Source organism: Phocoena phocoena, chromosome 19, assembly GCF_963924675.1.
Source record: "Phocoena phocoena chromosome 19, mPhoPho1.1, whole genome shotgun sequence".
Taxonomy (NCBI): domain Eukaryota; kingdom Metazoa; phylum Chordata; class Mammalia; order Artiodactyla; family Phocoenidae; genus Phocoena; species Phocoena phocoena.
The window spans coordinates 50,209,620-50,340,470 of NC_089237.1; the positions used below are offsets into that span (position 1 = coordinate 50,209,620).

At 50.8% G+C, this 130,851-nt stretch overlaps 9 protein-coding genes across 20 annotated transcripts; 5 read left to right on the forward strand and 4 right to left on the reverse strand.

Moving 5' to 3' along the window:
* Positions 1 to 39,577: 39,577 nt before the first annotated feature.
* Positions 39,578 to 59,345, reverse strand: KIF1C (kinesin family member 1C). The gene is made up of 21 exons (XM_065896639.1): positions 59,240 to 59,345; positions 58,754 to 58,830; positions 58,235 to 58,414; positions 57,555 to 57,620; positions 56,643 to 56,821; positions 56,443 to 56,554; positions 56,044 to 56,121; positions 55,828 to 55,893; positions 55,661 to 55,736; positions 55,083 to 55,161; positions 54,734 to 54,879; positions 53,567 to 53,736; positions 53,377 to 53,456; positions 53,173 to 53,248; positions 49,039 to 49,118; positions 48,106 to 48,200; positions 44,625 to 44,708; positions 44,036 to 44,222; positions 43,817 to 43,889; positions 42,397 to 43,011; positions 39,578 to 40,809 (listed from the first exon to the last, which is right to left on the reverse strand). Exons 1-21 carry the CDS (start codon positions 59,343 to 59,345, stop codon positions 40,126 to 40,128), a joined length of 3,309 nt encoding a protein of 1,102 aa, XP_065752711.1. The 3' UTR covers positions 39,578 to 40,125.
* A 4,449-nt stretch (positions 59,346 to 63,794) lies between these two features.
* INCA1 (inhibitor of CDK, cyclin A1 interacting protein 1) lies at positions 63,795 to 68,374 on the forward strand. 2 transcript variants are annotated; one of them, XM_065897787.1, is made up of 6 exons: positions 63,795 to 63,838; positions 66,501 to 66,614; positions 66,851 to 66,890; positions 67,168 to 67,361; positions 67,826 to 67,991; positions 68,228 to 68,374. In XM_065897787.1, exons 1-6 carry the CDS (start codon positions 63,795 to 63,797, stop codon positions 68,372 to 68,374), a joined length of 705 nt encoding a protein of 234 aa, XP_065753859.1. The 2 variants fall into 2 exon arrangements, with proteins under 2 accessions (XP_065753859.1, XP_065753860.1); XM_065897788.1 differs by having other exon boundaries at positions 67,210 to 67,361.
* Positions 68,375 to 69,102: 728 nt separating this feature from the next.
* Positions 69,103 to 84,695, forward strand: CAMTA2 (calmodulin binding transcription activator 2). 2 transcript variants are annotated; one of them, XM_065896895.1, is made up of 23 exons: positions 69,103 to 69,175; positions 70,448 to 70,542; positions 70,753 to 70,856; positions 71,236 to 71,303; positions 71,386 to 71,521; positions 72,121 to 72,192; positions 72,457 to 72,610; positions 72,954 to 73,088; positions 73,637 to 74,571; positions 75,290 to 75,416; positions 77,106 to 77,240; positions 78,879 to 78,994; positions 79,615 to 79,799; positions 80,102 to 80,180; positions 80,322 to 80,544; positions 80,703 to 81,004; positions 82,087 to 82,283; positions 82,537 to 82,720; positions 82,925 to 82,996; positions 83,112 to 83,132; positions 83,298 to 83,485; positions 83,670 to 83,744; positions 83,844 to 84,695. In XM_065896895.1, the coding sequence occupies exons 2-23, from the start codon at positions 70,512 to 70,514 to the stop codon at positions 83,905 to 83,907; spliced, it is 3,603 nt and encodes a 1,200-aa protein (XP_065752967.1). In that variant the 5' UTR covers positions 69,103 to 69,175; positions 70,448 to 70,511; the 3' UTR covers positions 83,908 to 84,695. The 2 variants fall into 2 exon arrangements, with proteins under 2 accessions (XP_065752967.1, XP_065752968.1); XM_065896896.1 differs by lacking the exons at positions 69,103 to 69,175; positions 72,121 to 72,192 and having other exon boundaries at positions 70,455 to 70,542; positions 83,844 to 83,907.
* On the forward strand, positions 84,530 to 89,306 carry SPAG7 (sperm associated antigen 7). Its single transcript, XM_065896897.1, has 7 exons — positions 84,530 to 84,963; positions 87,559 to 87,626; positions 87,859 to 87,947; positions 88,089 to 88,173; positions 88,424 to 88,513; positions 88,613 to 88,769; positions 88,884 to 89,306. The coding sequence occupies exons 1-7, from the start codon at positions 84,879 to 84,881 to the stop codon at positions 88,991 to 88,993; spliced, it is 684 nt and encodes a 227-aa protein (XP_065752969.1). The 5' UTR covers positions 84,530 to 84,878; the 3' UTR covers positions 88,994 to 89,306.
* An 808-nt stretch (positions 89,307 to 90,114) lies between these two features.
* ENO3 (enolase 3) lies at positions 90,115 to 95,484 on the reverse strand. 5 transcript variants are annotated; one of them, XM_065896947.1, is made up of 12 exons: positions 95,388 to 95,484; positions 94,228 to 94,314; positions 93,886 to 93,981; positions 93,677 to 93,735; positions 93,436 to 93,505; positions 92,905 to 93,038; positions 91,786 to 92,008; positions 91,498 to 91,695; positions 91,095 to 91,296; positions 90,567 to 90,675; positions 90,353 to 90,411; positions 90,115 to 90,266 (listed from the first exon to the last, which is right to left on the reverse strand). In XM_065896947.1, exons 2-12 carry the CDS (start codon positions 94,310 to 94,312, stop codon positions 90,197 to 90,199), a joined length of 1,305 nt encoding a protein of 434 aa, XP_065753019.1. In that variant the 5' UTR covers positions 94,313 to 94,314; positions 95,388 to 95,484; the 3' UTR covers positions 90,115 to 90,196. The 5 variants fall into 5 exon arrangements, with proteins under 5 accessions (XP_065753019.1, XP_065753016.1, XP_065753018.1 ...); XM_065896944.1 differs by lacking the exon at positions 95,388 to 95,484 and adding an exon at positions 94,946 to 95,132; XM_065896946.1 differs by lacking the exon at positions 95,388 to 95,484 and adding an exon at positions 94,796 to 94,997.
* A 2,171-nt stretch (positions 95,485 to 97,655) lies between these two features.
* Positions 97,656 to 100,593, forward strand: PFN1 (profilin 1). Its single transcript, XM_065897125.1, has 3 exons — positions 97,656 to 97,980; positions 99,453 to 99,645; positions 100,268 to 100,593. The coding sequence occupies exons 1-3, from the start codon at positions 97,849 to 97,851 to the stop codon at positions 100,363 to 100,365; spliced, it is 423 nt and encodes a 140-aa protein (XP_065753197.1). The 5' UTR covers positions 97,656 to 97,848; the 3' UTR covers positions 100,366 to 100,593.
* A 673-nt stretch (positions 100,594 to 101,266) lies between these two features.
* RNF167 (ring finger protein 167) lies at positions 101,267 to 105,645 on the reverse strand. Of its 3 annotated transcripts, none has more exons than XM_065897245.1 (9): positions 105,145 to 105,645; positions 104,980 to 105,060; positions 103,600 to 103,725; positions 103,407 to 103,494; positions 103,127 to 103,217; positions 102,792 to 102,897; positions 102,556 to 102,649; positions 101,828 to 101,908; positions 101,267 to 101,746 (listed from the first exon to the last, which is right to left on the reverse strand). In XM_065897245.1, exons 1-9 carry the CDS (start codon positions 105,226 to 105,228, stop codon positions 101,448 to 101,450), a joined length of 1,050 nt encoding a protein of 349 aa, XP_065753317.1. In that variant the 5' UTR covers positions 105,229 to 105,645; the 3' UTR covers positions 101,267 to 101,447. The 3 variants fall into 3 exon arrangements, with proteins under 3 accessions (XP_065753317.1, XP_065753319.1, XP_065753320.1); XM_065897247.1 differs by having other exon boundaries at positions 101,448 to 101,746; positions 101,828 to 101,905; positions 105,145 to 105,228; XM_065897248.1 differs by lacking the exon at positions 103,600 to 103,725 and having other exon boundaries at positions 101,448 to 101,746; positions 105,145 to 105,228.
* Positions 105,646 to 106,107: 462 nt separating this feature from the next.
* SLC25A11 (solute carrier family 25 member 11) lies at positions 106,108 to 108,904 on the forward strand. 4 transcript variants are annotated; one of them, XM_065896545.1, is made up of 9 exons: positions 106,195 to 106,336; positions 106,937 to 107,089; positions 107,173 to 107,379; positions 107,566 to 107,656; positions 107,738 to 107,828; positions 107,914 to 108,013; positions 108,094 to 108,145; positions 108,282 to 108,442; positions 108,724 to 108,904. In XM_065896545.1, exons 1-8 carry the CDS (start codon positions 106,242 to 106,244, stop codon positions 108,435 to 108,437), a joined length of 945 nt encoding a protein of 314 aa, XP_065752617.1. In that variant the 5' UTR covers positions 106,195 to 106,241; the 3' UTR covers positions 108,438 to 108,442; positions 108,724 to 108,904. The 4 variants fall into 4 exon arrangements, with proteins under 4 accessions (XP_065752616.1, XP_065752617.1, XP_065752618.1 ...); XM_065896544.1 differs by having other exon boundaries at positions 106,108 to 106,336; positions 108,282 to 108,904; XM_065896546.1 differs by lacking the exon at positions 108,724 to 108,904 and having other exon boundaries at positions 106,242 to 106,303; positions 108,282 to 108,437.
* Positions 108,905 to 111,182: 2,278 nt separating this feature from the next.
* Positions 111,183 to 113,009, reverse strand: GP1BA (glycoprotein Ib platelet subunit alpha). The gene has a single exon (XM_065897849.1). The coding sequence runs from the start codon at positions 113,007 to 113,009 to the stop codon at positions 111,183 to 111,185; it is 1,827 nt and encodes a 608-aa protein (XP_065753921.1).
* Between the last annotated feature and the right edge of the window lie 17,842 nt (positions 113,010 to 130,851).

Sequence of the window (130,851 nt, forward strand, 5' to 3'; positions counted from 1 at the left end):
GGGTCCACCACTTTAGCCATTCTCACACCAATATCCTTAACTCCTTTGCCCTACTGTCTGCAACTGCATTGGAAGTTTGTTAACCCTGGATCAGTTGAAATGTCCATTTTCCTTGCCCAGGCTGCTGACAGCTGGTGGGGAAAATCATACATTTTGGAGAAGAACCCCAAAATAAATTTATGGTCTCCACTTCCCAGAGGTCTTTCACTTCTGCCTAGAAATCATCTTGTTTCCCTAGTCAGCTTGTCTACCATTTTCATGATTGCTGTTTCAACCTTCTTCGTTCTGCTTGAACCTCTGTCCAAGCCATGACCCACCATCACAATCACTGCCACCTGCATTCATCCCAAGGAAAGATGTCCATACTACGAGAGTATCCTGCCACAGACCAAGAGTGGGAGACATTTGGTTCTACTGTATTTATCTAGTACACCTACATTAACAGCCTTCTTCTCAAGAACCTAGATCAGTAATTCTCAATCTTGGCTGCACATTGGAATCACCTGGGGAGCTTTTTTTTAAGTATGTTTTTATTAGTGAGCAGTATTCAATTATTTGAATACACCACATTTTTTTATCTATTCACTTATTAATATTCAGGTGGTTTCTTGTTTATGGCTATTACAAAGTTGCTAAGAACATTCATGTACACTTCTTTATATGCACAGATGCATAAGCTTTTATTTCTCTTGGATAGCTGCCTAGGAGTGGAATGGCTGTATCATATGGTAAGCACATATTTAACTCTTAAAGAATCCAGCAAACCATTTTCTAAAGTGGATGCACATCTTACATTTTCACCAGCAGTGTATGAGTCTTTTTCTTCCACATCCTCGCCAACACTTGATCTGATCAGTTCTTTTTTTCTTTTTCTTTTTAAATTGAGCATTACAATAGAGATCTAGTGGCCTCTTATAGTGGTTTTACTTTGTGTTTCCTTACTGACTAATTCACCTGGGGATCTTTAAAAATATTGATGTCTGGTGCCACCCACATAGATTCTGTTGAAAATGATATGAGATATAGTCTGGGCTTTATTGTTTTATTTCCCAAGCAATTCCAATATGCAGCCAGCAAGGTTGGAAACCAATAGCTTAGGTCAGTGATTCAAAAAACGTGGTGTCTGAATCAGCAGCATCTGGAATGATGGTTAGAAATGCAAATTCTCAGGCCCCACCCACAGATCTCCTGAATGAGAAACTCTGGAATTAGAGCTGAACAATCTGTGTTTTAACAAGCATTTCAGGAGTTCTAATGCACTCGAAAGTTTGGGTATCACTGGTCCAGACATTAACAGTGCTTCATTTGATCAGCCCCTGTACGTGGGTTAAACAGGAAAAAGATAGGCTGTAGCCTCCTGGATATTCCCCTGCTCACCATCTGCTTCATTACACTAGCCAATTTAGGGGCCATCTGGAGTAATGGGGACCTACCAAGGGAAGGAGGCCAAGGCATATGATCCACAAATACCATTCTCATGCCCAGTGTGTATGAGGATGTGTATGACTAGGTAGGGGCTGATGTTTCACTGTCTCCTAACAGGTTCAGGACTTCCATCGAATTGAGTCTTATTACAGATAAGTATGAGAAGTTTTGCTCCTTTTGAAAAAAATGGCAGGTAGGAACGTTGGCCGCCCTCTTGAATTCACACAGAGACAAGTACATGGAAAATAAAAGCCATACTGCTCTTGCTCGACCTCGTCCCTGCTATCCGTGGAAGATGTGGGAAGGAGGGCTACCAGTACTGGCTACTCTCCTATCTTATACGTCAAAACTGTGTCATTTCTCAGATTAGTTTACAGCTCTGATGTGGACCTAAGTGCTGATCATAATTATATTTTCTATTGTCTATGGACCATATTCCAAACTACTACCAAACTATTAGTAACAGCACTCAGTGTCCCCTGAGATTTAAATAACATTGTGAATGTAAGTCATTGTTAGGATTCTGGAAGAAATGACCAAAAGCACCAACCCTGCGAACTTTCAGGTCTTTCAAAACCCTTCTCTCCCAGGTGAATAACCCTGGGCCAGGACACAAGGACACTAGCTTGGGTAGCTTTCTCTTCCTGTAAACTTCTCTTACCAACTCCCCACATCTACTTCTTTTATCACTATCACCTCTCTCCTTGATCCTGCCTTCCTTTCCTTTCAACTGCACCAACTTCATAGTACATCCTACAGACCAAAATCTCACTCAGCATGACACAAATGCACCTAGCCTTATGTGACTTAACCATTTCCTACAAACATACCTTTCCCCCCATATAGACAGAGTGTTCCTTGAGAGCCAGCACTCTGTTACATTTCCCAGAGAGGTGCTGGCCGTGCTGGGCCCATGTTTAGTAGAAACAGGCTGACCTGAAATATTCATATCTCGCCTCCACACACTAAAGCAACTGGCTGAAGCTGAGTCGAGGCTCAGTTAAGTCTTCAGGGAATCCCCTGGCAGTCCAGCAGTTCGGACTCCACGCTTCCACTGCAGGAGGCACAGGTTAGATCCCTGGTGGGGGAACTAAGATCCCTCAAGCTTTGCAGCAAGACAAAAAAAAAAAAAAAAAAAGTCTTAAGTGTTCTCCTTTCACCTCCAGCTATGAAGATGCAAAGAAGTAAAACAAAAAGGCAACTTCCTTTTCTAGAGTTACAATTACCCCAAGGAGCTCAGGGCAACCAATTCTGAGCCTGATCCAGCAAGGTCATGTTATCACTGAGCCAAGATAGCAGATCCTTCTTGGGCAAGTTCTAAACCTAAGAGGTGCCTCCAGGGTCCTTATAAGGGCCATGTCTCTCTCTCAGGTGAAACCATGGCCCCTTTCACATGGTATAAAATGCAGAAACACCTGAAAACCTTACTCTCCCAGTACCTGCTCCATGGTTCAGTGCCAGGTGGAGAGACAGAGAAGAGAAGGCTGCCCTGGCAGAGGGGTCAGTGCTGGGCTTTGAGGAAGGCAAGCCAGAGGTGGTGGGAGGGGATGCACTGGAAATAGACAACAGCAGAATGTACAAGGGAGCAAGTGATCAGAGGACAAACCAGGAGCCCCAGGGTACAAGTTTCCTCCCCAGGGCTCTGGAGTCTTCACAAGGTCAGCAAGATAATGAGCCCACTGCCACCAGGGCTAAGACATGACTGAGCCCTGACAGTGCCCCTGCCCACCGAGCCTGCTTAGAACCTGCTTATCACAACACTTCAGGAAACTGCTGGTAAGTAGTCTGAATTCCCATATGAGTAGAAATTATTTGCCATCCAGGCCAAGGCAGTCCTACATGAATATTTCTGGAGCTCTGTTTTGAGAAACAACATGGGAGGAAAATCAAGTCCAAGTGTCTCCCACCATCACAGGGACATAGAAGTTTCCAATGTGACTAGTGAACCCAAAGGAGGCCAGAATGACTCCTCACTCTGTCTTCATGGTTTTGTTTTCCCAGCTCAAGATACAACCCCTAAAAATCATGGATGATATTCGGAAAAGATGAAGACTCTAACTCGAAAAGATACATGCACCCCAACGTTCATAGCAACACTATTTGCAATAGCCAAGACATGGAAGCGACCTAAATGTCCATCGACAGATGAACGGGTAAAGAAGATGTGGTGTATAAGACACATCGGAATACCACTCAACCATAAAAAAGAACAAAATAATGTCATTTGCAGCAACGTGGATGGACCTCGAGATTATCATTCTAAGTGAAGTAAGTCAGACAGAGAAAGACAAACCTCATATGATACCGCTTATATGTGGAATCTAAAAAATGATATAAATGAACTTATTTACAAAACGGAAAGACTCACAGACACAGAAAACAACTTATGGTTACCAAAGGGGGAAGGTGGGTGGGGAGGGATAAATTAGGAGTTTAGGATTCACAGATACACACTGCTATATATAAAATAAACAAAAAGGACCTACTCTATAGCACAGGGAACTATATTTAATATCTTGTCATAATCTATAATGGAAACAAATTTGAAAGAGAATATATATATATATTTCTCTGAATCACTTTGCTGTACACTGGAAACTAACACAACACTGTAAACCAACTATACTTCAATTTTAACAAAATCTTGGAAGCAATATTCAGTCCTTCAGCAAAATCCCTTCTCTATGATGCAACCTTTCTCTCAGGCTAATGCAATCCATTTGCCATCTCCCATGCTCTGTTTATTTGCTGTTCATAGTGTATTTTCTCTTATGCCACATGCCTGCCCACAATGCTGCCCTTGGGTCCACTGCCACTGAAATCCATAGCTGTGATGACGCCTCAGGGTCTTTCTCAAGCAAAAGGATCCCTCTGTCTCTGAGGCTTAATTCTGCTGCCAACATCCACACGTCTTCTCTCTAGATTTATCTCGGGCTTGTTGCCTTCCTCCCTCGTTCAAACTCTCTCTGCAGTAGTGAGTCATTCAAATGATCCTTAACCTCACTACATTAATGCCATCCATATACGATATCATGGTGTACAGATCTTATTCAAGTGGGCAAAATACAAGCTTTGAGGCATGGTTTAAAAGAACGATAAATCCAAACCTTACAAATACCTAACAGTTTACAAAGCCCTCTCATATAAACTAGCCATGATCAGGGTCTCTGGAAGCTTAGGCTATCTATGGCAACTGTAGAAAAGTCTTTCACAGGTGATGGTGACCCAAAGGATTCAGCGACTTGTCCAGGTTTACTCAGGTCAGAAGAGGGGAGGGGGCTTCCCTGGTGGCACAGTGGTTAAGAATCCGCCTGCCAATGCAGGGGACATGGGTTTGAGCCCTGGTCCAGGAAGATCCCACATGCCACGCAGCAACTAAGCCCGTGTGCCACAACTACTGAGCCTGTGCTCTAGGGCCCGTGAGCCACAACTACTGAGCCCACGTGCCTAGAGCCCATGCTCCGCAACGAGCCCCTACTCCGCAATGAGCAGCCCGTGCGCTGCAATGAAGAGTAGCCCCTGCTGGCCACGCAACTAGAGAAAGCCCACACGCACTCAGCAACAAAGACCCAACGCAGCCAAAATAAAATAAATTAATTAAAAAAAAAAAAGACGAGGGGAGACTAGATTAGCACCCACATCTTCAGACTCTCCTCACTCCAATCTGGCTGCCCTCCTAAAGTCCCACTGAATACACATCTACCTCCATCTCTTCATGGGGCTCGGTTTTGTCCAGGCCTGTTTTGGCACTATTTTGACCAAGAGTCAGCTGCAGAGAGGAAATTTCAAATGTGACATCCAGAAAAATCCACATCTGCCTTACATGTACATAAAGTATCTCCCATCTACTGGAATAAAATCCTGCATGATGAGGGTGTTTGGGTTACTTATCTGGCTTCCCTACTTCAAGACCCAGTTCCAAAAAATCACATCCACAAAAACTTCCCTGATTCCTCTCTTCTCATTTCAGTTGCTCCTCCACTGTCCTCCTGACCCCTGGCATTTGGGCTAATTTGACCTTTTGGATCTTGTATTCTCTTGTAAGACTATTTGTCGTCTCCCCACCTAGTGATAAAAACCCAACCTGCCCTCTGGGATTTTGCCCAGAGCACAGCGCTGACCAGAGACAGTCTGTACATGTTGACTGAGAAATGTTTACCTGGAAAAGTCTTCTGTGATTAAACTGAATTTTAACAATGGCCTCAAGGAGCAGTACCTTAACCCAGAAGAGTAATGGCAGGAATTGGGGGCACAGGATAAAGCTGGTTACAAGAGCAAATATAGCCAGCTGGCTTTGCAAAGCTCCTTATATCCCACTAGATCAGCAGTTATCATGGGATTGGTAACTTTTTCACAGGGTGATAAGGAACATTAGCTGACCCTAGCGTCCACAAGTTCTACCTAATATAGGAGGGTCAGTGAACCAAAATGTAGCAACCAGATGGATCAACCATAAAGCTTGGTTAATTTCATTCTTTAATTTTGGATAGGGCCACCCCTGGATAAGCAACAATCAATCTTATAAAATTATACATTCTAGATAGTCAAACTAGACCTTTCCTTAATCATGATTGAGTATGTAATTTGACCTACCGTGCTGGACCCCAAGGGAGGACACACTGATTCAGGCAGTATCTTTGGTGCCAAGATGTTGAAAGAATCTGGGACTGTTTCCAGCACTAGAGGGCGACTGTTGAAAGTCTCCAGAGCCCAGAGGGAAAAGCAGCAACCCTGGAGGAGATGGACAAACAACCTTAAATTAGGCAAATACGTCACACCTCCCATCATCCTAACAAATACTGCTTAATATGAGATGTGGGTTGTTAGGATGAGAGAAGGAAGGGGCTGAACCTGGAGGAGACTGAGATTCATGGAGAGGGACATAAATGATTATATTAGGTCGCGTCAAAATCGGGGGATTCCCTTCCCTTGACAAGGCCTAAGTGTGAAATTACGTGAGACAATGGACATTTCAACCCCTCAGAGACCAGTCAAAGGACTATCCTGCTCCTTTAGAATAGCGCGCTCAACAACAGTGTGCAATGTCCAGGTATGGCTACATTTGTTTCAGCCCTCAGCTTGTGGGACTAGCCTTCCACCCTAACGCCATCCAACAGATGAATTCTGTTTTATATCCTGAGATATAGAATGTCTACCTTGTGGGGAGGAGAGCCAAAGAGCTTTGCCTAAAGCCAGGCATTTGCTTCAAAGGGGGAGGTGTTCTGACTTCTGAGATCAGCAGCAGAAACCACATCCATGCAAAACTCCATGACCTCCTTTGAAGCAGGTTTAATGAGCAGATCCTTTCCTGTTCTTTGGTAGCAACATTAAACCACAAAATGTCATAATTTTAGGGAATAAAAAAAAAATCCCAGGCTGCTCTGTAGACCAGATATTTCAGAATTTCTGGAGGTGAGGTGGAAACATCAGCAAAGCTCCCTTGGGGGGATTCCAAAGTGCCCCAACTTAAGAATCCCTGGTTAGACTATTGGGGAGCCACCTGGATCTGGGACCAAGTTGGCTTCTCTGGAGTTCAGGTGCTCCAGGCAGGTGTAGATACCTGAATGAAAGTGGCCTCCTGACAGGAAGGAGGAAGAGGGGCAGGCGTGCCCTTTAAAGGGTTAGGTCCCAGCTCCTGCTTTGGAGAGGTGAAAAGAGTGTTGGATTAAGCATCACAAGACCTGGATTCCAGTTCTGGCTCTGCCATTTAGTATTTCTGGGACCTTAATAAGTGACTTAACCTCTTGGCTTCCTTATCTGAAAATGGGCAGACGTGCCACGTCTGCCCATGATATGCCTGATGAGAAAACCACCAAGTACAGAGCTGACAGTTTTAAGCAAGAAATTAGTTTCTGGAGACATCACATAATTTAAGGCAATTTCCCCAAAAGGAATAAAGATAAAGTGAGCTGGTGTCATCACGTAGCTCATAAACCTATAATAAATGAATATGTTTTGCTTTAAGGCTATGTTTATGATGTATACAATTTCACAAGGTACTCTCTCCTAAACGTATAGGATCAAGTGGCATAGCAGCTCTTGAAACTTTTCTACGGAGTTTTATTACATCTCACTTTCATTTTTCAATGCTAACATTAGCACCATTACACAATAAGTACAAGGGTGAGGTTATGGAATGCAAAAACATTTAAAATTATAACAGTACATTTTTGCCACCTTTGTAATTCTTTGTTTTACCTTTTTTTTTTTTTTTTGGCCGTACTGTGTGGCTTGCGGGTATCTTATTTCCCCGACCAAGGATCGAACCCAGGCCCCCACAGTGAAAGCACCAAGTCCTAACCACTGGACCACCAGGAAATTTCCTTGTTTTATTTATTTTAAATAAACTTTTTAAAATATAAATTTATTTATTTAATTTATTTTTGACTGTGTTGGATCTTCGTTGCTGTGTGCGGGCTTTCTCTAGTTGCAACGAGCGGGGGCCACTTTTTGTTGCAGTGTGCAGGCTTCTCATTGCAGTGGCTTCTCTTGTTGTGGAGCACGGTCTCTAGGCGCGCGAGCTTCAGTAGTTGTGGCGCGTGGGCTCAGTAGTTGTGGCACACGGGCTTAGTTGCTCCGCGGCATATGGGATATTCCCGGACCAGGGCTCCAACCGGTGTCCCCTGCATCGGCAGGTGGATTCTTAACCACTGCGCCACCAGGGAAGCCCTTAAATAAACTTTTAACTTTAGAACAGTTTTAGATTTATAGAAAAATTGCAGAGGTATTACAGAGAGTCCCATGTACCCCACACCCAAGTTCCCATATTAACATCTCTTTATGTATTATTTATTTATTCATTTATTTATTTTTGGCTGTGTTGGGTCTTCGTTGCTGCACTGGGCCTTTCTCTAGTTGCGGCGAGCAGGGGCTACTCTTCGTTGCGGTGCTCGGGCTTCTCACTGCTGTGGCTTCTCTTGTTGAGGAGCACAGGCTCTAGGCACGTGGGCTCAGTAGTTGTGGCACACGGGCTTAGTTGCTCCACAGCATGTGGGATCTTCCTGGACCAGGGCTTGAACCCATGTCCCCACATTGGCAGGAAGATTCTTAACCAGTGCGCCACCAGGGAAGTCCTCCCACATTAACATCTTACCTGAGAATGGTACATATGTTACAATTAAGGAACCAGTTGAGCCACTGTTATTAACTAACATCCATATCTTATTCATATTTCCCTAGTTTTTACCTAACGTCCTTTCCCCATGCCAGGATCCCATCCAGAACACCACATTGCTTTTATTTATCATGCCTCTGTAGGCTCCTCTTGGCTGTGCAGTACATTTAAAAATAACAGCTCAATCCACATCACCACAGGAGGCACAGGAGCAAATCAAAACAACTGCCAAGTTCTCATAATACTCACAAAGGAGGCGGTCATTTGTTTACCAGTTCATTAGTGTGAACAGTATCCAATTTCCTTCATGAGCTTTCAAATTGTGAATCCCCAAATTTTGTTTTAATTGGAGGGGATTGGCTTTATTTTGCTCTTTGTGTATTAAATGGATTTTATATCACATGCTTTCAAATTACTCAACATCTCATAAAATGCATCCAATAACACCACACAGATATAAGGCAGTTCCCTTATTGAGCAGAAGACAGATTCCATATTGTGGGGCCCACCTCAGGAGACTGTGCTTTTGAAGGTCTAGGACGGGGTCAGAGCTATCTGTATTTTAATTCCAAGGTGGTTAAGTCTCCACGTTCCCAACGTAGGGGGCTCGGGTTCAATCCCTAGTTAGGGAACTAAGATCGCACATGCCGCATGGACAAAAAAAAAAAAAAAAGAAAAAAAGAAAAAGAAAGTCACCTTAATCCTAAGGAACATCCTTTTGATTTTTTTTTTTTTTTTTGGCTGCATCGCGCGCTTGTGGGATCTTGGTTCCCCGACCAGGGATCAAACCCATGCCAGGGAATTCCCAGCCTTTCAATTTAAATTCAGTATCCGAGTAACACAGCCAGCCTGGACGCTAAAATTCACACTCAAGAGAATGAATGATGAATATTTCAGTGAACATGTGCCAAGACACATAAGTGTACAGGCATCCTTCAGCCTACATGCAGGAGCTGCTCCTAAATTTCACTTTTAGATTAGTTACTGAAACCAGAAATACATTTATTTACCTTCAGAACATTGTTATGACTATTGGATAAGTTTTCCTAACAACCCACAAAAATGTATTTATCCATTAACACAATGATACATTAAAAAGTGCTTTCCAGGGACTTCCCTGGTGGCTCAGTGGATAAGACTCCACACTCCCAGTGCAGGGGGCCTGGGTTCAATTGCTGGTCAGGGAACTAGACCCCACATACCACAACTAAGGAGCCCGCATGCTGCAACGAAGGAGCCCGCGAGCCACAACTAAGGAGCCAGCCTGCTGAAACTAAGACCCAGTGCAACCAAATAAATTAAATAAGTAAATATTAAAAGTGCTTTCCAGGGCTTCCCTGGTGGCGCAGTGGTTGAGAGTCCGCCTGCCGACGCAGGGGACACGGGTCCGTGCCCCGGTCCGGGAGGATTCCACATGCCGCGGAGCGGCTGGGCCCGTAAGCCATGGCCGCTGAGCCTGCGCGTCCGGAGCCTCTGCTCCCCAGCGGGAGAGGCCACAACGGTGAGAGGCCCGCGTACCGCAAAAAAAAAAAAAAGTGCTTTCCAGGGTTGAGAACGACTGGTAAAGCATGGACTTAGAGAGAGCCCTGCACTCTACTTACTGGCTCTGCATACTTGGGAAAATGACTTCAGCTTTGCACCTCAGTGACCTCACCTGTAAAATTGGATAATATTAGTATATAGGGGTCTTGGGAGAATTAAGTGAGATAATGCACAAAAAACACTTAGCATATGCCAGGCACTATGATGTATGCAATGGCAGTTACCAATGCAGCAACTGCTGGTGCAAATAAAGAGAGAGATTTTCGGGGATGAAGGCGCAGTGTCCTCAATGGGCGTCAGGTGGCGCCACAAGCCTAAAAACCAAGTCCAGCCGTGCCTGGGAAAGTAGATGAGTGAAAAAGTTGAATCTCAGAGCACCTGTCAACCTGACATAGCTGCCACTTTGAATAGATGTGGTGTCTTAAGTCAGGTGTTAACATTTTAATGGACCCATAAAATTCAAAATATAGACCGTTCCCCTCATCCAGATTCTTTCTAGTTATTCCTATATCAAGGGACATGTTGAAACATGCATTACTGTATGTATATTACTTAATATAAAAGTAATATCATAACCGGCATCCCAAACAAGACAAGCCATTTCTGTTGGCAAATATGGCATTGAAACAATGGCCCTGGTGGAGAAAGAAAAGAGGAGAATGTAACAAACATTCGTGACAACTGTGGCGGAGATGGGAGGTTGCCTATCCCAATATCACCCACCCCTCCTAGAATCCCGGAGATTTAGTGGGGCGCATAGCTTCTTGCAATAAAGAGTACAATTCCTAGTTCTCCTTGAGCTGGTGTGGACGTGTGGCTAAGCCCTGGCCTGTGGGACGTGAATGGAAAGGGCAGCTTGTAGGAAATTTCCTTGAGAGACAGATGGCAAGTACCTTCCTCCATTCCCTGCCTGCAACATGGTTTTGATGCCAGCAACTCCACCTTGTACCTGAAGGCTGGGGCTGCACCCTACGGATGATCCCAAGAGACTATGAGGGCTCCATAGGAACTCTGAATTGTCTACCTCTGGCCTTTTATGTGAGAGAAAAATAAATTTAAATCACGAGTAAGCCATTTTATTTGGGGTCTTTGGTACTCATAGCCAAACACCATCCAACTGATACTCCATGTAAGAACCCTGGTTTTGTTTTTAAAGAATACTTTCGTATTTTAAAAATATATGGATAAGGGACTTCCCTCGTGGCGCAGTGGTTAAGAATCCGCCTGCCAATATAGGGGACACAGGTTCGATCTCTGGTTTGGGAAGACCCCACATGCCATGGAGCAACTAAGCCCGTGTGCCACAACTGCTGAGCCTGCGCTCTAGAGCCCATGAGTCACAACTACTGAAGCCCGCGCGCCTTAGAGCCCACACTCCACAACAAGAGAAGCCACTGCAAGGAGAAGCCTGCGCATCTCAACGAAGAGTAGCCCCCGCTCACCACAACTAGAGAATAAAGCCTGCATGCAGCAACGAAGACCCAATGCAGCCATAAATAAATAAATAAGCAAACAAAAGATGGGGGAACAACCTAGCATAAAAAAAATATATATATGGATAAAAAGAATGGAAGATGAATGGAGAAGATGGTGACAGAGATGTGAACACAACACTCAAACTTTTAAGACTGAGAAAGAGAAGGGGAAATGTGGACAATAATAAAGCAACAAATATCACTGATTTGAGTCTTCTTTCAGTGCAGTCTGAGAAGGAGGAGGGAAAATCCAGAGTGGGAAGACTAAGTGAAGACCCACAAAGCTCCTGCTGTTGAAACAGCTGGGCTCTCCCACTAGCTGTTTGAATTAGTCACCAAACTAGTAACCAGTGGGGCTTAATCAAGGCCAAAGGTTTCTGAGATGAGAGTAACAAGTGGAGGTGAAGTTTAAGGTACTAATCATTCAATAAATCCTTATTGAGTCACCATGGACAGGCACTTTTCCAACAAGTAGTTGGAAAATATATATTTACAGAGACTTTCTGGGATGGTGGTAAGGACTATTAGATAATACACCGTACTTACATATTTAGTAGTAGTCATTTCCCCTGGGAAAAAGGATGCTTTGAGAGTAAAGACCAGAAGCCCATTAAATGGAGAAGTCACAGATGGGTTCCTCCCAGATAGCCAAAAACAAACAAGGCCCGTTGCCTTGCCTCTAGTCCAGAGACATCTTTTGTTTGATATTTGGTGGAATTCTTCTTGGGCTGCTAGATTTAGCAACATATAGACAACTATAGCTGTTTGTGCTCTTTTTGATTTGCTTTTTTTTTTTTTGGAACCTTTATCTTTGGGTACTTATAATTGGTTTAAAAATAAAGTTCTGTGACTGAGTTGTTTTGTTTTTTTGGCAACGCACCATGCGGGATCTTATTTCCCAGACCAGGGATCGATCCTGCGCCCCCTGCAGTGGAAGCATGGAGTCTTAACCACTGAACCACCGGGGAAGTCCCTGAGAATTTTTTTGAAAAAATAGAAGTCCTTCAAGCTGCCTTGGATCCAAAACAATCTGAAGTCTTCCTGTTCTGCTCTTCCTGGGTTCTCCTACAAGAATATCTATGTTGGGAGTCCCCAAGACCACCTTCAGATTTGATGATTTGCTAGAATGACTCACCAAACTCAGAAAGCTGGTTTATTACAGTGAAAAGATGCAGATTAAAATAGCAAAGAGGAAAAGGGCATAGGGTGGAGTTCAGGAAAGAGCAGACACAAACTTGTTTCTCCTTTTCCTGGGGAATCACATGGACAGTGCTTAATTCTCCCAGCAACAATGTGTGACAACCCATACAAAGTGTTGCCAACCAGGGAAGCTCACCCAAGCACTGGAGTTCAGGATTTCTGTTGGGGGTCAGTCATGTAAGCATGGAAAGCCTATGTGACTGACCTTAGCTGTTCAGTCTCCAGCCCAGATGTGGCCCAAAGCCCCTAGGCATACAAAAACAGGTGTTCACCATGCATCACATTGTTAGCATAAACTATCTGGTATGGCCCAAGGCCTCAGATATACAAAGATACTTTTAGCAGGCAAGATATTCCGGGCTCAAAGGTTATCCCCCCAGGAGCTGGTTAAGGGTCAGTCTTGAAAATCTTGGGAATGTGCAGAGTTTGTGCAGTCCAGATCTGCTGAGTTCTCCCTCTATTTTTACAATAAAGCCATAAAAATTAATAATAATAATAATCTACCTAACATCTTTATAATAAAGAACGATTACATGAGCTAGCTTCTGAAAACCTCCTTGGAAAGAGACCAATCAAAGCATATTTCTAACAGCAATGTGTCTAGCGTGACAACACTCAGTGAGTCAATGAATATAGGGAGGGCCAATACCGGTGCCTCTGGAGATGTGAGATCTGTGTCTTAGAGCTGCCCAGTTTTTCCAGCTGTGGCTCTGTGCCTAAGCCCACTCCTACAGCTCTTTCCCTTGGCTACCTTCCTCCCAAGTGTTTCCTTCATTTTTCCTTCCATCCCTTTCTCTCTCCTCCAGCTGTTCCAAGACCCCCAAGATCCAGATTTCCATTCAGTCCCCACCAACCAACGCATCCAGGCTCTAGGGCTTCCCTCCAGGATCAGGAGTAGGCTGAGACAAGTGAGGCACAAGGCCACAGTATTTAAGGTGGCATCACTCTTAGGGTCATGCAAGAGAGCAAGTGCCTCTGTAAATTCTGTACCCCAGGCATTCACTCTCGTCCTAGCACCACATTTTGTCTTGAAAGAGTCTCTGCACGGGAACCTGTATCCCTCAGTTTTGCGTGGGCAGGTATGAGAAGAAACACAGAAGCCAGGCCCTGGGAAAGAGTCAAGCATTAATTCATATGAGCATGAATGCATCTTCATTTCCTCCTCTTTAATATACACCATCCCAATGGGTAATTCAATCAACATTAAATACCAGAAAATAACTTTAATGCCAGTATCCACTTGTCTCATCTTTACCAGGGCCCCTCTACTCTTCAACAGTTTCAAAGGCATAAGGGCTCTTTTACCACAGCACCCTGGAATCTTTCTTCCCAGTATAAACTACTTGGTAGGAGAAAATTTGCCAGGACCCTTCAATTCAAGGCCTTCTTGCATTTCCCTGATTCCAGGTAGGAAATTACTACAAGAGCTATCAGGAGATTTGACCCTTATTGACAAGGACGTCTGAGCTACTTACATGGCGTGACAAGTCAGAATGTTTCCATTAATTTCCAAGAATTGCAACCAGTGCTTTTCCAACTGATGTGGCACTTCTGATGATATAGAAAGAGGAACTGTAGACAAACTTACTTCCAGGTTTACCATTTGATCCATTATTCGCATAAGAAATACATGAACCAAGGCAGTGCATACAGAAATCAGCTAGCAGCTTTGTGTCACAAAATAAATACACAGAGACATTCCAATTGCTCAAGTTTTTATCATCTCTTTTTTTCACAAAGCAGATTCTCAGGTACAAGTCTAGCTGAGGGTATCCTCACATTCATTACATTCATAGGATTCTTCCCTGAAATGAATTCTTTGATGTTGCTGTAAAGCTTGACCTAGGTCAGAGAACATTTCCACATTTATTACAGCCAGTTTCTCTCCCATATGAATTCTCGGGGTTTCAATTATAACCGAAGACCTTCCAGCACTTATGATGTTATTCACAGGGTTTCTCTCCAGAATGAATTCTTTGATGTTGAATAAGACTCAAGAGCTGATTAAAGGTTTTACCACATTCAATAAATTATAGGGTTTCTCTCATGAGTAGACTCAGTGATGCAGAATAAGATGTGGGCTCTGAGGAACGGCTTTCCTGCAGTCATTACATTTACAAGGTTTCTCTCCTAACATGAAGTCTCTGAACTGGTAAGGCTGAATTATATCTAAATGTTTCCCCACACTCCTTACATTCGTAAGATTTTTTTCCAGTGTGAATTCACTGATGTTCAATGAGACCTAAGCTGTAGCTGAGGGTTCTTCCACACTCAGTGTACTCATAGGGGTTTCTCTCAAATGAATTTTCTGATGATGAACAATGTATGAACTCTTCCAGAAACTTTCCCCACACTCACTACATTCCTATGGCGTATTTCCACTGTGAATTCTCTTGATGTTGAGCAAGTCAAGATAGCCACCTAAAAAAGTTTCCCCACATTCCTTACATTCCTAAGGTTTTTTCCACTATGAATTCAATAATACCTAACGAATTCCATTTTCCCTTTGAAAACTCTGGTATTCATTAGGCTTATATGATTTTTCTCCAGTATGAATTACTCCATATGGAGTATGGTGTACATTTTTCAGCCACTCATGTCACATTTTCACCTAACTCATTGGTAAAGATTAAAAACAAAACCCTCATAAAACTTTGTTGGTGAGGTGGGGTGGGGACATGAGCCCTTGTTCACTGCTGGAAGAATGCCAATTGGTACAAATTCCAGGGAGAGCAAATTTTCCCAAATGAAAAATGCATGCACCTTTGACTGAACAATTCTAAGAATGTGTTCTACAGATAGGCTTTATTGTGTGAAAAATCACAATTGTACAAAGTTATTTAGTGCAACATTGTTCATAATAGCAAATGGTTTGAAACAGTCTAAATGGATCCACAGGGAAGTGGTTAAACAAATTATGATACATACATAAAATGGGATACCTTGTAGCCACGACTAAGAATGAGGAAGCTCTTTATAAACCAATATGAAACTATCTTAAAAATAAAAATAATGTTCAGAATAGTCTTTACTGAACATTACCATTTGTGTAACCAAAAACACAAAAACAAAGGAAGGAGGCTTCCCTGGTGGCACAGTGGTTGAGGGTCCGCCTGCCGATGCAGGGGACGCGGGTTCGTGACCCAGTCCGGGAAGATCCCACATGCCACGGAGCAGCTGGGCCCGTGAGCCATGGCCGCTGAGCCTGCGCGTCTGGAGCCTGTGCTCCGCAACGGGAGAGGCCACAGCAGTGAGAGGCCCGCATACCGCAAAAAAAAACAAAACAAAACAAAAAAAAACAAAGGAAGGAAAACCCCACAAACCTGATTGTATATGCACAGCCTATCTCTAAAAGGATGGAGATCCTTATTCTAGGCAGAAAAACTTCGTTCTGATGCCCTTTTGTTTTGTTTTCTGTACCACACAAATGTACTGGTTATTTTAAAAATTAAATTGAAAAAACCCTGGAATCTAGAAAAGAGACAGATGAAGAGATGTGAATTCAGGCGGGCGATAAGGTTATGATAGAGCAAGGAAGTCAAGAGAGTTCATTATTTAAAACTAATCTGTTGCAGTTTCTAGTTCCACATGTACAAAGCTTGGAAATTGCCACTCCATCCTAACAACAAGTAAAAAGCTAAACAAGCTGAAAAATCAAAAACTCTCCTAAGATCTGTAAGAGAAGTGAGTTCACAGGGCAAACAACTGCCCCCCAAAATTGGAGAGACAGGCAAATACAGAGAATCAAAACATACTGGAGCAGAAACCACCACTGGAACCATTGCTGGGCTAGGGAAGCCACAACTGAAATTGATGAATTACTGGAGGCAATTCTGAGAGTGTGAACAAGTCTTAAGAGTTAAAAACTCTAGGGGTGGGACTTCCCTGATGGCGCAGTGGTTAAGAATCCGCTTGCCAATGCAGGGGACACGGGTTCAAGCTCTGGTCCAGGAAAATCCCACATGCCGCGGAGCACACAACTACTGAGCCTGCACCACAACTACTGAAGCCCACGCGTCTAGAACCCATGCTCTGCAACAAAAGAAGCCACTGCAATGAGAAGCCCATGCACCGCGACAAAGAGTAGCCCCTGCTCATCGCAACTAGAGAAAGCCCGCACGCAGCAACGTAGACCCAACACAGCCAAAAGTAAATAAATAAAATTAATAAATTTTTTAAAAAAAAGAAAGAAAAAATCTCAAGAGAATTTTTAAAATATTTTGAACTGAATGAAAATTAAAACACAACTTATCAAAATTTACAGGATGCAGTGAAAGCAGTGCTTAGGGGGAAATTTATAGCATTGAACGAATATATTAGAAAAGAAGATCTAAAATCAATCATCTAAGCTTCCACCTTAGGAAACTAGAAAAAGAAGAGCAAATTAAATCTAAAGTAAGAGAAGAAACGAGCTAATAAAAATTAGAGCGGAGGGACTTCCTTGGTGGTCCCGTGGTTAAAAATCTGCCTTCCAATGCAGGGGACATGGGTTCAATCCCTGGTCAGGGAACTAAGATCCCACATACCTTGGGGCAACTAAGCCCGCGTGCCACAAACTACAGAGCCCACATGCTCTGGAGCCTGTGCACCACAACTAGACAGAAGCCTGCACACCACAACAAAGAGCCTGCCTGCTGAACGAAGATCCCAAGTGATGCAACTAAGACCTGACGCAGCCATAAATTAATTAATTAATTAAATATTTTTTAAAAAATTAGAGCAGAGGGACTTCCCTGGTGGTGCAGTGTTTAAGAATCCACCTGCCAGTGCAGGGGACATGGGTTCGATCCCTGATCAGGGAAGATCCCACATGCCATGAAGCAACTAAGCCTGTGCACCACAGCTACTGAGCCCACGTGCCTAGAGCCCATGCTCTGCAACAAGAGAAGTCACCACAATGAGAAGCTCACGCACCACAACGAAGAATAGCCCCCGCTGGCCACAACTAGAGAAAGCCCACATGCAACAACAAAGACCCAACACAGTCAAAAAAAAAAAAAAATTAGAGCAGATATCAATAAAATTGAAAACAGGAAATCAATAGAGAAAATCAATGAAACAAAAGCTGATTCTTTTTTTAAATTTAATTAATTAATTAATTAACTTATTTATTTTGGCTGCTTTGCATCTTCATTGCTGCACCCGGGCTTTTCTCTAGTTGTGGCAAACAGGGGCTACTCTTCATTGTGGTGCACAGGCTCTAGGTATGCGGGCTTCAGTAGTTGTGGCACAAGGGCTCAGTAGTTGTGGCTTGCGGGCTCTAGAGCACAGGCCCAGTAGTTGTTGCACATAGGCTTAGTTGATCTGTGGCATGTGGGATCTTCCCGGACCAGGGCTCGAACCCGTGTCCCCTGCATTGGCAGGTGGACTCTTAGCCACTGCACCACCAGGGAAGCCCCTGATTCTTTAAAAAGATCAATAAAGGGAAATCCCTGGTGGTCCAGTGGTTAGGGCTCTGCACTTCCACTGCAGGGGGCATAGGTTCTACCTCTGGTCAGGGTACTATGATTCTGCATGCCACGTGGCACAGCCAAAAGAAATTAAAAATAAAAAACAGTAAAAAGATCAATAAAATTGACAAGGCTCTAGCCAGGCTAAGAAAAAAAGAGTGTTCTGCTAATAACAGAAGTAAAAGAGGGGACATCACTACAAAGCTTATGGACATTAAAAGGATAAGAAAGGAATACTATGTACAACGCTATTCCCACAAATTTGATAACTTAGATAAAATGAATCAATTTCTTGAAAGGCACAATATGCCAAAACTCACCCAAGAAAGAACAGAAATAGGCCTGCTTCTATTAAAGAAATTGAATCAATAATTAATAACCTTCCAAAACAGAAAGTAGTTTGGGTTCATTGGTGAATTCTACCAAATATTTAAGGAAGAACTTACACCAGTTCTCCACAATTTCTTTCAAAAGACAGAAGCAGAGGGAATACTTCCTACCTCATTCTATGAGGCCAGAATCACGTTAATAGCAAAAACAGACAAAGAAAAGAGAACTACAGACCAATTTTTCTCATAAACATAGAGGCAAAAATCCTCAACAAAATATTAGCAAATAGAATCCAACAATGTATAAAAAGAATCATATGCCATGACTAAGTGGGTTTATACCAGTATGCAAATCTGGTTCAACATTTGAAAATCAATTAATATAATCCATCACATAAGCATGCTAAGGAAGAAAAATCACATGATCATATTAATACCAAATTCAGAAAAAGCATTTGACAAAATCCAACATGCATTCATGATTAAAAAAAAAAACCCTCAGCAAACTAGAAATAGAGGGAACTTCCTCTACTTAATAAAGAATACTTGGGGGGCTTCCCTGGTGGCGCGGTGGTTGAGAGTCCGCCTGCCGACGCAGGGGACACGGGTTCGTGCCCCGCTCCGGGAGGATCCCACGTGCCGCGGGGCGGCTGGGCCTGCGCGTCCAGAGCCTGTGCTCTGCAACGGGAGAGGCCACGGCCGTGAGGGACCCGCGTAGCACCAAAAAAAAAAAAAAAAGAATACCTGGGACTTCCCTGGTGGTGCAGTGGTTAAGAATCCAACTGCCAGTGCAGGGGACAGGGGTTCGAGCCCTGGTCTGGGAAGATCCCACATGCCGCAGAGCAACTAAGCCCGTGCGCCACAACTACTGAGCCTGCACTCTAGAGCCCGTGAGCCACAACTACTGAAGCCCACGTGCCACAACTACTGAAGCCTGCACGCCTAGAGCCCACGCTCTGCAACAAGAGAAGCCACCGCAGTGAGAAACCCATGCACCACAACAAAGAATAGTCCCCGTTCACCACAACTAGAGAAAGCCCGTGCACAGTAAGGAAGACCCAGTGCAGCCAAAAATTAAAATTTTATTTAATTAATTAATTTAAAAAATATATATCTAAACAACAACAACAACCCTGCAGCTAACATCATACTTAATGGAGAGAAACTTGAAGCTTTCCCACTAAGATCAGGAACAAGGCAAAGATGTCCTCTCTCACTACTCCTTTTCAACATTGTAATGGAAATCTAATGCAATAAGACAAGAAAAGGAAATAAAACATATACCACTTGGGAAGGAAGAAATAAAACTGTCCTTATTCACAGATGACATGATCGTTTAATGTAGAAAAATCTGAAAGAATTGACAAAAAAAGCTCCTGGAACTAATAAGCTATTATTGCAAGGTTGCAAGACACAAGGTTAACATACAAAAGTCAATCACTTTCCTATATACCAGCAATGAACAAGCGGAATTTGAAATTAAAAGCACAATACCATTTACATTAGCACCTCAAAAAATAAATAAATCTAAAAATATACATACAAGATCTGTATGAGGAAAACTGCATACATACTGTTCAAAGAAATCAAGGAAAAACTAATTAATCAGAGAGGTATTCCATGATCCTGGATAAGAAGACAATATAGTCAAGATGTCAGTTCTTCTCAACTTGATCTATAGATTCAATGCAAACCTGATCAAAATCCCAGCAAGTTATTTTATAAAGATTGACAAGCTGATTCTAAAGAGGCAAAAGGCCCAGAAGAGCCAATAAATATTGAAGGAGAAGAAAAAATTTGGAGGACCGACACCACGTGACTTCAAGGCTTACTATAATGCTAAGTAATCAAGACATTGTGGCAATGATAAATGAATAGACAAATAGATCAATGGAACAGAGTGCCCAGATAGAACCATATAAATATAGTCAACCAATCTTTGACAAAGCAGCAAAGAAATACAATGGAGAAAATATAGTTTTTTTCAAGTGATGCTCAAACAATTGGATATTCACAGGTAAAAAATAATGAATCTAGAATCTACAAACCTTACACTCTTCACAAAAATTAACTCAAAATAGATCACAGACCTAAATATAAAATGCAAAACTATAAAATTTCTAGAAGATAACATAGGAGAAAATCTAGATGACCCTGGCTTTGGTCATGATTTTAAAGATATGACACTGAAGGCATGAGCCATGAAAGAAAGTATTGATTATCTGGAATTTACTAAAATTAAGATCTTCTGCTCTGTGAAAGGTACTGTCAAGAGACTGAAAGAACAAGTGACAGATGTGAGAAAATCAAAAGATATATGTGATAAAGGACTGTTAAAATATACAAAGAACTCTTAAAACTCAAGAATAAGACCTGATTAAAAAATGGGCTAAAGAACTTAGCAGACACCTCACCAAAGAATATACACAAGTGACAAACATATGAAAAAATGCTCCATGTCATATGTCATCAGAGAAATGCAAATTAAAGCAACAATGAGATACCACTAACATACCTATTAGAATGCCCCAAATCCAGAACACTGACAACACCAAATGCTGGCAAGAATGTGGAGCAAAAGGAACTCTCACTCACTGTTGATAGGAATGCAAAATGGTACAGCCACTTTGGAAGACAGTTGGCAGTTGTCAGTTCTTACAAAACTAAACCTACCCTTACCATATGATCCATCAATCATGTTCTCAGTATTTACCCAAAGGAGTTGAAAACTTATGTCCACACAAAAACTTGCACATGGGTGCTTAAAGCAAATTTATCAACAATTGCCAAAACTTGGAAGCAACCAAGGTGTCCTCCAGTAGGTGAATGGATAAACTGTGGCACATCCAGACAATGGAATATTATTTATTGCTAGGAAGAAATGAGCTATCAAGCCATGAAAAGACATGAGGAAAACTTAAATGCATATTATTAAGTGAAAGAAGCCAATCTGAAAAGGCTACATACTGTATGATTCCAACTCTATGACAGGCTGGAAAAGGCAAAACTATGGAGGCAGTAAAAAGATCAGCGGTTGCCAGGGGTTAGGAGGAAGGGCGGGATGAATAAGCAGAGCACAGAGGATTTTTCCGGCAGTGAAAATGCTCTTGTGTGGCTGAACCACACCACACTGACTCCATTCTGTCAGCTCCATCTTAGGACCGCAATTCTATTCCCTCGCCTTTCTGTGTTCACAAAGAATGCGCCCAAGCCAGATAAGTTCCCTATCAACTTTCACCCTTACCTTCATCTGATATGACAGCTGGAAGAATGTCTTTTGCTGGTGCAGATAGTTAATGGTCATGATACCCCTCGGGGGGAGGAAAAACCCAGGTTCCAGTCTGTGCAGCCATGCTTCTCACTTGGTAGTCAGATTCTATTTTTAGCTTTGGCCACTCTACATCCCCTTGTACCCTCTGGATTGTCCATCTGCCCAAGCCTTCCTACGCATATGTAAGTTCTCCACAATAAACTTCATAATTGTACTTCGGAGTTGCCTGCTTCATTTTTCTGTCTCAAAGTTCCTTCTCAGTTTGGAGGATATTATGAAATACCTCCTCCTCCCTGTATCAAGTCGGTATGATACTATGGTGGATACAGGTCATCATACATTTGTCCAAATGCACAGAATATACAACACCAAGAGTGAGCCCTCAGGGCTTCCCTGGTGGCACAGTGGTTGAGGGTCCGCCTGCTGATGCGGGGGACGCGGGTTCGTGCCCCGGTCCGGCAGGATCCCACGTGCCGTGGAGCGTCTGGGCCTGTGGGCCATGGCCGCTGGGCCTGCGTGTCCGGGGCCTGTGCTCCACGGCGGAAGGGGCCGCAGCAGTGAGAGGCCCGCGTACCGCAAAAAAAAAAAAAAAAAAGAGTGAGCCCTCAGGTAAACTAGGGACTTTGGAACATGTTGATGATGTGTCAATGTAGGTTCATCAATTGTAACAAACGTACCAAGCTGATGGGGGATGCTGTTAATGTGGGAGGCTTGGCATGGGATATCTCTGTACCTTCTTCTCAACTTTGCTGTTAACCTATAACTGCTCTAAAAATTTTTTTAATTGTGTACTTCCCTGGTGGCGCAGTGGTTAAGAATCCACCTGCCAATGCAGGGGACAGGGGTTCGAGCCCTGGTCCGTGAAGATCCCACATGCTGCGGAGCAACTAAGCCTGTGCGCCATAACTACCGAGACTGCGTGTCATAACTACTGAGCCTGCGGGCCACAACTACTGAATCCCGTGTGCCTAGAGCCCGTGCTCCGCAACAAGAGAAGCCACCGCAATAAGCCTGTGCACCACAGCAAGGAGCAGCCCCCATTCGCTGCAACTAGAGAAAGCCCACGCGCAGCAACGAAGAACCAATGCAGCCAAAAATAATTTTAAAAAATAAAATTAAAAAAAATAAAAATTGTGATCTTTCCCACAGCTCCCTCATTTTCTTTCTTTGCTTTTTCTCCATAGAATTTGTCACCATCTGACATACTATTTATTTCACTTATTTGCTTTCTTTATTGCTTTTTCCTTCCATGAGAATGTCCATTGAGGGAAAGGCTTTTTTTCTTACTGCTAAATATTTAGAGCCTAGGACAGTGCCTGGCACAGAACAAGTGTTCTATAAATAATTGTTGACTAAAAGTACAGTTAGGACATACCTAATCAGTATGCTTGCTCTTCTGTCTTCAGTAGCAGATCTTGCCTCTACCTCACAATGTGGACCCACAAATCCAGGCTAAGTGCTCCCCCAGGTAATTGTGGGGGTCCCCAAAGGAGGTCTTACATGTACCAATGGACAAGGCTGGTCATCCACAGACTGACACCAGACATTTCATGCACTTCTCCTGCTCAGGACTCCTTCCACTGGGTATCAACTTGTCCTGGCTCCTAGAAACAATGTCAGCTATTATTCCTCTGTTAAATGCTCCAAACCTTTGAAAGCTGTATAGAAACTGCTATTATAGAGTTATAAAAATTTTTTTAAGATTTCTTTTTGATGTGGACCATTTTTAAAGTCTTTATTGAATTTGTTACAATATTGCTTCTATTTTATGTTTTAGTGTTTTGGCCACGAGGAATGTGGGATCTTAGCTCCCCAACCAGGGGTCAAACCCACACCCCCTGCATTGGAAAGTGAAGTCTTAACCACTGGACCGCCAGGGAAGTCCCTAGAGGTATAAAATATTAATGCTGCAAGAGACTTTTGAAATCAGCTAGTCCAAGACTCTCTTTTAGTACTTGCACAAGATGAGACACAAAAAGCAGGAGTTTTGCTCACAGCTCAGTTTGGTGTCCAAGCCAAGCCCAGAATCCAGAGCCAGGACTAGACTCCCTGAGATTCCCAAGCACTCAACAGTTTGCTTAGATATAGTCATAGTTCTGTTATACTTTTTCACTTGGTTCATAGGTTATTTTAATTTTCAAAGCTTGGTTTTCTCCTGTACTAATGGGAGGATAAATCAGCATCATCTGGGAAAGAAACAAGAGCCTTAAATGTGTCCATACCCTTTCACCCAATAATTGTATTTCTGGGAATTTACCCAGAAAAAAAAAAAAAAGACCAGAATTTGAAAACTTTTGCAATGGGCCCTTGCTGTTTTTACCTACCCAGTGTTTCTTTTCCTTTTGTTGGTAACTATATCCTTCTTTCATCTCCCAATTTATGCCAGAAGGGTTTGAGACTCTCCCTGAATTCTAACCAACCAAAAATACTTATAGAATATGTTCTCCTTTGTCTTTCTTTGATACCTATTCAGAGAGAGCACTTTTTCCATATGCTTACTGGTCACTTGTACTTCCCATTTATTTATTGAATAATCCTTCCACTCTCCCCCTTCCCACAATTTTGTAATACGACCTTTGTCATTCTCATACTACTAGGGGATATCTCTGAGGTATGTCTCTTCTATTAACCTCTCTGTGCTTGCAGGCGTGGCATTCTGAGCTGAGCCTGGATGATGAGAATTTCCACGAACAGGAATGGGCAAGGAGAGCAGTCTGTAGGAACAGGGTGGACAGGCTGTGTTGACAAAGGGGCTCACTGTATGACAACATGGTGCTTCCCAACATTTTTATTCTCAATTTTACTACCCGGGAAATCTAAATTGTGGAGTCCAACATATATTTTAGAAAATTTTTCTAATACAAATACTTGTGTTTTAATTTTGTCAATAAAGATATTTGGCAAGGGGAACACTATCAACATCATTTTGTTCAAAAAAAAAGAAAGAAAGAAAAAGAAGAAAACAAGGAAGGAAATAATTTCAGAATGAAGGAAAAGCCTTCCCAACAAAGGTAACCTTCTCATACACATTGCACACACACGGTCCGGGGTACCCAAGCACTTCCTTCGGGTCCAGGGCAAACCCCAGCGTTCAGGTTGTGTTTGGAAACTCCTGCAGTAGTAGAGGAGAAGTAGGGTCTACAACACTCAGAAATGGATCAGGACTTTTCCCCACGGGTTCAAAGGTGCCTGGGCGGGGAGAACACAAGACTGTGGACAGTCAGACTAAGAGCACGGAGCCTGACTCTGATCTGACTGCCCCACGCTCCTTGATGTCTTTCCTTCTTTCTTCTCCCAGTCCTGCCTCCAGACCTGATTTCAGACCTACTGGGGGCCTATGATTCTTTCATGAAAGGCAAAGGGAGAATTGTCCTTTGCCTGACTTAGAGATTTATTTTGCTGTAGGTCTGAGACTTCTCTTTGGTCACTGAAAATCACCATCTAACTTGTGGGGTGCAAGGGGGATATTTTATTAAAAGTGACCAGGGACTTCCCTGGAGGTCCAGTGGTTAAGATTCTGCACTTCCACTGCAGCGGGCACGGGTTTGATACCTGGTTGGGGAAGTTCCGCGTGCCGCGTGGTGCAGCCAAAAAAAAAAAAAAAGTGACCATCGTTTCCTTTAAAATAAACTAAGTTTATTTTAAAAGAATAAGGTGGGGCTTCCCTGGCGGCGCAGCAGTTGAGAGTCCGCCTGCCAATGCAGGGGACACGGGTTCGTGCCCCGGTCCGGGAAGATCCCACAGGCCGCAGAGCGGCTGGGCCTGTGGGCCATGGCTGCTGAGCCTGTGCGTCCGGAGCCTGTGCTCTGCAACGGGAGAGGCCACAGCACTGAGAGGCCCGCGTACCGCAAAATAAATAAATAAATAAAAGAATAAGGTGCAAAAGAAAAAATAAAGCAAGGTGCAAAAGAATACATACGTGCGCACACACACACACACACACACACACACACACACACACAGGTTTACCTCTCTTTATTGTGCTTGCATTTTTTACAAATTGAAGGCTTGCAGCAACCCTGCTTCGAGCAAGTCTATTGACACCATTTTCCAAGAGCATTTGCTTGCTTTGTGTCTCTGAGCCACATTTTGGTAATTCTCCCAATATTTTAAACCTTCCACCAGCAAAAAGATTATGACTCATTGAAAGCTCAGATGATGGTTAGTATTTTTTAGCAATAAAGTATTTTAAAATTAAGATATGTATATTCTTTTTTTAGTCATAATGCTATCGCACATTAAATAAACTACAGTATAGTGTAAACACAACTTTTATATGCACTGGGAAACCGAAAAATTCATGTGACTCGCTTTATTGTGATATTCGCTTTACTGCTGTGTTCTGGAACTGAACCCGCAATATCTCCGAGGTATGCCTTATATATACATATACTCATATATATAAGAAAAAAGGTAAGTGTGTATGTGTATACCTGTATGCGCGTGTGCACAAGCGCACACACAAACACACATTCTGCATTTATAAGAACTGCTGGTGGTTTGGCGATTGTCTCTGGGGAATAAAACTTGATGCCCTACATCAACTATACTTCAATAAAAAAAGATTAAAAAAAAAAAAAAAAACTTGAGGTCCACCATGGGAAGGAGACCTACTTTTCCTTATACATATCCTTTCATATTCACATGAATTTTTTTTTTTTTACCGTGCTGTTTTCAGAGTGATTGTTTTAAAATCTTTATTTCGTCTCAAAAAAGGTAACAGATTATTTTCACTTTGGCGTTCTCTTGCCCAGCCATTCTCTAGCCCATTTTTTGGTATCTATAAAATAAAACTTGAATATCAAGATAAGAAAAACTAGTGACGATGCAAATTATCAGCTATGGACCTTCTAGATTTCTTTTTTGGTCTGCCAGGTTCTCAATGCCTACAACAGAACCTGCTCTCTTCACGTTCCCTGACACGTGAGATAACCCTTCTTTAGGTGGTAACTGTGGGATTCAGCTTTTACCATTGCCCATTTTCTGTCCTTTCATTTCTCACAGCATTTTAGGTGGTCTGTGTGTGTTTTAGTTTTTAAAAATTCATTTGACTTGTTACTATTGAAATTTTCAAACACATACCAGAGTCGAGAGAATAACATAAGGAACCTCCAAGTACTCATCACCCTCATTCAGCAAACATCAGCTCACAGTCAATCTTATTTCATCTATAACCCCATCCTCAGTGGGGACATGTGCCTCCTTAACTACAGTTAGATTTGGAATTTGCTTTTCTTGGGCGACAGGGTAGGGGAAGCTTTTATTTAATAGCTTTATTGAGATATAATTCACATACCGTAAATTTCACTCCTTAAAGTGTACAATTCAGTGGTTTTACAGAGTTGTGCAATCACCATCATAACCTAATTTTGGAACATTTTTTTCATCCCCAAAAGAAACTTTGTATGTACCTATTAGCAGTCACTCTCCATCCTATACCTCGCCCCAGCCCTAGGCATCCACTGGTCTGCTTTGTCTCTAGAAATTTAACTGTTCTGAATAGTTCATAGAAATGGGACCAGAGAATATGTTGGGATTGCTTCTTTATGCCTCTCATAACCTCAGTGACTCAACGATTTAGTCCAACGTCTGAAGCTCAAAGAAGTCTAACCTCTGAACCTCCTGAGGCTGTTAGTCTTCTTCAATCTGGATTCAGCATTCCAACACCGGAACGCTGCTTTTGGGAGTGCCATGTCTCCATGGTTACTGTCCTGAACTCCCTCTCAGAAGCAGGGGCGCACTCAGTGCGTGATGATGGTAAACTGCAGTGTTCTTTTAATGGAAATATAAAACCTGCTCAGGATGCAGTTAAGCTTTCTAAGGTCTCTTCCCCCTTCTCCTTCCGTTCCCCCTTGCATATAGCTATACAGAAGCAGGAACAGGCCCCCTGCCTCGAAGTTCCTCTGATTGTCCAGTCCTCCATGGAAAATCTTATTATTTATTTGTCAGAGCAGAGACAAAACAAATGTCCTTAAAAGGAAACAAGCAACTGCAAAGGAGGACAATGCTCGCCCAGGCAGCCTCCTCCTTTCCCCACTCCAGCCTGTACGGAGCAGGGTACAGGCAGACAAGCTTGGGTCCATGCTGGGGCAGATCCCAAAGAAGGGTGTCTGTAGTCTGTCCCCTCCTTGAAAGAAAGCAGGGCTTGAAAAGGCTCCCTTTCCCTGCAGGCCTCCCCCTGGTGCCAGATGCAGGTACTGTGAAAAGCACCGCTCCAACCCAGGCCTTACAACAGGAAAAGCTTCTGAAACAAGTTATTTGTGGTGGAGGGCAGCAAAACAGGCTGAGGGCCAGCAGGACTTCGCCGTGCTTAACAGCAGAGAATCTCAATCAGAGCAACATGTTTCTTTTCCCTTTCACTCCACTACTTACGTTATCTCACCTCTTCTCCCTGTAGCATCTCAACCTCTTTCATCTGATAATCCAACCTTAGCCGGTGGAATTAAAAAACCTGTAACACCAAATACTTTTGGTGTAGATAGAAGTGCTTAAGAAAGGCAAGCCCTGGGCTAGCCATTAACCTTGGTTCTCCAGAAATATAAGAAATAGGTGAGGAAATATTTACATACTAGGGACCACAAACTGTAAGTTAAATCTTTACTTATTCTGTATCCTGTCCTGCAAAAACTGGGGTTCAGGATCTTTTAGTTTTCTTTTTCTTTTTAACCTTCCCATTTTATTTATTTACTTATTTTTTAAATTGAGGTACAGTTTATTTACAACGTTTCAGGCGTACAGCAAAGTGACTCAGTTATCAGGACTTCCCTGGTAGGCCAGTGATTAAGACTCTGCGCTCCCAATGCAGGGGGCCTGGGTTCGATCCCTGGTCAGGGAACTAGATCCCACATGCATGCTGCAACTAAGGAGCCCGCCTGCCACAACTAAGACCAGGCACAACCTAATTAATTTTTTAAAAAGTGATTCAGATATATATATATATATATATATATATATATATATATATATTCTAGTTCAGATCCTTTTCCCTTACATGTTATTACAAAATACTGAGTATAGTTCCCTGTACTATACAGTAGGTCCTTCCTTTAGTTTTTCTAAAGGGTCGAAGAGCTTCTTCCATCAATATTAGAAGGGTTGTTTTCATGATTCTAAGAATCATTTGTCTGTAGCCTCGAGCCTGTGAATGTTACAGGAATCTTCATTTGTTTGAGTGTTTGGTATAGAAAGCTGTCTTTGTTCACTTAAGATGTAAACTGTGTTAATCATCACAAGACGTTGACTTTGCTCAGGAACCTGGTCACTATTAACCCTCTGGGACATCACTGCTCTATCTCTAATAAATTCCACTAATAGAGAAACCTCTGTGTGTTCTCAGGAACCTATTCAAAGGCACTCCTTCTTGTAAAAACAAAACAAATGCAAATTAACAAATAAATCTATAAGATTAACTGGAAAACACAATGCAGAATCTTACTTTCCCAAACTCACTTGTACACCCAAACCAAGGAATCCATGCAAATATCTAGAACAATGTAAAGCCGTCTGGGAGGATTTTACAACTCACCAGTGGTTCGGTCACAGCAGATTTGGGGATGGGGGAAGAAGTCACTAAGTCAGGGAGGGAAAAATTCAAATTACCTGTTGGTGTTTCCATACTGATGACAGCATTTCCTGCTCTTACACTCTTCGAAGGAGGACTGGACTAATGCTTAACACAGTATTCCAGGCTAAGTGCTCACTGACTCCTTAACACAGCCTCATGAAGTAGGTACTACTATTCCCATCTACTGTCGGGGAAGCTGATGCACAGAAAGCTTAAGTAACTTGCCCAGAGTCACACAGCTTGTGAGTGGCTCAGAGTCCATGCCACTGGCCACGACTCTTTACTGAATAAAAGGGAATCTTTTTCTCAGTCGACAAATATTTGAGCATCTACCATAAATTAGGTAATAAAACAAGGGAGCTCCACAAATATGATCTTTGCTCTCAAGGAGGGGAAAATTAATGGGGGTAATTTAGTAGGAGAAACAAGAGAAGTTCATAAGTAAATAGTGAAGCAGAACAAGATTAAGTTTCCTCAAAGAGGTATATACATTTTTCCATAGGGGTTCAGAGCAAAGAGGAGACACCCTCACGTCATATCTGGTTTGGAAGATGAAGGCTTCACTCAGGAGACGGGATATGAGTTGGATCTTAAAGGAGAGCAGTATCCTGACCAGAAGACAGTTGCAGAAGGACAGAAGTTGTTCTAGGCCAAGGAAAAGATATGACATGTTGGGGAGTCCCATTTGGCCAGTGGGTTCTCATGTGGAACAAAGTATGAACTAGAACCAGGTCTCCTGACACCCCGTCTTGGGCTCCTTCCCCTACTCTTCACCGCCTTGTCAATCAGAGCATTCACCTGTTGATGACTCAGGCTTCTACGTTTGATAGAACCTCCCCAGGACTCAAGGTCTTTAGTTTAGAAGGAAGTGACTCCTTCCCGGGCTACTTCCTTCAGCTGGAGGTGGACCTCTAGCTCTGGCCTACTGCCAAGAAGCCGACAGTGACGTAATGCTACTCTTTTACTGTTCTCATGATATCTGCCACGCCCGCCTTGATATACTCCTTTTATAAGCCTCATGATGGCTTCTCTCTCCTGCCAGTCTTTGCTCAAGGAGAATCTGGGTCTGACTCAAAGATAAACAGGTTCAGTCCCTAACCTCAAAGAGTCCACAGTCAAGGGGAGATGACAAGATTCACAATTGCATCATCACATGGTCCATGTAGTGACAGAGATGTGTCCAGGATAAGCTGGAAAAGAAAAGGATCCCCAACCCAGACTGAGGGAATTGACGTTTCCTGAGATGACAGCAGTTAAGCTGAGACTCCTGGGGGACAGGAGGAAGCCAGTTGAAGGGGGCTGTCAGGGGCGGAGGACCTTCTAGGAGAAACAAAGAGGCAGAAGAGTGTGGGGTCTGTAAAGAACAATTTGGTGGGAGGCAGAGAGCTCTCCAGAAAGAAGGCAGGAGAGGAAGACAGAGATATTTAATATGACTTTTGTGTCATCCAAAACACATAGGAAAATGCGTCCTAAGCAGTAGACCCTCCATAGCTTTTTTTTTTTTTAATAAATACAATAAGATGACAGATTAAATGTTCTCTAAAGTTCCTTGCAGTCCCCCAAAGTCAATGCTGCTGCTCAAGGCCTCTTTGAAATTTGAGTTCCAAAGACTGCGAGTTTCTAATGGGAGATATCAAACCTCATCTATGGGCTTATTTTCCAGAAAGTGTGCTCCACAGAAGTATCTATTTGGGTGAGGGGGAAGGATGTGAAACCTACCTTAAAGGTAAGCTATACTGTTTGCTGGGTTTGCTCTGCCCTTGGGTGAGTTGTCAAAACAAGGCCCTGGACTGGGGACAATCACACGGGAGGGGTAAGAACTGTGACCCTTTAAAACCACCACGTTGAAGCAGAGGTAATAAGCAAGATAAGGATCAGGCTGATTTGGGCTTATCTCCTCTGACCTCTGAGGCCAGTGTTCCTGAGATAGAGGGGAGGGGACGGGGCCGCTGTGCTGCCGGAGCAGAAGGCAAACAGCAGGAAGGTGGCAGCACTCACCTATGATCTCCTTCTTACGCGACTCAGACGTGGGCTAAATCACCAAAATCAGTACGAAGGGTTTACCCCACGCACAATGGTGCACGAATTAAGGGCCTTCACAGTGCCCACCCCAAGGCCAGTCCTCACAAGGCGATGAGGATTTTGTGTCCACCCTTCCCACCCACCCACAATATTAGAATGTTAAATGCTGCTGTGAGGTCTTCACAATAGGAACCCTAACAATTGTCTAGGATCCCAGGTACACTAAGTCCCCTACATACGAACCTTCAAGTCGTGAACTTTCAAAGATGCGAACGTGCGTTCAGGCATGAGTGAAACTGCAGCTCGCCCTCCGTCTCCTGTTGCTGACGATCCTTCAGCTCTACCATCTCCCACCTCCTCTCCCTCCTCCAGTCAGTAACTCTTGTTGCCTGTTCACTCGATGCCAGCCCCTGGATGCCAGCTGTCGTCCTGCACTACTGTCCTTTTCAAGGTACTGTACTGTAAGATTAAAAATGGTTTATTTTTTGGGTTTGTTTTTAATGTATTATTTGTGTGAGAAGTATTATAAACCTATTACAGTACAGTCCTGTATAGCCGATTGTGTGAGTTGGGTACCTAGGCTAACTCTGTTGGACTTACGAATAAATTGGACTTACAAACACACTCTTGGAACAGAACTCGTTTGTATGTAGGGGACTTACTGTACTTTGTGGCTAATACGTAAGGAAATTACAGGAAAGGAAAAGTCAGGGGATGGAGAATCCTTACCACTTGCCCCTCCCAGCCATCTGGACTGGATATTATGAGGGACCACAAGGAACCATCATCTTTCTTGGCTGCAGAATGAAAACAGTGTTAGGTCCCCCTAACTCACTGACTCCCTATCTAAGAAGTGCTATTCAAAAAAAAAAAAAAAAAAAATCTTTCAAACTAGAAAAAAAAGAAAGAAGTGCCATTCCGCCTGGCAGGTAAGAGCCTTAGGGCTGTTTAGGCACCGTGAGGCCGTCCGCCAAGAAGCACAGGGATTCTCCAGGTGAGATGGGCATGTTAGACCCCTGCTCCCCTTGGTCATTCCCCCGCCCCCATCCCCTCCGCAGGGCCACCACTCCTATGCCTTGTCCCCCAGCTTCTACTCTTCTGTGAAAATTCATGGTGAATCCCAGGTTTGAAGCACTTCCCACTGAGACCTATGGTGACCTTCCTTCCATTTACGTCCACCCTCTCACCCGAGACGTGAACAAGTGAAACCAAAGGTGGTTTTCAGTCAGATCCGTGAAACTCTAACTTCCTTAATAAATAATACGCTGTAACCTACCTTCACTGATCAGGCTCACCTTAATTGTTTATACAAAACTTCCACGTCCTCTAAGCTTCACGTAGCCTAAACGATAAGAAGTTTGCCTGAGTTGTCGTCCAGTCAGCTGTATCCAGTTTGAGCTCTAGCCGGTTAAGACTGGTTGAGACCGCGGGCCTTCCATCTGGGCATGCGCAAGTGTCCCCGCGGTGACCTTTTGACGTCAGCGGGCCCCCAACTCCACCCTCAGAACGTGCTAATGGCGCCATTTTCTCAACACCCGGCCCATGAAGAACCCTGTCGCTTAGCTGCACCTGCGCAGAACAGAACGTGGATTACCTCGCCTTTTCTTATTCCCATCACCTTTCCCCACGCTCCCCAGGCCTCAGACGGCCTTGCTTCTTTATTCCATAAACACCCCAACCCCTCTCATTCCTGGAGGCGGATCTGAGATTTGTTCCCCTGTCTCCTCGGCTGCCTTGTGAATAACACTTTGCTGTAAACCTCGGGGTCTCTGCGTTTGCCTCACTGCAGGTGCCCAGTGATATTCTTCCTTAAGGAATATTCCACTTCCTACTTCAAGTATCCATTCCTCCCTGGGCCCCAAACAAGAGGTGCTCTTATAATCCTACAAGCCATGAGCACCCCAGGCACACTTCTTTTTTTTTCTTTCTTTTTTAATTTTTGGCTGCCTCGGGTCTTCGTTGCTACACACGGGCTTTCTCTCTAGTTGCGGCGAGCGGGGCTACTCTTCATTGTGGTGCCTGCGCTTACTGCGGTGACTTATCTTGTCGCGGAGCACAGGCTCTAGGCGCGTGAGCTTCAGTAGTTGCAGCACGTGGGCTCAGTAGTTGTGGCTCACGGGCTTAGTTGCGCCGTGGCATGTGGGATCTTCCCGGACCAGGGATCAAACCCATGTCCCTTGCACTGGCAGGCGGATTCTTAACCACTGCACCACCAGGGAAGTCCCCAGGCACACTTATTTCTGATAATACCTGTTCAAAGCCCACTCCTTGACCCCCATCTTGTGGGTCTTGCCTCTCCTTTAGTCTTTCTAGCATCTGCTTCTCTTCAGTTACAGAGCTTCATTTCTAAGACACAGAGGTTTCTTTAGTCTCAAACTCATTCCCAGAAAAGCATCTGCACTTAGTTATTTTCCTTGCACCGCTCTGCAAGGCCCCTATCACATAGGCGACTTTGTCTATACATTGTCGTGATTCTTCTCATTTTTTCCAGCCATTTAAAAATGTAAAAACTGCCCCTAGCTCTCCGGCCATACAAAAACAGGCAGCGGGGACTTCCCTGGTGGCGCAGTGGTTAAGAATGCACCTGCCAATGCAGGGGACATGGGTTCGATCCCTGGTCCAGGACGATCCCACATGCCGCTGAGCAACAAAGCCCATGCACCTCAACTACTGAGCCTGCGCTCTAGAGCGCGTGAGCCACAACTACTGGGCCCGCATGCCGCAACTACTGAAGCCTGCGTGCCGCAACTACTGAAGCCCGTGTGCCTAGAGCCCGCATTCCGCAACAAGAGAAGCCACCGCAATAAGAAGCCCGCGCACTGCAACGAAGAGTAGCCCCTGCTCACTGCCACTAGGGAAAGCCTGCGCGCAGCAAGGAAGACCCAATGCAGCCAAAAATTAAATTAAATAAAATTTTTTTAAAAAGGTGGTGGGCCAGAGAGACCCCTGAGATGGACAATAAACAAGTGAAGAAGTACAAAGTAGCCTTTCAAAGAGAGAGGAAGGCTATGTGGAAAATAAAACAGGGTGAAATACACTAGAGAGTGTGGGTGTCTCTGGGTAACATGATGGGAAATCAAAGAAGGTTCTCTGAGAAAACACGATTCAGTTGAGACATAAATGACACACAAAGATGGGGAAAGAAAGTGCTTAAGACACTCAGAGATAAAGTGAGAAAGGTGGGTGAAGACCAGATCCTGTGGGCCTCATGAGCCATGGTAAGGAGACTGGCTCTCAACCTAAGTGTCCTGAGAACCACAGATTTGAAAGAGGAGAGAGGCTGTGAGGTTGGGCTCCGGAAGCTTTACTTCTAAGAAGCTTCATATGTGATTCTGATGTACAACCAAATTAAGAACTCTATCGCATCCTAAACATTTCCCCTCAAAGGTCTGACTCTGGATCTTCTGTCTAGAATCTTTTCAAAAGGATATTTCCAAAGGCCTTCTTTCCCCTACCATGTAGTGTGCAGTAAGGGCTTCTAGCTGGGTCCTGGTCTCACAGTCCCACATCCTGCCCATTTCATGACTGAAGAACGATCAAGACGTTCTGAATCATAGAGAAAGCAAGCTGGGTGGTTCCTCCATCATGGGAGTGACAGCCACCTGCCTGGTTCTGCATAAACTTTCACAGGAGCTAATTCAAGTGTGAATGCCCTGCCCTGGAAATTAACAAGGATAAGAATCCATCTGACTTTTTACCATATTTATTAAATGTATTTAGTTACTCTCCAATACAGCTCCTGCTGTCTACTACAAGTTATGATATAGCCAAAAGCTATTCATTATGTTTACAGACTATCTCCTTAGTGAGAATTATCCAATAACTAATTATTATCTGAGAACTCAAGCTTTGATTAAATTTGTAGACTCTTCCCCTCCAGGATGAATTCTCTGAAACTCAATAATGTGAGAAATTCATTTAAAGCCAGAACCACATTTGCCTATTATGATACAACAGAAACAGTACCAGCCTGGAAATCTGAGATCTGGTCCCAGACTTACTAGATTCTAAAAGCAAGTTAGTTAGAATTTCTGGGCCTCATTTTCCTCATGAGTATTAAAATTCTGATAGTGTTTACAATTTTGTATACAATTAACATGCATTATTTTGTGACTTAAAGTCAAATAAAAACCTTACAAGAAAAAAATCAGAGACTTGGGCTAAATAATTTTCCCATATATATTCTCTCATGTCCAATTAAATTCAAATACAGGTTGTAATGCCTTTATCATTTTCACAGCTTCTCTTCTGTGGGTTTTCTTGTGTGTGGGGGGGGGGTTGGTTTTGTTTGTTTTGTTGCTGCTTTGTTTTGTTTTTGTCCCCCCCCCCCCCCCGCCCCTCCCTGCAGGGCTTGCAGAATCTGTTCCCAGATCAGTGGATAGAACGAACCCATGCCCGCAGCAGTTAAAGCACATAGTCCTAACCACTGGACCACCAGGGAATTCCCTCTGTGGGTTTTCTTCTCTGAAATCTTCCTAAGGTGATTGTCTCGCTTTTGCTATAGGAATTTCCCTTTAAGACACTAACATACACTCATTTGCGGATTTCTGAAAATCCTGTTTCCTGGTCATCGTTCTTTTTCCTCTGCAGCCCCACACAACCTAACATGCTACGCACAAAGTTGGTGGGTGTTCAATAAATACTTGTTGAACAAACATTTTAGGGTACATTTATGGGAGACAACAAGAGATCCTTTGTGGTGAGGAAATGTGGATTATTTCCATGTTCTTCCTTCTACTTTTCTGTATTTACCAAATTTCGAACAAAGCAAACCCCAAGCCAAAAGCTCCTCTAGTATGGGGGCATCGTTGCCCCTAAGGTTGGTCCACTTCCCTTGCACCGTCCCTATGTCAGAGGGTGCCCAATGAATGTCCCTTCTCTTTCCTTTCTTTGGAATTCCTGATCATCCATGATGTGGAAGAAAATACTAACTCTGAAGGGAGTCAGGTCGTTCCCTCTGGAAAACGAAGATGATAGCTGGTCTCGGAAGAAGAAATGCCCGCAGAGCTCCAGGCCCTACACTCCACACCCGTGCCGCTCTCCTCGGGCCCCCGAGTCCCCCAGCCTCAACCTTGGGCAGCTCCAAGCACGCGGGAAAGGGAAGCCCAACCTAGCGCCGCGTCACGCCCAGCCTCCTGCGCGTGCACGCCCCCCGGAGACTCAGGAGCGCGCAAGGCCGCGCTCTCTCAAGGCTCTGTGAACGCGCTAGCGAAAGCTACCCGCAAGCGAACGTGCGCCCTTTCTCCCCCTGGCGGACAACAGAGGAACAACAGGGCTTGGGGCGAGGCTTTGGTGGATACGGGGTACCAGGCATCGTGGAGGGTTGAGCTGGAGAACGCCTCTGACATTTTGGGGGACCCGACCTCATTTTGCGACACCTCTCTTCTTTTTCCAGTCTTCATTTCCAGTTCATAACAAGGGAAAAGGGAAGGCACCAACCTTGAGCAGCTCCCAATATGTGCCAGACCCTTTTCCTGTATTATCTCATTAAATCTTCCCATTGATTAGTCCTATTTACAAAGAAGGAAACTGAGGCCCAGAGGGGGTGACTTACCCAGAGTAACACAGCTAACTAGTGATGAGTCTGGAACCCAGGTCTGTGTGCTCCAAAGTTTGACTGCAGCCCTAACCTTCTGGAGATGGGGTCCTGGGCTTAAAGAACAAGACCCTGCTTCTCCTCTCTGGCTGAGAAGTCACTCCGTAAGGACAGCCAGAACCGTTTCCATGGTCATTTTAAAGAAGCTTAGCTCATTAGGCATGAGAACTTTTCAGGCTGGTCCACGTGCCTGGGGCATCAGGCAGGATCCCAGCTGCAGCCTAAGAGCTACGGGAGCTCAGGGCAAGACTTTCCCAGGTTATCGGAACACACAGTCCTTCTCCAGGTTCGGGGGCAGAGGGAGCAGAAGAAAGGACCTGGAGGAGTCGAGATGGAAATCCTCATTGATGAGGCTATTGGGGCACTGCATTGTTTAGGGATGAGAGAAGCAGCTTCTACAACATCCATCTGGTGACCAGATCTTTAGGAGAGACATACTATCCAGATGATGCCACAGTCTCCTCTTGCCTTTCAAGAGAGACAGAAGTGGGTGGGAGGAGTGAGAATGTGTATAATGAGGCAGAGGCTGTTGGCCTGAATTGCCAAGGAAACCAAGGGTAAAACTGAGGGAGCTAGAAAGCTGGCAGGTTGTCTGCCATGACTTTTGTCCACGATCCTGGAGGAGGCTTACAAATAGTGGTTCTCATTTCTTCTCAGGGCAGCTTTGGAAGAGACCAGAAACTAGAGGCAGACTCACGTGAGGAGAAGGCAACGTGGTTTCTAGAAGGAAAGATGATCATCCTAGAGGCATGAGACAGTCTGAGCTTCAGTCCAGTTGACCTGAGCTGGAATCCTAAGTTTGCCTCTTAGGAACTGTATCACATTGGGCAACTCATTAATCTATTCAAACCTCAGTCTCCCCATCTGAAAAATGGAGACAAAAAGAGTCCTTTACAGTTTTAAGGCTGATATGCATAAGGGATGGTAGCATGTGTAGAACAGATAAGAGATTAGTAGGCAATTCTCTGAATAAAATCTAAAATTCATCACATTTTAAAAGACTGAGCTGAGGGCTTCCCTGGTAGCACAGTGGTTAAGAATCCACCTGCCAATGCAGGGGACATGGGTTCGAGTCCTGGTCCGGGAAGATCCCACATGCTGCGGAGCAACTAATCCATGAGCCACAACTACTGAGCTTGCGCTCTAGAGCTCGCAAGCCACAACTACTGAGCCTGCATGCCACAATTACTGAAGCCCGCACACCTAGAGCCCGTGCTCTGCAATAAGAGAAGCCACCGCAATGAGAAGCCCCTGCACCGCAACAAAGAGTAGTCCCCGCTCGCCACAACTAGAGAAAGCCCGTGCGCAGCAACGAAGACCCAACGCAGCCGGAAAAAAAAAAAAAAGATTGAGCTGGAAGAGAGAAATGGATAAAAATGGTAGAAAACATTTATACAAGGTAGTCTTGAGGGGAAAATAGTCCCACTGTATTTTAAATTAGTGGGCTATCTCTCCCATCTCAAATCCTACAAACTGTCTGTGCCACTCAGCTTGCTCTGACGTGCAGAGAACTTTGTAGTCTATCATTTTCTTGCTCACATTTAGTCTCTTTAACCAGATTATAAACTGCTCAAATAAACACAGTCGACAAACCATCCATTACATTCCAAATCTTGGGTCACTGTCAACGGATCCCTGAAGACCTGGCATTCAAAATTGCCAAAATAAAGGTAGCCAGCATAAGGGTGCAGAAACCAAGAGTAAACAATTGTAGCCTTGCCCAGGGCTGCGGTTTGGCTGCAACTGGGATAATGTCTATGGTTTTGGCTGCTTGCACCTCAAGACTGACATCAGGAAGCTGTGGGCAAGCAGCTCAGATTTTCACATGGGTGGAAGTGTGTTCCTAAGGTTGAAAACATGGGGATTCTGGGGTTTGGCCTGGTGCAGGCAGAGCAGTGTTGCAATTTAACCTGCAAAACATGTACAATACGGCACCGCCATGGACAGGCTCCTCCAAGCTAGAACGTTAAAACAAGCAGGCAGCATCCTCCTTGAAAGCAATCTTAAGACAAAATACTATTTGGAATACTGAATGCACCCTGATAAAGGGCAGGAAACACGAACGGGATGAAATAATCAGGTGGGTGCAGTAAGCTTGATTAACACGTTCATTGTAAAACACGCCCAAGACAGAACAGAACCTGGGGAAGTTGTGGCTGCTTGGGAGAACTTTCAAATAGCTAAGTGATTCAAAGACGCAGAAACCACCCCCCCACCGCCCTGTCCCCCAAATGCCTCTATTTCCTGTTAGGAACAGCCACTTGGGCGTTGCCAGGCTGAGACTCCCTCTTCCTCCCCTCTCATCCCTCCCTCACCTCCCTCCAGGACAATGACAGCAGTTTTGGGGGCAGAGATGGAGACACTGGGTAAGCAAAAATGAAAGGGATATAAGGAATGGGTTACACACTCAAGAGGAGACGTGATGCTGAACATTCCAGAAACCATGATGGAAACATTCTTCTACCTTAACCTGAGTGGTGACCTACGCAAAAATTCACTGAGCCGCACTTGAGATCTGCGCACTTTACTTTTATATAATCTAAACCTCCACTGAAAACCAAAACCAAACGACCACCAGCCACAAGCTCCCTCTGTTTTCCGTCCTTTATTGAAAGGTCCCACATCCTCAGGGACCCCAGGCAAACCAGACGCCAGACAGGCCCCCCAAATATAGCAGGAGGCCTGAAAGGGGAGAGGAATGACTTATGATCCCACCACACCTCCCTGGAAACAGAAACCCACCACAGACGGACAGACAGACAGGGCCAGGAGCGGGGAGACCTTACCCCCCTCTAGGTTCTCTCCCCTTTGCCCCCACTTGAAAAGAAAGTCAAACACCGACTACGCGGCACCCCAGCCCCCCACCCACCCTAGCAGCGTTTGTGGGACCCCCCTCCCCACAAGGGGCAGCCCCGAGGCAGCTTCCCGTCACTCTCCTTCACTTTGGTTCGCTCCTGGCAGCTCCGTGCCCTCTTCCTTCCTCCCTCAGCCTCCGGCCCAGTTACCCCTACATCTTCTATCACCTACTCGGACCTTCTCTCTGGTCTCTAGGGCCTCCTGCCCCAGGGCTTCTGGGGAAGCAGCATCTCCTCCCAGCGAGGGGCTCCGCCAGGACCTCTCTGCCCAAGATGCGGGGCTCACACGGCCGCCCCACTCCCCTGGAGGTCAGGGGCTGAGCGCTGCCGCCTCATCCGCGGGGGCGTGGTGTATGGGGGGTAGCGGGGCCCTGGGGGCCTCTGGGCTGGGTACGGTTGGGGCTGCTGGGGATAATAGTTGTGCTTTTTGGGCTGGAAGTGCTGGGGTTCGGGCTGTGCAGAACCCCCTCCCCGGGACCGGCCCCCTCCGTCCAGGGAATTCCTGCGGGGACGGTGGGACCTGCGGGGACTCGGGGGCCTGCGGGCAGGGGTGGCCAGAGAGGGGGTGAGCTCCTCAGGGGGCTGGGGTGGCGCTGGGGACTCCCCGGCCCCCGCCCCCGGCCAGGACTCGCGGTGCTGGGGGTTGCTCTTGAAGGGGAAGCGCAGTTTGCAGTCGTGAGGGGGCACGAAGCGGGCGGGGGGTCTGCGCAGCCCCCCGCCCCGGCCCCCGGAGCCCTGCAGTCCCTGCAGCCGCAGCTGCTCCTGCTTGAGCCAGCGAAGGCGCCCCCGACGGAAGGCGGGGTCCTCCTCCATCAGCCTCGACACCCGCTCCCAGCTCGACAAGGGCGGCGAGGAGGGCCGCGCAGGAGGTGCTCGGTCACTGGGGGCTTCCTGCTCCGCTGCCTCAGACCCTTGGGGCTGAGCCCACGTGGCCTCACCGGCTTCTTCATTCTCATCCTCGTGATCCTGGGAGGGACAGGGGGTGAGAGAAAAGGGGGCACGTGAGGAGAGTGGAGTCCTGAAGACGTGCAGATTCAGGAGGACAAGCTGGAAGGCCCTGGAGCAGCTGGACGTCCGGGGTCCTGAGAGAGAGAGGCATGGAGATGAGGAAGCTGGAGGGACACTGGTTTAGGAGCCCGGACCCAGAGTCGGGTGGCCGACGCAGTCCAGGTGTGCCACCTCCTAGCTGTGGGTCTGGATCTCCGGCTTGTAGCCTCTGTGCCTCAGTGTCCTCACATGTAAGATGACATCAACAATGACAGTACCTATCACATAGGGCTGTTGTAAGATTACCTGAGAAATTCTACCATGCCTCACCTAGTGGGCACTCAGCAAATACTGCTGAATAAATGATGTGCCCTGGGGATACAGCAGTCAACAAAGAGGGAAGAAAAATACCTGCCATCATTTTAGTGGACGGACACAGTTGATAAATAAATAAGGAAAATATATAGTATGGTACATAAGCTGTACTTCCGTAAAACGTTAAATATATGTATCTAAGTTATTTAATATATATTATTTACATTATATGTAAGTACCATGCAATATATTTTATATATATTTTATATAAATGCATATATGTGTATATATTTTATACACATATAAAAATATATATTCACGTGGAAAACACCAGAGCAAGGAAAAGGACAGGAGGCCAGGGTGGGGGTAGATGCAGTGAAAGGACAGGAAGAGATTCACGGAGAAGTTACCATTTTAGGGAACACCCAAAGGAACTGCGGGACGAGCTCTATGGCTCTGAGAGGGAAGGGCGCTCTGGGCAGAAGGAACAGCAGGTGCAAAGGCCTTGAAGCAGGAATGCACCCAGCAAGTTCAAGGAACAGCAAGGAAGCCCAAGGGTCTGGAGAGGGGAGAGTGAGGAGAGGGGTAAGAGCTGCATTTGGAGCCGTAAGCCTTCAACACCATGACTGCTGCTACAACTGGCTGCCTGTCATCCCCCTTTAGAAGGCAAGCGGGAACGCAGCAGAAATTCTGTCTGTTGTGAGTAACCCCAGTAGCTAGCACGATGCCTGGCACACAGTAAACACTCAACTATTTACTTGTTGAGTGAATACATGGAAAACGGGTAGGTGATAACACTCCCACTCGCGGGGCCACTGTGAAGGTGACACAGGAGAAGCACTCAGCACAGCGGCTACCAGAGCAAAGGAAGGGTCACCCAGGAGAGGGGTGGTTCTACGAGTGGTCACCTATGGGAACACTCATTAAGTGGTAACTTAAGGACTGTACCCTTTATATCAGTGGTTCTCAAACTTCATTGTATTTCAGAACCACCCGGGGTACTTATTATAAATGCAGATGTGTCCCCAAAGACGCTGATTCAGTAGGTCTGGGGCAGAACCCAGGAATCCGCATTTTCAGTGAGTGCCCTGGTAATTGTGAGGCAGGTGATTCACAAACTATGCTGTGTTAAACTTCGGTAAGATTTTTTAAAGGAAGAGGAGGAAGGGGGCTGGACTCTGAGGTGGGAGGTTCAGGTTGCTACAGGAGAGAGATGCAGGCGGGGACAAGCCGGGCCAGGCCCCGTCCTACCTGGGTCAGGGGGATGACCCTCTCCATGCGAAGCATGCGGTCCCTCAGGGCCTGCAGCTCGCGGTCCTTGCTGCTGTTCTGCAGCTTCACCTCCTGCAGGATCCCCGTGAGCTTGTCGATGTGAGCCCGGAGGTCCTCCACCTCTGCACCGCGGGCTCCCTCCTCACTGCCGCCACCTCCACCTCCGCTGCCTTCCTCCTCGCCCACCGTGTCCCAGACATCCCGGGCCACGGCCCTCCAGGCGTCCCCGGGCCCCTCAGGCTTGCCGTAGGTGCGGCACAGCTCCCGCATCTTGAGGGCAGCCAGGGCCTCGATCTCGGCCCGCCCGTGGCGGAAGTCGGCCAGGGCCACCTCGTAGCAGATCTCCTTCACTGCCTGCATCTTCAGGTCGGCCATGGTGGCCCAGCGAGGGTCTTTGCCCTGCAGTCGCCGTCGCTGTGGGATCTGGTACACCCTGCGGGGGGCCCTGCGCTTGCCGCTGCTGGGCAGGCCGCAGCGCTTGACGATAGTCTGGACCGTGGTGGGCGGCAGCTGCTCACGCAAGGACGAGATGAGCCGCCAGCTCTCTTCGCAGGAGCGCTTGTCGGAGTCGTCCCCGCTGTCAGAGTCCGCGTACTGGGGCCACAGAGAGGGAAGACAGACGGGGAGAGGGCTAAGGGCACCCCAGAGCCATGTGTCCCAGCGACATGGAAACACCGTGGTCAGAGCGGCTCGGTGCTGGGTGCACGGCTTAACCTCTGCTCGTCTGCACAGTGGAGGTAATGACGGCACCTCCTCACAGATACGTTTTGAGGATTAATGTGCTCAGAGCATATGGCACAGAGAAAGCGAGTATTAGCTGTAGCCGTACCAAGTATGGGTTTCGTGTGTATATATCGCTCAGGATGCGGTTAAAGATTTAAAAGTAAGTCCATTCAAAGAACAATCCTTTTTTTTTTTTTAATATTTATTTATTGATTTATTTGGTTGGCTGCACCGGGTCTTAGTTGCGGCATGCGGGATCTAGTTCCCTGATCAGGGATCGAACCCAGGCCCCCTGCATTGGGAGCATGGAGTCTTAACCACTGGACCACCAGGGAAGTCCCCAAAGAACAATCTTAAGTAAATAACAACATGGGCGGTACTTGGATTTGGTAAAAATCATAAAGGTGGCACAGGTTCAGCTAGAGTCCAGGAAGCCCCAGTCACCTGGGAGGAACCCTAGTTCCCTGCATGGGTTCCTCCCTGGGTCACATTTCTCTCCTGTCTCCTCCTAGATGCCACCTCCACCCGCTAGCCCCGGGCCCACTCCCCACTCTGGCTCAGGCAGGGTGACCAAACTCAGAGTCAGGCTGAAGCTCTGCCAGGCCGGCTGCTCCAGTGCCCACCCGCCCACCTCCCGCCTCTGCCTGCCCCACCGCACCCCTGGCCAGCCCCTCACCAGCCGCTGCTGCTCCAACAGAAGATCAGCCTCCTCCTTTTCTTTTCGGTACTGGTTCTCCAGATCCTGCAGCCTGGGATTGGGTGAGGAGGGGAGGAAGAGCTCTGAGGTTCTGGAGCCACCTCAACAGGGCGTCTGACAACAGGAGGGCGCTGGGGGCTGGGCACCTGGGAGGGACGGTCAGCAGGGCCCTGGGGCGCAAGCACCCTCCCCACGCACCTCTTCTCCATCTCCAGCTTGATATCAATGCCTTGCTGCTCCAGCAGTTCCTTCTGGGCAAAGTTCCAGTCGACGGGCTCGAAGGGCGGTCCTGGGGGCGGGGGGACCCCTCGCTCCCGCTCTAGCCGCGCCTGCTCCGGGTGATTGAAGCGGAAAACGTGGTTCTTGCCCATCACAATCCTATTCCCTGGAGATAGGAGGATGGAGAAGTGGACTCACTCGCCCACGGCAGCACACCCCTCCACATGCCCGAGGTGCACAGGGCCTTGCCCACAAATCCCAGGATACCCAACACAATCTCTTCCATCACCCCAAATCCAAGAGCGGCTGGAGCTGAGGCTCCCCTAGCTGGCCCCAGGAACCGCCCTGTCCCCGACAGCCAAAGGAAATCAGGAGCTTGGCATCCTCTTCCTGTTGCCCTGAGGCAGCGAGACAAACCAAAACCTGACTCCCTCTCTCTTCCCTTCCCAGTTCCGTCTTCACATTCCCACGCTGTTTCCTATTTGTTTCCGGGTCCTGCCCAGGAGTCACCCAAGAAGCTCCTCCTTGCACAGCCAGGGCCCAGGACCCTCACTGCCCCCTCCTCTACCTGACTTCAGCACCACAGGCTCAGTCACAAGTTTCCCGTTGACGTAGGTCTCGGCTCCTTCGCAAGGCTCCAGGGTGACCACCACTGAGGCAGGGAGAGAGGAGAGGGAGCGATCAGACCCTGGGAGGGGGAGGGGGATGGTCACAGATTCCCACCCTGCATTCCCCCCAAAACACACATACACCCCCAGTCCCACCACCCAGTACCTGTCAGGGGTGCCATGGCCCCTCTGGTGGCAGGCAGCACGGGAAAGGAAGAGCAGAAGGAGGGTTAGAGCCCCAGCTACAATTCCCAGGATCCTCTGAGGGGGCTCCCTTCTCACCCTCTGCCATCCTCCCCAGCAGCGGCTTAGCAAGCCCGGAATCCTCAGAGGGCGTGGCCTCGCAGGTCCAGCTGGCCGGCAGGCCCTGTCATTTCTGCCTTCCAGATGACCACTCCTTCCTTCCCAAACAACACTGCTACTGGCCAGGTCTGAATTCCTCCAGCAGGCTCCTAGCCCCACTTCTGTCTGATGCATCTTGCACACTGCGACCTAACTAATCTTCTTAAGCCACAGTCAACTATCTTCAGTCAAGATCACTATTTTCACAGGAGGAGATAAAGCCAACCCAACCCAAACATCTCTCAAGGTGCTCCTTGTACAAATCACCAAGCCTGCTGCTTGCTGGGACATGAGGATGCCTGAGGCACTTCCCTGTCCTTGAGGACCAGTGCCCCGTTGTCACAGAGGGGCCCCCGTATTCCAAAAACCCAGACTCTATGACTCCTTAGCTGAGGGACATTAAGCAAGTCACCCGATTTCTGTGAGCTATAAAACGGGATAACAAAGTCTTTCTTTACAGAGTGGCTGAAAGGCTCAAATAAAGTGATATGGGAAGAGAGTTCTTATTTACTTTACAAGGAACAAAGAAACCAGAATGAATGGTAACGTAAGGCAAAGACGAGCCTACGGACGCTGTAGGAGTACAAAAATAGCAAAGAGTAACTCGGCTTAGGGGCAGAGGACTGGGAATGATTATGGGAAAGTGGTAACTCCTGAGCTGATGCTCAAAGGGAAACTTGGATGAAGGGGCAGAAACGATGGAGAAGATGTCGGACACAGCTAAAGCATCACCACGTCGGTGACCGGCAATGCAAGAAAGTGGCAGAGAAGAGGACGAGGTGGCTAGAAGGGTACCAGTCTATCCCCGCCCTTATTTCCCACCACGCCCCAAATTCATCCATCCATTCCACAAATATATTGCACCCCTATGATATGCCAGGCACTATTTTAGGTCCTGGAAATACAGAAGAGATAAAAACCAAAATGCCTGGTCTTACCGAGCTAACTTCCACTTGGTAAGAAAGATGATAAACAATTAATTGAGCAAGTAACCTAAAGGCAGGGTTGGGCGGGGATAGTTGTTATGGAGGGAAATGGGGCCAAGGTGAGAACCCACACGAACCCACAGCGATCTGAACCGAGGCTGCCCAGGACTCACAGCACAGGCCCTAGAGTCTGCCATGCTGCGTCCCAATCCAATTCTGCCATCCTCTAGCTGTGCAGTCTCAGGCAAATTCCCTAACCCCTGGGAACCTCAGCTCCCTCACCTGTGAGCTACGTGCGAAAATGCAAAGGCACAAAGTAGATGGTAAGTAATAACTATTTTTCTTTGTTCACACCTCTATCCGTGCTGCCTGCTCTTAGACGTCTTTGGTCAAGTGTTAAATCTTAAAGGCCCAAATGGACTAACCCTTTATACAGCCCCCATCATTTGGGGCACAGAACCATCTGCTGCTTCCACTGTGATGTAACCTATTCGGGCCTGTCACCTCCCCAAACACACCCTGAGCTCCCGAGGGTGGGCTGCCTCCACAGGCCTTGTGTGGTTTTGGTATCACCCCAGTACATGGCTTGGGGGAACCGCAGAACAGGAACTCGGTAATAACTCACTGGGCTGAACGGATTCAATAGCTCGCAGCCCACAGGGCCGGAAGTGTTTGCTGCCGCTAGGGACTTGAACGAGACCAGAACAACTGCATTAATCCACTGACCAGAAAATGGAACTGAAGTCCACCGGGCAGGTCTTCAACCTGAGCTGCAGGCCACACGAGAGCATCTTTTCTTATTTTAAGACACATGCTGACCACGGGTGCCCTGTCTCCTGTCCCCCAGAAGCATCAGACCTGAGGCACATAGCACAGGCTCCAGGTGAGGGAGAGCTCAGGTGTGACACGGCCAACCTCCCTGCCCCACTCACTTCCCAGAGCTTAACTTCACTTGGGCACAACTGAACCCAAATCAGTCCATTAAAAAAAAAAAAATGACCTGGACTTCCCTGGTGGCGCAGTGGTTAAGACTCCACGCTCCCAATGCAGGGGACCCGGGTTCGATCCTTGGTCCAGGAACTAGATCCCACGTGCCGCAACTAAGAGTTTGCATGCCCGGCGAGCCGCAACTAAAGAGCCCATGAGCCACAACTAAGGAGCCGCCTGCTGCAACTAAGGAGCCCACGTGCCACAACTAAGGAGCCGGCGAGCCACAACTAAAGGAACGCTTGAGCCACAACTAAGGAGCCCGCCTGCCGCAACTAAGGAGCCCATGTGCCACAACTAAGAAACCGGTGAGCCACAACTAAGAAGCCTGCCTGCCGCAACTAAGGAGCCCATGTGCCGCAACAAAGAAACCAGCAAGCCGCAACTAAGGCACCTGTGAGCCACAACTAAAGAGCCCACCTGCTGCAACTAAGGAGCCCACGTGCCGCAACTAAGGAGCCCACCTGCTGCAACTAAGGAGCCCACGTGCCGCAACTAAGGAGCCCACCTGCCACAACTAAGACCTGACGCAACCAAATAAATAAATAAACATTAAAAAAAGACCCAACCAGAACAAAACAGTGACCTCAGAATATGTCCTAAGTGGTACTTAACCACGAACATTGTTTTGTTACCTGTCAGACAGACTACTACCTACACCCTGAGGGCTTGTGATTCCTAAAAGCTTTTGCTGCTGTGGCCAAAAACAGCTAAAAACCTCTGAAAGTTTTGGAACCACAGGGAGACATGGGATGACTAACTGCCTGAAACTTTTGTAGTCATGGCTACATAGATAATCAGGTTTTCAGAGATAAATTCAGATATCCCACTGAAAAACCTACAGGGTTTCATAAAAAATGACTAGGGTGCTATTTGAGGCTAAAAAATCAAGGAAGAGGGCAGGATCTCCTCTTCCCAAAACCTCACCCTCTGAAGCCACAGTCTTCTGTTTCTGCCTTGGGGACCCTCACCACTCCCAGCTCATAACAAGAGTCTGCGCCCTGAGGGCAGGTGCAGATAGCAGGGCCCCCACTGCTGACCAGGAGTTCGAAGCCCCCTCTCAGGGCGAGGACACATCCTGTCACGTGGCGGCTGCACTCCCAGGGCCCGAGCCAGGGCTCGGTATTCAGTGAGGGGCCTGTCTCTCTCTGTCTGGTCACTCCAATCTCGCCCCCTTAGCCATTACCTTCTCCGTCTGGCTGAGGGATGCTCCGGAACAGACAGTGTTGCTCCCGAATGAACTGCCCAGTCAGCTTGATGTCCACATCGACCTGGCCGACCCTGGGGAAGCAACGGCCAACAATTTCTGAGCACGTGCCAGTCATACATACACCAAGCCCCTTCTGAACACAAGTTCAACCAACTCAGTAAGCCAATTATTCCCATTTCACAGATGAGGAAGCTGAGGCTCAGAGAGGTAACTTGCCCAAGGTCATGCAGCCCGGCAGTGGTGAAGCTGTGATGTGAGCCCAGATCTGCCTGGCTCCAAAGCCCACATCCTCACTGTTATACAGCAAAGGGGAAAGGGAACCTGGAGTGGGGTAGGTGCCCTCAGCCTTGGTTCCTGCATCCTTCCCATGATGATCACCAAGGACAGCTGAACAGCCTGTGTCAGGAGAGGAAGGAGCACCCTCACCCCTTTAACTCCAGGAGGTGACCTTGGAGGCGCTGAGCCCCAGGGGTTCATTAGTATTAGCCAGTGAAGTTACCTGTCATATGGGCATTGCCCTCAACAGCATGGGGCCAGGGTTATGTTTCCCTTCTCTCTCCCACCCCAAGGGAGGGTCCCACTAAGCGATGCCCAGGCAGTGGCGCTGGGGGCCAAGAACGCAGCGGTCCAAGCTCCCACCCACTCTCTGCTCCAGTAGATCAGGACCTATCCCCGCCAGTGCTGGGCTGGTTTGGTCCCAGGAGGGGTGTCACCCACACCAAAGCGGTGGGTGGAGGCAGGCTCAGCAAGTTCTCAGGAAGCCTGGCGCTAACAGGGCTGCAGAGGAGCCGTCCTGAGATTTGGGGTGTCCCCAGGAGATCATTAGAGAAGGGAGTCGCCAGCGTGGCCCTCCCTCTGCAACCACACCCTAAAAGGAGAGGCTGCCCCACGGGCCCAAGCAAACGCTACCTGGTGACACCATCTTTGATGTGGTAGAGCAGACACTCAGACATCAGGGGGTCTTCATTCAGGTTCACCAGGTGTGGAGTCTGAGGGGGAAGGGGTGGCAGTCAGGGGAGAGCCGCCAGGGGTGCAGCCAAGAGGGAGGGAAGGCGCTTGGCAGACATCCCACAGGCTCCCCGCTGTGCCCCTCCCCCTCACTGGGAGAGCGAGCTCTCCCACCCCCTGCTCCCACTCACCCCAATGCCTTTGGGGCAGCCTGACCCACCCCCTCCCCGCACACAAGATGCCCCCACCCTTCCGGCCCCTCCCCAGGCCCCATTTCTTCAGAGGCACCTGGACACACCAGTCTCCCTGACCCGAAACCTTAGAAGCCACCTGCCCTCTCTCTGCTTTCCCTGTATTCCCTCTGGCCCCAGGGCTCATCACTTCTTCCCTCAAAATATATCTTGCCACTTCGAGAGGGGACTGCTCAGACCTCTCCGGCCCACGCACCGCACGCCTGCCTGACCTGAGTCTGCTTTTTATGCCAGTACTCCTGGGCATCCTCCACGGCAGGGCCCCAGCCCACTTATCCAAGCCCCTTTGCGGGGCCCCCTCTCCCCTTCTGAGCACTTCTCAGTGCTCACCCAGTGGGCTCTGAGCACTCACTCCAAAAAGCCGGGCTCATCCCTGCCCATCCCCTCGCCTGCAACAGCCTCCCTCCAAGGTCTGTCTCAAATGCCACTTCTTCCACAAAGCCTTCCCAGGCCTTCCACCCGAACACAAGATCCCCTGCCTCTGTTCCGCAAGGATATACCGTGGCCTTTCTATGTGCAAGACCCCACTGAGGTGCCAGGCAGGACAGAGATGAGTCACACCCAGAGGCTGCTGCCCCGCTGGTCAGGAAATCAGAGCCAACTTGGGGAGATAAGACTTGTCGTGGAAACACCATTGCAGGTAAGAAACACATGCCTCATAATAGACTTCCTGAACTTTTCACGCCCTCACTTAGCTCATTCATTCATTCATTCATTCATCCCACTGTATCCTGGGAGGGGCTCATACACAAAAATGAATAAAATGAAGACCAGTCGGAGCTCATGGGGGTCAGGGGAGCTTCATGCAAAAGGCAGTATGGGAGCTGGTCTCTGATGATGAGGAGGACGTGGACATGAACAAGGAAGAGTGTTTCAGGTGAAAGAGGAGTCTAAACAAAGGCACGGAGGCAGGGGAGCACAGGGTGTAGGGGAAGACAGCCAGCAGTCAAGGCCCCATCTTTCTCTGGGAGCCCCCTGAACAGGAAGCCCAAGGCTACGTCCACGGTGGATGCGTTGTGTATCTGTGCGTCGGCCCCTCCAACGATGACTCTGCAACACTTCCTCTTCTCCTGAGGGATGACCACGCCCCTCCCGACACTGCAGTGTCAGGCCTGCTTGGGAATGGCAAACACGGATGGGTCCTGGAAGCAGAAAGCGATCTATCCCTCGGGAGAGGGGACATGATTTAGGGCAGTGCTTTTCAATCTTTATTCAGCCCTGGAACCCTTTGTTCACAGGAAACCTTACCTAGAAGCCTAACACGTCAAGCAGATAAGCAGAGAGCTGCTCAAGCCGAGGTGGGGGCAGGGGACCCAGAGTCCAGTCCTGCCCCCCCCCCCCCACCGTCATTCCCTGTGAAGGAAGCTCCGAGCCAGGTTTGAAAATTACTGACTTAGGAAGTCCTTAGGCCTGGTGGAGAGGTCTCAGGAAAGAATGGGCTTTCCCTAAGGCCCTTGGCTCTCTCCAGGACAAACTGGAGCTTCTGCCCCAAGGACCCAATTCTCCACTCGACGTTTCCTAGGTTGGAGTCACCCCCGCCAAACCCGTTTCTCTTGTGAGCCTAACAGCTTTCTCTCTGAAATCCACATGACTTTTAAACTTATGAGAATGTCTCGCCACCTGGAGAAAATGCCGAAGTTACCTCCCCTAAGATGCTTTTTTTTACCAATCAAATGGGCAAAGATCAAGAAGTTGAAGAGGATGAGGGAACATGGGCTGTCTTGTATGATGCTCTTGGGAGTATAAGTGGGCATGGTTAAAATCTCTGGAGGCACGCTGGCAAAAGAGATCAAAGTTTTACCTGGCTACTGGTGGACCCCAAATCTCCACTTCTAGGAATATGTTCTACAGACAGCAGACCATTAGTAAGACTATCTTCTGTAACATTGTTTATAGTATCAAAGAATGGGAAACGACCTAAATGTCCATCAGTAGGAAGCTGGTTAAAAAAAATTATCCTATGTCTATACAATAGAATATTCTGACACTGTGGGGGGAAAAAAAAAAAAACGGACAGAACTGCGATACACTGATATGTGAAAAAGTAACATGTCAAGTATGGAACTAGCACCACAGCAAAGAGGGGCGATGTGTGCAGGCGTACGTGGATGATTATAACACACGCCTGTACGTGCAGAGACTACCTCTAGAAGAACACATCAGGAGCCAGCAACAGGACTCGCCTCTGGGAAGGGAACCCGAGGGTGGGAAGGAAGGAGATTTCCTTTGCACCTCACTGTACGAAGTAAACGTTCCCAGTGGGGCGTGCCACCTTTACAAGAACAACTAAGAACAAAACAGAACAGAAGCCCCTCCTGTTGGTCCCAAGCTCTAGCAGGTGGCACCTTGCACAGTGTGAGCCTCTCCAGGAAAGAAAAACCCATCCATCAGCCTGTCCATCCCTTTCTAACTTTCCCTAGCCCTGCAGCTGTGGCAGAAGCTCCACAGGTACCTGGCACCCCCAGGTGGCTGGCAAGCCATGCTGAGAGCCCCCTGCAGTCCCTCCACCCAGATGTGCGCCTCTGGGGGATCCCAAAGCCCTGGGTGCCCAGCCCTGGACCTGACCCCTCAGCCCTGCCTGCCACCCTCAATCACCCACCGACAGCTCTCTCGCCCCTGGCCGTGCCTCAGGCCAGGCAAAGCCCTCTCCTCTGTCTGGATCCCTGTTCAATGGTCCCTGCTTGCTCAGTCACCCAGACGCCATATCCGTATGAAAATCGGAGGGGTCTCCTTCCAGTAACCCACTGCCCGGAAGAGGTGTATCTCACTTAGAGCCTGATCCTATGATGCTTCAAACCACAGCCCTGACAGGCATGGCTGGCTCCATTCCAGGGCTGGGACTGGAAGTTCCTGCTTTGCCCAAACTGGCCTCTGCATCACCGCTTCACCAGTGTGCACCGCTACAGCTGTGCTGGCCGTCGGAAGCCAGCGTCCACTCTGACTGGTTGGTACCCGTGCTGTGCTGGTTGCTAAAGGTTTTGAATACCATTCCTGCCTCCAACTGAGCCTGATCACTCCTGCCCTGCTTCTTTCCTTCCTTCCTCTCCACAAAGCCTTACTGAGCGCTTACTACACAGCGGGCACGTGACAGGTGCTGGTGCGCCCCACTCGGCCGACAATACCCCACATTTGCTTGGCCCGATGTTCTCTCTGCTCCTCTCTACCACGCCCCCCGTCCATCTTTCAGGCTCCACTTTCCAAACCACCTTCTCCAGGAAACCAGTTTCCATACACCTCCAGGCCTCAGTGATGCTTCCATCTTTAAACCTCTCGCTGCGTTTACAAGCAACATCCTACAGGTTAGTGCTTACTCTTCCATTCCTTTTACAGTCTTGTCTTTCCAAGTTATCCTTTCGAAACGTACTTTTAACGTGTTTTTGCATTTGTTTGCTTGTTTTTGAATAGCTAACACATACACAAGTTACAAAATCCAAATGATACAGAAGTGTACACAGCGGACATGTCGCTATCCCAACCAACCTGCAATCTCCCAGGGTCCTCTCCCTTCCCCCTGGGGTAACCACCGTAACCAGTTTCTTATGAATCCAGAGATACATTCTACGCATGAACTCATACACGCACGTGTGTGGGTGTCTATTTATAAATACCTAGATTCTAAGCAGCTCTTGAAATCCCCCTAAGGGCAGGGACCCTGGCATCCTGTGGTCCCTAGATGGAGGCAGAAGACAGGGACGGCCGGACAACAGAGAGGGGAGGAGCAGGAGTGGGGACAGAGGTGATGGAGGGACAATTCAGAGACCTGAGATCAGAGTTAGAACTCATGACCCTGCCACCCCAACCCTCTTCTTTCAGCATCCAGAGTCTCTGAGGCCTCCTCACTCACCTTCTTTGGAGAGAAGACGCCCACGGTTCCCCCATCTTCCCGGACAGCCACCCCCATCTCAGCCAGCAACGCTTCTCTGTAGGCAAAGGAGAGGCAGATATTGGTCTTGTCATCGGTACCCACGAACCCCTCCCCTGCAGGGCCTGACCTTCCCTCCCCACCTCACTCCTTCCAGGGCTCCACCTGTCGGCCCCACCCTCACACCTCTCCATCCTCAAGGCCTCCGTCTTACGTAGCTTCTCCTCCCAGGTCTCATTCAGCTCAGCTATAATCTTCTCTGTCTCCTGGGGGCACAAGACGGGCAGGGGTCAGGACAGACTGGGAGAAGCACCTCCCAGGGGGTGCTTCCCAGCAGCCCCCAGAGCCCCACCCCTTGCCAGCTCCAGCTTCCCACCTGCAGTCTCTCCATGGCCTCCTCAGGCCCAATCTGGGGCTCGGCACTGGGGGAGAACGATGGCTCCAGCTCCCCGTTGTGTGCTGCGGGGGACGAGGGCGAAGCTGGGGCAGAGGGAGACGATACAGCTGGCAGAGCACCTCCGGGACTCCCCTCATCCACTTTCAGGCCTAGGAGGAAGAAGAAGGTAAAAGAAGGAGGCCAAGGAAAGATGGAACTGATCGGAAACAGAGAAGGTCTCACAGGGGACCAGCTTGGAAGGACTGCAGAAGACCCATGGTCCACCTCCACGAAGTAGGGAGCCCTCCTACTGCAGCCTTGACAAATGGACACCGAGTCTCTGCTTGTTCCCCTCCAGGGATGGAAAGCTCATTACTGAACAAGGTAGCCAGTTCCTTCCATTGCAGGATGACTTGTACCATCAGAAAGTTCTTAGCTGAGAACTTTTCTTAGCTGAAATCTGCCCCATGTTACATGTAGCTCTGTTTCTAGTTCTGCCCTCTAGGATGAAAAAGACTACACTGCTTTTTTCTTTTGCAAGACTACCCTTCAAATGTACAGAGGCGAACATCGTGTCTACCTTCTCTTCCCAAGAACCCTTATTCTCCCCACCATGCCCCTTAGCACCCCAACTCCTCAATGGGATGGACCCCAAGACTGAGTGCACAGTCCACACCGGACACAGCCAACACGGATCATAGATTATCTAATACAGATACCATTTCACAGTAAGGAGGCTGAGCCTTACGTTTCAGAAATTAGTCCACTGTTGACTATTATTAAGCTTATGGTCAATTTAATTCCCAATGTTTCACAAGAACTTCTGTCAAGGCAGGTGCCCAGCAGCCTATTCTTAATGACTTACTGTTCAAACCATAAACGCATGACTTGCCATTTACTCCTGCTCCTGTCGTTTCAGTAGTTCCAGGAGCCTGTCAAGTCCCTCTGAATCCTGCCTGCCTCTCCCCAGGAGGATCAGTCCCTCCCAGCTCTGTAACATCTAAAGGCGTGACCTGTCCCCCCTCCACATCTGCATCTAAGTCAAGGGACACTTGCTGGGCTTTCTGGGCAGTGGTCCCTCCCTGGTCCCAGGCCTGGGCAAAGGCAAATGAGGAGGGATGAGCTGGGCCAAGGAGCCTCCCTGAGCTGACCCTCCCAGAGTCCCACCTCCCAGGGCAGAGGCGGAGAGCCCCTGGGCCATCAGCAGTTCGCGCAGCCGGGCCACCTCCTCCTGCAGCTCGCGGATCAGCCGGGCATTAGGGTCCTCGTTGATGATGGCATTGCAGCGAATCTGCTTGGTGCGGTCGGCGTACCTGGATGAGGAGGGAGGAGTGGGACCGGTGAGGCCTAGACACGGGTGACCTTGGTCTGCTGCCTGATTCCCTCTCCCTCCCAGGTTTCATCATAGTGCAGTAGAGCTGAGGGTCAACCCTATCTCATGGGGAGGGTCCTGAGCTACCAGCCGCTGAGCTCCTGGCACTTTTCATGTCCCACCCCACGCCTACTAGAGCCCCACCTGAGGGTGCTAAGAGTCTCCTCGTAATTGATGTCCGCGGGGCTCAGGGCCGCAATCATTGCTGTGCGTGAATTCCCACCTATGAATGAAAGGAGGGGAAAGCTTGAGCTGGGCAGGGTCCTAAAAAAAGTCAGACTGGGTCACAGGGTCAGGGGGGCCTCATTGCTCAGGCAGGGGTCCAATAGGGTCACTGTCCAAGATAGGGTAAAGCTAAGAGTTGTGGAGCTAATCGTGAAATCTGGTGGTCAGAGAAAGTTGGGGTGAGGTCAGGGAGACATCAGACATCTGTGGGACAATCAGCGATCAGTGGGCGGAGGATGAAGTCAAAGGCAGGTGTGAGGTCAGAGAGCAGTCACGGGGAGCCAAGTCAGTGAGGCCCTTGGCTCGGCAGGGAGCGTGTGGCCTTGATCCCAGCATCAGGACACTTTCAAAGGATGCCCCTGGGGATCAGGGGGAGAGTCAACGGACCACTGGAGGATTTGAGGTTCCAGGGGTGTCAATGGGACTGGTATCAAAAGGGCGTTGGCAGGAATGGTGGCAGGGTCGCCACAGAGAGACAGAGAGGAGAAGCCCCTCACCCAGATTCTCCTTGAGCAGCCAGGTGAGCACAGAGTCCCTGTAAGGGATAAAATCCGACTTCCGCTTCTTTGATTGCTGAGGGACAGAAGGAGGAAGGGGGTTACGGTGAGCCACCCTCTTTGTCCGCTTTCCCAGAGCCCCTTCTCTTCCCACGCCCAGGTCTTACCATATCCGCGAGGGCCGAGATCACCTTCCCTAGAGTGGTCAGGGACTTATTGATGTTGGCGCCTTCCTGGCAAGAGGAACGTGGGGAATGAGGCCTTCTTCTCCCACTCCGATCCCCTTCCCCCGCTCCCCCCACAGCCAGAGTTCCAGGTTATGCTTTGAGACCACTGTACACAGCCCCCAACACTGCCCTGTCTGACCCTCCCAAGCCCCTCACCTTCAGGCGCATGCCCCGGGCCCCTGAGGAGTCAGCCCGCTCACTGCCAGCAAGGTCCACCAAACTGATCTTACTGACCTGGGTCAGAGGAAAGAGACAGGAGGTGACTGGGTCAGTGCGGGGCAGGCATATCAAGGGAACACCCAGCAAGGGGACTAGGCAGTTGGACAAGGCACACAGTGGGCTCCAAGACCTGCCCCAAGGAGCCTAGCTAGAAGAACAAATGCAAAAGGAGACTATCCCACTGATCTGATAGGGGAAGCACGGTGGACTGTGGAAGCTCAGAGGAGGCACTCAACCAAGCCTGGACAGGGAGAGAGGACACAAGGCCCGCTGATCACATCTCTGTCTCTGTTACCAGGTGGGATGGGGTTGCAGCGGGTGGAGGGGGGGGCCTACTTTCTCTGAGTCCAGTCCAGTGAGCTGATCGTGGCAGCGCTGCGTGAAGACAATGGTGAAGACGGCGTGGGAACGGCTGCTGGTCTCATTCATGTTGGTGGCGGCCACAGTCCTGGGGGGGTAGGGAATGGTCAGTGGGTCCGGCCCCTCATCTTCTTAACCCCATCTGCCTTGCCCTCCGCCCCATCAGCCTGCCTCACCGCGCTTTATTTCCACAGTCCATGAGGTCAGCAATGTCTGCGTAAGAGGTCACAGCCAATTTAGACAGGTCCTGCACGTAGGGGCCCAGGATGGGGTGCTCTCGGACCCTCAGAGAGCCCCGACTCTTGGGGTTCAAGAGGTCTCGTACCCTCTCACAGTAGATCTCCATGTAGCTCACCTGAGTGGGAGAAGCAAATAAAAAGTAATAAAGGTGGGCTTCCCTGATGGCGCAGTGGTTAAGAATCCGCCTGCCAACGCAGGGGACACGGGTTCGAGCCCTGGTCCAGGAAGATCCCACATGCCGCAGAGCAACTAAGCCCGTGCGCCACAACTATTGAGCCTGCGCTCTGGAGCCCACGAGCCACAACTACTGAAGCCTGCGTGCCTAGAGCCTGAGCTCCTCAACAAGAGAAGCCACCGCAACGAGAAGCCCGTGCACCGCAACGAAGAATAGCTCCCGCTCGATGCAACTAGAGAAAGCCGCGCGCAGCAACAAAGACCCAATGCAGCCAAAGATAAATAATTAATAAATAAATTTCTTAAAAAAGTAAAAAAGCTAACAACCACACCCAATGGGAAACTTAACCTGGACTCCACTGGATACAATACAGGTAACCTACACTGAGTGTTTACTATGTGTCGCGAAGCATTTTACATGTGCAAGCTCACTGAGCCTTCCAACAACCCTAGAAGGGGACCCCTGATCATTATCATTTCAGATAAACACGCTCTGGAGCTGAGAAAGAAGTCGTTTGCCCAAAGCCACAGTTACTAACTGGTAAAGCCTAGAGCAGATCCCAGGCTGCCTGACTCCTGAGACTGCACTTGGTCTTAATCGCTCTGCTCACCTCCTCCCTACCCAGGGGACACTGTGGCTCCCCTCCCAGCCCCCTCCCAAGACCTGGGCTTACCTCCACAGAATAGGATAGCTGAGCGCTCTGGTTCTTACTAACACGAGAGAAGAGGTCCTCACAGAGCTGGAGGGGGACACAGAGAAGCACAAAGATGCTGCTGTTCATGGCACACCTGTGGCGCCCAGCACCCAGGCCAGGCCAGGTCTCAAGTGACCCTGTTTCACCCTTACCACAGCCCCAAGGGAGGGATGGGATCGTTCCCATTTTACAGATGGAAAGCAACCTCTGAGAGGTTCACACTTGCCCAGGGTCACAGGCTAGTATTCAGTGAGCCAAAATGCAAGCCCGGAGCCTGTATGCTGCAGTCAGAGAGATTATGGTCAACTCTCAGTTATCCACAACTGGCTTTTCCTACAGTAAACACCTTAACTACGGTACACAAGCCTACATGGGAACTACACTCACAAGTAATTACGAGACAAGGTAAGACGGCAGCAAGTGGTAGAAACAAGGTTCAAACCCTGGGCGCTCTGCCGCCAAAGGTGTGGCTGTTCTCACTGAGCTTTCTTGGCCCTGACGTCCAGGTTGGAGCCAACCTCGTTCCCCATCACCTTCCCTATTACTAACAACCTCAGAGAGCCCGGTCTCTGCTCCACAACGCTTAGAACCCAGCCTACTCCCCGAGGGGCAGCTGAAGATGCTTCAGCCCTGGCCGCCCTGCCAGGCCCCGAGTGTACCTGGGGCACGATGCCCTGCTGCCCTGGTTCCTGCCGCCCCATCATGGTGTAGGATTTCCCAGCCCCCGTCTGCCCATAGGCAAAGATGCACACGTTGTAGCCTTCAAAGGCATGGAGCAGCATCTCTTCTCCAATATCCCGATACACCTGTTGCTGAGATGCAAACTGGGGGTCCTCGGCCTAGGTAAAAGGGGGGCAAGAAAGACAGCAGGAACCCTAGATGACTTTGTCCTTGGTATCTAGGTGCCCAAAGGTCTTGTGTGCCCCCACCCCGATCACGGTCCTAATCATCCCTGAGGATCCTATCTAGTTTCCTGCCAGCCCTAAATTATCCCAGGGATTCTGCCTCCCCCTTCCTGGTCCTAGTCACAAGTTCAGGGTCCTACCCACCCCCACCCAAGGGTCCTGGTCCTCCCAACCAATTCCCTGGAGGTCCTATTTCCCAGCAATGCTCCCTCCCCAGGACCTGAATCCCCCGTCCCTCTTTGCTTAGCTCTTCCCCCAACCTAACAACCTCACCGAAGTGTGTGACCAGTAGGAGTAATCGAAAGTGAAGCTTTTGGGGGCATCCTTGCTCTGTCTGGGATTGATGATGGCTGAGAAAGCAAAGGAACGAAGGCCAAGATCAGGTACTCCCGACCGCTGCCCACTCCCCACAAGCCCTCAGAAGCCAGGCATCCCACTCCCCACCTCTATCCTAGTTCATCTCTCCCCTTTAATACTCCCCACCCCCTCCAGCCACCAAAGCTAATTTTGGCTTCCCAGGACCCGCCCCCCTCCCGGCTGCCTCCCTGGATTGGGCAATGGAGGGCTCCAGGCCAACATTCCCCCTCCCAGGGACTGGGAGCACGGAAAGGCCAGCCTGTCCCAGCCTCCTTCCTTACAATTAGCACCTGCTCCCTGCCCAGCAGAGCCCTCCTCCTGGTTCGGCCCGCCAGGACTGGCCCGTACAGTGGGCCCAGGCTGCCCTGCCTGTGCCCAGACGGGCCCCTGGGACTCACTCACAGGTGGTGCTGCCCTGCATGCTGACCACACACTTGGCATCCTGGCTGGTCTCACGGGCGTTGAAGGGCCGAACCCTCACTGCCACTTTCACCGAGGCGCCAGCCATGGCTCCAGATACTCCCACCCTCCTCAGCTGGAGGACAGAGATAGAAGAGGAGGTCAGAGCTGTTGGGAGGCAATGTCTGGGGGACCCATACATTGCCTCCCAACTTCTCCCAGGAACCAGTCTCTCCACACCCCCTTCCCCGGCGACCCAGCCCCTCAAGGACCCAGTTTCTGTTTCCTTGGCCTTCCTCCCCAATGGCAGTCTCCTCAGGGACTCCCAGAGTTGTTCCTGCCTCTCTCCCCAGCCTTTTCCCAGCAGGCAGGGACCTGGGATGTCACCCCAGAGTTACCTGGTGTCCTGGCCCCAGACCAGGGGGGCTGTATCAGTTCTGGCTGCCACCGGCCCTCGTAGGAGGAGCCCCATCCTACACTGGGGGCCTGGCCACGCCAGCTGGGGCTGTAGGGGAAACCCTGGTTGCGGGGGAAGAGTGGTTAGGAGGCACCCGTGGCTCCAGAGGTGTGTCTGGGGTTCCAGGGTTGGAGGACAGGGGTGGGGGGTAATGTTAGGAAAGGTGAGGATGGCTGTTCCTCTGGAGTGATCGAATGCAATGTGAATCCAAGGGCAGGGACGGTGATATTTTTATTCCTCGTCACTCACAAGTGCACTGAACGTTCAGAGAGAGGAGAGAGAAAGAGGCTGGACAGAGAGCAATTCAGAGAGGGACACATGGGCAGAGACACTGAGGGTGCTGGGAAGCGGGGAGAGGAGAGGCAGAAAGTCCCAAACACCAAGAAAATGAGAGAGACAAGAAGACTGAGGTCATGCTACGAAGAAACGTAAGGGGACACACAGAGGACAGCAAACACAGAAATGTTAAACAGGTAGAGGAAAAGCACAAATTGGAAGCCCAGAAGAGAAACAAGATGCAAGAAAATCCCAAACATAAGACCTGCCCTAAAATTCCCCCACAGGGTCAGCCAGGGAGAAGTAGAAACCAGCTCCCACCTAGGGTCCATAACCTCCACACAGAGGGAGAGACTGCTGATGGGCAAAATCCAATGGCTGGAGGTACAGCCCAGAACTGGGATCCACAGGGCCTGCCTATAAGCCCCAAATCCCTTGACCAGCCCCCAGCACTTCCTCCTTAGGATCCAGGACAATGGGCAGGAGAGGGTGGGGTCATCCTGTAACCATCCTACCAACCACCAGGGTCCTCTGTTGGAGGATCCAGAATACCTATGTTTATGGGAAGGGAGGATAGCAGTAGGGTCCCCCTGAAGAGGGAGAGAAGGGAAAGGAAGCAGGCAGGTCCCAGCTCCAGCCTGGGGCCAGTGCTATGGCATCCACTGCCCTGGGGAAAGTGCCAGTCTGGAGCCAGGAATGTGGGTGATCCGGTGCCCACACCCTGGGAGGAGAGGCTGAGCAGCCCACACCCACAGACAACAGGGTGGGAGGGTTGTGAAGAGAGATCAGAGGTGTTGAGCCCCCTTCTGTGGCCCCAAAGGGCCTCAAACCCCTGTCCTGCTGGGCCTCACCTCACCAGTCTTTCTGGCCAGGGCATGGGAGGGGTGAGAGGGCTGGTCTGTCTGAGGACAGGAAGGGAGTAGCTGAAACCAGAGGCTGTCTCAGGAAGAACAGCCCTGACCCCCAGACCCTGATCAGGGGAGGGAAAGGACACTGATGGAGACACGCAATTGTAACGCCGTTGTGGCTAACGGGGCAGGGAATGAGGTGGCACTGCTGGTGGATGGCGGGGTAATGGGCCAGGAGAGAGGTACAGGGGTCGGCTGGTGCAGCGTAATGGGTCAGTGGGGTACAGAGAGTAGCCGCGGCTGGGGTGAGGCCGAGCGACCCGAAAGGGGGTCTAGGGCCACCTGCACCTTGCTCACCCAGAAGTTTTCACACAGGCCCCCGTCCCGGCCTTTCTGGGCGGCCATGCGGACAGTGTCCTCCGGTCCAGCCAACCGACGGCCGCCCCGGGCCTGGCACCTCTCTGCGCCTCCGCGGGACAAATAGCACATGATCCCGGCTCCCGCGGCCAGCCGGCCCCCGCCGGGTGGTGCAAACCGGGACCCCGGCTCCCCGCCCCCCAGCCCGGCACATTCCTCCGCGGGCGTCCCCTCCCTCACCCCCCCTCTCCCACAGCTCTCACCTCGTCGCGGCGGGGCTCCCGGAGCGGCTGGGCAGAGTGCAAAGGGACAAACTTCCCGTGAAGCGTGAGGCGGGAGCGGGGGCAATCCGGGGCCGCTTCGGGGCTGCCCCCGCCCCTCGCCGGGTCCCCGGGCGGCGGGCGGCGGACTCGCGCCCCGGGGGCGGCAGCAGTTGCGGCGCCAGCGGCCGGCGCCCGCCCGGGCAGCACGAGCTGGGGCGGGAGCGAGGGGCGGGGGACCGGCGGGCGCGCGCGCGCGCGCGGGCGCGCGCGCGGTTGGGCGGGCGGGCGCGCGCCGTCCCGAGAAGGACTAGGCAGCGACCCGGACAGCTGTTAAAGGGGCAATGTCCCCAGAACTGCGGGGCCCACCGGGCGGAGACGGGGTAACCGAGCTGCGGACACGGGAGGGCGAGCAGGACGCAGGCACTCGGGAAGGTGACCAGCGCCCAGAAAGCCGGGAAGAGTTGAGGCCGACCCCGCTAGGAGACCCAGGACCCGGACCCGCGCACGTCGCCGCCGTCGGAGGCGCGCTTAGGGGGCGGACCCGCGCGCAGGGCCCCGCCCAGGAGGTGGCTCGGCGCAGGCCCCGCCCCAGGCGCGCGGCGCCGGCCGGCTCCGCCCTCGGCTCCCGACGCTGCCTCGCTCCTCCTCCGGGCCCGGCGTATAGTTCTAGAACTGGCCGCGCAGCTGCCTCAGGTACCGTGGCCAAATGTAGTCGGCGACGGCACGGCCACCCGGTCGCTGGGTCCTTTCCTGGCCCTCACGTTCGACAGACCCCGCAGGCCCGGGTCGTCCCCTCAGACTTGGGTGCCTTCTCAGGCCCAGGCCACCCCTGCCTACCCAGCCTGGCCCCCCGCGGTCCTCAGGCAGTCCTTCAGACGCGGGCGCACCACCTGGGGGGCACATCGACTCCTCAGGCCCCCAATTGTGCCTTCGGGCTTAGCTGTTCCCCACGCCCCAGTCTACCTACCAAGGGTCCCCTGAGCCCACTAAGGCCTGGCCTTCCCTCCAGGCAGGGACCCACCCCCCAAGACCCCCAGGCTCTGGCCAACTCCTCAGACCAGCCGGACCCCTCAGGTTCTCAGCTGCCTCGTCAGGCTCAGGTTGCCCTCACAGCCTTGGCTGCCCCCGGGCCAACTGTCCAGTCCTCTGTCTAGCTTCCTTAGGCCCATTCTCCTCATAGATCTGGGTCGCCCACCTAGACCCAATTACCTGAGGTCTGAATGCCCCTCAGCTTCCACCTGCCCTCTAGTCCAGCTTCCCCTGCTCTGGCCCAAGACATCCAATTTAGACCCCATCTGCCCTTTCAGCCAGATTTTAACTACGGCATTTGCCACCTCAGCTCTAAATACTCCTCTCTCCATTCTTCACTTCGCCTAACTCCTTTCTCAGCCCATCCTTAGTTGCCTTTGGATAAATACTTATTCACCTGCAACAGTTTCCAATTTTCTGACATTTATGCTGCCTACAGTCACTCTTCTAACTCATCTAACATTCTTATCTGCCTTTTCTGCCAACCCCCCACTGGCTGTCAGGTCACCTTTGGCTGTCCCGAATTCTGGCTCTGTATAACTGACCTCTCTGCTCACCTTCTTCACCTGTAGACATTCCCAACTGCCTCCTCCTTCCTTGTCACCAACTGACCACTCTGTCCACACTTAACCTTTTTTTTTTTTTTTTTTTTTGCGGTACGCGGGCCTCTCACTGTTGTGGCCTCTCCCGTTGCGGGGCACAGGCTCCCGACGCGCAGGCTCAGCGGCCATGGCTCACGGGCCCAGACGCGCCGCGGCACGTGGGATCCTCCCGGACTGGGGCACGAACCCGCATCCCCTGCATCGGCAGGCGGACTCTCAACCACTGCGCCATCAGGGAAGCCCCACACTTACCTTTTATTAACCCCTCACACCTGGTTTATTTACCAACCCTGAATTCTCTGACCCCAGCCACCAGTTCTGTACCAACTATCCCCAAATGCCTCTGCCCTATCTAGTCCCCCTGTCACCCTTTTTCATTTCATTATCCCATGTTGCCAGTTAATTCACTCCACTGCCATCTGTAAATTTCACTTACTCTGTATGTTTGGCTTCACAACATTTATTTTTCTCTTTTCTCTTTTACCACATCCACATTTCCTGTGTCTGCCATCTTGAACTTGTATGTTCAGCTAATAGAAATGTTCGGTACTTGAAATACCTTTTCAGCTCTCTTTCTTCTTTTCTGGCCCCATACATCTTCTTTCCAATCTCTAGACCTGCTACAGGTTCATTCCTACAGCCATTACATGAGTGAATGATTCATTTTCCATTATCCCCCCAGCACCAATGAGGAGACTCTGTCCAGCCACCCAGCCCAGTCCAGTCATGCAAGCGCAGGAGGATGGAGAAAACCTTATCCCTTTTGTCAAGTGAGTCCTCCCCACCCAGTGGGGAGGAGGGAAGATTGCATGCCTGGGTTCTTCCCTAAGAGGAGTAGGAAATAAGGAACAAGAAGCTCAGTGCCTGGTCTCAGGAGTAGGAAATAAGGAACAAGAAGCTCAGTGCCTGGTCTCAGGGGATTGGTGATTTATTAATTTATTCGGCAAATTGCTTTTGAACACTACAATGTTCTAGGCACTGTATATTAGGCATTGAGAATTCAGCAATTAGAACATAGGGGTCCTGCTCATAGAGCTTACCTTCTAGGGGGAGGAGATAGAAAGTGCATACAAATAAATATAATTTCAAATAGTAATAAGTACATGAGGAAAATAAAATAGACGTACAACATAATGTAAAACAGACTGTCTTGGAGACACAAGTTTATATAGGGTGATTGTGGAAGAGGAGGAGGAAGTGAGTTTGAATTGAGATCTGAAAAATGAGAAGGAGCCAGTCTGATAAGAACCAGGGAGCAAAAGAAGGAATAGTAGGTTTAAAAAAAAAAAAGCCCAAGAAAGAAATTAGCTTGCTGCCTTCTAGGACCAGGAAGCAGGTTAGCGTAACTGAAATTTAGTGGATTAAGGGAAAAGTGGAGTAAAGTCAGACAGGCAGAGGCCAGATCATATAGGATCTATAGGATCTTATAGGCCATTGAAAAGAGTTTGAATTTTATTCTAAGGACAGTAGAAAGGTTCTAAGTAAGGAAATGACATAAGCAGACCTTTTTTTTTCTTCAACTATTTTATTATGGAAAATTTCAAACAACTGCAGAAGTAGAGAAAATAGTAATCATGAACCTGGAGTATCCTTTTTAGTCAGGTGCAGTAATTATCATTACACAGATAATCTTTTTATTGATACACCCATTCAGCCTCCTGCTACTCAGACTATATGAAGCAAATCTTAAACCATATATCATTTCACATAAGCATTTTTAAAAGATTATTCTTGGGACTTTCCTGGTGCTGCAGTGGGTAAGACTCCGTGCTCCCAATGCAGGGGGCCCGGTTTCGATCCCTGGTGGGGGAACTAGATGCTGCATGCATGCCGCAACTAAAGATCCCACATGCTGCAACTAAGATCTTGTGCAGCCAATATAAATAAAGTTAAAAGATTATTCTGTGCAGAATAGATTATTGAGGGATTCAGATGGAAGCAGGGAATGGAGGAGGAGGCTATCTCTGTAGTCCAGAGAGGGGAAGATAAGCTGGAATATGATGGTGGGAATGGAAATAGTGAGGAGTAGTCAAATTTGAGTGTATTTTATGGGGGAATTCCTGGGCAGTCCAGTGGTTAGGACTCCGTGCTTTCACTGCCAAGGGCCTGGGTTTGATCCCTGGTTGGGGAACTGAGATCCCACAAGCCATGTGGAGCAGCCAAAAGAAAAAATGATTTTTTTCTTTTTTTTTAGTGTATTTTAGATGTAGAGCTCACAGAACTTGCTGATAGACTGGATATCGGAGGTGAGGGAAGTAAGGCATACCAGATTTTTGGCTCTAGCAACTGGGCATTTGGGGTGCTTTTCAGCAAGATGGGAAAGGCTAGGGAGGAGATGTTGAGTGGACAGTTGAACCTGCAAGTCTGGAGTCCAGGGGAGGAGCCAGAGCAAGAAATGTAGATTTGGGAGTCGTCAGCACATTGGTGGTTTAAAATCATGGCCTGAAACAACAAGGTCCTACTGTGTAGCACAGAGAACTATGTTCAATATCCTGTGATAAACCATAATGGAAAAGAATATTTAAAAAGAATGTGTATAACTGAGTCACTTTGCTGTGCAGCACAGATCGGCACAGCATTGTAAAGCAGTTATACTTCAATTAAAAAAGATGATAATAGGGCTTCCCTGGTGGCGCAGTGGTTGAGAGTCCGCCTGCCGATGCAGGGGACACAGGTTCATGCCCCTGTCCGGGAAGATCCCACATGCTGCAGCGCAGCTGGGCCCGTGAGCCATGGCCGCTGAGCCTGCGCGTCCGGAGCCTGTGCTCCACAATGGGAGAGCCCACAACAGTGAGAGGCCCGCGTACCGAAAAAAAAAAAAAAAGATAATAAATAAAGTCATGGCCTGGGTGAGATCACCTAAGGAGGAATGGAGATAAAGAAGATAAAGTGCCGAGGACGAAGCCCTAGGACACTCTTCTAGAGAGCAGGAGAGCAGACATCAGTCAGTCTGGGGGCTTTAGGAGTGATGAGAACTGTTCTCAAACAGCTTTGCACACCCCTCCCTACCTAAAGGATATTAGTATTTCTGAGATGGGGAGATAAAGCAGGGGTGAACAGAGGCCCTGCTCTCCTGGATACTTGCATTGACTAAAAGGAACCTGTCGCATCACTTGAGTAGTCGGGGCCTTCGTCTTTGACAGCCCTGCTTGCTCAATATGATGTTCCCTGGTTGTGAGGTGTACTTATTTGAGATTCAGTGAGATCTGAAGCTCAAACAGTTGCTAATCTCCATGCTCACTCCAGCTCCAATCTCCTTTCAAATCAAAGGCCTCACCACCTTCCTCAGCTAAAATGGATAACGGAGGACAAGGCCTGAGGGAGCCTGGGCAGCTGTATGGTCCCGTAGTAAGATAAAACTCCTAAATTCCTGGAGTGAGTAGATGCTGTAAGGGAAGAGCCAGACCTGAGCCTACCTTGTCCTCACCTCAGGTGTTCCAGGGTGGTCAGCCGATCTCCACCACCCAGCTTGCCTTCCCAGAGCCTCAGACTGACGCCCCAGCGCTATGGAGACACCTTCTGGGAGAACCTTAGTCAAAGGCCCAGGTGGGTAGAAATGGAGAAAATGGGGATTAACTGGAGGTAGGGAGGGGAAGCTCTACAATTTTAAACTACCATAAAGCCTTATGGTAGCAATAAGCTTTAGTCTGGGGATAATTGCCCCACCAGCTGATGGACATTTTAGCTCCTAATGCCAAATAGGTGGTTGGGAGAGGTTGTTAGAGAAACAGTATGGATGGGGGTGTTCTCTCTGTATTTAGCCCCGTTTTTGTGCTTCACAGCCCCACCTGGATGGAGGAACAGTACATCCCACCCCTGCTGGTATGACAAACTTTCTGCCCTTTGACACCTCTCGGTTAAAGTTGCACCCACTGCTATCCTAGCCCCAGCTCTCCTTATTACCCCTTCCCTCTGGTGTCCCCCAGCCAGTGCACTGACCAGGCCTTCCTTCCTATGAATCAGTCTTCAGGTTTTCCAGATCACAGCTATGTTTTTGTGATCTGGGCTTCCCAAGACCCCTGACTCCCTATTTCAGTCCCAGCTCCCCTGAGAGACTCAGTTCTGCCTTCTAGCTCCTTTTCCCCATTCTCTGGCACAGAGAGCCACTGGTTGCTCCCAGCCTGGCCTGTACCCCCCTGAGGGGCTCCCACCCCCTGAGGTGCTCTGCAGAAGAAAGAGAAGGAGGCCATATTTGGCGGGAATGCAGCAGGGATCTGGGGGCATCCCAGCCCGGGTAAGGGCTGTCACTTATCACCTGGAGGATCTAAGGAGGCGACACAGAATCATCAATGAGTAAGGAGAGACATTTGGGCTCTGGGAGCTAAACAGGGTATGGGGACAGGACGGTTTGAACTAAAGAAGAGGTGGAGAGCTTTGAAGGAATGGGAGGTTGTTTGGGAATGTGCCACGGTCTTGGTGAGATCGAAGCAAAATTTCTATAATATGGGAAGGAGGAGGGAACTAAGGGATGGGGGATGAGCCACATGAGACGAAAGGAGTGGAAACCAGGTCACTGAAGACAGGAAAGCACTCCATGCAACTGGAGGATAGTGCAGAGCTAGAGGTCACCTCTTGAGCCCCTGAACTGAAAATACTTCAGTCTGAGGGGAGCAGAAAGTTGGGAGTGGAGAGTTGGAAGTCAGATGACAACACTCCTGGGTCCCAGCAGGAAGTATTTCAGGGCAGGAAGGTGAAGAATGGAGAGACAGGAAGCCTGGCCTCCAGGCACCTCTTTCCTAAGTCTGAAGTCTCCACAGACTGAAGAAGGCCCAGTGGGGCAGCTCTAGGGCTCCGTCTGAGCCCCTGGTGCTTGACGACGACGGCTGTGGACTCCCCAACTCCACCGAACACCCTGGTCTGGAAGAGGAGAGGGCAAACTCTCCACGGGAGGAGGAGCACTTCCTCGCTCCTGGCAGGGCCCAGGTATGGTTGAACAGGAACTTGGTGGGGCGGTGGAGGGTGATGTGGATGCCTGGTCTTGCATGGAGAGACAGCGGGAGCACAAGAGGCGCGTTGGATAGCTGGATTTGAGAGGAACAAAAATAAAGTAGACGAGAGCCAGAGACTTGGGAGTGCCTGGGTTTGGGGACTAGGAAATCTGGAGAGAGACCTATTTTCTGATTCTTCCTTTTTTTCCCTTCAATTTCTCATCCTTACAGCTGCTTTGGTCTCCCTGGAGTCCCCTGGGCCAGGAGGGGTCTTGTCTCTCCGGGCGGCCGAGCTCTCTGGGCTCCTTCAGCACGGCCACAGCCAGTAGGGACCCCCTTTACAATCCCTGGGGGGTGGAGTGGCGGTCTGAGGAGTAAGGAGAAACCGCCCACGCCCAAGATGCTAGCGTGCTCCAGGACCCACGACTAGTTCTGGGCGCTGGAATCTCCAGCATTTCTGACATCAAGGCATTCCCCCTTTCCCTGACCTTTCTCACTTTCCTCTCCCATCCTCTGAACTAGGCACGAACGGGGCTCCCTTGGCCTCCCATCTCTACCCGCCCGTCTCACAGGAGCTCCCCAAGGCCTGTCGTCCCGCAGGCCGGCTCCCTGCCACTGTGTTCTCTTTTTGTTCTGTTATTAAAAAGCAAGCATGTTGAGCCCGGAGTTGTCTTTCTTTCCGCGAAGTAGTGATGGAGAGGCTCATGTGGCGGGAGGGCTCCTTTCACCTTCGTGAGGACCCCGCTAAAATGAAGTCGGGCTGTGTCCCCCAAATTCAAGGAGCTGTGCCCGAAAAAAGTCCTGCCGGCTCCAGAGTCCCCCGCCCAGCGCTGTCGGCCGCCCGCGCCCCACTCCCCCGGCCGAGGTCACGTCGATCGGCCCAGCTTCCGCCTCCGGGACCCCGCATCCTGCCCCTCAGCGCTGCTGCCCCTTCCGGGACTTCCCGGCAGTCCGTCCCTCCGCCTGGCTCGGGGCCCTGGAAGCCGAGTCCCTCCAGCCAGCGCCCCACCCAGAGCCCCACGTGTGCTGACCCCAGGTTCTCGTCCCGACCCCCATCCCCTTAATTGGGAGGCCCCGCCCCGTGCGCAGTGACGTCGGACGCCGCTGTCAGCCGGCGCTGGGGGGGGTCGGTGTGGGGTAGAATGGCCGCTGCCGCCGTCACCCGCGGGACCCCGGGAGGTAAGAGCCGGGGCCTCTCGCCCGCCTCTCCGCCCCGCGCCAGGGGGCGCAGCTCCACCGGCCCGGACGTTGCGCGCCGCGCCGGGGACCACCGGCCCTCTCCCGGTTCGCCCCCACTCCCCGCTTCCGTCCTCCTTCCCCGCGCCAGGGGGCGCAGCTCGGCGCAGGGCCCCACGGCGGACCTGCCGGGCAGACCCCCGCACCCCCGCACCCGCACTGTCCCTTGCCCGCCACGCGTCCGCGGACTTTGCTCCGCATCTCCTGCAGGACATCCCTCCGTGCGGGAGGGAGGCGGGACCCTCCCACCTCGGAGCGTCTCCGGGGACCACCGCCCCGCGGTGGGGGGGCCGCCCCCGGGCCCGCCTCGCACCCTGGCCGGCTCCCCATCCAGGACTGCGCACCTGCGCCCTAGGGCGGAGTCCTTACCACAACCCAGGCTCCAGTGCTCACAGCCGAGCTGGGACGGGCCTCTTCCTCCTCCCCATCCCCGGACACCTGGTGGAGCCCGCGCTGAGAGCATCCTCCAGCGTCCATCTGTTCCCCCAGGAGGGTGGGGGCTCAGGCTGGAGCCAGAGTGGTAGATGGGCTAGAGTAGGCCTGGAGGCCGAGGGAGGCAGAGGCTTTGGGGAGAGAGGTGCGGCGGGGTGCACAGGGCGGTCAGCCTCAGGATGGAGGATGGGTTGTCCTGAGGGTGGGTAGCTGGGTCCCGGTGTCTAGCCCAGATTCTACCAGGCCCTGACCAATCTGGAGGGAAGGGTGTAGGTTAAGATCAGTTGTCAGATCTGCCCTTCACCTTCGAAAAAATCAAATAGAGAAGTAACTCAGGGTGTGTCTTCTAAGGCCTAGCTCTCCACCCGGACTTAGATCTCCTGCCCTCCCCCCAGCATCCAGGCTCTCATTTGCCAAAACATCCTCCAAGAACCGGATGCTCTGAGTCCCAGCCTCAGGACCTGACCTCACCGTAGCCCCAGACCCGCAAGAGCCCAACGCCAGCCCCGCCGGCCTTCTCCCCTCCCCCACCCTGCCGGTCTCTTCCTGATTACTCTGTTCTGTTGTGTCTCCCCGCTCGTGTTGGTTCCTGGCACCATGTCTGGGTTCGCCCTCTCCTCCATTCCCTGGCTGTACTCTGACATCATAGTCCAGCCCCTTCCTCTCGCTTCCTCATCTTTCTTAGATATCACGACCCAGTTCTGTACCTGGTCTCCTACCTCATCCTCCTCATCCTGGATAGTGTGGAGGCTTCTGCCATGACCTTGTTCTCTCCCTTCCCAGCACAGACTCCCCCTCCCCCCGGCCCCTCAGGCCGGGGGTGACCTTGCCCCCTGGAGCCCTCACCATGAATACCAAGGACACCACTGAGGTTGCTGGTGAGTTCACAATCCAGGTTCCCAGTTTGGGTACAGCCTTTTTTTCTCCCCAAGTGGTGGTGACCTAATTCTTGGATCCCTGCTCTCCTTGTCATCATTTCATCCCACCCTCCCACCCCGCCCCATGCTCTGGATTTGGCCCTTTTCCCCTGGATTATCACAGGGATATCAGGAGCAACACCCTAAGTCCTCCCTTCTCATCCCCTCTAGAGAACAGCCACCACCTGAAGATCTTTCTACCCAAGAAGCTGCTGGAGTGTCTTCCTCGCTGCGCGCTGCTGCCTCCAGAGCGGCTCCGGTGGAATACAAATGAGGTTTTCTAGGGAGCCTGGGGGATTAGGGCATAGCAGGGCCTGGTGGGCTGGAGGAGTGTGAATGGGGGTCTTGCTGTGCCTGTCGACATTCTCTAGGCTCTTTGAGGATCATAGGAGAGGTATAAAGCCCTGCATCTTGTAGTAGCTCGCTCCTCCTTGGCATATCCACCTGTGTAAAGATACTATCTACCACTTACAAAGTACTTCCTACAAACCAAGCACTGTGCTCAGTACTTGTCCTGCATTATCTCATTCAGTCCTCCAAGGACACTGTAGAGCAGACGCTGTTGTTATCCCCGAGGTATAGATGGGAAAGACCAAGAGGCCAGCCTGAGGCTTTGGAAAGGGGACACCCACCTGAGTGCCTCTTCTCCTGCAGGAGATTGCATCCTACTTGATCACCTTCGAGAAGCATGATGAGTGGCTATCCTGTGCACCCAAGACAAGGTGAGAAATTTTGTGAAGGTGGGGAGTGGCAGGGATCCTGGGTTCTGTACACAGAACTCGAGGCCAATCCTTCCCTTCTCAGGCCTCAGAATGGCTCTATTATCCTCTACAACCGCAAGAAGGTGAAATACCGGAAGGATGGTTACCTCTGGAAGAAGCGGAAGGACGGGAAGACCACCCGAGAGGACCACATGAAGCTGAAGGTCCAGGGCATGGAGGTAAGCGAGGCCTCCAGCTCACCTGCCCTGGTCTTCCTTCTCCCCGCTAGCTGGGTTCCAGCCCTGCCAGGGCTTGGTGACATTCTCTGTCTACCACCCTCCCAGTCACTCTTCCCTTCTCACTCACTTTGGATCCGCTAGGTGGTTGCTTAGCCTACTCTCTGCTTCCCATTTCCCTCCATGACCCAATTCTCCAGGACTTAGGCCACACCTCCCTCTGGAGGACACAGATGCCCAGTCCCCTTACTTCTCTCGCATTTCCCACAGGGGTCCGAGTACTGACCCTCTAAGCACAGGTTTCTCTTCCCTCAAATCATTGCTCCTCATCTTGGATGCGTTGTTGCCATGCCCTCTGATTTTTGGATGGTCCCATATGGCAAATCTGGTCCTTGTTGTAAGGCCCTGGCCCCACTGTTCCCTCCTCTCCGTCCTGGGGTGACTTGGGGTACTGGGATTTGAAAGGTGTGGGGAATAGATGGGGGTGGGTGAGGGTGAAAGAGGAACTGGTGGAAAGATTGGGATTCCTGCAAAGGGACTGAACAGAGGAAGAGTTGGGGAGCAGACTAGCCCTCCCCCCACCCCAGCCTGTCTCCTGGCAGTGTCTCTATGGCTGCTACGTTCACTCTTCCATCGTCCCCACATTCCATCGGCGCTGCTACTGGCTGCTCCAGGTGAGGATGGAAGAGCTCAGGGAGACAGAGTCTACCTGGCTCTTTGAGGGAGGTGGGGGCCTGCAAGAATGAAGTGGAAGGATGACTAGGTTCTGAGTGGGAAAAGGAGACTGGGAAGAAGAGAAAGGGGTTTGGGGATGGAGAGAGACAGAACTTGGGGGGTGAGGTTGGGGGTGCCTGGGAAGAAAGTGAGGACTAGGAGGCTGAACCCCTGGGCGGCAGGACGCCCCCCATAGCACTCTGCATGTACCCTTGTGCTCTCAGAACCCTGACATCGTCCTTGTGCACTACCTGAACGTCCCAGCCCTGGAGGATTGTGGAAAGGGCTGCAGCCCCATCTTTTGTTCCATCAGCAGCGACCGTCGAGAGTGGCTCAAGTGGTCCCGGGAGGAGCTGTTGGGACAGCTGAAGCCCATGTGTAAGGCAGCAGGGCTAGGATAGCTCTCAATGGGGAAAGTGGACATAGGGAGCTCCCAAAGGGGCCAGGGTTCTATACTCAGGAGTCTGTAGGGTGACCATTTCCCCCCAAGCCAGGAGGGGTCTTTCCTGGGTGGGTGGGTGGGTACCAGGGTCCCTGGTGTGATCTAAGGTGTTGGAATATGGAGGGCAGCTATGAGCTATGGGAGCTGTCTTGAGGCTGCTGGCCTCTGTTCACCTGGCCAGAAGTCTTAGAGCATCTCAGGTGCTTGGAAGAGCCATCAAGATTCCCTGGTGACTATTTTGTGGGGGTCCCATAGCACTTCCCCCCAACTCTCCTCTAGTTCATGGCATCAAGTGGAGCTGTGGGAACGGGACAGAGGAGTTCTCTGTAGAGCAGCTGGTGCAGCAGATCCTGGACACCCACCCGACCAAGCCTGCACCCCGAACTCACGCCTGTCTCTGCAGTGGAGGCCTTGGTTAGTGACCCCTGACCTTGGAACCCTCCTCCCTCCTAGTGTGCTGCCCTTACTCACACCAGGGGGATAGCTGGGATTTGCATGCTTATTTGCATGTCTTTTGCATGTTCCAGAAAGATGGGCCAGATGAGCAGAGGCCTTCCCATCTGCACACTGCCCAGTTCCTTTTACTTGATTCCTGGCAGCCCAGGCTCTCTATTTGCTTTCTTCATAAAGCAGCTCCTGGCCACCCCAGCACTACCACTTACACACAGGCTTAGCTTTATTCTTAGTTGGTACCCACTTGGTTCTGTTCTTTTGTCCTTTTTCTATGCCTTTACCTATTTCTCTCAGCTATTCCCCCAAGCCCTCAATCCTCTCCTGCAGTGCTCCTCCAGGGGGAGGGAGGGGGAGGAGAAATATTTCTGCCGCCTCCCAGTGGCCAAAATCAGTATGACACCTCTGGTATTTAGTGACATCTCAGGAAATGCATGAAAGCTTTCCAGTAAGGGAAGGCTGGAGAAAGATGTGTCGTATCCCTTCTCTCCCCACCACCCCTTCCACTGCAGGTTCTGGGAGCCTTACCCACAAATGCAGCAGCACGAAACACCGCATCATCTCTCCCAAAGTGGAGCCCCGAGCTTTAACCCTGACCTCTGTCCCCCATCCCCCTGAACCCCCTCCACTGATAGCCCCACTTCCCCCAGAGCTCCCCAAGGCACATACCTCCCCATCTTCTTCTTCCTCTTCCTCCTCTTCCTCCGGCTTTGCGGAACCCCTAGAGATCAGACCTAGCCCTCCCACCTCCCGAGGGGGTTCTTCGACAGGAGGCACCGCTATCCTCCTCCTGACGGGACTGGAGCAGCGAACTGGGGGCTTGACACCCACCAGGCACTTGGCTTCCCAGACCGATCCTAGGCCTTCCATGAGCTTGGCTGTAGTCGTAGGCTCTGAGCCCTCTGCCCCGCCAGCTCCTCCCAGCCCTGCCTTTGACCCAGATCGTTTTCTCAACAGCCCACAGAGGGGCCAGACGTATGGAGGAGGGCAGGGGGTAAGCCCAGACTTCCCTGAGACAGAGGCTGCCCATACCCCCTGTCCTGCCCTAGAGCCTGCTGCTGCCCTGGAGCCCCAGGCAGCTGCTCGGGGTCCCGCTCCACAGCCCAGAGCAGGCGGGAGAAGAGGAAACTGCTTCTTCATTCAAGATGATGACAGTGGGGAGGAGCGCAAGGCCCAGGGGGCTGCCCCACCTGTACCTTCACCCCCTCCTTCACCCACACCCTCACCTGCCCCCTTGGAGCCATCAGGCAGAGTAGGAAGAGGGGAGGCCTTGTTTGGAGGAGCTGGTGGGGCCAGTGGACTGGAGCCCTTCAGTCTTTCATCATTCCCTGAGCTCATGGGAGAACTCATCGGTGACGAAGCTCCGAGTGGCCCTGCCCCAGCCCCCCAGCTCTCTCCTGCTCTTAGCACCATCACAGACTTCTCCCCAGAGTGGTCCTACCCTGAGGTGAGTCTCAGGCTTCTCTCCTCCCTCCTGCATCCCTCTTACCCTGTGGTCTGTGACCTAGTTTCCCTCAGTTCCCACGGCTGCTTAGTTCTCTTCCCAACCTCATAGAGTGTAGCTCGTTTCCTGTTTTCATAGGCCCTCTGACTAACCCTTTCTCCCTCCCTCCTCCTTCTACCTGTGAATTGTGATTGTGTGAGTCCCTCAAGTGCCCCAGGGGACTTCATTCCTTGGTGACTGTTTCATGGGGTGGGATGGGGCCGGGGAGGGACTGGGACAGCTCAGCCTGGAGAAGAGAAAATACAACTGGGATGTGATTGCAGACTTTGGGAAGCTGAAAGACTGTGTTCAGCAGTGGAGAAGTTCTGCTTTTTGCTGCTCCAGGGAGGGAAAGCAGGAACTACAGTGGGGGTCCAGAGGGGGCCTGAGAAAAGGACTTCCTTCCAGTGACAGCTATCTGCAAATGGGTTGGTAGCCTTGGGGAAGGCAATCAGGTCCCCATTTCTGGCAGATTCAGGTAGAGGACAGGAGTGTGGGGAGAAGGGACAGTGGGTTGAGTTCACTCCACTGGGTCTTGTCCAATCCCTACACCCCAGACCCAGGGGTGTACAGGGGACAGTAGATCCTCTCTCAGGGTCTGAATGAATGAATGAGTGACTGAGTGAAGGGATAATCAACAGAGAGAGCTCCAGTCACACTGCTTTCTGACTTCCGTCTGCAGGGTGGGGTCAAGGTGCTCATCACAGGACCTTGGACAGAGGCCGCCGAGCATTACTCCTGCGTCTTCGATCACATCGCAGTGCCAGCCTCACTTGTCCAGCCTGGTGTCTTACGCTGCTACTGTCCCGGTATGGGGACTGGGAATGGTAGGGGAAGGGACTACGATAGGACAGTTAGGACTTCCAGGAAGACCTGGGAACAAATATGTTGGGTTGTTCCTGAGAGTGGAAAGACCTCATCCAGTCCTGGGGCTGAGCCCTGTGGTCCACCAGCAGGCAGATGACTCTGAGCTTAGGTGTCAGAAGGTCTAGTTCTGGTCTAAGAAATCTACTTCTTAGCTGACTGGTGACCTTGGGTAAGTCTGTTCCTTTTTTAGGTCCTTGGCCTCCCCTCCTATAAGGTCAGGCATTTGACCCACGGAGTCTCTAATGTCTGTCCAGGCCCTCTGGCTCCAATCCAGGGAGTTCTTAGGAGAATGAGAAAGGAGAGATGTTGGTCTCCTCCAACCAGTCTTGGGACTGAAGGACATTGGCTTCTAGACCTGTGCTGTCCAATATGGTGGCCATTAGCCACATGTGCCTATTGAAATGAATTAAAATTAAATAAAATTTAAAATCACTTTTTTTTTTTTAATCAATTTTTTTTTCCTTTGGCTGTGTTGGGTCTTCGTTGCTGTGCGCGGGCTTTCTCTAGTTGCGGTGAGAGGGGGCTACTCTTCGTTGTGGTGCGCGGGCTTCTCATTGTCATGGCTTTCTCTTGTTGTGGAGCACGGACTCTAGGTGCGCAGGCTTCAGTAGTTGTGGCACGTGGGCTCAGTAGCTGTGGCTTGCGGGCTCTAGAGCTCAGGCTCGGTAGTTGTGGTGCATGGGCTTAGTTGCTCCGTGGCATGTGGGATGCCCTTCCCGGGCCAGGGCTCGAACCTGTCCCTTGCATTGGTAGGTAGATTTTTAACCACTGTGCCACCAGGGAAGCCCTAAAATTCACTTCTTCCGTCACACTAACCATATTTGAGGTGCTCAGTGGCCACATGTGCTAGTGCCACCCTATTGGACAATGCAGATGCAGAATGTTTCTGTCACCGAGCAAAAGTTCTTTTGGACAGCCCCGGTCTAGATGTCATTGCCAAGGCTCATCTCTGCCCTTTTGCCACCACCTTTGCCCCTTACCCGGCACTCAGCAATGTTGCTGTGGGACCCTAAGGACCACTAGAGTGACAGTTTGACAGCTTTGCTGTCTATGAGTTGTGTCCTCCCCCAGTCTCAACAGCCCTGTTTAATGGTGGATTGCAGGAGAGGGGCTGAGACCAGAGAAGCTAGGAATTGGGAGTCTCAGCTTCTGGTCTTGGGGCCAGGGCCTGGTGGTTTCATTCTCAAGGCTATAGACATTGAGACCCTGGGAAAGAGCTCTTATTAGGCCCTGTTGGTGAGCAGCTAATTCCTTTCCCGTATCTTACTAACAGGGTTGTGACCTCTGGACCTTGATCTTGGGGAATCAAGAGATTTCACCATCATCAAATTGTTTACAAGTATAGGTGTTTCTTGATCCGCTGCTTCTATACCTTGGTGCTGCATGACAACATCCTTAAGTACAGGGTCTAGAAGCCAAGGGGTCTCTGGCCTGTAGTAGGTATTAAGTTCTCAAACGAAGGGAATCCCTCCCCAGTTAGTGCCACGGCCACTGAAGCCGGGAGCCTCTGGGGCCCACAGCAGGGGGAGTAGGGGAGGTAGATGTGAAATGATCACCTGTGACCCTGACACAGGGGGTCAGAGAAAGAGCCCAGGAAAGAGAGCCCCCTCGCTGATCCTTGCCCCCCCCAGCCCATGAGGTTGGGCTGGTGTCTTTGCAGGTGGCAGGGAGGGAGGGACCCCTTTCTGCTTCTGTGCTCTTTGAGTATCGAGCCCGCCGATTCCTGTCACTGCCTAGTACTCAGCTTGACTGGTTGTCACTGGACGGTGAGTACCTAGCCCTCTGACCCCACAACCTTTGAGCATGTCATGCTCCTAGACCCCTCAGGACTCAGGCAGCCACTGCCTTGCCCCTACTTTACTGCTCTTCCCAGCTCCTGCTTCATTGGTCATTTCTGAATGAGGCAGCAAGCTTCCTTCACCTCCTCTTCCCTGTAAATCTTGGAGCCAGCTTTGTCCCAGTGCTTGTCCTGTCCTCTGCATCTCAGAGGATGGGAGGGGCAGCGACAGGGTGTAGAGCAACATACATGGGATACACATGAGTGTATATATGTACCTAAACACGTATTTAAACTTTCTTACCATTTTTCCCTCTAATTATAAAGATAGGCATTTATTATAGGAAATTTTGAAATTACAGAAAAGCACAAAGTAAAAAATGAAAATTGACTATAACATTGCTCAGTAACATACAGCACCTTTAATATATTTTTTTATACAGAGGTGCACATACATACACACGTATGTGTATACGTGTGTGTATTTGTTTAAATTCAGAACTGTGTTTGTCCCTTTTACTGGTTATCCCTCCTGTGGCTTTCAGAATTGTTTCTCTCCACATCTGCTTCTTTCTCAAGGTTTGCTTTTCTCCGTCTCCTCCTGTCCCTATCTAATCTGTGCTTTACCGCTCTCCTGTGGGTCTCCTGCCTCCCTCTTCTTTCCATTTCTCCTAGGACCCTTGTCTTCACTTCCCCTCTTCCTTATCGCCTGTCTGGTATGTCCCCCAGATCTCCTTTGTGCTTTCTCTCCTTTCCTTGTTTATCTCTTCCACACTCTCCTGTCACACCTGAGTCTCTGCTCATGCCTCTCCACCTCCTCCCCACTGTCCCCTCTCTACCTTCATGCCCTTCTGTCCTGGCATCTCAGAACATCCCCAGCCTGCACCGGTTTCTCTGTTTCCCTATGGCTCTGACCCCCTCCTGCCTCCCCTCCTTGTCCTTGTGTGATCTCAGGAGGGAACAGATATAGCTTGGGACGTGTGCATGTGCGTTTGTGCATGGGGTGGGGGAGGAGGAGGAGGAATGGATGTGACCATCCATCTCTGTCGTCTCCCCTCCCCGCCATCCTCTTTGTGGACAGCTGCGGGGGGCCAGGAGGAGGGGGTGGTGCTTTTCAAATCACAGTCTCTGAGCTCTTTGGGGCAGTGGTTAACAGAGAGGAGGGACCCTGGAGGCCTTGAGCCCCAGCCCACTACAGAGGTAGTGTCTGGGGCAAGAAAGGACAGAACCGTCACCTGGGAGAAGGCTGGGAGCGTGTGTGTGTGTGTGTGTGTGTGTGTGTGTGTGTGAGAGAGAGAGAGAGAGAGAGAGAGAGAGAGAGAGAGATCTGGGGCAGCTAGGGCTGGATTCCCTGTGGGGAGTCCTACTGTCTGTGTGTCTTGAAGGACACAGTCTTGGTTCTGGATTCAGGTCCTAGGTCGATGGATAGTATGAAGACCCCTAGTTTGAGGACTGGTCCTGGGGGGCTGTATTCAGAAGGTGGGTGGGTAAAGGGCCGTTGTTTGGAGAGGAGAAAAGGATATGATTGTGTCTTCACCACCCAGACTCTGGAACAGGGTCCAGTTCTGGTGTCCAGGGCATCCCCTAGACTCTGCCCACTGAGCCCCCCACGTCCACTCCCTCTCAGACAACCAGTTCCGGATGTCCATCCTGGAGCGACTGGAGCAGATGGAGAAGCGGATGGCAGAGATTGCAGCAGCTGGCCAGGCCCCCTACCGGGGTCCTGATGCCCCTCCGATTCAGGTACCTCCACGAGGAGGGCACTCGACGGTAGGGAGCAGGGGGAGGGTCTTCCTTAGAAATAGGCTCTAGTGTGTGTCTCCCCTAGCTCTCCGGCCCCAGCCAGCCCTCCTCCCTGTCCCTGACGCCATCCTGCTCCCACCCCCACCCCGTGGCAAGAGTGGCTATTCTGGGCACCCTCTTGGCATGACAGGCTTCAGACTATTTCTGGCCTGAAGGAGGGTGGAGGTGAGGGAGAGGGTGGGGGAGGGGATCCAGGGAGTTGGGGCTCAGTGCTCTGGGGGTCCCAAGTCTCGGAGGGAAGAAGGCTGGGAGAGGACTCTGAGTTCTGAGTGGGGGAAGTCATCTGTGGATATGGCACTGATCTGAGCCAGAGTGAAGGCACAACATGGGCAAGTGGGTGTGAGGTCTGACCTGGAGGAAGCTGCCTGTGGGCCGGGGGGACACCCAGGAACTTGAACTGGGAGGACTGATGGGCCATCAGAGATCCGAGTGGTGGGAACCTAGACTGGGACGTGTGGGGAGAGGGCAGAACTGGAAGCTGAGAGGACAGGCGTGGGGTGGCTAAGGCCATCCCAGGCTGGGGATGCGCACATCTCTACCTAAGGGTGTGTGCACCACAGGATGAAGGCCAGGGACCCGGGTTCGAGGCACGGGTGGTCGTCTTGGTAGAGAGCATGATGCCACGCTCCACCTGGAGGGGTCCTGAACGTCTAGCCCATGGAAGCCCCTTCCGGGGCATGAGCCTGCTGCACCTGGCCGCTGCCCAGGGCTACGCCCGCCTCATCGAGACCCTGAGCCAGTGGCGGTGAGCCGGGGCCAGCGGGTGCAGGGCGGGGGTGCCCAGGGACTGAGGAGGAACTGGAGCCCTGCCATGGGAGCTGGGGTCACTGTGGAAAGGAAGAGGGCCTGGAAGAGGGTTTGCGCTTGGGGGAGTTTTAATGTCCCCTGACTTACAATGCTGACCTCTTGACCTCCTGACATTCATGGATCTCTTTGACTGCTTATCCCACTGACCTTAGTGCTTCCCAGTCCCTTCGATTCTGAAGTTCCTACCGGGCGCCCTCTCTCCCTGACTGGACCCTGTTGTCCCTTTCCCAAACACTCCAGGAGTGTGGAGACCGGAAGCTTGGACTTAGAGCAAGAGGTTGACCCACTCAACGTGGACCATTTCTCTTGCACTCCTCTGGTGAGGATGCTGGGTTCCTGAGTGCACGTGGGCAATGGGAAACGGGAACGGTTCTTCAAAGGGAAGATCCTCTGAGGGATACAGGGGAGGAGTGAGGACGGGCCCCAGGCCTCACCTCCACCTCCACCCTCTTCTTCTCAGATGTGGGCTTGTGCCCTGGGCCACCTGGAGGCTGCCGTGCTCCTTTTCCGTTGGAACAGACAGGCACTGAGCATTCCCGACTCTCTGGGCCGCCTGCCCCTGTCCGTGGCTCATTCCCGGGGTCACGTGCGCCTCGCCCGCTGCCTTGAGGAACTGCAGAGACAGGAAGCTTCAGCTGAGCCCCCGTTTGCCCTGTCGCCGCCCTCCTCCAGCCCAGACACTGGTGAGGGTTTAAGAGGGGACTGCGGGTGGGAGGACACGCCAGGGGAAAGCCAGAGGGTGGGAGACAGAGTGCGAGAGGAGGCAGCGGGGATGGGGAGGTAAGAGCAGCAAGGGGGCAGGTGGCGCCTTCTGCCCTCACCCCCTTCCCTCACCTCGCAGGTCTGAGCAGCGTCTCCTCGCCTTCGGAGCTATCGGATGGCACTTTCTCCGTCACATCAGCCTATTCTAGTGCCCCGGATGGGAGTCCTCCCCCTGCTCCTCTGCCAACCTCTGAGATTACTATGGAGATGGTCCCAGGCCAGCTCTCCTCTGGTGCCCCAGAGGCCCCCCTACTCCTCATGGACTATGAAGCCACCAACCCCAAAGGGCCCCCACCCTCACCGCCTCCTCTCCCACCGGCCCCAGATGGTAGGGCTGCTCCAGCGGAAACTGACAGCCCACCAGCTGTGGATGTGATCCCGGTACCGCTTATGCCAATGGAATTATGAGGGCTCGAAGTAGAGTGGGGCGCGGGGTGGGGTGATGCCGAACATTCCATAAAACACAGTCAGTCTGGCTGCAGTTTGGGAAGAAGGGGCCATTTACTCTCATTTAGGGACAGGCAAGTTTATCCTCTGCTTAGCTCCTGTCAGAGCTTGTGACTCAGAAGTCATGAGGCATCGGGGGTTAAAAATTTTGGGGAATATCTTCAGTTAGAGCCGGGTTGTAGGGGTTACTCGTTGATCCACGAAGGGACAAGGTTCTTGGGGAACGAGAGCAATGGCAGGAAGTTGGGAGGAGTGAGGAGCAGAGAGGTTGGCAAGATGGAAGCATTTGGCAATGACCTGAGGCAAGGGGTCGGGGTCGGGGGAGGCTTGCACAGGGTAAGAGCTAAGAGAGTCTTGTGGAATGAATGAACACATGAGAGAGTGGATCTTCAAGTGCAGCAGCGTTCTCCTCCGCTAGGACTGGGGACATATCTGCTTTAGAGAGGCTAATGGATTAACTGGGTAGCACTGGAGTACAAAAAATGTAGACAGCTCCACAAGGTAGGCTGCTTTACGTGTGGCCAGCAGGAAGTGCTGCAGGCTTCAGGCCTGGAGCAAAGGCAAGGCTGGAGCCATTCAATAAGGTGTCGTGTGATTGGCAGGCTCTGAGCTGATTCTTGGAGAGTGGGATGGGGTGGCGGGCATGGCCAGGTCTGTGGGAGCTGGCATGGGGCAGGCCGGGTGGGACAGTGGGCAGTCAGCCTGGAAGGGTAAGCCCTTCATTTGCCCAGCTCCTGAATCCCCATGTGGTGTATGTCCTTCCTAGCCCATGTTTCCCATGCCTCAACACAGAGGGCTGTACTCCTGAGTGGGACCTCAAGAAGTGTAAATGAATCTGGAACACTGGCGGAGAAAGACAGGGTTAGCAGGGACAGCCGTCCCTCAGGCCTCATCGTCTGGTGCTGAGAGGAGGAACAAGATAGGAAGTGGACTGACGCTACGGCCTTGGCCGGAACAGGCCAGAACAGCTGGTAGTCAGGGCTCCTCAAGGCTCACCCAGCTTCTCCTCCATCCAGGTGGACATGATCTCACTGGCCAAGCAGATCATCGAAGCCACACCAGAGCGGATTAAACGGGAGGACTTTGTCCGGCTGCCTGAGGCTGGAGCCCCAATGCGGGAGCGGACAGGGGCCGTAGGGCTCAGCGAGACCATGTCCTGGTTGGCCAGCTACCTGGAGAATGTGGACCATTTCCCCAGCTCAGCCCCTCCCAGGTGACCAGCTCAGGACAAAGCCTCCAGATCCTTCTTCAGAGGAACATGGGAGGGAGGGAGGAAACTTCCTTATGGCCAGAGCTCCATCCTGGCTCAGGCCCCAGGGCCTTTGAAAAGGGGATTGGCACTGGCTGCTGAGTTCTGAAGTCACTCTGCAGGCTCTGTTGCTGGGGCTGTGCCTTCACAGCAGTCTCCAGGTGGGAGAAGAGGGACTGCAGATGCCCCATGGCCTCCCTTCTCCCTGTCCCTGCAGCGAACTGCCCTTTGAGCGGGGTCGCCTGGCTATCCCTCCGGCACCTTCCTGGGCAGAGTTTCTCTCTGCGTCCGCCAGTGGCAAGATGGAGAGTGATTTTGCCCTGCTGACCCTATCGGATCACGAGCAGCGGGAACTGTATGAGGCAGCCCGAGTCATCCAGACAGCCTTCCGAAAGTACAAGGTCAGGGGGCTGGATGTTTCAGGGGGTGAATTACACAATCTTGAGTGGGGAGATTACAGGTTCCCGGACTTTGGGAGGGACAACAGTCATCCACACAGGCCTGGGATGGGGTGAAGGGTCGGGGACCCCAGGCAAGTCGGAAGGTTAGGTCACATGTCTGTTAGGTGGGCAGCTAAGTGCTGAGACCTCCTTCTCTCCCCTTAGGGCCGGCGGCTGAAGGAGCAGCAGGAGGTAGCAGCAGCTGTGATCCAGCGCTGTTACCGGAAGTACAAGCAGGTGAGACCGTCCTCTCTTGAAAGCATACCCACCAACCCACACCCACACACACCCATTCCAGCCCAGAGCATCCAGAATGCTGCCGGAGCCCTAACTCCCCTTCTCTCTCCACAAGCTGACCTGGATTGCACTTAAGGTATTAGGCGTGAGACCTGGGTGTGAGGTTGTCTGTGATGATTCAGCCTTTCCATGAGTGTGTGGATTAGAGAAATAGACTTGCATCAACTGAACTTGGGGGTGACCCTCAGGGGTTTGGGTCTCTGTCCATTTCAGCCCCTGCCCCTCCTCCCCACTCCTGCAGTTTGCACTCTATAAGAAGATGACCCAGGCGGCCATCCTGATCCAGAGCAAGTTCCGAAGCTACTATGAACAGAAGCGGTTTCAGCAGAGCCGCAGGGCGGCGGTGCTCATCCAGCAGCACTACCGTTCCTACCGCCGCCGGCCCGGGCCTCCCCACCGGCCCACGGGCACCCTGCCTGCCCGCAACAAGTATGGCGTTAGCCCTCTGGCCCTTCGGCCCTCTCTGCCCACCCACTGTGTCCATGCCCACTGTCCGTGGGCTCCCGACTCATCAGCCTGCCCCCCTGCCTTTCCTTGCCAGGATCCCTAAGGGGCGGAGGGCAGAGGATGCCTGAGTGTCCTGTGAGGTCTCATCTTTTCTTTCTTCCACCAGAGGCTCATTTCTCACCAAGAAGCAGGACCAGGCAGCCCGGAAGATCATGAGATTCCTGCGGCGCTGCCGGCACAGGTGCTGTCCTTTCCCTCACCGGATTTGGGCCTGCCACCTCCCCCACCCGACCTCCCCGATCTGCGGGTCTCCTCTGACTCCTTCCTTGTTTCTCCGCAGGATGAGGGAATTGAAGCAGAACCAGGAGCTGGAAGGGCTTCCCCAGCCCGGACTGGCCACCTGACCTCTCCACTGCCTTTCTCATCACCCTGGGGGCCGCTTCTTGCAGTCTTAACAGGGACAGGGCTCTCTGGGGGAGGGGGAGCCCCCTGTCGGCAGCTTTCCCGTCACTTCTCTTGGAGCCCGTCCTCGGTCTCCACCCCCTCCCCCTCCGAAGTGCTGAACTCCCTTTCCCACCCCCGGCTCCTTCTCCTCTTCCCTCCGGGTCGTGCCCCCCCTCTTTTAGTCCCTGGCTCCAGAAGACCCACGCCCCACATACCTGCATCTTCAGCTGTGACCTCCGGAGCCCTGCCTGCCCCTTCTCCACAGCTCCCTCCCTGCCTGTACCCACCTCGGCCCCTTCCTGACTTGCCTTATTTATTTGTTCGACGCGTCTCTGAATGTATCCGCCTCGGTCCCACCTCTGCCTTCGCTACGCGCACGCCCCTCGTGTTTCAGGGCTGACCGTGCCCCCACCCCGACTCCGCATGTCTGCGTCTGTTTCCTCCCTTTCTGGCCCCGTCTTCCCCAGTCACCCCGACCGACTCTGGCCACCAACCTCCGGGCCAAAGGGGGGGTGTATATAGGAACGCGTTGCGGAGTCCCGCCCCGTCCCCGAGGGGAGGGGGCTTGTACATAATGTAACATACAGAGTATAGTGAAGAATCTATTTAAGGCGCCGCAGGGAGGGCTGCACGGCCGGGCTTGTGGCTCCAGGCGTGGCGGGGGCCTCCTGCCGGCTCCACAAGCACTTTCTACTTGTGCATGGGCTTGGTTTCTACGAATTGCCATTAAACATCGCTGCACCAGCCAGCCTCCGGCCTCTGTCTGCGGGGGGCGGGGCCTCGGCCGGCGGGAGGCTGCGGGCGCGCTGGGCAGGGATCTAAGCCGCGCCGGGGTGGGTGCGTGGTTTACCGCCTCCGACGTGTTTCCGGCCTTAAAGGCATTTTGCCCTTCCCTTTAAGACGCGCCGCCCCCCTCTCAGTCACTCCCAAGATGGCGGACCTACTGGGCTCCATCCTGAGCTCCATGGAGAAGCCACCCAGCCTCGGTGACCAGGAGACTCGGCGCAAGGCCCGAGGTGAGGATCCCAAATTCACAACCGGCTTTCTTCGCACGGTTATCAGGACCGCACTCCTACCCCTTTGGACGACCCCGCCTTCTCAACCTTGAAAGACCCCTCACGGGCTCCTTCAGAGACCCCCCGAGTCCCTAAAAGGGGTGCCATCCCGCCCGCTGTTCTTAGCGGATGATGATTGGCTACCTGAAGCCCAGCGCCGGGCCCCTGGCTCTTTCTACCTTGGCCTTCCACAGTCCTTGTTTTCAATTCGCCGATGGGCCCGCCTGTCCGCCGGTGGCGTGCTCTGATTGGTAGGCTGCCTTCAACCCCACCCAACCCCTTGGTTTTCCTCGGCCCGCCTTCGGATCGGAGGGGGGGGCGAGTTCGACCGCTCGGCCCCGCCCACTTCCCGGCGCTCGAGTCCCTGAGCCTCGTCCCCTTCCGATTGGATTCAGGACACGCCCATCCGCAGTCCTTTCTCCCCTATTGGCCACCTCAACTTAAAGGTCTACCTATTAAGTTTTGTTCGACCTTCCTCTTAGCCCACCCTACCCTCAGCACCTCTAACTGGCTGCTGGGTCCTTTCGGCGCTCTTATGCCCCGCCTACTTGGGGCCGCCCTCCAACCTTTCTCTCATCTGTACCCTTAAATTCCCGAGCTCCCCGGGCGGGTCGTGAATGTTGATTGGAGGGATGAGAATGCCCCTACCCGGTCCGATTGGCCATGGTCTCCCCGCCTGTGTTCTCCGAGTAACTTCCCAGCAGGAGGCTCAAGTTGGGCTGCAAGCTTAGGGCGCGGCCCGCCGGGCGGTATAGTCCTCTCTTGCTCGCTTTGCGGAGTGTGAATGAGTCTGGCAGAATGACTGACTACCTTGGGGAGGACACCGGCTCCCCACCCGTCCGAGGGAGGCCAGGGCAGCCTGGGTGCCTTCAGAGGGCTCAAGTGCTGCTTAATATCGAACTAACATCCATATTTACTGAATGGTTGCTAGGGGCCAGGGTACCCTCAAGGAGCCCACAGTCTGGAGTATCGATGAAATGCGCATTGATGAAACGATCACACAGGAGTTTAATAACCAATTTTATAAGTGCTCTGAAAGAAAAATAACTGTTATGAGAGGGGCTACCTAGGGGTCCTAACCTAGTCTGCAGTGAGCTGAGATGTGAAGAATAGGTAAGTCAGTAAGTGAGAGGGGAGCACAGTGCTCCAGGCAGAGATTTGAAAGCTCTGAGGAAGGAGGGAGCATAATGGGACCTGGGAACTGGAATTATTTAACACCGTGACTGACTAGGTGGGTTCACCAGCGGCCGTTGACAGACTAGGAAGCTGAAGTTCAGAGTTTAGTCAGTTGCCTGCCGTTACACTGTTACTAAGTGGTGGGGTTTCAAACCCATGTGTGACTTTTAAGTCTATGTTCTTAACCATAATCTTACGCCACCTCCTCAGATGCAGAGAGATGACTCATAAGCCAGTTCGAGAACAGTCAGTGACCAATATGGGGTGTGCTGATGGTCAGAGTCCTTGAGGTGGGAGAGAGGAGAGCTCCTGAGCTGTCGGGGCCCTGGGGCCACAGAGAGTAACTGGATAGGAGATGAACAGGGTCTGTAGCTTCTGGGAGCTCATAGTGGGGTAGGGAGGACAAAAGTTACACTCTGTTAGCTCTCAGCACATGCCGTAGTGGGTGTCAGAACCGAATGTGCTTGGGCCCCAGAGGAAGAAGTGAGTAACTCTGACTCATGGTGGATCTCAAAGTTTGCAAGAGGAGGAAGAGCATTTCAAGCAGTAGGAACAACATGTGCAAAGACATGAAGTGATTAAGAAAATGGGAAGAGGTTCAGTGCAGCTGAAGGACGTCCAATCCTGTGGAAGAAGTGGGCCTTAAGGATGTAAAGAATTTGAAATGGCGGAAGAGAGAAGAGGGGACAGTGAGACCCAAGGGTAGGGAGTTCCCTTTACAGCTCACCTCAGACACCTACACTCACAAAGGAGAAGAGTGTCAGACTGGCCATTTCAGCTTCATCTTGGCTGTAGAAGTAAAAAGTGGGGGTATGTGAGCCATGGCCGCTGGGCCTGCGCGTCCGGAACCTGTGCTCCGCAGCGGGAGAGGCCACAACAGTGAGAGGCCCGCGAACCGCAAAAAAAAAAAAAAAAAAAAAAAAAGTGGGGGTGTTACACAATATAGGAAGTTAAATAATTTCCCCTTCCCTATGCAGACAATGAGATGATAAGCTCCTTGAGGCCAGGGCTCGGTTTGTTCTCGTTACCACCCCAAGTGCTTTATAGTTCTTGGTGTGTCACAGGCATTAAATAAATGTTTGTTAGTTGGTTTCCCCAGTGGGTTGGGAAATGAGGTTGAGCATGATTATGATCTTTGTTACTCCCACTAAACTGTGAGCTCCTAAAGGGCAAAGTTATGTCTTAATCCTCTTTGTACTCCAGGTCCTAGCACAGTGCCAGGTATAGAGGAACTATCAATAAATGCTTGGCAAATAAACAGTAATCCTACCTTCCTAGCCTGACACGCTCCCAGTGGACATGAGATCTCTTTTGAAGCCTTACAAACTCTCCCCACCCATGCTTCTACCCCGGCCTCATGCTGCCATTTCTCACCCCTAGAGCAGGCAGCCCGCCTGAAGAAACTACAGGAGCAAGAGAAACAGCAGAAAGTGGAGTTTCGTAAAAGGGTGAGAACAACTGGAGAGATCAAAGGCAGCCTCAGAAAGGACTTCCAATAAGTTAGAATTGGAAGGTTGAAGAGTCAGTTTGGAAACTGTCTTGAGAGAGGTGAAACCCAGAAGCCAGTGGCACAGCGGCTGGGAAAGGCGTGGGAGGCCAAGGCCTGTTGGCCCGGCGGGGGAGAGGGATATTTGGGTGGGGCCATCATCTCATACCTTCTTCACTTTTCCCTTTACCAAGATGGAGAAAGAGGTGTCAGATTTCATCCAAGACAGTGGGCAGATCAAGAAAAAGTTTCAGCCGATGAACAAGATAGAGAGGAGCATACTGTGAGTGTCTCTGGGCTGGGGAGGCAAGAAATGGACGACCAAGGAGGCATGAAAGGGCCAGACAGGAGAACCCTCCAGAGGAGGACGCTGGGCCCCCTCGTGGCTCTACATAGTCTTTCCCCTTCGCTCCCCCCTTCCCAGACACGATGTGGTGGAAGTGGCTGGCCTGACATCCTTCTCCTTTGGGGAAGATGACGAATGTCGCTATGTCATGATCTTCAAAAAGGTAAAAGGGGGACCTCCCTGGTGGTCCAGTGGTTAGGACTCTGAGCTTCCACTGCAGGGGGCACGGGTTCGACCCTGGTCGGGGAACTAAGATCCTGCGTGCTGCGCCGCACTGCCCCCCAAAAAAGGTAAAAGGCCTGAGTTCCCCGCTGTCTCCTCTCTCCTTTTCAGCCTGTGCCCCACACTGGGGGAGAGGAATGAGATAAAACATGTATGTGGAACCTTGACCCCATCATCTCCTTCTTTCCCAGGAGTTTGCACCCTCCGATGAAGAGCTGGACTCCTACCGTCGTGGCGAGGAGTGGGACCCCCAGAAGGCTGAGGAGAAACGGAGGCTGAAGGTGAGTTACACCTGGCAGTCCCTGGGGCCCTGCAGCCCCCCAGCTGGGAGGGGTTGGGGTCAGGCCCTGAGCTCTGGTGCCCCACCTTGGCACCCCTAGGAGCTGGCCCAGCGGCAGGAGGAGGAGGCAGCCCGGCAGGGACCTGTGGTGGTGAGCCCTGCCAGCGACTACAAGGACAAGTACAGCCACCTCATTGGGAAGGGGGCAGCCAAGGATGCGGCCCACATGCTGCAGGCCAACAAAACCTACGGCTGTGGTGAGGCTGCAGTGGGGGCTGGGAGGGCAGGGCAGAGGAGCACTGGATGGGGGGAGGGGAGGGAGGCTGAGGCACAGGGCTCCTAGGCCCTCCCACCCTCCCCTCTGCCCCCAGTGCCTGTGGCCAACAAGAGGGACACACGCTCCATTGAAGAGGCCATGAATGAGATCCGGGCCAAGAAGCGTCTGCGGCAGAGCGGGGAAGAGTTGCCACCTACCTCCTAGACACCCCAGCTCCCTGGGGCAGGGCAGAGGGCAGGGAGGGATGAGGCTGCTGCTATTAGAACCCATCCTGGAGCCCCACCTCTGAAGCACCTCCTAACAGCTGTCACTCAGGCTGGGGGAAGCAGGTGTTTGATTTGTCACTGTTGGAGCTTGGATGTGTATGTGTGTGTGTGTGTGTGTGTGTGTGTGTGTGTGTGTGTGTGTGTGAATGTACAGGTGGGTATTTAATCTGTATTATTCTCTGTTCTCCCTGGAATTTTCTTCCCCATGGGGCTGGGGTTACTTTACATTCAGTAAACACTGTTTGACCCAATGTCTTGCTTTGTTTGAACAGAGAAAGGTGGGTTCTAGAGAGGAAGAGAAACAATTATAGATTGAACAGTATAAGATTGTTTTTGTGGGCCAAAGATGGCGAAATATTGGCACTTTTGTAGAAATTTATGAGATAGTATTTTAAGAGCACAGTCACTACAGCCAAATGGCCTAGGTTTGGATCCTGGCTCTGCCACTTACTGTTACCTTGGTTAAAGTATTTTACCTTTTCGTGCCTCAGTTTCCTCACCAGTAAAATGGGGATAGTAATGGTAACTATCTGATAGGACTGTTTCAAAGATTACATAGGCCGGTATATGTCAAATATTTAGAATAGTTTCACATCCTTCAAGCTCCATGGAAATGGTAGCTGCTCTGGTTACACTCTCATCCTCACCAAGCTCTTCGATTTCATAAGGACGAGCACTCAGACTTAACACTGCAGTGCCCTCTGCAGACCGTGCACTTCAACTTATGGGCAGGTCTGATCCAGCTTCCCCCTCATGGTGATGTCAGGCCTTGGCCCCCCACCCTGCTCCCCTTCTCTGGAGCTGGTTCAGTGTTCTGTCAGTTCCTCTTCAGCTTCATTTCACATAATACACCTGCTTCCCCCAGCCTCCTTCCATATTGTGAGCTTTGTGGTTCTAGATCCAGCCCAACTTTCTCTCTGGCCAGTCCCTCACTTCCTCCTTGTCCCAGCAGGTTCCCTGTCCGTTTTCCCTTCCTGCCCCTACTTCTTCACCTCCTGTCTCATCCAGCCCAGAGACCAGCGTCTCCCTCCCTCCCACAAATGAGCAGGCCACACTGCCTTGGTTGGCACCAATGTTTATTTCAGGAGGAAGAGCTTGAAGGCCTATATCTGTCCCGTGGAATCCTGGGGCCTCCAGCTTCTCACTTGGCCTTTGGGTTACGGAACTTGTGTCCAGCAAAAACAGCCTTGTCCCCGAGAGCCTCCTCAATCCTGGAAGACAGACCAAGTCAGGGCTGTGATATTCCCACCCAAGAGCCCTCAGCTCCTTACACCCAGGCCTGCTGCACCCACTGTACCTCATGAGCTGATTGTATTTGGCCAGACGCTCTGAGCGGCAGGGGGCACCAGTCTTGATCTGAAGAGGGAAGAGGAATTCCAGGAGTTGTGTGAGACCAGGGACGAGGGATTGGGCCTGGCCCTGAGGGAGCAGCCTGTGGTGGCATTCAACTCCAGGGCAGGAGGCCAGGGATCCCAAGAAAACTCAGTCGGCAGGAGGGGGGCCACGAGTACCTGTCCTGTGCAGAGCCCAACCACGAGGTCAGCGATAAACGTGTCCTCGGTTTCCCCGGAGCGGTGGCTCACCATCACCCCCCAGCCGTTAGACTGAGCCAGTTTGCAGCTAGGTGGAGAGGACACTCAATAAGGTCCGGTGGGACCTCCTCAGTGGGAAAGCCAGGGGCTAGCTGGGGCTTTTCCCTTCTGTTTTGGGGAGTGGGAGATTTCAGGGGAGGGTGATGACTAAGTTCTTTGGGAAGCAGGAGAGAAGGGGAGATTCTTGATCTTGAATTTGGGCTCCTGAATGCTAGTGGGAAGAAGCAGAATCTGGGAGACAGGGATGGCATAGGGTCAGGGTGGGGATGAGGCATGGCAAGGCAACAATGGCAAAGCTCTTGGGGTGAGGTCAAGAGTTAAAGCCTTGAGGTCGAAAGGGTGGGGTGGGTCAGGAGCCAAGGGATAGTCAGACTTGGAGTTAGTGGGCAGTACTGTAGCTGGACTGGGTATGGGTGGAGGGAGGCCATGAGGGCCAGAGGCACTCACGCCTGGATGGATTCGGTCACTGAGCCGATCTGGTTGACTTTCAGCAGCAGGCAGTTGCAGGCCTTCTTCTCAATGGCCTGGCTAATCCTCTTGGGGTTGGTGACTGTGAGGTCATCCCCCACGATCTGGATGTTGACCCCCGAGAGGAATGAGGTCCAGGTAGCCCAGTCATCCTGGTCAAAAGGGTCCTCGATGGAGACCACTGGTGGGAAAGGGGAGCAGATTCGGGTTAAAGGTCAGAAGGGCCTCACAGGGGAGTGACAGGTCAGAAGAGTTTGGGTGGAGATTGCAGTGGCGCTAAGGATCGGAAAGACTGAGTTGGTGGCAGTGGAGATGCCGAAGCCGGCATGTAGGGCAGCTGCTGGAGACTCAAGCAGGAGCGACGGAACATCCAGGGTCTCACCCGGATAGTTCTTGATGAAGCTCTTATACAGCTCCCCCAGCTTCTCCCCAGTGATGTGCCGTGCGGGGTCATCAGGTGACTTGAAGTCAAGATCATACTTTCCGTGGCGATAGAACTCAGACGCCGCCACATCCATGCCAATCACCACCTTGTCGGGGTAACCAGCCGCCTGGATGGCGGTCTTCAGCAGCTCCAGGGCTGGGGGAGGGAAAGAGAGGACCTGAGGCTCCGGTGCACCCGTCTCCATGGGGACCCAGGGGTTCTGCCCCTCCGAGTGCTCACACTGACCTTCATTGTTCTCCAGGATGTTGGGTGCAAAGCCGCCCTCATCACCCACATTGGTGGCGTCCTTCCCATACTTGGCCTTGATGACCCCCTTGAGGTGGTGGTAGACCTCGGCACCGATGCGCATGGCTTCCCTGAAGGATCTGGCTCCCACGGGCAGGATCATGAACTCCTGCATGGCCAGCTTGTTTCCAGCATGGGAGCCCCCGTTGATCACATTGAAGGCCTGAGATGGGGAGAGGGTGCTTAGACCTGGGCATCGAGGTGGAATCTTGGATCCCCTACTTACTGAATGGTCTAGGATGAATAATTTTACTCCTCAGAGACTCCTTCCTCATTTCCATAACATGGGGACACCACCTGCTTACCTGCAGGATCTTATGTGTTAAATTAGAGCAACTGGATGTTAAGTTCTTAGCCTGTGCCTGGTGTAGCAGCTAACACTGATATGGCATATGGCACTTACTACAGGCCAGGCACTGCTCTAAGTGCTTTACATATATTTTATTGGCTCATTTCATTCTCAAAACTACCCTGTAACTAGGTACAATTTATTATCCCTCACTTTACAGCTAAGGAAACTGAGGCACAGAGAGATTAAATAAACTTGCCTAAAATCACACAACTAGTAAAGGGACAAAACCAGCATTCGAACCCAGCAGCTTGTCTCCAGAGCTCAGGCTCTTATACAATCTAGCCAGTAAGTAACAATAAATGGTAACATTATTATTGCAATGAAATTCAAAGGATTTCCATAAAGAGCAAATTTGGTTTGATAAGTATTAAAGAAGATACAAAAATAAAATGCCAAGATCTTTGCCATGAAGAAGCTCTCGATCTGATTTGGGGTTGGGGCATAGGGCAGAATGAGAAATTGGAGTTACTGAGCCTGGGATTGGAATGTGAAGGAACCCGGTTACATCAAGGGAAAGAGGCAGAGAGAGGTTAAAGGGAAGGTTTGGATTGTGGGAAAGGAGGAGGGCTGGACCGCAGCAGGAGAGGTTCCATTTCAGAAAACCATTTCTTTGGAGCTGGGTCTGAAAGGTGGACTTTCCAGGGGCTGCTTATGCCCTCCCTGCTGGGTGGGGTCACCGTGGGATGCGGCGGGGCAGCTGCACTCACAGGGACCGGGAGGATCAGGTCTGGGTTCCCGGCGAGATCTGCAATGTGTCGGTAGAGTGGGACCCCCTTCTCAGCTGCTCCGGCCTTGCACACGGCCAGGGACACACCCAGGATGGCATTGGCCCCAAATTTGGCTGGAGGAAGCAAGTACAAAGAAAGTGTGAGAGCGCCTCACACAGGGTTTAGGGTCAGCTCCTAGAACATCCCTTCTGGTCACCCCAGAAAGAATCCAGAACTCCAAACCACTGGGCACTGAGTTTGTTAACAGATCTCTCCCCAACAGCCTGAGGTGCTCTGGGAACACCCAGCCCAGGGGAATGTGTCGGCTTCACGGCTGTGTCCACAGCCTGGCCCAAGCCTCGCACAGAGCAGGCATCAGGAAATGCCTGTGCGATGAATACAAATCCAGCCAGTTACGGTGCGCCCCAAAATGCGAGACACAGAAATAATCCTAACCAGACCTCAGTCCGCGGTCTCTCCCCTGCCCCTCCCACAGCCCATTCCGTCCCCTGTCCCTAGCCCTTCACTCACACTTATTCTCTGTCCCATCCAGCTCAATCATAAATTTGTCAACTTTTTCTTGATCCACCACGCTTAGTTTCTGGAAGGGCAGGTTTGAGGAGGGGAGAACAGAGGTTAGATTTCTCAGGAGTCAGGGCATGTGCTGGAGGAAAGAGACGTGCAGGTATTTGGGGCAGATGGGATGGTTGGCCAAGCCTGAGCTGCTTGGGACCAGGTAGCAGGTGAGGGGGAGAGAGGGTCCTCCACTTGCCTTTTCCAGCAGTGCGGGGCCTAGAGTCTTATTGATGTGTTCCACGGCCTTCAGGACCCCTAGAGGCCAAAGCAGGGGGTTCAGATCTTCTATTCAATTAGGTCTCTTCCCGTGGCCCCCAGCTCCTCAAGAGCTTTGGGTTCCCGTCCTCTACCCTGTGCAGACATCGCATACCACGTCCTGAAACCACCCCATTGGTCTTTCCTCACCTTTCCCCAGGTAGCGAGATTTGTCTCCATCTCTTAGTTCCAGAGCTTCATAGATACCTGTGGAAGCTCCACTGGGCACAGCTGCTCGGAATCGGCCTGAGGTGGGAGGAATTGGAAGATCACAGAGAGCCAGTCCCATTCACCCCCCCAAAGGACTGATTGTCTCCTCTCTGAGCCCAGGGGCAGGAGGCTGTGTAGAGAGACTCGTGCTGCTCCCTGCTGGGGAGCAGGCTGGGAGAGGGGATCCCAGAGAAAGGAGTGGATGTGGCATAGAGTTGGGGGGCAAAGGCAGATGGAGTTGGGGGTCTTCCCAGGTAAACCCATTCAATGGGCCTGTGTTACCCTTGGCCGTGTGCAGGTCCACCTCCACTGTGGGGTTGCCCCTGGAGTCCAGGATTTCTCGGGCAAAGATTTTCTGCATGGCCATGGCTGCAGGGCGAGAGGTGTGAGTGCGGACCGTTGACCCCTTAAGGAACCCGAAATCCCTTGCCCTTTAAGAGTCTTCCCGCCCCAAGAAGGCAGGTGCTGGAGCTAAAAATATCCCACAAAAAGGTCACAGACCAAAGTGGCAGGCGCAGCCCCTCCCCCACTCAGAACAGCTCCCATTCCACTCTCCCGTCTTAAGAATCTGGAGGCCTCTCTTAAAACTCCACTACTTGCTCAACCCCACCTCCTGCAAAGCTGCACTTCTGCCTTCTCCCTCCACCCTCTGGCCAAGTACTCTGTTCTCCACGGATTCCTAGCCCTCGGATGCTCTCCTGTTAGTCTACCTCATTTTCCTGCTCCTCAGCCTTCTCCAAATCCTCAGGGGCCCCAGATTCCCCCACCTGGCTCCAACTGTAACCACGCTTCTCCATCGTCTCTGCCTGCCTCTCTTCACAGTCTCGTTTGTTTCCCTGTCCTTGGGCACCCCCATCCTGCTTGCTCCAACCCCTCCAGGCTTCTCAAGCACCCCCAGTCCCAGAAGGAAAAGAATGCTGACATTTCCCCCCCTTCTCCAGGCGGCACCACCCTCACCTTTTACCACCCCTATCCCCCGGGACTGAAAGATTCACCAGACCTGGGATTTCTTCGCTGGGCTCCTGAGTCTAGGTGGCAGCTGGGACAGTGTCAGCTCACCCCCTCTCAGGCTGGGCATTTATCCTCCAGCCACCCTGTACCCCAGCCAGCCCCGCCTCTCACCCTCTCCATCTCCCCCTCCAGCCCAGCTGGCAGCCAAGTGCCCACTATAGCCTAAAACAGAAGCCTTTGGCCCTAGACACCTGCCCCCTTCCCAAAAGATCAATGACTACCCCCTCCTTTCTGTTCCCCAATAAAAGTCCTTATTTTTAATTCCACTCCTGGGGAGAAACAGGGGAGGGGCTCTCCTCTCCCCAGGATTATATTCCTCTTTTGCAAAGGTTAAAGAGGAACTAGTGCCCTTTAGGAAAGGCCAGGGGTAACCTGAGTCCTGCAGGACTGGGGAGGGGGCCTGGAAGAGGGGCTGCAGGAACGACATCCACACGTGCACAGCTCACTTGGAGGGCGGGGGTCTGCCTCTGTCCTCAATGGGGGCAGGAGTAGGGGGTTCTGGGCAAGCTCTGAGCTCTAAAATTGAACTCCCCACTCAGAAGGTGAGAGAGTCTCACCTCTCAGGGTCCCCATTGCGGCCTCCCTCGGCTCCACCCCACCCTACCCTCTCTCGGCCAGCAAGGGCAGTGGGGGAAGGGACAGGCTGACGAATTTAGACAGGCCCTCAGAGTTGGCGCGGCGCCCTACTGATAGCGCTAGGACAGCACTTATCGCCCTGCGTGGAGAGTCAGGAGCCCTTTCCCCACCGACCGCGGGCGCTTCAGGTCGTGATACCAGCCCATCAGTGAATGATGCTGAATCAAAAGTGAAAAAAATGAATGGACGAGAGGAGGGGGTGGCCCTTTCCGAGCGTCTGACCGCCGGGGGCCAGTCGGGTGGTCGGCTAGCAGCGTTGAAGGGAAATGAGTCTCTGCACTCGGTGACTCTCTCCGCCTCGGCGGGCCTGGCGGGAGTGAGGTCTGCCCCGACTTTGGCTGCAGCCCTTGCCGGAAGCTGAGGGCACGCCCGGGCTCCGGCCGTCCGGCCGGCGAACGACGGTCATCGGCTTCCCTGCTCGTCGCCCCCGACTCGGAAGACCTTCCCGCCGGCGCCGCAGCGGCCGGCGCCCAGTGACTCAGCCCCGGGCTCTCTCCCGAGCTCCCCTCCCCGCCCTGCCTGCCCCATGGTGTGTCTCTCAGCCCCCACCTCAGGATCCCTACCCCCGGTCTTCCATCTCGCCCTCCCACCCCTTATCTCTGGCCGCTCCCTCTCCGGAGATTTCCACCCTGGGGAAGGGGGTGCGGCAGGCCAAGGGTCAGGAGACGGCGGGGGGGGGGGGGGAGCGCCGCCACGTGCCCGCATGAAGCCCCGCCCGAGCCGCCCAGTGACTCAGCCCCCGCGGCTGTCGAGGAACACGGGTTCGGGGAGCGTGGATGCCCCTGGGGTTCGGAGTGGCCGCGAGGGCACCACGTCCGCTGGCGAGGACCCGAGAGGAGCGGAGCCCCTTCCCGCCCGGGAGGCGCCCCTCCCCTGAGGGACCGGAAGTGGCCAAGCCCCTCAGCTGCCCGGGCGGCCAGCAAGGGCTAGTTCACCTAAGCAGGCCGCCGGGTCCTGCCCCACCCTCTTCCCGGTGGGCAGTGAGTGAACTAATCGCACACTAGTTCTTACCATAAGTTTTACTGAAAAAGGAGAAAAAACTTAACGGGCCAACGTAGAAGGGACTTTCCCCTTCTTGAAAAAGTTGCAATCTTGAAACCGCTTAGTATTCTTCCGCCTTGAAAAATAAGCCCGCCCGTCTCGCCCCACGGTCGCTCCGTGACCTCTGCAGAGACGGGCCAAGGGGCACGGCCGGTGACCCAAACTGCTGACCGGGGGACGGGCGGAGCTGTGACGTGGGGGTGAGGCCTGAGGCTGGAGTTGATCCAGCGCGAGGGATAATCCCCTGGAGTCGAGGTGGGCTCCAGCCAGTGCCACTTGTGCCGCCCGGGTATATGCTGGGGACAGAAGTGTCCCTGGTGGATGCCTTCAACTCTGAAAACGGCCAGGGTATTTTGCCAAATTTCCCTTTACTCCCTTATTTCTTGAATAAATAAAATCAAGGGGGGGCAGAAGCGGCAATGCGCACGCCTCGCCCCCGCCCCTTCCGCCTGGCGGGAGACACGTCCCCGGCCGGCCTTCCTCCACAGGGGGTCCAAATCCGTCCCGCCCGGTGCGACCGGGCGTGCGCCCGCGAAGCCAGCCGCCAACCCTAACCGCGCCACGCGCTTTCCCTCCCGGCCCGGGCGCAGGCGCGGGCGCAGGCGCCGCCGCCGCCGCCGCCGCCGCCGCCGTCCGCCGTTCCTTTCCCCCAACATCGCCCCCCCGCGGCAGAGGTGGGGGAAGGGGGAGTCATTCCGTTTAACCCTGAGTTACCCGAACCCTCTTTAATTTGCTAAATTTGCAGTTTGCTAATTCTTTCTCTTTTCACTTTCCTTCCTCCCTCTGGCTCACTCCCTTTCCGTACACCGAAGTCTGACTGATATTCTAAGCGAAGTGGAGGGAGCCCTAACCCTAATCCACCCCCGCCCCCCATCCTTTTTGCGTCGCTTTCCATCGAACTCTGCAAATTTTGCAGTAGGGGGAGGGATTTTTAAAATTGCACTTGCAAAGTTCGCTATCTGGGCAGGCGAGGAGAGGGAGGGAGGGAATGGGGAGCAGGCCCCGCCCCCACCGCCCTTTGCAAATAAAAATCTAGGGGGGTGGGGAGGAGCAGGAAGTGGCGGTGCGAGGGCTGATGCACTGCTAGCAGAGCCGCGGTCCGGACAGCAGCGCGTGCCCCAAGCTCTCCGCCTTCCCCCGCCCGCCAGCCCGAAGCAGCCCGAGCCCAGCCCGTGGCCCCAGCAGCAGCCCCGAGAGCACCCCAGTAGCAGCGCCATGGCCGGCTGGAACGCCTATATCGAAAACCTCATGGCGGACGGGGTGTGTCAGGACGCGGCCATCGTGGGCTATAAGGACTCGCCCTCCGTCTGGGCCGCCGTCCCCGGGAAGACCTTCGTCAACATCACGGTACTGCGAGGCCTGCGCGGAGACTGGCCGGGCTTGCACCCTGAGGGAGGGACTTGGGTGGTGGCGGGCGCGGCCTGGGGAGGGCAGCGAAAGGCCGTGACCCGGTCCTTGCCCTGGAGGTGGCGCGAATGGCGGCTGCACGTGAGCGGGTCCCTCCGTGGCCTCCTGAGTCCTACGCCCCGGGCGGCGGCGCCCAGCCAGCCCGCCGCTCCGCTTTCCGCGACGGGGCGTTACATCCGGGACACAGGGCTGGGAGGGGCGCACCGCCCGGTGCGGCGGCCCACTTCCGCCTCCTCTAGGGTGGGTCGGGCACGCACTGCAATTTCCGCTCGGGACTGTGATTGAGAAGGGACTTGGGGACCCCTGGACCCCCTAGCTCTACTTCCGGCCGCCAGCTCGCGCCCCCTCCACCATTGTTCCTCCTTCTGGGGGAGGGAGCCCCAGTCGCATGGCCTGGGTCCCATGCCTGTCCTCCGTGAGCTCCCTGCCCCTCCCAACTCCGTAAGAGAGGGCTAGGCCGCCACACGACCTCCCCCCACCCAAAGTCGGCACGTTGGACTCAACATTCCTGTGAGGCCAGCCCCGGAAGTCCCCTCGCCCTCCTTTCCCGCCATCCGGCGGGGCCTGGAGCAGGGGAACTTTGTGAGAAGTTCTAGGACAGTATATAAGTGAAGGAAGAAGGGACGACTACTGCTGTCCCCATCACCACCTCCTCTGTCCACACTGCCCGGAAGTGGGGAGGGGGAGCGGAAGTTCGAAATGGGGGGGAAGGGGATTTCCGGGCGGGAGGGGACCGGATGTGGGGATTTGGGGTGTTAAGGGGGAGGGGGAGATACGTTCCCTAGGGTATCTAGACCCGAGGGCTGGCTTGCCGGGTCTAGTCCCAGGGCCCCTCCAAAAGTTTTTCAACTTTCCCGGAAAGCCCCCAGGCATCTGCTTCCTCATCTTAGAGCATAAATACCTGGATCTAAACTCTAGGTTACTTGGAGACCCAGGCGTCCGGGCCCCTAACAACTCCTGCAGAACCTTTGACCAAATAAGGGCAAAGTTGCTTCGCCTGCTTTGCCCGCCCCCTCCCTTTCCCTCTTCGCTTCTGCTTTTCCTGAAGGAGTTCTGAGCATCCAAAGGCTCCCCACTCCATTCCACTCCATTCTCTTAACTGCTTTTTGGCCCCCTTTATTTCCTGGGTTTGCTTTCCTTATTAAACGACATCTAAGCCTTCAGAGGAATATGTTGTCCCTTCTTATTACCGTTCTCTAGGTTTGAAGATCATGATCTTTTTGTGTACTAACTTCCAACAGTCCTGAGTCTCTCAAATTTCACGGATGTGTACAAAGCACGTAACATACACATCTCCCCCCTAGGGGGTTTAGCTTCCCGGAGAAATGGAAGGCAGGTGGGTCCTTGGAGAAGAAGAAGGTGGGAACTTTGGTGTACTGACTAACTTGATGGGTGCTTGATTCCCCTTCCAGCCAGCTGAGGTTGGTACCCTGGTTGGCAAAGACCGGTCAAGTTTTTTCGTGAATGGGCTAACGCTTGGGGGCCAGAAATGTTCTGTGATCCGGGACTCACTGATGCAGGAAGGGGAATTTACCATGGATCTTCGTACCAAGAGCACCAGCGGAGCCCCCACCTTCAATATCACTGTCACCCTGACTACCAAGAGTGAGTTTGAGTCTTACCCTTTCCCTAGCTCCAAAATCTCTAATATACTTCCATCTTAATTTTTTTGGTTTTTCTGTGTGGATCACCCAGTATGAAGGGACCAGACCAGGTTTCTACTCCCAGCCTGCTGGATGCTGGGACATTGGATTGTCCCTTCAGTTCTCAGTTCCTCATCTTACAATGTAAAGAAGTTGAACTGTATTACCTCTTAAGTTCCTTCTTGCCTTGAGCCTTTTCACATGAGAAACTTCTTATTTTCTTGGAGGAGGTAGGCTGTTAGTCATAAGCCAGCACTTAGCTCTTGTGTTTTGAGCTCGTTTCTTAAAACTTGGAGGTGGCAGGCTCATCCACAGCCGTTTCTAGCCTGAACTCGAGTCAACACATTGTCCACAAGCCTTTGACCCCTAAGTTTTACTGTGTTCCTTTCCAGCCTTTAAGCTTGATTTTCCTCTTTTGAAAAGCCCTATTGTTTCAGGGTGACTGACAGCCTGCCTGTGTGTGTGGGGGGGGGTTGGGAGAGATGAGGTTGGGTTACAGCCCCCAGGGCTGGACAGCTGCTGAACAGCTGGCCGGGGGTGGGATTGTGACACCTGGGTTCTAGCATCCTTTCTCTTTCCTCCAGCGCTAGTCCTGCTGATGGGCAAAGAAGGTATCCACGGTGGTACGATCAACAAGAAATGTCATGAAATGGCCTCCCACCTGCGGCGTTCCCAGTACTGACCTCGTCTGTCACTCCCCACTGCTTTTGCACCCCTCTCCTTCCCACACACACATACACCATTTTTATTTTTTGGGCCATTACCCCACACCCCTTATTGCTGCCAAAACCACATGGGCTGGGGGCCTGGGCTGGATGGACAGACACCCTTCCCCCAACCCATACCCCTCCTGTGTGTGGTTGGAAAACTTTTTTTTTTTGGTTTTTTGTCCTGAATAAAAAAGATTATACTGAAAAGGTGCTGTGTGGTTTTAGCCTGGGTGTCAGGATGGAGGACAGCCACTGTGATCTGCCTCCATCCTGGCTTGGGGTCAGAAGCAGCAGAAGGGTTGAGGCACTACAAAGTCTAGGGTTTTGAGCTTGCTTTCATTTCCAGGATTAAACACCTGCTTCAGGACTACCTGGCCAGGTAGGCCAGCCCTACCTAGGTCCTCAGTGTGCTAACTGAATTGGTGGGTAATGGAATAGAGCCATCCAGACCAAGAGAATGGGTCCAGGCCTGCGGGCAAGGCAGAGGCCAGTTGTGTCATCCTCACACGTGGGTGGGGCTCCCCTTCTCAGAGTCACAGCAGATGCCTATTGGGGCTGCCCTTAAGACTACAGGTTAGGGCTTCCCTGGTGGCGCAGTGGTTGGGAGTCCGCCTGCTGATGCAGGGGACACGGGTTCGTGCCCTGGTCCGGGAGGGTCCCACATGCCGCGGAGCCTGCGCTCCGCAACGGGAGAGGCCACAACAGCAAGAGGCTGGCGTATGGCAAAAAAAACCCCAAAAAACTACAGGTTAGCCTCCCAGCACTCCCTTGCCCATGTATGGCAGAAAGGGGCAATGCCCCAAAAGGATAAGAAGTTTACCTGTGTGAGAATGATCTCACCCTTAGTCCACAAAAACAATTTTATTAACCCAATAAATGAAAACCCCATCCCTTTGTACCCCCAACCCCTTCAAGAGGATAGAGTTGGGTAAGGGAGAAACCTGGGGTGGAAACGACTCCTATCCCTCGTCTCCTATCCCTCAGCGTAGAAGACAGTAGAGAGGAAGAGGAGCTGTGCAAATAGGTCATCAGAGATGGAGGGGAAAGGGGACTACTAGACCAGGATGGCAGCTGCAGAGGTAGAGGGTGAGGGGTCTGTGGAAGACCCAGGAAGGACTAGGGGAGCTGGGGCTAGAGAACCAAAGGAGGTGGGAGGGGTGGGGGTGCAGCCCAGAAGTGGGGTCCGTTCGGAAGCAGGGTGGTCCCTTGGCTCCCCTTCCTCGTCACCCTCTTGCCCCTGGGTTTCTTCCTCCTGCTCCTCATCCCCAGGACCCCGATGGACAGGCTGCTTGCAGATGGGGCAGGTCTTCCGGGTCTGAGTGAGCCAGGGGTCCACACAGCGGATGTGATAAGCTGCCAAGAGGAATGAGGTGAAGGGCGTGGTGCCTGCTGGTGGGGGGGGGGGGGCACGGGCACAGGAAGTGAGGGCCTCACCATGAGCACAGGGGAGCACCCTCAGCTTGTCCCCATCCTCATATTCATCCAGGCAGATGGCGCACACATCATACTGGTCTCCTGGTGGAAGAAGAAAGGAGTTCTTTTACTGAGCCATCCTGGACCAGGGCCCACAAGAACTCACTCTGAGAGGCCTGTGGTGGAGCTAAACCCTGCAAAAGTTATTTTCTCTGGTTCTACAGAGCCAGTGGAAGAGCTGAGACTGGAGCAGGGTAGAACATGAGGAATCCGGGGTTAGAACAAGTAGAGAGGAACAGAGGTAAGAAGGGAAGTGGTTTTTTGGGGGGAGGTGTGAGGCTGGAGAGAGAGGGGGTGGGAGGAGCAGAAATGGGGCAGCGCTTCTGCCATAGCCTTATATGGGCACTGGAGGCTCCAGTGCCTAAGACCCAGCCCCTCCTTACCTGTGTCTGCCTTCTCTGGCAGAATCTTCCCCACTCCTTCCATTTTTCTGCTTTCTCCACCTTCTCTCTTATGAGCAAGGTCCTCCACCCCCCTCCAACCCCAACTATTACATTTAATCATTTTTGCTTTACATTTCCTGCTCTAATCCTGTCCTGTCCTCATTGTACGTATGCGTAAAAAGAGGAGCAAAGGTGGTATCTCAAGCTGACACCTCCCTGCCATCTCTGCCTCTTTTCTCCTGGGCTCCAACTCCTTCAGAACCAGGGAAATAGTGGGAAAGGCCTGCTCTCCTCCACCCTCCTCACCCTTCTGATAGTCATGTGTAGGAATCTGTTTCAGTTGCTCTTTGGTCAGTCGATTCCTCTGGAGCCGTTTCCTGTGCTGGATACAACGAACTATCTGGTGAAAGGGGGGGTGGATGGATCAGTCTTAGAGAACAAATCTGGACAGTCCCATACAAACCAGCCCTATCTTGCAACCCCAGAGCCAGTCTGGCTTTAAAGGCCTCAGCTCTTCCCGTCTTGGTCCCTGAACTACTCACCATCACTGCTCCCATGGCCAAAACCAGCAGTCCCACGATCCCTGTGAAGGGGATGAGGTAATAGCCCAAGGGGAAGCTATTGTCTGGGACCAGAAGCACCCGAGCCCTGGGAAAAGGAAGACGAATATCAGAGGGGCAGGAAAGGCAAAGGGACAAAGGAAGAGGGACAAAGTAACTGGCTCTGGACAGGGCCCACGGAGGGGGAAGGGGATGGGAAGAAAGTACCAAGAGGCAGAGCATGATGGGCCTGAGGCTGGATGGTTGGGGCACGGGCTTAGACTCCAGGTTGGCATGGAAGTGCTGAAGGAAGAATGGGAAGGAGGGACATGTCCTACCCCTTCTCGTAGACAAAGAGGGCACGCAGGTACTCGGAGCTTCTCTCCCCAATAAACACAGACGGGATCCAGATCTGCTGCTGGATTTCCTCTGCAGGGATTAGGGCATTACACTGGGGACCCAACCTTCCACATGAATCCTTTGGTAACTCTGGCATTTGACTCTCTTGCCCCATTCCACCTAAAGGACTGATTTCTTTTCCCTAAGGCTTCAGCCCTCCCGCCATCTCTCAGTCTAAGCTCTACTGAAAACCCAGCTGTCCAGATCCTCCAACCTTACCACTATTCCACACCATATTCAGAAGTTCATTGGAATTCACATTGTGTACCACAGCTGCACCATACCCAGCCTTCTGAGCATTTAGGACCTAGGGAGACAAGGCAGATAAGGAGCCATCATGGGCCTTGCCACCTTTCATTCCTGGTGCCTTTTTTACCCTCAGCCTCCCAGCTCCCACTCCACATTCAGCAACCTTGAGGTCAAAGTTGCAGTCGAATCTTCGAAGCAGTGCAATAAAGACTGACCCGTTGACCGGGGCTGGGGGTGGTGGGGCAATGGGACTGCAGGCATTGTCTGGGTGAGCCTCCACAAGGAAGCCCTGGAGAAGAGAAGCAAACAACAGCTGGATTTCATCTCCCTAGATGCTGCTCCCCACAGGTCCCACCAAGCACAATGGCCCCCACAGGTCAGTGGGGTCTGAGCTCATTCCTGGGGTCTGAGCATCCCACCAAAGTCAGACATCTACCTCTTCTCTTAGCCTCCTGAAGATGCAATTACATCAAACAACATCCCTTTCCCACACCCTCCATCATCCCTCTCCCTTTCCCAGATGAGCTAATATATACTCCACATTCCTAGCTAATTGTTTTGCCTTCCAGTTTCCCACTGATTGTAATTCAGTTCTCCATTCATCCACGTCACTTTCTCAAGTTGTTTCACATTCCCTGCTCTAATACATACTCTTAGGGAACATATTCCCTTTTTTAAAAAATACACAAGACCAAACCCAAATGGAGTTATTTGTGCCAACTCCCATGTCACCAAACTCAATACTTAATTATAATTTTAGCCTCCCCCAGGAATGGAATCTTAAACCACTCTATCTGGAATTACTTGGGTCAGCACTAGTGAGGTAATCTGCCTGGTAGACCCCTGCAGTCCCCTAAAGAAAGGAGATCTTTGCCACTAGCAAAGAAAATCAAATCTTTGCTAGTATAACTTCCTTGCCCCACCCCCTTCTGGCTATAAGTCTTTCATTCTGTATAGTTCTTCAGAGATCCTTTCTATCTGCTAGGGGGAATGCTGCCTGATTCATGGGTCATTAAATAAAAGCCAGTAAGAGCTTTGAAATTTACTCAGTTGAATTTTTTTAACACCTCCCTTTAATTTTCCAATTACCCATCTCACAAACAACTATACTGATATCTATGGCCCAACTGAGTTCTTGCTATGTGGCAGTCTTTGTGAAAAACTACTACAAAACTGCTTATCTAATTCTCACAATAATACATCTGATAACTTCTATTATTATCCCATTTTACAGTAAAACCAACTAAGGCTCAGGTAATTTGCCCAAGGTCATAAAACCAGTAATTGGCTCTAGAGACCCTACTGATAGGCACCACTCGTCCTGCCTTTTATCTTAGTCCACTTTCAGTCTCCCTTCTAAGGCTCAGAGTTCTAGAAATAGACTTTGTATTCTCCCTCCAGATTCTGGATTCCACCACACTAGATGTGTTCTTGTACTTAGTTCCTAACTTGACTCTCTTCCTACCTCCAGCTTCCCCCAAGAAAGGCTCCTCAACCCCTACCCAGCAGGGAGAATTCAGGGAAACAGGAAAGAGAAAATCACCTGAAGTCCCTCCTGGCTCAAGGCAGCCCCAAAGAGAGCTGGGAGGTCTGCAAAGTCCATGCTGGCATTGTGGTCCGAGATCTGCGGATAAAAGAGTCCATGTTTGTCCTTCAGCCTGCAACCTCTCCCTTCAGCGCCCTTCCCCTAACGTCCCCTCAGACTCACCGCTCGAATGAGCCCCCGGGTGGGGGCCGCTCCCCACAGCACAGTGGCCACAACCACAGGAAGCGGGAAGGCCGCAGGGTGCATGGCAGCGGGAGGGGAGAGGCGGAGGAGGCCGCGTCCCGATAACAGAGGCAGAAACGGAGTTCTGCGCCCTCTCTTGTCCTCCTTCAGGATCCCAGGGGTCCAACCACCCCCAGGTCCCACTTCCCAGCTACATGGGGGCGCGGGGAAGGACCCCCGACTCGGGGAGTGAGACAGCCAACCCGTTTAATGAAGCTGGGAGGGAGACACCAAAAATACCCCTTTCTGGTACAGGAATAATACGGGGAAAGGGAACGGAGGCAAACACAGGTGACAGAAAAACTTCTGGAAGGGTGGGGGAGCTCAAGGAGGTGGGACTTCCGGCCAGGTGGGCCGTCTTTCCAGCCCCTGGAAGAGGATTTCCGGCAAAGAAAGGCCGCTTCCAGCAATGGACGCTCAAGAGGAAGGACTTCCGGTCCTAAAAGGCCGATTAAAAGAAAGGTTAGAGGTGGAGGGAGTGCCTGTGGAGATGAAAGGAGCACCGAGGCCCCAGAAGACGACTTAGTCGCTTCTCCGTGCTAGTGCCCGGGATCCCTCAGCTGCCCGGTTTACAAACCTCCCTTCCTCCCTCTGGCCGTCGCCGCTATACCTTCAAGTCTCGCGAGAGTCCTCACCACAGTCCCTCCCACCTGCTGACAGCTTCCTGTATCTATCGCGAGAGACCGCCTAACTCTGGCTAGTCTAACTCACTCGATCTCGCGAGATCTTCAAATACCCGCCTCTCGATTTTCCCGCGACTCCAATTCGATAAAAATTGCACCTATGCTCTTGCTGCCTAAATAGCCGCACCCCGTCCCCTCACCCATTCTTGAAGCTCCTCCTTCAGCTCCGCCTTACTCCCGGACGCCTTTGCGCTCGCGCCTGCGCCTGCGCCTGCGCCAACTTCCAGCTGGCGCTGGCCCTGAGCGCCGGGGCGTGCGCGCGCGCCCTCGCCCCTGTTGCGCGCGCGGTGTCACCTTGGGCGCGAGCGGGGCCGCGCGCGCACGGGTCCGGGAGCCGAGGGCCATTGAGTGGCGATGGCGGCGACGGCGAGTCCCGGGGCTAGTGGGGTGAACGGGAAGCCCCGTACCTCCCCTAAGTCCGTCAAGTTCCTGTTTGGGGGCCTGGCCGGGTAAGCTCAGGCCCCAGGGATGGGACAGGAGGAGGCAGGGACGGGTGCCAGGAACCGGGCCCTGTTCTTTGGGTGTGTTGCAGTGAACCGAGGTGACACGGGGTCATTGCTGTTCCCATCGTATTACGAGGTCCTTGATGGGCTGCTAGGATCTTTTCACCCATCGTAGGGCCCCTTCTGGGCTGCATACACGGCCCCCACCGGGCCACCAGAGTTTCCCAACCCATTGCTTGGCTCTGCGGGGCTGTTTGGGGTTTCAGGTCATTGCATGGCTCCTGCTGGACTACGTGGAGTCCCAGGTCATGAATGCCCACCTCTCCTCCTTGGGTCGGACTGCATGCAATCTCTCGGTCACTGCTTGACACCCTGGGAGCTGCATGGAACACTTTTATTGCATGGCACCTACTGGACCGCTGGACTTTTCAGACCCATTGCTCTTGGTACACGCAGAGACTCTTGTACACATGCCCACCAGCCTCCTGAACATGTAGTCAATCGCATGGCAGGCCCTGCCCTTTGTGATCTCTTGTTGTCGGGCTCCAGGGGGCTTTGGTAGATCTGGGACACCTAGCTCTTGACTCCACTCCTGTCTTCCCCCAGGATGGGAGCTACAGTTTTTGTGCAGCCCCTGGACCTGGTGAAGAACCGGATGCAGCTGAGTGGGGAAGGAGCCAAGACACGAGAGTACAAAACCAGCTTCCATGCCCTCACCAGCATTCTGAGGGCAGAAGGGCTGAGGGGCATTTACACCGGGTACTGGGGCCAAAGGATGGGGGTAGCGTGTGGGTTGACAGCTCTAGACTTTGGCTTGATGCACTGACTCCTTCGCTCCCCAGGCTGTCAGCTGGCCTGCTGCGCCAGGCCACCTATACCACTACTCGCCTTGGTATCTATACCGTGCTATTTGAGCGCCTGACTGGGGCTGATGGTACACCCCCTGGCTTTCTGCTGAAGGCCCTGATTGGCATGACTGCAGGTGCAACTGGTGCCTTTGTGGGAACACCAGCTGAGGTGGCTCTTATCCGCATGACCGCTGACGGCCGGTGAGTTCCAGGTCTGAGCCTGTCCCCAGCCCCATTCCCTGAAATCTAGAATGAAAGAACTGATTTCTTATTCTAGATCTAGAGCACAGCATTCACCTGTTCACAGCATTCTGGCCTCCATTTCTTTGCTCCTGTGGGAGCAGGGTGGTCTATCCCAAACTTGGCCTCTCCCTACCTTCCCACCAGGCTTCCAGCTGACCAGCGCCGTGGCTACAAAAACGTGTTTAATGCCCTGATTCGAATTGCCCGGGAAGAGGGCGTCCCTACACTATGGAGGGTGAGTGAAGGGGCTGGAGACTGGGGATGTGGGGTCAGGTCTTGGGCATTTCTGACTTCTCCCCCATCTCCCCCACCCCAGGGCTGCATCCCTACCATGGCTCGGGCCGTTGTCGTCAATGCCGCCCAGCTCGCCTCCTACTCCCAGTCCAAGCAGTTTTTACTGGACTCAGGTGAGACACAGAGCTGGGCCCTCAGCTCCCAGCCTAGCCTGGGCCAGCTCTGAGCTGACTGCCACCCCCTGCTCTGCTTCTCCAGGCTACTTCTCTGACAACATCCTGTGTCACTTCTGTGCCAGCATGATCAGCGGCCTGGTCACCACTGCTGCCTCTATGCCTGTGGACATTGTCAAGACCCGGTGAGTATGCAGCCCTGGGCCTGGAGAAGGACGGGAGAGCCCTCTTTATGGCTCTCATGCCCCTGCCTCCTCTCCTTCAGGATCCAGAACATGCGAATGATTGACGGGAAGCCGGAATACAAGAACGGGCTGGTGAGGAAGCAGGGCTAGGGGCTTGGGCTGCCCGATTGGATGCCCTTGGAGTGGGGGTGGGGGATAGCTGGGTAAGAGGAAGAGGGTCCCAGAGGCCAGGTCCCAACCTCAGTGCCGTGCCTGCCTGGCTGTCTAGGATGTGCTGGTGAAGGTCGTCCGCTACGAGGGCTTCTTCAGTCTGTGGAAGGGCTTTACACCATACTATGCCCGCCTGGGTCCCCACACTGTCCTCACTTTCATCTTCTTGGAGCAGATGAACAAGGCCTACAAGCGTCTCTTCCTCAGTGGCTGAGGCGAGCGAGGGGCCTGGAGCCGCTGTGCCGGGGCTCCCACTCGCCCGCTGCTCCTACAGTCAGTGTGCCCCCCGGGGGACCTAGACGCTGCTGCCCTGGGCCCCGCTATTTATTTTCCCTCCACAGTATGGTTCCCTCCTCTGTGATAAGGGACTTGTGGTCTGTCCTGCCCCTGCTCCAGCTCGCCCTCCTTGCCCTGATCATCGTGATCTCTCTGTCCCTGCCTGTGCCCTGCATGGAGGTGGGAAGCTCCCTGCAGATTCCTGGTCTCCTCTTGGGTATTAGTTTCAGGGCACATAGTACAGCAGAAGGCCCCCCCTTCTCAGTGGGGAAACCAAGGCAGAGCTGAGGGGACAGGAGAGAGCCGAAGCTGTCAAGATGATCAAAGGTCTGCAGTGGGAGGACATGGCCCTTCCTTCCTCCACCTCACTGAGGACGTAATCAATAAATTGGATTGATGACACCACCCCCAAATCTGGAGAGCTGTGGGCGCAGGAGGGGGAGGAGACTGGACAAAGAAGCGGATGCCCCTGGAGAACAGGAACTGGAGTTTTTAAAAAAAGTTATTAAAGAAAAAGTACCCGCTGTTTTTATGCAAATGTTATGTAAGTCAGTCATGTTGCAGCAGCTGAAGGGTGAGAAAAACCCAAGCTCCAGTCCCTGTGTGTTGCTTCCTAGCCCCTCGTTCAAGAATACAACAGACGCCCAGGTCATCTCATGTAATCCCCAGGAAAAATCTCTGGGGTCTGGTGACTGTTTCTGCAGCCTGAAGAGGGAGGGAATAGAGTCTGAGAGGGGAAAGCTGACCTGTCGGGGGCAGAGTGGGCATGGAGCCGGGCCCCCAGAGCCTGGAGGCTTGATGTGGGCTGTAAGCTGGGGAGAGTGACTGCCTTCTCCATTTCTTTAGGAGATGTGTGACTCCCAGGTCCTGCCCTCAAGGAGCTTAGGAACCTCTTGGGGCATAAAAGGGCATAGGAAGGTCAATTGGAAGGAGGGCTGGGCGGCACGAGGCCTGAAGGTTTCTCCTGAGCCAGGACGGGACAGGCAGGCCAGGGGACAGGCAGACGGCAGGTGGGAACTGTCACCTTGGCAGAACCTCATCAGTAGAAGAAGTTGAGCTCAGCAGCCTGGCGGTGCAGCCGGGCCCTCCCACTTCTGCCTCTTTTCTTACCCTCTCCATGCACATGCTGGCCTGGGCCACAGGGGCCGCTTTGAGACACTTGAAGCCTGGACCTTGTCCTTAAGGAGTGCCAAGTCCAAACGGGAGGATGACACAGGGAAACTGGGAGTCAGCAACAGACCGCTGCAGGGGGATGTGGGGCACCCGGGCCAGCCTGGGCGAGGGGAGACAGTGCACAGTACCTGACTGGCCAGGGAAGTGGGGCGGGGCAGCACGCCTGGCCCACTGAGAGCAAAGGCTTAGAGGAGAAACGCGGGGGAGCAGGTGATCTCTGCAAAGTTTGTAACAGCTGGAGCACAGGCTGTGAAGTGTCTGCTGTGGGAGGGGAAGCTGCACAGTTAGATGGGTTGGTGCACGGAAATCCTCGATCGCCAAGCTCAGGAGTTGTCCTCTATCGGAAAGAGTTCAGAGCAGGAGAAAGATGCGGTCAGGGTTTCAGGTTAGGATTCTTCCTGCACCATCTGGAGGAAGGGGTCTCCGTGGAGCCAGAAAGGCTCAGCCCTCACTCCCATTCTCTGGGCCCTAAGTGCTGGCTTGGGCTGGAGGCAGGAGAGAAAGCTCTGCCCAGCGTGGTAAGGTGAATGGCAGAATCCATGGCACCAGGGGAGAGAACTGGGCTCCATCTGCCTTCCTCCTGGCTTGACAGCAGGAAACAGAGTAGTTCAGTAAAACCCACCAAGATGGTACTCACTGCCAGGCCCTTCCCTCCCCTGTCCTGCCGCCCTGGGCAAAGCAGGAGAGCTGCGTGTCTGAGGCCACAGGTGCCAGGAGGCACCCACCTGTCCTCCTAGTACTGCAGGTTGCAGGCAGATAGCCTCAGTAGTACCACTGAGCTCCCAGGAAACTTCTGGATCTTGAGCTGGAACTTGCTTGTGGTTGGCCTGGTGGGTGGTTACCCTTGGAGGAGGGAAAAGGCGGCCCAGGCAGGGGAAGTGCAGGCCAAGACTAGAGCTTTTGGGGGTGAGCAGTGCAACTAGGGTGGGGCAGCTGGGGCCTTGGGAATGCTGGTGACGGTGCCCCAGCCTCGTTTCCCTAAATAGGAATAGAACGAACATTCTATTTTAAAATTATTTTTATGATACAAATAATATATGATGGTGGAAAACCAGAAAATGCTAAGCAGAGGAATAGAAAATAAAACCACCTGTATTTATACCACCCAGAGACAATCAGGGCTCACATCGTGACATCTCTTCCCAAGTTTCCTTCAATACACGGATACATGTGAGAACTGTGCTATATTCTGTTTGTTGTTTGCTTTTTCCTAAAACTTCCCCAAAGTGATGGTAATAGCCTAGTGTAGTGGTCTGGGAACCCCGCCGTCCATGCAGCATCAGGAGCTCTCTTTGTTCTGTGACCCACCCAACTTCTCCATCTCACTACCTCTCCAGATACGCTGGGTCTGGGATTGTGTGCCCGGGGTGTGCAGAGGAGGCTCCTGACAAAGAAGCAGCAACGAAGCCCTCCCCTGACCCTGTACTCTGTACCCACCCGCCCCCAGCTAGATCCCAATAGGAAAGCCCATCAGAGTCTCTCTCGAGGTCCCCAAACCACCCCCCCCCCCTCAGAGGCTGTGGCCAGAGTACCTAACAGCCACTGTCCCCAGCAGGTCCTGACCACGACCCATGCTCAGGGCTGAGGGCCGCCGTCCTGCCAGCAGAGGCCCCACACGGCCATTAGGCCGCACCCACAGGAAGAGGCTAGAGCGGAAAGTGGGGAGCGAGCCTTGGAGGAAAAGCAGCCAGGCCCGGGCCACTGTCACTTGCCTTCCCCTCTGCAGCTCTAGATGCGAGGTGTGTGTGACTGTGGCCAGGGCCTGTGGTTTCACGTGCTGGACCCAGAACAGCAGCAGGATGAGGACCACAGAGGCAAACAGGAGCCAGAGGAGACCCAAGATATAGAAGCCCAGGAAGAGGCAGCAAAAGTCAGAGTTGAGAAAAGGGTCGTTTCTGGAACTCTCCATATTCCACTGAGCCACGCCCTGGGCCTTCAGGAGGTTGACAAATTCAGAGATGGTGGCTGTGGTGGATTCTAAGATAGTGGGAAGTGAAGTAGGTTCAGTGGAGGTTAAGGATACGGTGGGTTCTGAGGTCTCGCTTGTGGGCTCTGGGGTGCTCGGGGCTCTGGGCTGTGGGGTGCTCTGGGCCCTGGGCTCTGGGGTGCTCGGGCCTGTGGGCTCTGGGGTGCTCGGGCTTGTGGGCTCTGGGGTGCTCGGGCTTGTGGGCTCTGGGGTTCTCGGGGCTCTGGGCTCTGGGGTGCTCGGGCCTGTGGGCTCTGGGGTGCTCAGGCTTGTGGGCTCTGGGGTGGGTTTTAGAGTTTTGGAGAATGTGATGGGTCCTGTAGAAATTCGGAACGTGGTCTCTTCCTTAGTTGGAGGCAAGGAGGACACTTGGGGGCCTAGCGGAGCAGTCGGCAGTGAGTAAAGCAGGCCCCAGTGGGTGGTGTGGGCACTGGTGTGGGTAGAGAAGCTGCCCGCAGCCCTTGTGGTAGGCACCTTGTCATCCTCTTCATAGACATCGTAGTCTATGCTGTCCCTGTCGCCAGGGGTGTGGCAGCCCTCCCCTGAGTAGGTGTAGACAAACGTGTTGGGCAAATTGACACACCCCACGCTCGTCACGTTGGGGGTCATGGCCTTGGCGTCCACACCCTCCTTCCATATGTACACATTGTTGGCATTGTCCTGCAGCCAGTGGCTGAAATAGAGGATCCCGCAGTCACAGAACCAGGTGTTGTCGTGGAAAAAAGCAAAAGGCAGGAGGAGGTCCCCAAAGAAGCCCTTTGGTATCGTGGGCAGCAAGTTCCGCTGGAGGTAGAGGGTGTCAAGTTCCTCCAACCCATCCAGGAACCCAGGGGGCAGCTCACTCAACCCGTTTTCAGCCAGGTTGAGCTTCTTCAGCTTGGGCGTGGGCTGCAGGAGCCCCGGGGGCAGAGTCTTCAGCTTGTTGCCACGCAAGTAGAGCTCATGGAGGTGGCTCAGGCCATCCAGGGCATCAGGAGACAATGAGGCCAGCTCATTGAAGGAGACGTCCAGGGTATAGAGTGCTGGCAGCGCCCGTCCCAACAAGGGCAGGCTTCTCAGCGTATTGTGGGATATAATCAGGGTCTCCAGCCGGGGCAGCGTCGCGTCAGTCTGCAGGCTGGTCAGCTGGGTCTTCTCCAGGTGCAGTTGAGTGAGGTGAGTCAGATTCACCATGGACGCCATGGAGAAGGTGCCCAGGGGGTTCCCACCCAGGCGGAGGATGTTGGTTTCTGCTTGCAGATCTGAAGGCAGCGCCTTCAGCCCCTTATTTTCACAGTTCATTTCCACCTCGCTGGCCACTTCGCTGATGCCACAGATGGGGTGGGAGTGCGAAGGGCTTGGCAGCAGGAGCAGCAAGAGGAAGAGAGGCATGGGGACCTGTGGGCAAGGGGGGCTTGAGAGTGGGCACCCCTCCGCCCCCCGGCAGTATGCCTCCAGGCCCTAGCCCCCACTGCAACCTCCAGGATCCCTTCCAGAAACTCAGCTCCCACACCTCCCCCCCTCCACTCCCCTCTCCTCCCCTTGCCCCCTGAAGCCTAAACTGCTAGCTCCAGGCCCTTGGCTGGTATCCCTCCCTCAGGCCCCCTCCTCCCTCAGCCCCAGCTTACAGGCCAGCAGAAAGACCTCCGGAGCCACAGAGCTTCTTCCAGGGTGTGACTTGGGCCTTCTCTCTTCCAGCTCCAGGGAGGGCCTGGTCAGCGGCAGGAAGGGGGTGGAGATGGGGAGGAAATGCTAGCCTGATAGGGGCTCCTGGGACGGACACAGGCCTTTATCACCTCCTTCCACAACTTTCCCCAAGCCCTCCTTTTGGTCCTGCTCTTGCCTACTGTCCTCCTACACCAGGAGATTGGGGGTGGACTCCAGCCACCACTCTCTTCCAGCTTTTAAAAAAACCTCTCCAGCTGCCCCTGTCATTTCCGCTTCACAGCTGCATTCTTTTTTCTTCTTTTTTTTCTTTGTTTTGGCCACACCACACGGCATGTGGGATCTTCCCCAAACTCGTGCCCTCTGCATTGGGAGTGCAGTCTTAACCACTGGACTGCCAGGGAAGTCCCACAGCGGCATTCTTCGAACTGCCTAACTTTTACCCTCGCCTCCCCCTCCCTCCTCATCCCACTCTAGGCTGTTTCTCCCCCACCCCCACTCCATGGACTCAGTTCTTACCATGGTCACCATTGACCCCCAAGCCTCTCCATCCACTGGGCACTCCTCCACCTGATCTTGTTTTCCGAAGCCTGAACACCTGTGGCCACTCCCACTTTGGGACTCATGACAGTAACTTTTTCCTTTTTTGGGTTTTTCTTTTTAAATTTATTTTTAAGCTTATTTTTTATTGAAGTATAATTGATTTACAATGTTGTGTTCATTTCTGCTGTTACCGCAAAGTGACTCAGTTATACACATATATACATTCTTTTTCATATTCCTTTCCATTATGGTTTACCCCAGGGTGTTGAATACAGTTCCTTGTGCTACACAGTAGGACCCTGTTGTTTATCTGAGAGTAGGTTTTTCTTGGTTTTCCTCTTGCCTCTCTGGCTGACCCTTCTCAAAGTCCTTTGTGGATTCTTCTTCCCCTGCCCTTCATGAAAAATTAACATGCCCCCAGAATTCCGTCTTTGGCCCTCCCCTCCTCTTATGCTGCACAAACACCGGAGAGTCTCCTCATCCATTCCCTTGCCTTCGACCACCACCTGTCCCCCAGTGACTCTCAAACCTTTGTCTCCAGCCCAGGCCCCTCTCCTGAGACCCGAACACATATGTCCCACTGCCTTTTGGATTTCTTGGCTCTCCCAAAGGCCCTGAAGCAATATGTTCAAAACTGAGCTCATCATCTGTCTCCAAAGAGCTTATGCTCCTGCGTTGTCCAACCTGGTGAGTGGTTCTGTCATCCACTCATTTTACCTATAGCCTTTCAGCCAGAACAAACATCCCCGATAGTCATCTTTAACTCCCCCCCTCCACTCCCACGTGCAACCTGCTACCAGGTCCAGCTGATTTTACCTCCTTTTTTTTTTCAGAATTCTTTTTTTTAAATTAATTATTTATTTGGCTACGCCGGGTCTTATTTGCAGCACACGGGATCTTCGTTGCCTCATGTGGGATCTTCATGGTGGCATGCGGGATCTAGTTCTGTCCAGGGATTGAACCCAGGCCCCCCGCATTGGGAGCGTGGAGTCTTAACCACTGGACCGCCAGGGAAGTCCCTGATTTTACCTCCTAATGCCCCTCAAACCCACCCCTTCCCATCCCCCTGCCACCATTCCTTGTCCAGGGTGCCATGTTCTCTCCACTGCTTCACTGCAGCAGCCTCCCCAATGCTCTCCCAACTTTCTAACTCGCCTCCTTCTCCCCACCCAAGTGGTCGTTCAGAAATGCAGATTTGCTCATATCCTTCCACTGCCTGAAAGTCACCAATGGCTCTTTGTAGCCCTCAGGAGGGAGTCTAACGTCCCTAACATGGCCTACGGGGTCCTGTGTGATCTGACCCTTGCTCACCTGCCCAGCCCCATCTCTTAACACTCCACCCTTCACTCTAGGTTATTCTCTTTCTTGTACCTGGACCCTTCTTCTCACCCCTTGTCCCCTTCTGCCTAACTCTTACTTATCTGGAAAGTTCCAGCCCAGAATTTCTTCCTCTGGAAAGCCTTTTAGGATTTCCCAAGACCAGGTAAGGTGCCTGTTTCAGAAAGTCAGCCATCATATCTATTGGTCCATGGCCCCTTCCAATGATGAAAATGTCCTATCAACTGTCCCTAGAAGGGGCACCATGCAGCCACATGAGCCTGCCCCTATCTGCTGACTGGTGACTGGACAAGGGGTGGACACTTGAGCCAGATGCAGTTAATCCATAGACTTGTCATGTATATAATTTGCTGGCTGCAAAAAGTACTTGAAAACATGGAGGAAATGAGGCACTAAGCAGCAAGAAGTGAGGGGGAGAGCTGCATAGACAGAGGCCCTGACCTGGAGTGAGGCCCCTAAAGGGGTTGGTTTTTTTGCCACTTTGGCACCAATTAGGGTTTTTAGTTGTAAGTAACAGGAAATGTTCCGCCTAATTTAGGCTGAAAAGGAATTTATTAAAAATACATTTTGGACTTCCCTGGCAATCCAGTGGTTAAGACTCCACGCTTCCACTGCAGGGGACAGTGGTCAGGGAACTAAGATCCTGCATGCCGCGTGGTGCGGCCAAAATAAAAATAAAAATATGTTGGCTACTTCACAGACTTCTCAGTGAGGGCTACAGAACCAGACGTGGGACTGTGTAGCTAGGAGCAGTGCCCAGAACCAGGCTGCAGAACCAGTCTGGTGAGCAAATCTGTGCTCCTGCTGCAAGACCAGGTCGCTGAAGCTTGCTCCACTGCAGCTGCTGAGCCAGGAACTCAGTGTTACCACAACCTCCCGGCTGCAGAGAGAGAATCCTGCATCATCCCTACCCCATTGTGATACTCGCTCCTGATTCAGAGTCTGGGTGTGAGTCTGATTGGTCTTGTACCTGTGACCCAGCTGCAAGGGAGTCTGGGAAGGCAAGTATCTGGCATTTTCAGCTTCTGTAATAGGAGGCAGGTTCTGCTTCTCCAAAGATTTCTAAGTTGAAGGATTTTGCAGACATAGAGAGGAGATGCATATACTTTGGCACCGACTGAAATGGTACTAATGTTTTATTTTCTTCACATGTCGACGTCCTGAATTGTTGCTAATTTTACATCTTTGAATGTTTGGGAGTAACCCTACTTGGCCATTATGAATTACTCTTTAAATATAATTATAGGTTGGTTTGCTCACATTTTAGTTAGAACTTTTACATCGAAGTTAGAAAATAGGAGTGGCCCATAGATTTCTTTTGAGGGGACTTTGTCTTATTCTGTTCTTTTGTTTTGTTGTCAGAGTTATACTGGCCTTGTAAAATAAATTGGAAATTTTTAGAGCCTCTGGAAAAGTTAGAGATCATAGGGATTTTCCATGCAGTTTTGGTGGAATTCACCTATGAAACCGTCTGGACCTGATGACATTTGGGGGAAAGCTCCTTGAATACCTTTCCAATTCCTACTCTAATTGTTTGTCTATTGAAGTTTCTACATCTTGAGTCAATTTTGGTAACTGATATTTTTCTAATAAAATATCTAGTTCATGTGGCAGTTCAATTTATTGTTGCAAGTTTGAGCATTTTATACTTTTACCATTTGTTAAAATCTCCATATCTGTAGTTATGACCCCTAATGTTGTTTATTTGTATTTTTGCTCTTTCTCTTTTCTGTCTTCCTCCCTGCCCTTCTTTCTTTATTCACCAGACTTGCCAAAGATTGGTCTATTTTATTGGACTAAAGAACCAGATTTATTATTTTACTAGTCAATTGTTGGGGTTTTTTATTTGATGACAGGTGTCTACTTTTATCTTTAATAATTTCTCATACTTTGAGCTTATTTTCTTTCTTTAACCAATTTATTTTTAAAGAATTGTCTTTTTAAACAATATTTTTGTTTATTTATTTATTTACTTGGCCGTGCCGGGTCTTAGCTGCGGCACACGGGCTCTTCGTTGTGGCATGCGGGAATGTGGGACCTTTTTTTTTAGTTGCAGCATGCAGGCTCTTAGTTGCGGCGTGTGGGATATAGTTCCCCGACCAGGGATAGGACCTGGGCCCCCTGCATTGGGAGCACAGAGTCCTAACCACTGGACTACCAGGGAAGTCCCTAAAATTTATTTTATTGAAGTATAGTTGATTTACAACATTTTGTTAGTTTCTGATGAGCTTATTTTCATGTTCTCTTTCTACCTTCTTGAGTTGAAATCTTCGTTGACTTATTTTCAATCTTTCTTGCTTTTCAGGTAAATTCACTTAATTTATACTTTTCATTTGAGTGCTGCTTTGTGCCATCTCACATTTTTTATTATCTAATACCTAAGATGAATATTTGCAATTTTTATATCCAACATCTATTCCTCTAAAATAAGAGGACCCCCATTTCCTTTTAAGAGATTACACCTCCCCAGATTAGTGCAAACTTGATGGGTGTAGGTATTCTGGCCTCTTGCTTTGGAAACCAAAATGTCCTTGGAAGTTCCTTCCACTAGACCCTTCCAGTTACTACCTGAGTTCAGCCCAGAGATGTGACCTAATCATGGACAACCATACTCCCTCTCCTAGGATTTCAAATGGTGAATGAGGTGACAAAAGAAGAGAAAATAGAACTGGACTTGATTCATTTCAACAGAGTGCTCAGGAAAAGCTGTAGAATAGTTCGTGCTACTAACTCCTCAGCCTGCCTAATCCCTGAGCAGTCCTGGATTTCCAGTGTTCACTTGTACCCCGTGAGCTTCTGCATCTTTACAAGAAGTCTGTGTTGGATTAAGTTAGGTAGAGTTGATTTCTGTTGCATGCATCCCAAGAAATCCAATTCAGGGCTCTGGTTGTGGTTCATTTTTAAAGAGTTTGAGCAGAAGTCGTTAGCTGGAGGTCTATTTGAGACCCATTCAGCTTTTCCTCTTCTTTTTTCTTTTGAGAAATTACTCCTTCCCCATCCTTAGAATTTTTCGTGCGAATGACTCTATCCCAGCTGCATGAGTGAACCTACGTCAGTCACTAGACTTCCTCCCCTTTGACAAGGACCCTGATACAAGCTGGTCAGGGTAGTCCATGATCAGAATGATTGGTCCAAGCACAGACACAGGAAGTAAGTTGGTCCTTTCATAACGAAGCCCAAGACTTCTCTTGGATGCTTGAGGTATGCATACTTTCTCTGGCTGTAGACAAGGAAATATGTAACCCCAGGTGAGCTGTTGGCACACATCTTGTGATCACAAGGGGATCTGGCCTTAGGATGAAGCTAATGTCAGGAGAGGTATAATGAAAAAACAATCTCCTTGGCATCATTGAAATGCTGTATCAAACCAATTTTGAAGTTCAGTGAGCCAAACATCCTCTTATCTATTCCTTAAACTGATTGGTATTGGAATTGTTACTTGCAACATAATGGGCTTAAAGATTGTATTTTCTATTTTTTCTTTTCTTTTTTTAAAAGTAGAATCACTTACAAAGATATTTTTTAAAATTTCAGGTAGACTTTTAAAAATTAAACTTTTTATTTTGAGATAATTATTGATTCACGTGCAGTTGTAAGAAATAAGACAGAGATTCCGTGTACTCGTTACCCAATTTTCCCTAATGGTAATATCTTGCAAAACTGTAGCACAGGGACTTCCCTGGTAGTCCAGTGGCCAATACTCTGTGCTCCCAAGGCAGGGGGCCCCGGTTCGATCCCCCTTCAGGGAACTAGATCCCACGTGCCACAACTAAAGATCCTGCATGCCGCGACTAAGACCCAGCACAGCCAAATAAATAAATATTTTTTAAAAACTGTAGTACATACAATATCACAACCGTGATACTGACATTGTTCTATCAGAACATTTCCGTCACCATAAGGCTTCCTCGTGTTGCTCTTTGATAGCCTCACCCTCTTCCTTTTTACCTCCCCACCCCTCCTTACCCCCTGACAACTACTAATCTGTTCTTCATTGCTATAATCTTGTCGTTTCAAGAATGTTATATAAATGGGATCATACAGTATATAACCTTTTGGAACTTTTTTTTTCCACGCAGCATAATTCTCTGGAGATTCATACAGGCTGTTGTGTGTGTCAGGAGTCCATTTCTTTTTATTTCTGAGTAGTCTTCCCTAGTACGTATGTTCTGAAGTTTATCTGTTTACCCATGGAAGGACGTGTGGACCGATTCCAGCTATTGGCTTATTACAAATAGATCTGCTATAAACATTAATGTGCAGATTTGGGTGTGAACATAAGTCTTCATTTCCCTGGGAAAAATTGCTCAGGAATGCAATTTCTGGGTCATATGGTAGTTGCATGTTTATTTGGGGGGGCTTTATCTTTGGGTTATTCTTTGACTTTATCCTGTTTGGGGTTTGCTCAGCTTCTTACATGTGTAAGTTTATGTCTCTTGCCAAATTTGGGTAGTTTTCAGCTATTATTTCTTTGAGAACTGTTTCAGCCTCATCCTCTTTCTCCTCTGTTTCTGGGGCTCTGTTGACACAATAGTAGATCTTTTGTTATAGTCCCACAGCTCCCATGGGAGACTATGTTTTTTTAGTCTTGTTTCTCTCTGTTATTCAGAATGGGTGATTTCTATTATTCAATCTTTCAGCTCACTGATTCTTTTCTCTGTCCCCTCCATTCTATTGTTGAGCCTGTTCCCTGACCTTTCTTTTCAGTTATTATATTTTTCAGCTCTAAAATTTCCATTTGGTTCTTCTCTAGATCTTCTATTTCTTTGCTGAAGCTTTCTGTTTTTTCATTTGTTTCAAGCATATGCATAATTTCTTGTTAAAGCATTTTATCGTGGCTGCTTTAAAATATTTTTCAGATAGTCCTAACATCTCTGTCCTTTGTGTGGTGGCAGCTACGGATTGGCTTTTTTCATTCAGTTTGAGCTTTTCCCAGTTTTTGGTATGATGACTAAATTTTTTTAAAATCAATTTTTATTTATTATTTTTGGCTGCGTTGGGTCTTCGTTGCTGCATGCAGACCTTCTCTAGTTGCAGCGAGTGGGGACCACTCTTCGTTGCGGTGTGCGTGCTTGTCATCGCGGTGGCTTCTCTTGTTGTGGAGCACGGGCTCTAGGTACTCGGGCTTCAGTAGCTGTGGCGCACGGGCTTAGTTGCTCCGCGGCATGTGGGATCTTCCCGGACCAGGGCTCGAACCCGCGTCCTCTGCATTGGCAGGCGGACTCCTAACCACTGCGCCACCAGGGAAGCCCCATGATGAGTAAGTTTTAATGTAACGTGGACATCTTAAAGTTATTTTATGAGGCGCTGGATCTTATTTAACCCTTCTGTCTAAGCTGGCTTTTTCTGCCGCTGCTCTGGCAGGGAAAAGGGTGTCGCTGCCTTTTTACTTTTACTGCCAGGTGGAGGCAGAAGTTCAAGTTTCCCATTCAGCCTCTGTTGACATCTCATGGATGAGGGTGGGAGTTCTAGTTCCCCATGTGGTCTCCACTGCCCCTTGGGTGAGAATGGCCTCCATACTACAGAAATGAGTGAAAGTTTTCTCTCCAGGAGGGCTCCTCGAACACCACCCCAGCAGGGATGCCTCGCGACTGCCAGTCTGGATGAAGTCCAGGCTCCCACATAGTCTCCATGGACCCTGAGTGTGAGAGGCCTCATTACCAGCGGGCTGGGGTGAAAGTCCCCTCACCCTCCTTGGCCTTCTTAGAAACCACCCTGGCAGAGATGTTGGGGTGCCTCATGGCAAGCCTGGGGAGGGTGGAAATCTATGCTCATCACTTGGTCTTTGCTGGTCTGGGTGTGGGTAGGGCCGAAGTTTTTCTGTAATATTTGGCTGGAATCGAGTGGTTATTTTCGAAGTTTTCTGTCTTATTAGGCTGCCCCTTTCCTGCCCCTTTGGCTAGAGAGAGCAGGCTTTTGTTGGGGCTGTGTCTGTGGTGATTCCAGGTTGCTGATTTCTTTACCTCCAAGTCTGGGACATTCGAGGCAAAAAGAAAACCCAGGGAACTCACCATCTTCGTGCTATTCCGTGGATCCTGAGGTCCCTAGCCTTTCTGCCTTCTTCTCTCGATCTTCGTCTCTTGATGTTTGCTTTATATACAATGTCTAGTTGTACTTAGCAGGCGGAATAGGAAAAAGTAAATCTATTCCATCATCCCAGGAGCAGAAAGCTCTCAGGTGGATTTGGCTAACTTTTTATTGCAAACTTCTAAGTTTATTGCAATTGACAATAAACATCACATGTATATTGTGATGGTTAATTTTATGTATCAACTTGGCTGGGACTCACCATTTGTTAGCATTTTGTCTCGTTCGCTTTATCACTTTTTCTCTCTTACGTGTTTTGTTTGTTTGTTTGTTTGTTTTTACGGTACGCGGGCCTCTCACTGTTGTTGGCCTCTTCCGTTGCGGAACTCAGGCTCCGGACGCGCAGGCTCAGCGGCCATGGCTCATGGGCCCAGCCGCTCCGCGGCATGTGGGATCTTCCCGGACCGGGGCACGAACCCGTGTCCCCTGCATCGGCAGGCAGACTCTCAACCACTGCGCCACCAGGGAAGCCCATCTTACGTGTTTTTTCCTGAACCATTTGAGAGTAAGTTGGAGACATCATGTCCTTTACCACTAATATTTTAACATATTTCCTAAAAACAAGGACATTTGCTTACATAACTGCAGTATAGTTATTAATTTCAAGAAATTTAATATTGATACAATACTGTTATCCAATACATAGTTCATTTTCCCATCTTGCCAGTTGTCTGAAATACATCCTTTATAGCTTTTTACCCCAGTCCAGGATCCAATCCAGGACCATATCTCTTAGTTTCCTTTCGTTCCTTAACCTGTTTTTATTTTTCATGACTTTGGCATTTTTGAAAACTATCATCCAGTACTTACACAGAATATCCCTCAATTATGTAGAGTTTCCCTCAATTTATCTGATGATTCTCACGATTGGATTTGGGTTGTTTTTCTGGCAGGAATATTACAAGAGTGGTGTGTCTTTCTCATTGCATTATTTCAGGAGATATGTTATATCAATTTGACCCATTACTGGTGATGTTAAAACCTTGAGAGCTTGGTGAAGGGGAATCCACCCAGTCTCCATTATCAAGATACTATTTTTCCTTTTGTAACTAAGAAGCACTTTTGTGGGGAGATACTTTGATAGCATGTAAATATTGGGTTCCTAATCAAACTTTAGCCAGGATCACCCATTGCACAAATCAATTATGGCTGTGAAGGTTGAGAAACTTTTTTTAGGTGATTCAACTTCATTCCTTTTCCTTGTAACCAAAAGAACCCAACTAAAACAAAAATTAGAATCAGAAGTGTGGTTTCGGGACTTCCCTGGTGGTCCAGTGGGTAAGACTCTGCACTCTCAATGCACGGGGCCCGGTTCGATCCCTGGTTGGGGAACTAGATCCCGCGTGCATGCTGCAAGTTAAGAGTTTGCATGTTACAACTAAGGAGTCCACATGCTGCAACTAAGAAGTCCACATGCCGCAACGAAGATCCCGTGTGCTGCAACTAAGACCTGGCTCAGCCGAAAGAAAGGAAGGAAGGAAGGAGGGAGGGAGGGAGGGAAGGAAAGAAGGAAGGAAGGAAGGAAGGAAGGAAGAAAGAAAGAAAGAAGTGGGGTTTCTTGAAACTGAACCTGAGTTTCAGCAGATGGAATGGAATATTTCTATCCAGTGTTTGTATGGTAAAGCCACTAGCTGGGCCAGCCCCTGGGGCCTCTCGGACTCTAAGCGTGAGTGCTCCGTCAGGGGGTGCTATGATGGTTTGGTGGCTCTAGCTCTGGATCATTTCTGGGAGGGATGTGTAATTGTTCTTTGAGCTCCCTAGACTGGATTTGTTACTGCATGTAAGTTCCCTACAACCCTGCCAAAGCTATGATGATACTTTGTTTTAATGTCTGTCTACCCCTCTAGACGGCAAGCTTTGGGACAGCAGGCACTCAGAAACATGGCCCGTGCTCTAAGGGGTAGAAACTACTGCATGGATTGAAGGGAATGACCACATTAAATAAGACACCGCCTTGGCTTGTCTCTCTGTGTCTCATACCTCACTTTTATTTGCTTCCTCTAGTGTCTTTTTATTATAGTCTTAGCAACGATCCTGCCAAAATACTACCTGCACATTTTGCTGAAAAGAGGCCGTTTTTGGAGAATGTACTGGCCCTGCTCTGTCACTCAACAATGCCGGTCCAGCCACATTTCTGCAGGGATCATGTTCACTGTTGTGTATTTTGTTCACTGTTGTAGCTCCAGTGCCTGGCATAGTGTTTAATAAATATTTATAGAATAGTGAATGAACGTAAGCAGAGGAGGCAGAAAACAGTGGGTAGGGTCTGTGATGTCCTTTGTTGAACAGAAACTCTCTTCTTATTTATTTATTAAAAAAATTTATTTTATTGAAGTATAGTTGATATAGGATGTTGTGTTAATTTCTGTACAGCAAAGTGATTCAGTTTTGTATCTATATATATGCGTTCTTTTTCATATTTTTTTCCATTATGGTTTATCACAGGATATTGAATATAGTTCCCTGTGCTATACAGTAGGACCTCTTTTATTTATTTATTTATTTATTTAGTGTCGGGTCTTAGTTGCATCATGCAGGATCTTTTGTTGCGGCCAGTGGGCTCTTTGTTGCGGCGTGTGGACTTCTCTCTAGTTGTGGCGCCTGGGCTCCAGATTGCACGGGCTCAGTAGTTGCGGCACATGGACTTAGTTGTCCCGAGGCATGTGGGATCTTAGTTCTTCCACCAGGGATTGAACCTGTGTACCCTGCAGTAGAAGGCAGATTCTTAACAACTGGACCTCCAGGAAAGTCCCCAGTAGGACCTTGTTGTTCATCCATTCTCTATACAACAGTTTGCGTCTGCTAATCCCAAACTCCCAATCCATCAATTCCCCCGACCACCTGCAACCACAAGTCTGTTCTCTATGTCTGTGTGTCTGAACAGAAATTATTTTTTTTTGGAGCAGGGAAAGGTTTATTGCAGGACTAATGCAAGGAGATGAGTGGCTCAGGCCCAAAGAAACCCCAGGCTCCCGAACAGAGATTCTTAATTTTAATGTATTCAAATCCATCCATGTTTCCCTTTATGGTTTGTGGGTTTGGTATTTTGTTTAAGAAGATTCCACCTCAAGGTCACAAAAATACTCTCCTACATTTTCTTCTGTTAGCTTTGTAGTTTTACCGTATGTTTTAAAGTCCTTAATCTCTCTGGAGTTTACTTTTGTATATGGTATGAGGTAGGGATACAGCTTTTTTTTTTTTTTTCTTCGTAGCATGAGGTGGCTACGTACCCTATTGGCTAATCTACCTTGATCCCACTGACATCATCCTACCTTTATTCTATATCAAGCTTCCATAGGCACATGGGCTGTTTCTTCACTCTCTGGTCAGTTTCCTCCTCTTGTCAGTTCCTGAGCAACACCAGCTGTGTGTGTGTGTGTTTGCTGTTGTTTGTTTGTTATGGCTTTCACGATATGTTTTACTCTTTGGCAGGGTGATTCACTCATCTTTTCTCTTCTTTTTCAAAACCAGTGTGGCTATTCATGTACCTCTATACTGTCATATACATTTTGGAATAAGTTTGTCAAGTTCCTGAAAATATAACTTATATATTATTTTAGGGAGAATTAACATCTTTATAATATTGAGTTGACCCATCCAAACAAATAGTTGATCTATTTATACCGAAACTTCATGTCCTTTAACAGTTTCAATTTTTTTCCAAAAACGCTTTATGTAAATGTAAAGGACATTCTTAATTAAGTTCTGAATACTTTATGTATCTTATTACTGTTATGAATGATATTTTGTTTTCTATAATTCCTAGTTGATTAACATTGTAATGGAGAGCTATTAGTATTAAATTTTTCCTGTAGTCACCAAAGTCCCTGACTCTCCTATTGGTTCGAATAGTTTGCTTATTGTTTCTGATAGATTTTCTACATAGGTGATCATATCATCACAGGTAACAACAGGTTTACCTTTACCTTTCCTGTCTCTATACTGCTTATTTCTTTTTCTTATCTTAGCACATGGGTCAGGACCCCCAATGTTGCAGTAGTGGCAATCCCATCTTATACCCAGGTTTACAGGGAGGGAATCATTAAATATGTTAATTATAGGGTTGTTTTGTTTTGTTTGGCCATGCCACAAGGCATGTGGGGGGGGTCTTAGTTCCCCAACCAAGGATTGAACCCATGCCCCCTGCACTGGAAGCGTGGAATTTTAACCACTGGACTACCAGGGAAGTCCCCTATAGGTTTGGTTTTTTAAATTAATTAGTTTATTTTTGGCTGCGTTGGGTCTTTATTGCTGTGCACGGGCTTCCTCTAGTTGCGGAGAGCAGGGGCTACTCTTCGTCGTGGTGCATGGGCATCTCATTGCGGTGGCTTCTCTTGTTGTGGAGCACAGGCACTAGGCGTGTGGGCTTCAGTAGTTGCAGCATGCGGGCTCTGTACTTGTGGCTTGCAGGCTCTAGAGTGCAGGCTCAGTAGTTATGGTGCACGGGCTTAGTTGCTCTGCGGCATATGGAATCTTCCCAGACCAGGGCGCAAACCCGTGTCCCCTGCATTGGCAGGCAGATTATTTTTTTTTAAGTTTATTTATTTTATTCATTTATCTCTGGCTGCTTTGGGTCCTTGCCACTGCACGCGGGCTCCCTCCAGTTGCGACGAGCGGGGGCTACTCTTTGCTGTGGCGCGCAGGCCTCTCATTGCGGTGGCCTCTCCTGTTGCCGAGCACGGCCTCCAGGCGCTCGGGCTTCAGTAGTTACGGCACATGGGCTTCAGTAGTTGTGGCCTGTGGGTTGTAGAGCGCAAACTCGGCAGTTGTGGCGCACAGGCTCGGTTGTTCCGCAGCATGTGGGATCTTCCCGGACCAGGGCTCGAACCCGTGTCTCCTGCATTGGCAGGCAGACCCTCAACCACTGCGCCACCAGGGAAGTCCCCCTACACGTTTTTAATATATGGTCTTTCAACGTAGATAAGTTGTTTCTATTCCTAGTTTTCTGAAGTTTTAAAGATTAAAATTAGGCTTCCCTGGTGGCGCAGTGGTTGGGAGTCCGCCTGCCGATGCAGGGGAAACGGGTTCTTGCCCCGGTCCGGGAAGATCCCATATGCCGCGGCGCAGCTGGGCCCATGAGCCATGGCCGCTGAGCCTGCGCATCCGGAGCCTGTGCTCCGCAACGGGAGAGGCCACAACAGTGAGAGGCCCGCGTACCGAAAAAAAAAAAAAAATTAGGCATTGCACTCTGAGCTTTTCCTATTTCAATTATGCAATCATGTGCTCTTTCTCCTTTATTCCACTAATGTAATTAATAATAGTGGTAGATTTTCTGATGATAAACCATTTGAATCGGTAGAAATGGTCTCAGCTGCGTGTAACAGAATACCAGTAATTGTATCTTAAAACTTAAGGGCAGTAACTTCTTCTAATTTTTAAAAAAATTTTATTTCTTTATTTTGGCCGCTCATTGTGGCTTGAGGGTTCTTAGTTCCCGACCAGGGATTGAACCCGGACCCTTGGCAGTGAAAGTGTGGAGTCCTAACCACTGGACTGCCAGGGAATCCCCAAAGGGCAGTAACTTCTTAACGAGCAGTCTGGAGATGGACCATCTCAGGTTGGTCCAGCAGCTTGATGGTGTCATCCAGTAGAAGGGGTCCATCGTTCTATGTTGCCATCCTCAGCACACTGGCTTTTTGTCCTCATGCTAGTCACCTCATGAGTGCAAGCTGGCTACCACATTCAAAGGCATAAATCTGGTGGTGAAAGGGAAAGAGCAGGAAAAGAAGCACAAAACTGCCTAACCATAAGTGACTCTCCTTTCACCAGAAAGGTTAAAGTTTCACAGACTCCTGCTCCCCCAGCTGACTTGTCCTGGTGTCATTAGTCAGAAACGGATCACGGTGCTTCTGGCTGCAAGAGAGGTTTGCATTCTGAGTGTCTGGCAGGGGAGCAGGGAATGGCTGTGACTAATGGTGACTCAACCCTTGGGTCTGGGGCACACATGCTATTCCCAGCAAGATGGGGTTCTGTCAGGGAGGAAGAATGTGGGGTGGCACATCATCCTGGCATTCCCAGGGCAAACTTGACTTAATCAGTTTGGATAATCTCTTTTCCAATAAACTTTGGATTTGGTTGGCCCGTATTTTATATAGGATTTTCACAATTATGTTCCTAAGTGGGTGAAGCCTATATTTTAATTTTCTTGTCTGTCCTTAGCTGGAGTAAAAATTTCATAAAACTCGTTGGTTTGCCTTCTTTTTCTATTTTCCGGAACAAATTATATAAAATACAGATGATCTGTTCCTTGAAAGTTTGGTAGAACTCATCCATAAAGCTATCTGGGTGTGGGTTCGCTGGGAGAAGAGATCTCTCACCATTTCATCACTAGCTATTCTTTATCACTTCTTCGTTCTGCTTCAGTTTACTGATATTTCCCCCGTTTTGGGGTATATACAGTCAGCCCTCTCTATCCACAGGTTCTGTGTCCATGTATACAGAGGGCTGACTGTATTTAAAATGGCCTTTTAGAATTATAATACCGAGGTCTATGCTCTATAAATGCTCTGTAAGTAGTCCTCTGTTGTGCATTTAAACAATGCCTTACTTTAATTTTTTAAACTAATAACCTTTTTAATTTTTTTTTTTTTTTTTGGCTACACCACGTGGCTTGTGGGATCTTAGTTCCCCAGGCCCTTGGTGGTGAAGGCGCGGAGTCCTAAACACTGGACCGCTAGGGAATTCCCTAATAACCTTTTAAAATTGAGAAATAATTTATATATGCAGAGAAATACACAGATCTGAGGTGTACAGTTTCATGAGTTTTGACAAATGTGTCCATCCGTGTAATCACCACCTCATCAAGATAGACAACATTTTCGGGCTTCCCTGGTGGCGCAGTGGTTGGGAGTCCGCCTGCTGATGCAGGGGACACGGGTTCATGCCTCGGTACGCGAAGATCCCACATGCCGCGGAGTGGCTGCGCCCGTGAGCCATGGCCGCTGAGCCTGCGCGTCTGGAGCCTGTTGCTCCGCAACGGGAGAAGCCACAGCAGTGAGAGGCCCGCGTACCGCAAAAAAAAAAAAAAAAAAAAAAAAAAAAAAAGACAACATTTTCATCTATTCCCTTGTGCCCCTTCCTATTGGTCCTCGCAGCCAAGCAACGCTTGATCTGGTTTGTGTGGAAATCTTTGGCAGACATAAGCTTTTCTCTCTCTCAAATAAAGTCCTAGGAATGGAATTCCTGGGTCAGGTAGGAAATGCATGCTTTTATAAATTTATTTATTTTGGGCAGCGTTGGGTCTTGTTGCTGCGCACAGGCTTTCTCTAGTTGCCGCGAGTTGAGGCTACTCTGTTGTTGTGCACAGGCTTCTCATTGCAGTGGCTTCTCTTGCTGTGGAGCACCGGCTCTAGGCACGTAGGCTCAGCAGTTGTGGCGCACAGGCTTAGTCGCTCCGCGGCACTTGGGATCTTCCCCGACCAAGGCTCGAACCCATGTCCCCTGCATTGGCAGGAGGATTCTTAACCACTGCACCACCAGGGAAGTCCCGCCACTACTTTTAATATTAATAGTATAAGTACTAAGAGTGTTAATAGTGAGAGTTTAGGAGTATGAACCACTGGATCTAACACACTTCATTTATAATTGCCTTTTGCATCCTCTTGGCTTGAGGAGTCCCATTTCATCAGGCTGTCAGGAACTGGGAGTTCTTAGTTGTTTTTCTCTGACTTTGAATCATTTTCTCCTGGGCCTTCAAAATTGGCGGAATCCCGGTCGCACATCTACGCATCTACGGTGGCATCACCTCTGAAGCCAGGCCCGCGAGGTGTAGAAACTTCTCGTGAAGGTGCTCTCGGTTCCTGGCTGATACTGAGACTTTCCTTCCTGATTCATTTTCTTGTCTTCTGTCCTGAAGTGAAAAGTTGATTGGAGGGACTTCCCTGGTCGTGCAGTGGTTAGGAATCCGCCTGCCAATGCAGGGGACACGGGTTCGAGCCCTGGTCTGGGAAGATCCCACAACTACCGAGCCTGTGCTCTAGACCCCATGAGCCACAACTACTGAAGCCCGTGTGCCACAACTACTGAAGCCTGCATGCCTAGAGCCCGTGCTCCACAACAAGAGAAGCCACCGCAATGAGAAGCCCGCGCACCGCAATGAAGAGTCCCCGGCTCAATGCAACTAGAGAAAGCCCGCGCGCAGCAACGAAGACCCAATGCAGCCAAACATTAATTAATTAATTAATTTTTAAAAAGTTGATTGGAGATCTCATTTAACAAGATGACGAGTATGAACTTTCTTTCCTGTACCAAGTCCCACGGACTTTTTTCTTCTTTACCCAAGTCGGTACAGAGAGCGCTGCCCTGGGAGAGCAAACCCTTCACCCGGGGCCTCTGGGCGCCCTGGGTGCGCTCAGCGTCCCCAGCTTCTCAAGGGTCCCCCAAGGGGACAGCTGTGCTGCCTCCCTCCTCTTCCTCTCTTTCTCCCTCTCTTTCCCCTACCCCTTCATTTCCTCCCTCCCTTTTTGAAGGTATTTATTATGACTCTTTACCCTTTTCATCTCTTTCCAATGGAGCCAACCACCCTTCCACTCTGGCTGCCAGTTCCCTCCGACACCAGGACCAACCACCTCCTCTCTCCCCAGGGGTTTCTCACAGTTTTATAGCAGAGCGTCTACATTTGAGGACAGAGCCAACAGCCCAAGTGAGTTCACCATCTTGTCAGCTTTTTAAGGGCTTCTGTGAGCACTTTATTAATAAAGGAGATGTCACTGGTTGCAGGTATTTTCTCCCACTTTGTTATTTGCTTGCCTTTGATTTTTTTGACCCTACAGAAGCTTTCTGCATTTTTTTTTCTTTTTATTTATGGCCTCTGATTTTGGGCTCCAGGGAAGGGAAGAAAGACCTTCTCTCCAGGATGATGAATACATCAATCCTTGTTTCATTCTAGGACTTTCTTGGCTTCAATTTACATTCAAATATCTGATCCACCTGGTGGAAGAGATGAGGGTCTGGTGGCTATTTTGATGATTGGTTCTCCAGTTGTCCCAAGGCATTTATTTGATTAACCTAGTTTTCAAAATAAAATTTTTTTTTGGCCACACTGTGGCATGTGGGATCTTAGTTCCCCAACCAGGGATCAGACCTGCGCCCCCTGCAGTGGACGCATGGAGTCTTAACCACTGGACCTCCAGGAAAATCCCCTAGTTTTCAACATTGGTGTAATATTTTATCTTCATTATATTTCAGATTCTCATATATTAGAATAAATATTATTTTGTTCATTGATATGAATGAGCAGGTTTTTTAAAATATATACATATAGATGGCCAAGATAACTGCTGAAAAAACCCTCAGTTTTCTTAATCAAGACATGTAAATCAAAATAATGAGACAGCAATGTTCACCTGTTGGTTTGGCAAAAAATTTTACGTTTGGTAATAGGCTGTCCTGGGGAGGGTATGAGGAAACAGATATCCTCATGTTGTGTCGGTGCGAATGTAAGTGTGTGCATGCTTTTTGGAGCACAACATGGGAAAAGGCATCAGTAGTTGCTTTTTTCTAATGCATGAACTCTTTGCTCTAGCAATTTCACTGCTAGAAATTTACCCTATGGATAAAGGTCTGCCAAAGATAAATGCATGCATATGGTTGCATAGTATGT

Bases quoted from the DNA above. Each gene is read 5' to 3' on its own strand.
- KIF1C (XM_065896639.1), bottom strand. From the start codon at position 59,345: ATGGCTGGCGCCTCGGTGAAAGTGGCAGTGAGGGTTCGGCCCTTCAAC. The intron at 58,415-58,753 runs GTGAGGTTGTTA...CCTTTTACCTAG, and splicing joins CCTACTGGTCACACACTTCG to GCCGAGGACCCCCAGTTTGC. The intron at 55,162-55,660 runs GTGAGGGGCTTC...TTTCATTCATAG, and splicing joins GCTGCTCAAGGAGAATCTGG to GTGGGAATTCACGCACAGCA.
- PFN1 (XM_065897125.1), top strand. From the start codon at position 97,849: ATGGCCGGCTGGAACGCCTATATCGAAAACCTCATGGCGGACGGGGTG. The intron at 97,981-99,452 runs GTACTGCGAGGC...TTCCCCTTCCAG, and splicing joins AGACCTTCGTCAACATCACG to CCAGCTGAGGTTGGTACCCT. The intron at 99,646-100,267 runs GTGAGTTTGAGT...TCTTTCCTCCAG, and splicing joins TGTCACCCTGACTACCAAGA to CGCTAGTCCTGCTGATGGGC.
- SPAG7 (XM_065896897.1), top strand. From the start codon at position 84,879: ATGGCGGACCTACTGGGCTCCATCCTGAGCTCCATGGAGAAGCCACCC. The intron at 84,964-87,558 runs GTGAGGATCCCA...TCTCACCCCTAG, and splicing joins GACTCGGCGCAAGGCCCGAG to AGCAGGCAGCCCGCCTGAAG. The intron at 88,514-88,612 runs GTGAGTTACACC...TGGCACCCCTAG, and splicing joins AGGAGAAACGGAGGCTGAAG to GAGCTGGCCCAGCGGCAGGA.
- RNF167 (XM_065897245.1), bottom strand. From the start codon at position 105,228: ATGCACCCTGCGGCCTTCCCGCTTCCTGTGGTTGTGGCCACTGTGCTG. The intron at 105,061-105,144 runs GTGAGTCTGAGG...TTTTATCCGCAG, and splicing joins CCCGGGGGCTCATTCGAGCG to ATCTCGGACCACAATGCCAG. The intron at 102,650-102,791 runs GTGAGTAGTTCA...CCCTTTCACCAG, and splicing joins TGGCCATGGGAGCAGTGATG to ATAGTTCGTTGTATCCAGCA.
- INCA1 (XM_065897787.1), top strand. From the start codon at position 63,795: ATGCAAGCGCAGGAGGATGGAGAAAACCTTATCCCTTTTGTCAA. The intron at 63,839-66,500 runs GTGAGTCCTCCC...TCCTCACCTCAG, and splicing joins AACCTTATCCCTTTTGTCAA to GTGTTCCAGGGTGGTCAGCC. The intron at 66,615-66,850 runs GTGGGTAGAAAT...TGTGCTTCACAG, and splicing joins AACCTTAGTCAAAGGCCCAG to CCCCACCTGGATGGAGGAAC.
- GP1BA (XM_065897849.1), bottom strand. From the start codon at position 113,009: ATGCCTCTCTTCCTCTTGCTGCTCCTGCTGCCAAGCCCTTCGCACTCC.
- CAMTA2 (XM_065896895.1), top strand. From the start codon at position 70,512: ATGAATACCAAGGACACCACTGAGGTTGCTG. The intron at 82,721-82,924 runs GTCAGGGGGCTG...CTCTCCCCTTAG, and splicing joins CAGCCTTCCGAAAGTACAAG to GGCCGGCGGCTGAAGGAGCA. The intron at 83,745-83,843 runs GTGCTGTCCTTT...GTTTCTCCGCAG, and splicing joins CTGCGGCGCTGCCGGCACAG to GATGAGGGAATTGAAGCAGA.
- ENO3 (XM_065896947.1), bottom strand. From the start codon at position 94,312: ATGGCCATGCAGAAAATCTTTGCCCGAGAAATCCTGGACTCCAGGGGC. The intron at 93,506-93,676 runs GCAAGTGGAGGA...CTGCCCTTCCAG, and splicing joins GCCCCGCACTGCTGGAAAAG to AAACTAAGCGTGGTGGATCA. The intron at 90,267-90,352 runs GTACAGTGGGTG...TCTGTCTTCCAG, and splicing joins AAATACAATCAGCTCATGAG to GATTGAGGAGGCTCTCGGGG.
- SLC25A11 (XM_065896544.1), top strand. From the start codon at position 106,242: ATGGCGGCGACGGCGAGTCCCGGGGCTAGTGGGGTGAACGGGAAGCCC. The intron at 106,337-106,936 runs GTAAGCTCAGGC...GTCTTCCCCCAG, and splicing joins CTGTTTGGGGGCCTGGCCGG to GATGGGAGCTACAGTTTTTG. The intron at 107,657-107,737 runs GTGAGTGAAGGG...CCCCCACCCCAG, and splicing joins GCGTCCCTACACTATGGAGG to GGCTGCATCCCTACCATGGC.